The sequence below is a fragment of the Impatiens glandulifera genome, chromosome 2, assembly GCF_907164915.1.
Source record: "Impatiens glandulifera chromosome 2, dImpGla2.1, whole genome shotgun sequence".
In the NCBI taxonomy this organism is placed as follows: domain Eukaryota; kingdom Viridiplantae; phylum Streptophyta; class Magnoliopsida; order Ericales; family Balsaminaceae; genus Impatiens; species Impatiens glandulifera.
In genome coordinates this window covers 16,847,613-16,991,791 of record NC_061863.1, presented here as the reverse complement: position 1 = coordinate 16,991,791, position 144,179 = coordinate 16,847,613, and the positions used below count along the sequence as shown (strand labels likewise).

The window sequence follows — 144,179 nt, the reverse complement described above, 5'->3', positions numbered from 1 at the left end:
TTTGTAATTGAAAATTTTGAATTTCTTCAAAATTTCTTGTTTGATCACTTTGGTCGTGTTCTTATGCTTGATTGTGTGATTTATTTGTAGAGAATCATTATATATATCATGTGTAAGCTTTTTGTTGAAAGAAAACCGATCAAATCAACCTAGAACAGAATTTTGCAAAAGAATCAGCTTGAAAATTTGATTTTTTTTTAAATGTTGTGTTCTTGGTTTAAACCTGGATTTGTTGATCCAGATTGTTATTATATATGTTTATAAACATGTTTGAATCATTTCCAAACAACTGTAATCAAGTTTTGATCATGTTTGATCAAAATTGAAATTTGAGAAAAAAGCTTGAAAATTTGAATTTCAAAACATTGTCTTCTTGCTTTTAATCTGATTTTGTTGGTTCAATTAGTTGTATTACATGTTTGTATACATGAATAGATGATTTATAAGTAACTGTAATCATGTTTTGATCATGTTTGATCAAATTGAAATTTTGGAAAAAAAGGTTAAAAATCTTAATTTTTGAAATTTCATGTTCTTGCTCTAAGTTGGATTTGTTGATTCAATTAGTAGCTATACATGATTCTTAACATGTATGGATGAATTCCATATAACTGTTTCACCCTTTTTCTCATGTTTGATCAAATTTGGTTTTGAAAAAAGTTAGATTTTGATTCAATCTTCAAAAACCATTTTAATGATGTAATAATGTTCTTGTTTTGGTATGGATTAACTATATTCATCATTTTAAAGCTAATGGAACAAAAATCAGGCCTTGAAATGGCCTAATTTAAAAGATCCCAAAACTTGACCTAGAAATGGTGTTTTAAAATTGATTCTCTTATGATTTTCAAAATCGTGATTTATGTTAGGGCTTTTGTTTTTCATGATCATATGAACCTACTGCAACTTAAGGATTGTGATTTGGACATCCCAATCAAAAGTTATGGCTTTCTGAAGTTTCGGACCAAAACAAGAACACCAGGCCCTGAAATTTTTCCTTCGGACCGAGAAAAACAGGCTAGGACCGAGCCGCGCGATCGAGGAAACCGCCCACGACCGAGCCACCCGACCGAGAGAGTTAGCTTAGGCCAACAAAACTAACTTAAACCTAATTAACCTAGGACAAACCTTTCCACTTGACGTAGGATTGACCTTGACACCTAACCTAGGACTAACAACTAAACCTAGCGTCATCTTAGCCTAGGCCAAACCCTAACCCTAGCCTATTATCAAACCCCCACTTAACCTAAGACCGTTATATCCCTAGGCCTAAGTCCAAACCCTTACCCAAAATTGAACCCTAGCCCTAGCCTAGTATAAAACCCCCACTTAACAAGATCGGACTCGAACCTAGGGTTTAATCCTTAGGCCCGTTTGGTTCCAATTTTCAAAAATCCAAAACTATTTTAGAACCAAGCCCCCATTTTCTAAAAAATGGTATTTTCAAGGTCATAAAGTAACTCTCAAGATTCTCTGGGATGTTTCCAAATGCAATTTTCTTTTACTAGGTCTTGTTTGTTTATACTCTCTAACATCTTTTTCTGATATTTTCAGGTTTTTCTGATAACTTTGTCTATTTTAGAAGGATTTTGAAAACCGTCCTTAGGCGGGCGTAGAGGACATAGCGCGAAAGCCCTTTCCCGAGCGTAAACAGACAACGAACCATTTTGTTTAGAAACTCTGGTATAAATACGTTTGTACACGTATCATTTTATTGATTCTCATAAAATCTCTTGGCGACTCTGATTTTCAAATGAATAATCTTTAAATTGATTATGTTTAATTGATTTAAATCGGGCCAGGTTAAATTGTCATTCAGCCTCCTAGATTATTAATGTTTGAACAAAAGATTAATTATTTTACATAATTAGTTTATTACTGCTCCAGGTATTCTCAAAATCTTTTAAAAATTAAATGTTTCATTTTAAAAGATGCCTAGTACGCAAACCAAGGTTGAAATCATTGAACATCGAGCTGCCTCGCGGTGGTCCTTCCATATTTCCACGTGTCTCACAAACACGTGATAAGCTATGGAACGAGACATAGACCGGGGGGAATAAAACGGTGTTACAATGACCTTTAATACCACAGTTGAAACAAGTAACATTAGATTTAGATTTTTTATTGTCATTAAAATTTGAAGAGTTTGAGTTAGAGTTGCTCTTCTTCATGAAGTTGCCAAACTTCTTCACAAAGAGAGACATGGCATCGCTGCTCAGCTGCTGAGCTGCCATCTTCACGTCTGGAGCGGTCGGTGGCTCTTCAGCAGTCACCAGCGCTATGGCAATGATAACGGACGTGGGTTGATCTTCTTCCATCCTACAGTTCAGCTCGAACTCATAGGCCTTGAGGTCAGCAAAGAGATCAAAGAGAGAGATCTTGTTAAGATCTTTGGATTCTCTCATCGCCATAGTTTTTATGTCCCATTCCCTTGGAAGAGCACGCATGACCTTGATAGCAAGCTCCTGGTTGTTATAGGTCTTGCCTAGAATAGATAGAGAGGAGACGATCTTGCTGAATCTGGTGTCGAAATCGTTCATTGTTTCACCAGGACGCATCTTGAAGCTGTCAAACTGTTGAGTGGCAACCATGATCTTGTTTTCCTTGGTTTGCTCGTTGCCCTCACACAGTTGAGTGAGTCTATCCAAGACCTCTTTGGTAGTGTCGCATTTGATGATGTAGTTGAACATACTGTCATCGAGAGATCTGTACAGAACATCAAGAGCCATGTTGTTGAGGTTGTTCTCCTTATCAATCTTGATAGGACCTTCTGTGACAACGCTCCACATGTCATCATGAAGATAAGAAAGATGAGCACGAACTCTTTTCTTCCAAACAATGTAGTTTTCTCGAGAGAAAGTTGGAATGGCTGTAGCACTGGCATCTTTGGTTATGGTCGACATATTTCCGAAAGGCTTGAAAATAGAAACAGGGCTTTGAAACCAATTGATAGGATCGGCTTTATCGATAGAGACGGGGGTCTGGCTAAGGATGAAGGCTTATAAAAAACGGTTTGAAAGAAATCCTGTTAGAGATTTAATTCGCTTTCTAATCTACACAAACACTTGTAAACACTTGAAACCGATTCAAGGCGGAATTGTTACATGGGTTTGAAGCACAAGATGAAATATGAAAAGATGACAGAAATGAAGAACACAGCAGTTTGTTTATGGATGTTCGGAGAAACTCTCCTACGTCACCCCTTCTTCCAACCACCGGAAAGATTCACTATAATATGATTTGAATCAAATACAATTTACACACACTTAGCTCACTATTTAACAGAACACTTTCTATTCAATTACAAGATGAAGAATATCACTCAGCTAAAGGTGTTTTAATCCTAGCTCTCTCTTGATTCATACACAGTACAATCAGAAAGCAACTTCACAGTATGAATTCAGTAAGCAAGATGATTGAGTAGTTTCTCTCTCTACAAAATCAGATTGCTTGTTCGTTGTATTCGAAAAATTTGTAAAGTAGATTGTCCGTTGTCCTTGAGATTTGTTAAATACTGAGCTGGAGCTAACGGTCGAATCTTTTAGAATGATACGTGACACTCTTCCATTGGAAAGCCTCCATTGTACACGGCAGGTTCTGAACACAAGGATCCTGGCCATACACCACTGGTAGTGCGCCGAATATTCCATCAGGGATGTACCTGCAAAACAAGTAATGTGAGGAAAATTCTCTTACGTGTCATTCCTTGGTTGGTTACATATAGTTGTTGTACTGATCTTCACTAGAAAGTGGAGCAGGAGTAGGGTACAGCTATAGCACGTGGGTAGGTGAAATGCTAGCTTCAATCATACTGCTTAAACTAAGCATTAGACGTATTTCAGTTAGACGGATTGTGAAAATCAGTCTAATGAAGTTAAACATCTTCTTTTTGTAACCGAGTCTATTAGACCGTCTGGTCTAATAGAATTAGACTACACGTCTAATTTCAATAACCATTAGACTGGACGTCTAACTCCATTGAGTTAGACTGCACGTCTAATTCCGGTTCTACCTCAGACTTGTCTGAAAGAGTTAGACTCGCGTCTAACTTTCACTAATTAGACTACCCGTCTAATTATCTAATAACCATTAGACTGCACGTCTAACTCCACTAAGTTAGACTGCACGTCTAATTTCGGTTCTACCTCAAACTTGTCTGAAGGAGTTAGACTCACGTCTAACTTTCACTTTCTATTAGACTGCACGTCTAACTCCACTGAGTTAGACTGCATGTCTAATTCCACATATTTTAGAATATCCGTCTAATTGCAAATATATTAGACTACACGTCTAACTCCGATGAGTTAAACTGTACGTCTAATTCTGAATATCTATTAGACCATCCGTCTAATTACAAGTCTATTAGACTACACGTCTAACTCCGATAAGTTACACTGTACTTCTAATTTCGAATACATTAGACTTACGTCTAATTCCGTGTACATTAGACTACACGTCTCACTCCGATGAGTTAGACTGTACGTCTAATTCTATGCATTCATTAGACTACACGTCTAACTTAGATAAGTTAGACTGTACGTCTAATTCTATGCATTCATTAAACTACACGTCTAACTCCGATGAGTTAGACTGTACGTCTAATTCTATGCATGCATTAGACTATACGTCTAACTCCGATGAGTTAGACTGTATGTCTAATTCTATGCATATAATTGCCAAAATCGGTCTAATGATCCTCATTACAGCCAAGTCTCATGAAATATTGTTTTAATACACCTGCATCAAAACTCATAAGTCATTTCATCATCAAAATCTCAATGGTTAAATTATTTCAACGCTCAGTCAAAATAATTTGACCCAACAGATTGTAATTAGACCTGAAGTCTAATCCCATTAGACTAAGTGGTCTAATGGATCCTGTTATTAGACGGGGATGTCTGATTTCATTAGACGAGCTCGTCTAATTGAAATACGTCTAATGCCATGCTTAAACAGTTGCTTGAAGCTAGCACCCATTAGACCATGTGCTCTAGCTGTACGCTACTCCTACTCCACTTTCTAGTGAAGATCAGTACGACAGCCAGCTACAACCAATCAACCAATGCCACGTAAGCGTATATCCTTCACACCACTTATTTTATAGGTATATCTCTGAAGAATATTCAGCGCACTACCTGTTGTGTATGGCCATGATCCTTATATTCAGAGTCTATTGTGTACTATGAAGGTGTCCCAATGGAAACTCGCCACGTGTCATTATGAAGATTCGACCGTTAGTACCTGTTCCTTATTGAAAGAATCTCAAGGACAACGGACGAACTTCCAGAACTTTGAGTGAACAAGCCGAACAATCAATCCATCATTTTTTATACTCAGATTATTTAAACTGTTAGCTACTTTCTTGCTTTACTGTGTGTTAATCAAGAGAGAGTTAGAATCAAAGCATCATTTTAGCTGAGTGATATTCTTCATCATATTGTAAGTTGAACAGAGTTTGTTCTATTCAATAGTGAGATATTCGTGTAAACTGTATTTGATTCAAAGAATATTATAGTGAATCCTTCGGGGGTTGGAAGAAAGGGTGATATAGGAGAGTTTGCTCTGAACATCCATAAACAAATTGTTGTGTTGTTCATTTCTGTCATCTTCTCATTCTTGATCCTAAGCTTCAAACCTAAGTAAACATTTCCGCACTTGATTCTGTTTCAAGTGTTTATAAGGGTTTGCGTAGAATAGAAAGTGAATTAAATCCCTAACAAGATTTCTTTCAAACCGTTTTTCCTAAGCCTTCATCAATCGCCAGACCCCGTCTCTATTGATTAAGCCGATCCTTTCAAACCACATTTCATTTCTTTAGATTTGGATATGGCTTGGATTTGATCTTTAGTTTCCTATAATTTGGGAAAAGGGAAGGAATTCAAATGAATAGTGATGATTGATTTGGATTTTAAATGATAAATGAATTTGAACTTGAATATAAAATATGAAAGTTCTGTTGATTTGAGATGATTTTGGGATGCACCTAACTTGATAGTTTGCATTTAAGATGAATTTGATCAAATGAAGATGATATTAAATTTTAATGAAATGATCTTAGGGTGAATTCAAGAGAACTCACATGCTTAGTTGAGACTATGAAGGAATATTTGAGTTTAAAATGGTAATGTTAAAGCGTTTGTTTGGTAACTCTGGAATTAGAAGGTCTAATTTTAATTCTTAAGTTTTTCTAATGAAATTCAATCTAGTGTAATTTTGTAATTCTATATTCCAATCATTTAAGGTTAGAATTATAATTTATTTTTTTCAAACAAATTAACTTATTATTTTATCATTTAAAATACGATTAATATTTTTAATCGATAAATTATTTTTGGAATTTAGGATGCTAACATATCGAACCAATGTCTTTTTTTTTTCAATATAGTATGTTAACATTTTGAACTAATATATATATATTAATTTAAAGAGTTAACATATTAAACCGATATTTTGTTTTTTAATTTAGGAAGTTACAATGTTGAACCGATATTTTTTAATATTTAAAGGAAAATGTTGAACCGATATTATTTTAATGAAAATCAAAACTTAAAAACATTATTAACCCTTGAGCTATCCGAATTTGTAGTGTCAAACAAATATTTTAATAAAATAAATAATATATATTAAAGTAATTTTTATTATATTATTTTTACAAACATAAGTATTGAGATTAAATTATAATTCTATAGTTTTAAAATCATAGGAATCATTGACGGGTCTATGTAGGAACTCGGGTGGGCTGAAGTCACCCCGAAAAATAAATATATCACTAGTGAAAAATTGACCTTTACCGACAGATATTACCGAAGGTTATATAAAACTTTCGGAAATGATCCTGAGAGGAACAAATCTTTCGTTATTAAAAATAGATTTTGAGAGTCGTGTAAAACCTTCGGTTTTACAAGTTTTTACCGAAAGTTTTACAAAGAACTTTCGGTTTTGTCCTTTCCAAAAAAATCAAAATAATTCTAAGTGTTGGAAATGTTGTAATTGTGAAGGTTATTCAAAGAACTCTTGGATTTATCTTTCCTGTAATTTTTAATTGTGAAGGTTTTCCAATAAACCTTCGGTTTTGACTCATCCCCATAAAAATAAAAAATAATTCTTAATTTGAGAATGGTTAATTGCGAAAGTTTTCAAATAAACTTTCAGTTTTGACTCTTCATAATACTTTTAAAAATAATTCTATGTGTTGTGAAGGATTAATTCCGAAGGTTTTCTTATCAACCTTCGGTTTTGACTCAGGTTCAAAACCGAAAGTAATTGGAAAACTTTCGGTAATGACCTTTATAAATACGAAACCCTACTTCTTCTCTTCTTATTTTTGCCTTTTCCCCTCTCTCTTCCGCCCGCGCCGCCGCCGCCGCCTCCACTTCTTCTTCTTTTCTTCCTCTCTTCTTCTTCACGCCTTCGCCGCCATCTATTCAAGGTTAGATTTTATTTTATTTGGTTATGTTATATGGTTAGATTTAGATTTGTTATTGGTTAGTTTTAGGTTTGGTAGATTTAGGTTAGTTTAGATTATTTTTTGTTTGATATATGTTATATATTATGTTAGATTTTGTTAATTATATCTAATTTTGTTTGATATATATTAGGATTAGGTTATAATTTGGTTATGTTAGATTATTTTTTTGGTAATTATATGGTTAGATTTAGATTTATTATTGTTTAGTTTTAGGTTAGTTTAGATTAGATTTTGTTTGTAAATATATGTATGCTCGATTTGTTAGATTTTGTTAAGTATATATGTACGTATGATTTTGTTTAATATATATTTGGATTATGTTATAATTTGTTTGATATAATTTGAATTTAGGTTATTGTGTTTGATTTAAGTTATATTATATTTGGATTATGGTTATTTTGTTTGATTAGTAGATTTATAAATTTATTAATGGAAAGCATTCAGGATGAGTGAATGAAAGCGTATTCAGAAAACACCAGAGAAACTGTCCCTACCATTCCAGAACATGATAGTTGCAATAAGAGAAAATTCTGACTCAAGGTCGGTCGCGGTGGAAGAGGCGAGTCAAATAGCGTTGGAATTGGAGCAAATGCGATTGAGGAATACAGAAAAATCTCAATTGGTTACTGAACTGAAAGCGGAGAGGGTTCAAATAAAGCAAAAACTGGAGAATCTCGAACAACAAGTTGATTTCTTCATGAGGAATAATCAACCACCTCCTCCTCCCCCCATCTACTAAGTAGATTTAAGTGTTTGAATAATTATGTGTAATCGTTTTCATTCGACGGATAACATGTTTGGGATAATTGGTTACTATTTGACTTTTGTTTTAAGAATTATAATTATGTTTATGTTTATTAATGTTGTTTATGAATGTTTTTTCTATATGTATTTGTTTTCATTTATTTGAGAATTTCATTAAAAAATTTCGATTAGACCATAGTCCAAACTATGGGGAAAATATGGTAATTGCGAAGGTTATTTATAGTACCCTCGGTTTTAACTTCTCAGAATTCGTAATTGCGAAAGTTTATTTGAAAACTCTCTCATTTGACCCTTTCTTAAAAAAAATCTGAAAAGGGTATTTGCGAAAGTTTATTTGAAAACTCTCGCATTTGACCCTTCCTTAAAAAATCTAAAAAAGGTATTTGCGAAAGTTTTCCAATAAACTCTCGTATTTGACCCTTTTTCAAAAAAATCTGAAAAGGGTATTTGCGAAAGTTTTCCAATAAACTATCGCATTTGACCCTTTCTTAAAAAAAATCTAAAAAGAGTATTTGCAAAAGTTTTCCAATAAACTCTCGCATTTGACCCTTCTTCAAAAAAATCTGAAAAGGTTATTTGCGAAAGTTTTCCAATAAACTCTCGCATTTGACCATTCCTTAAAAAAATCTGAAAATTTATAAATGTTGGGAAAAGGTATTTCCGAAATATTTCCAATAAACTCTCGCATTTGACCATTCCTTAAAAAAATATGAAATTTTTCTAAGTGTTGGGAAGGGGTATTTGCGAAAGTTTATTAGAAAACTTTTGCTTTTGATCATTCCTTAAGAAAATCTGGGAGGGGTAATTGCGAAGATTATCCAATAAACTTTCGCTTTTGACCCTTCCTAAAACCTTACTATTTAAGGTCAGTATTGAAAGATATTTGATAATCTCTCGGTTTTGAATGTAGGTACCAAAGTTATATAATTAACTTTTGGTATGCATTCCCTATTTTATTTGATTTTGCAATTTTTTGGTCTAAACTTTTTAATCACATCAAGTGTGTTATTTTTTAAGAATGAATATTGTGTTTAATATTATAAATGTATATGATTGTGTTTTAAAATATAAAGAAGCATATATGTATGTTTGTATTAGATGATAATAAGGTTATGTGTAAAGTTTGATTGTAATGATGTATTGGGATTGTGTAAATGTTTTAAAAATATCAAATGTCTTAAAATAATGTTGTGTAAGATTATTATAAGGTGAAAAACCAATTAATTTAACAATATATGAAGTGGTAATACCGAAAGTTAATGATATAACTTTCGGAAATAACCATTAAAACCGCAAGGTGAACCATTAACTTTCGGTATTAACACTTCATAAATTGTTAAATTAATTGATTTTTTACTTTCTATTCTAGACTCCTAACTAATCTAATCAAGTGTGTGTTGTTTTTAAAAAATTAAGATTGTGTTTATTGTTAAAATGTTTATGATTGTGTTTGATTATATAGAGAAATGTATATATATGTTTGTGTTTGATGATCATATGAATATGTATAAAGTTTGATTATATGCATTGTGTAATGTTTTAAGAATATCAAATGTGTTAAAATAATGTTTTTCAAATTCATTAGAAGGTGGAAAACCAATTAATTTAACAATTTATCAAGTTATAATTCTAAAAGTTAATGGTGTTTTTCGAAATTAATTAATTGATCAAAACCGAAAGTTTCATATAACTTGTAATGATCTATTAAAATAAAAAAATCGCGTTCTTCTCTTCTTCTTTCCCCGATTTCTTTTCCCCTGCCTCTCTCCCCCGATTCCTCCTTCCACCGCCTCCCACTATCTGCCATCCGACGAATGTTCCGACCTGACGACGACGCCGCCCCACACCTCCGTCGATTAAAGACGACGCTGTCCACACCTCCGCCATTTAAAGACACATGATCGTCGCACCTCAGCCTCCTCCTGCTGCCTGAAGACGACGCTGATTGAAGATCCAGATCGCCGCGCCTCCAGCTGATTGAAGACTCCGTTAGCGCGCCTCACCCTTCGCCTGCAGCCGTCTCGCCGTCGCTCCTCCACCTACAGTCACCTCCAAGGTTAGTTTTTTAGGTTTAGGGTTTATGTTAGAATTATTAATTAATATATGTTTCATTTTTGTTAGATTAAGTATAATTTATTTTTAATTTAGGTTACATTAGGTTAGATTTATGTTTGATTTAGGTTTGATTTATGTTAGATTTGGTTTGATTGAGGGTTTTTGTTAGATTTAGGTTAGATTTGATTTTGAATATGTTAGAATTGTTGGTAAGATTTTATGAATATGTTTGAATTGTTGGTTATATTATGTTTGATTAGGTTTTATTTATGTTAGATTTGGTTTGATTTAGGTTAGATTTGATTTTGAATATGTTTGAATTGTTGGTTAGATTTGATGAATATGTTTGAATTTTGGTTAGATTAAGTTATATGTTATATATTAGGTTGATTTGGTTAGATTAATGAATATTTGGTTTTATTCATGTTAAAAATTGGTTTATATTGATTTTGATTTAGGTAAAATTTTGGTTATGTTAATGTATATTTTGGTTTGATAGATGTTGGATTAGGTTGGATATTCCATAAATGATTTGGTATATGTTTAGGTTGATTTTTGGTTGAATAATGTTAGATTAGGTTTATTATTGTTTTGATTAGGTATATGTTTAGGTTTATTTTTGGTGTGATTGATGTTTGATTATTGTTAAAAAGTGGTTTATATTGAGTTTGATTTAGGTTATATTTTGATTAGATTTATGGATATTAGGTTTTGAATAGGTTATATTTGGTAGAGATTATGTAAGATAAATGTAAGCCTAATTAATTTAGATAAAGTTAAATAAATAATAATGCGGGTTGTTTTTCATCTTATTAGAAAGAATGAAGTACCCGATAAAACTTGGATGTCCTAACGTCGAGATCATCCAGATTACGAGGCAGGTGTTGACAAATTCCTCGAGTTTGTAGTTAGTAGTACAAGACGAAAAACCGTGAAATGTCCTTACGTGAAATGCTTGAACACACCATTTATGGAAATAGAGGATGTGAAGACTCACCTCATCATTTATGGAATAAATGTTCATTATGAGTACTAGTATTGTCATGGAGAAAAGAGACTCACTACTAACATGGTTAATGATGATGATGATGCCGATGACTTGGATGATGATGATGATGGTCAATCGGAGGATGCTGTGCCGGAATTCAACGATCCAAGAACGAAGAGGAATAATACAGTCAATGAAGAGCTAAATGAAGAACGTTATATGCACGATTATATAAACAATATGTTCTCCAACGTTAATGATGGCCCGAACAACTAGGAACCAGGCGTGGATGCGCAAATTTTTTATAAATTGCTTGATGATTCTTAATGGCCATTGTATGAAGGTGCTCGAATACCGAAATCATCAGCACTACTGAAACTACTTCACATAAAGAATGTCAGTCAATGGACAAATTCTTCGTTCGATGTGTTGTTGTGTTTGCTTAAAGACGACATATTACCGATTGACGCTCAATTTCCAAACTCCTACTATAAAAGTAAAAAATTCATTACTGATATCGGGTTTTATTATGAAAAGATAGATGCATGTAAGAACAATTGTATGCTATTTTGGATGGACGACAAAAATGTAGAGTCTTGCAGAGTTTGCGGTCTTTCAAGATAGAAAGTCGACCAAACAAGTAGGACAGTTCGAAAGAAGAAAAATGGGAAATTCGTTCCAACTAATGTGTTAAGATATTTCCCTCTCATACCAAGACTACAAAGACTATATATGTCCTCAAAAACGGCTCCAATGATGAGATGTCATAAGGAAGGAAGAGTTGATAGTGATACGTTGAGACATCCTGCTGATTCCTTAACTTGGAAAACGTTTGATGAAAATTATAAAGATTTTGTGTCGGAATCTTGAAACGTAAGACTAGGTTTATCAAGCAATGGGTTTCAACCATTTGCAAATGGGAAAAAGTCATACAATGTTTGGTCGGTTATTCTCGTTCCTTATAATGTGTCACCCACTACTTGCATGGATTCTAGCAATTTCATTATATCTATGTTAATTCAAGGTCCAAAGAGTCCGGGAGATGCAATTGACATATTTCTTCAACCATTGATCGATGAGTTTACTGAACTGTGGTAAACTGGTGTGAAAACGTTTGATGCACACACCTCGCAATACTTTAACATGTAAGCGGCGTTAACCATTAACGATTTTCCCGCGTACGCGAATTGGTCAGGCTGGAGTACGAAAGAGAAATTCGCTTGTCCTTGTTGTAACAATGACACAGTATCTCTTCGATTGGTTAATGGTTCCAAACAATGTTACATGGGTCACAAACGCTTTCTACCACCAAAGCACAAATACAAAAGGGATAAAGAGTCGTTTGATGGTCGAACAGATTACAGAGAACCCTCTAAATTGTTAACGGGGAAAGAAAGTTACAAGAAAGCACGAGACCTAGAAAACACAATTCTTATTACGGATCTGAGCAAGAAACCAAGATATATCATGAAACGCGGGGAGACAATTGGAACAAACTTAGCATTTTCTTCCGTTTGCCTTATTGGAAATCACTATTATTGAGACATAATTTGGATGTGATGCATATTGAGAAAAATATTTGTGATAGCGTGTTGGAAACAATAATGAATGTGAAAGAGAAGACTAAGGATGGTCCTAAAATACGTAAAGACTTACAACTCTTAGGCATAAAACAATGGTTACATCCTATAAATGATGAATGGGTGGTTCATTAACCAGAAACGCCTTTCACTTTGACATCCGATCATAAAAAATGTCTTTGTAAATTTTGAAAGATCTCAAGTTACTTGATGGTTTTTGCTCAAATATCGGCGGTTGTGTAAATTTGGAAGATAAAAAGATTTCAGGATTAAAGAGTCATGATTGTCACATTTTATTGGAATATCTTATTCCTTTAGCAACCCGTGGATTACTTCAAGATAATGTGTATGATGCGTTAGTAAATTTGTCTCGGTGCTTTCAGTTGTTGGGCTTCAAAGAGTTGATTGAAACGAACCTCGAACAATTGTACATGGATATTATATTGACACTTTGCAAATTTGAAATGATTTTTCTAGAGTCAATCTTCGACATCATGATGCATCTCCCGGTTCACTTGTCATTTGAAGCTTTACTTGGGGTACCTGTCCAATATCGATCGATGTATCCATTTAAACATTACATGAGTACAATGAAAAGATTATTTCAGAATAAAACCACTCTGAAGCCTCAATAAGCGAGAGTTATCTTGTAAATGAGAGTATTAGTTTATGTGCTAGGTATATGGAGGAAGAAGACTAAGAAAATGCTCAAACTAAAATCTTGGGCATTTCAATATTTTTGTCATTGGAAGACCTATCCAACGGATAAATTTACAACTTGGATTATAGCGATCGAGTGACAGCTCATTCATATATTTTGAAAAATTTCCCTGAAGCAGAACTTTTTTACATGTAAGATTCAATATTTTGCTATTATGCTACGTCTTATTAATTAGCATTAAAGAGTATGCTATTTAATATTCAATCTATTTACAGTGATTATATGCAGTATTGCAATAACAATGAGTCCCGTGGAAAAACGTATGCCACTTATTTCAAGCATAGAGTGAGTAAATTCAAAACCATATTTAATAACTTTAAATTTATTTTAACGAATAAATTTTGAGAATGTATATATATAGGTCGCTCAATTAGCAGAAAATAACGAAATATCAAGAGACCTCAAGATCTTAGGCGAAGGTCCGAGTATGTACTCGTGTATGTATGTTTGGTGTAAAGTAAACAGATATAAATTCTGTACAGAAAAATACGACGAAGGTTTGACCACTCAAAATATTGGGGTGGTTATTTAAGGGTACAATGGGTCAAATACTATGTCCTACTACGAATTTTTAACGGATATAATAGAAGTATAATACTTTTCTGTCTTATTCATGTGTAAGTGGTTTGATACACACTCGGGGTAATTAGGAGTGAAAGTGGATAAATATGACTTCGTAAGTATAAATATAAACTGAATTTTAAAATCCCAAAGTCAGGACCCCGTATATATTGGCGAGTCAAGAAAAACAAGTATTTTACGCCCTAATATGTCATCCCAACCCGGTTGGTAGATTGTGAAAAAAATAAATCTATAGTTTACCAATATATAGTTCAGATTAATTAATTAGGTAGATTTATATTTTTTACTTTATATTCATTCTTATTACTACTTTATTTCAATTATTCGTCCATTTATTAATGGTATGCGTTAAGAATGTCTGAAGGTCCGAAAACTACTTGGAAGAAAATGAGGAAAACACCAAGCAAACTGTGTAAGCCATACCAAAACCTACTTGTACAGTTAGAAAACTTAAGGCTCCGAGAAGAGTCTTCTAGAGATTAACCACCATTATTTGTGGACCCGTTAGCTACTGCTCCCCCTACTGATACCCTTTATGAGGATGTTGATGCTGAGCTTGAAGAGTTTATTGAGTGTACGTCTGCTGAGATGGGGGGTGACGAGGAGGCTCACGAGGAGGCTCACGAGGAGGATGACGAGGAAGATCATTCCACTCCCAATCCATCATCGACAGGTAACATATTTACACTTAGTTATTGTTTGTATTGATTTATATCTAATTATGAATTTGATAATTTTGAGGAATCTTCCACCCGCAAGAGACGTGGGAAGAACAAGAATATCGCGCTATCTAAGAAGCCACCAGGGACAAAGATTGTTCCTACTTTTAGAGCAGTAGATGGGAGGCTCAGCGGTGTCGGCGACGGAAGAACAATGTGGTCTAGACATTTGGGGTTGGTTGTGCGGGACCCCTTAGCCGTCTCACACTGTCTCCTGAAGTGGAAGACATTAAGTGTTAACCAATTGGATTCACTTTTGATTGCTATGACGGTAATCATTACTTAATCATTGAATACTTTTTTATAAGATTTGAATGATTTATTTTTCAGGAAACGTTCGAGTCTACTTATGGTTTTATTGATCAATATCGAAGGTATGGATTGGCACACGCCAAACAGATATGCGATAGATGACGCTCGGATTTGAACAGGGATTATATCTACATTCATCAAGGAGACGAGGCGGCGGTACTGGCCAATCCTCCACGAGACTATGATCGAGATGGTTGAGAGTTTGTGTATCGCAATCATTACTTCAAGGAAAAATTTAAGGTACAATTTCATAATTCAAATAAAATCTGATATTAATTATTATAACTTCATTTTTTATTTCAAACACAGCACAACAGTCGTACTAATGTTGTTAACAGAAATAAGTTAAAATTCCTACATCATACTAAAAGTACACCGTTTTCTCAAGTGAAGGAAGAATTGGTATGTATTTATAATAACTTAATATAAATATTGTTATTAATTTTATAAATCATTTATTTCAACAGACGCTTGAAATGGGACGGACTCCCTCTATAGTATAAGTATTCAAGGGACCCATACCCTAAAACCTACGAAAGAAAATCCAACCCCCGTCTTGGACGAACAAGCGTAAGAGAAAATTGTAAGTTAATTGAATTTAAATAAATTACATATATCTACTTTATTTATTATATAAATGAAAATTTCTTTCAAATGTGCAAGTTGAGATGGAGGAAGTAAGAAGTAACAAACCGAAAATATCTGACTTTCAGTTGACGGAGAGGGTGTTCACACAACAAAAGTATGGGGGAGTGTTCGGTATGGGATCAGGCGTCCGACCCACACACTTTTGTGAGGATCGTCGAAGTGGCAACAATTCACAATGATCCAATGATCGATTTTTTGAAGAGAATCAAAGATTGACGATGAAACTGGAGGAATTGGAAAAGAGGGATGAAGAAAGAACTCAAACGCTTAATGAAATACAAGCGGAAAATCTAGAAATTGTGACAATAATGGAGAGGGAAAAAGTAGAAATGAATGCAAGAATGGAGAGGGAAAGGTTAGAAATGAATGCAAGATGGAGAGCTTTGAAATGTTTACGAGGCAACATCAACAACTACCCCGTCCTCCCCCACCAGCTAATTCTAGTACGTTTTGATTGGTTGTTTCGATTGAAAACAAGTTTATGAATTAGTGGAGTACGTTTTAATTTGAATTTTAAATAGGTTATTTGAATGATTGGTTTGGTTGAGAATTTTGGATTGATTGGTCATTTGCTTTATGATTGTCATTTGTTTTATGAATTGATATATTTGTTTGGCTGAACAGGTTTTGGTTGTGCAAAAAACAATCGGCATATTTTGTACATTTTGTAGAGAAAAACCGAGATTTAATGGATATCTTTCGGTTTTTCTTGAAAAGGAAAAACCGAGAGTTTTACAGATACCTCTCGGGTTTATTTGAAAATGAAAAACCGAGAGTTATATGGAAAGCTTTCGGTTTTTTTTAAAGGGGGAAAACCGAAGGTTCTTCATACACCTCTTGGGTTTATTTCAAAAGAACAAACCGAGAGTTGTATGGAAAGCTTTTAGTTTTTCTTGAAAGGGAAAAACCGAAAGTTTTTAATATAACTCTCAAGTTTATTAGAAAAGGAAAAATCGAGAGTTGTATGGAAAACTTTTGGTTTTCCTTGAAAGGAAAAAACCGAAAGTTTTCAATATAACTCTCAGGTTTTTTAAAAAGGGAAACTGAAAGTTAATTGAAAAACTTTCGGTTTTAATTCAGAGGGAAAAACCGAAAGTTAATTGGAAAACATTTGGTTTTTCCCTTTGAATTAAACCCAAAAGTTTTCCAATTAACTTTCAGTTTTTCTCTCGGATATCTAAATTGAAAACTCTACGATATCTCTTGGTAATGACAAATTATATTTACCGAAAGTGTCAATACCGAGGAATGGCAAGAGTAACCCAAAATTTCGATATTTGTTCTATACCAAAAGATATAAGGTTATATATATATATATATACTGTACAAATTTGATAATTCCCGCTAATTTCTTAAAATAATTTAATATAATTCATGGTTTGTTTATTACTTATTAAAAAAATGGTAAAACTTACCTTTATACATTCGTTTTATATAAAATTTTCTCGTTATTTTTTTAAAACCAACCTAATTTTTTTAAGCTCACCCCAACCCTAAATTATTGGTCCGTCTATAATTCAATATCAATTCTCATGGAATTGGAATTCCAATTTTAGTTTCACTCATCAAAGGTTATAGATCAAAAGTTAATATACCTAAGTATTAGGATGATTTGAAATGGAAAATCTATATATATCTAATGATGCTTAATAAATAAAATGTAGGGTGACATTCACACTCTCACCATAGCTCATATAGGCTTATTATGTTTTATAACAACTAGCATTTTTCCCGTGCATTTGCACGAGTATTAATATAAAAATCGTGAAAAAAAATTACGGATAACATTTTTTATTTTATTTTTAACCGTTTTAAGTTTATGGGTGGGTCAACCCACAATCCGACCCAAATATCCATTTACTCAACACCTATATAGATTAGTTAGATAAAAAGTTGAACTTATATTAATATTAAAATGTCCCGCATTTATCAAATTTGGTATTGAATTTAAAATATAAAGTCTTTGTAGCCTAGGTGGTTAAAGAGTTGTACTTGTTTTGTTAGGTTGTAATTTTATTTTTAACCGTTTTAAATTTAAAGACGGGTCAACCCACAATCCGACCCAAGTATCCAAATTAACCACAACTCTCGACCCGCCAATCCGGACACTTTAAAAATTAAGCATCATTATATATATAGAGATTAGTTAGTTAAAAAGTTGAACTTATATTAATATTAAAACTTCCCGCGTTTATCAAATTTGGTGTTGAATTTAAAATATAAAGTCTTTGTAGCCTAGTTGATTAAAGAGTTGTACTTGTTTTGTTAGGTTGCAAGTTCGAAACATACCTCTAGCATTTTTAATTATATTTTTAACCGTTTTAAATTTTAAAACGGGTCAACCCATAATCCGACCCAAGTATCCAAATTAACCACAGCTCTCGACCCGCCAATCCGGACACTTTAAAAATTAAGCATCATTATATATATATAGATTACTTAGTTAAAAAGTTGAACTTATATTAATATTAAAACGTCCCGCGTTTATCAAATTTGGTGTTGAATTTAAAATATAAAGTCTTTGTAGCCTAGTTGGTTAAAGAGTTGTACTTGTATTGTTAGGTTGCAAGTTCGAAACATACCTCTAACATTTTTAATTTTATTTTTGACCGTTTTAAATTTAAAAACGGGTCAACCCACAATCCGACCCAAGTATCCAAATTAACCACAGCTCTCGACCCGCCAATCCGGACACTTTAAAAATTAAGCATCATTATATATATATATATAGAATAGTTAGTTAAAAAGTTGAACTTATATTAATATTAAAACGTCCCGCGTTTATCAAATTTGGTGTTGAATTTAAAATATAAAGTCTTTGTAGCCTAGTGGGTTAAAGAGTTGTACTTATTTTGTTAGGTTGCAAGTTCGAAACATACTTCTAGCATTTTTAATTATATTTTTAACCGTTTTAAATTTTAAAACGGGTCAAACCATAATCCGACCCAAGTATCCAAATTAATCACAGCTCTCGACCCGCCAATCCGGACATTTTAAAAATTAAGCATCATTATATATGTATAGATTCCTCTCTTTTGTCATAAATATCTATTCATAATTACTAATTTATCTCTCATACCATAATTATTAATTTATCTTTTCTAATTAATTTTTATTTTATTTTACTAATTTTTCTTTCCTAATTATATATATTATTTTTTTCATTAATTTTATATAAACTTATATTTAATATTATATATATATATATATATTTACAATATACATAATAATACTATATATAATATATAATAACATTTAAATGATTTATTAAACTTAAAATAAAATTACAAATTTCTCTTTTATATTCATTTCTCTCTCATATTTATAATATATATTTCTTAATTAATTTCAGTTTTGTAACACTAATAATTAATTAATTTTTACTTTTCTTTTTCCTCATTTATATATATATATTTCATATTTTCATACTCATAATTTTATATATTTTTAATAAAATAAAATTTTTTAAAATTTTAATTTATTTAAAAATTAATATTAAGCGGTTCTCTCTCCTAAAATCTATATATAGTATATTTTATCATTAATTTTATATAAATACATTTTTCATATTATCCTTCTATGCATATTTATTATTTATATGATTAATTAATTAATTTTCTTTTATTAATTATATATTTTATCTATTATTAATTAACAATGAATAAATATTTATACATACATAAAATTTTAAATTAAATTCAAAAAACACAAGTGGTCTAATGGTTAAAGTGTTCACATTTCATACTGGAGACCAGAATTCGAGTCTCGATTGATGCGAATTAATAAATATGTGATTGTGCATGTGGGTGTGAGTGGGTGAATTTGTGGTCGATGTAGATGGTATATGTGAGTCTCTACATAAATGTTTTACAAATATGTGATTGTACATGTGGGTATGAGTGGGTAAATTTGTGGTCGATGTAGATGGCATGCCTATGTAAATGCGTTTGTGAATTTGTGATTGATGGTAAATGCTTTACGAATATGTGATTGTGCGTATGTAAATTTGTGATTGATGGGAAGGCCGAAAGTAAGGGTATGATGACATATGCGAGTGTGAATTTATAAATATGTGATTGTGCATGTGGGTATGAGTGGGTGAATTTGTGATCGATGTAGATGGCATGTGTGAGTCCCTACGTAAATGCTTTATAAAAATATGTGATTGTGCATGTGGGTATGAGTGGGTGAGTTTGTGGTCGATGTAGATGGCATGCCTACGTAAATGCGTATGTGAATTTGTGATTGATGGTAAATTCTTTATGAATATGTGATTGTATGTATGTAAATTTGTGATTGATGGGAAGGCCAAAAGTAAGGGTAAGATGACATATGCGAGTGTGAATTTGTGATTGATGGGAAGGCCAAAAGTAAGGGTAAGATGACATATGCGAGTCCTTACATTAATGCGTGTGTGAATTTGTGATTGATGTGGAAGGTCAAAAGTAATGTTAATATATGTACAAATTTCTTGAATAGAGATAATATATATAATGATGTTACATAAATTTACATAAATTTCTCATCAAATTCTTGCGGTACAATTGTCTCTCCCTTCTTCTTAGGTCTAGGTCTTTCTTAAATTGACTCTCATTTCTCCTTAGGTATAGGTAGTACAATAAGAGGATGTGGGAGACGACGACGCGACGAATGAGGGCGACGACGGCGTAAGAGAGACCTAGAGATAAAAATTCGATCTTGATTTAAAGAAAAATGGAAAACGAAACAAGACGAGAATTTGAAATTAAGAGAAATCCGATAATTCTTTGTCTCCAAAGATTAAAAAAAAAATTCTCTAACAAAACCTAATAAGATATTTTATAATAAAACTATAAATAAAATTGTATTTTATTGAATAATATTAATATTTTAATTATATATATATATATATAATAAAAAAATATAATAGATAGATTATATATATATATAATACAAAATATATTTAACTCTATATTTTTTTATATGTTTTAAATAATTAATAAATAATTATTATTTTAATTTATAATATTATTATAAATATATTTTTTTTATACAAAATATTATAAAATTGAATTATTATTTTTTTAATAAAATTAATAATTAATGTTATTGTTTAGTCAAAATAAAAGTATATATATAATAACACTTAAGTTTAATATATATATATATATATATATTGAAACAAGAGTTTTATGGTATTAACATAAAAAAGATGGTTCAACATTATTTTTTTAATGGTAATTTCATATATATTTTAATTAATATTTTGAGTTTTAATATATAATAAACTGTTTTCGAATCTTTGAGAGTATATAGTAGAAGCTGAAATAATTATGTATAGAGAAAAAAATACAAACATATTTTTTCAAATATTATTTTCGCCAATAATGTGATAATTCGCGTTAAAAAAAGAAAAAAATTAAATTAAATTAATAGAACGAAAAAATTAAAATTTTGAATAAATGACCATATTTGTATTATTTTATTTTAGTTGAATTAAAAAAAAACAATTCTATAAAGAAAATTATAATAAATTTGATACTAGATAAATTCACAAAATATTAATAAAAATAGAAATGTGAAAGAATATTTACATAATATTAAAATTTCTCAAACTTATATATTTAATATATGTAATGTCTAATAATTATGTTATTATAAAATTAATGTTAAATACAATATAATGGTAAAATTTATGTAATAAAATTTAAACGAATATTAATTTTTTATAATTCACGTGTAATAATATAAATTTAATGTGTCAATTTTTATATAACAAAATTTAATTAAAGTGAAATTTTTTGTTTATTGTATTTAATTAAATATTTTTAAACTACTGAATATAACCACCCTTAATATATTACATAATTTGATTCAATTTTTTTTATATAGAAATTTTGATTTTTTCTATATATTTTTCTGTTTAAATCACACGAAAATCATGCTAGTTGACATGATTCATGAATACGGTGTGAATACCGGTATTTATGGTTACTTAAGTTTTGATATTACTATTATATTAAATTTAAATTTTGTAATTATTTAAAAAAAATTATAAATAGAAAAATGTACGTATTTACATGTTTATATAATGGAAGCCTATATATATAGATACTGTAATATACCATCTTTGTCTAGATTTATTTTGAAATTGTTTTTACTATCAATCCCACCTTGACCGATTTCGAGGTACTCTTGCACCGGTCAACTATTTATAACTTATTCTTTAAATATAATTTTATGATAAACTTGTATATAATGACATTTTTATAGAATATATATTATAATATGTTGAAAATTAATATTATTATAAAAAAAATGAATTTAAATTTATTTTAAAATTTACAGAATAAATAAATAGTGTTAGTAGTGTTATGGTGGAATTATGGCGGATAACACAAATACCATCCCGATCAACTATCAGTCAAACTGAAAAAACGTCACAAACGAGACAATGTTAATAGAAAACTGGGTGAGTGGTTATAATTGTCATCCTTAATAATATTACAATTTTAAATTTTGTTTTTGAACAGATGAATAGATCAAAATATGAGTTTGAATTTTTACTCATTATTAAAATTAATTAACATAAAAGAAAATATATAACTTAAGAATTTTCTCTCTATACGGTGCTTTTCTAATTTACCACAATATCTTTTTTATGATATTTATTTTTCATATTAAATTATCATATAAAAACATTATTCAGATATTTATTAAATAATACTAAATTATAAATATGTGTTTATATACTAGAATTACATAATTAATAATATCAATTTTTTTGTCCATATATAAACATTATTTGACTTTATAATATGGCCCATTAATCAAACAAGTTGCCATTAGACTATGATTGAATGGAGGTAAGTTGAATTAAAATTTAATTTAATTTAATTTTAAATTTATAAGAAGTAAAATTAAAATCTTATCTTTGAAGAATTCTTACAAGTAAAATTAAATTAATATTTTATCATAATAATAAAATATACATTTTTTTGTATTGATAATCTTTTCTTTATAATTTTAGTTAATGAAATTTATTTATTTTGTTATAATAGTTATAATATTAATAATGTTCACTAAAAAAAATATAATTGCATCCATACATGCAATAGATTCATAATAATTTGAATCTCTTAGTGTTTTAACTTTCAAGCATCTACTTGCTAAATGAGTCAGCATTCATGATAGAAAATGATGATCTCATATTACACTAGTGTTTCTAATGTATAAACATGATATGTTAATGTTAAGAAAGGACGTTTTATATTCTAGATAGTGGTTGATAATTATTATGTCTCCTAAATTAATTGTTAAATTATTAATGATAAATAATCTTATAATTTGTACATTCCTTTTTTTTAATTGATTTCACAATTTATTTATGATTTTCGAATAATTTTGATCAATGAAAATAATTTTATTCTTTTAGGTAAATTTGTTTTAGAAAAAATATTTAATATACAGTACAAAGTTTTTATACAAGTTATTATAAATAAATTTTGTTTAAAAAAAAGTTAACATGCAAAATAAAATTAAAATGTTGAAACTAATAATTAAAATTCCCTACAAATTTTAACTAATTATTTAAGTATTCAAACCAACCATGTTTTAACTTTATAAGTTAATTTTATATAACTAAATTCATTACAACCCACGAAGTTAGTCTATTGATAAAAGTTGACTGAGAGACCAAAGGTTAATGATTCGATTCCATCTGAAAGCGTTTTAAATTTAAACATGGATCATGATTGTGGAGTGTAATGTTAGTTTTCTTTTAATTCAAAGAAAATAATTAAATTTATTATATTAATTATTTATGTACTATCATTAAGTTTTATAAAGCTCAAACTATACTACCACCTCCATAATCCATAAAGCAAAATTCGTTGCTGGTTATAAAATATAAGGGTACTAATTAAATATGTATAAAATTAAATTATTTATATTAAAAAAATTACTTAGAATTGTGTTAGAAAGTAAAATAGTTGAATGGATGAGTGAGATGTTATATATAATTTGAATTATTTTTTTAAGTATTTAAATAGATAACTCATACATAATAATATTATAATTATTTTTTTAAAATATAAAACTAGCAACAATCTTTATACTTATAAAATTACATCAAATTCTTAAATTTATACAAACTTCTTGACATTTAAATTATTCTGCTAAATCATTTTTACAATTTAAATAACTAAATACTAATTAAACTATAAAGATTTTCGTGCGATTCAAACGGAAAAAATATAAACAAAATAATTTTTTTTTTAAATTATAATAATTTTAAAATATGTATTAAGTGTTTAATTTTTTTAATAAATAATGAATAATATATTAAAATAAAAAATAAAACACTCTCATTCCACATTTTATCGTGTGGAATACTCATTTCGACTAACCAACCATCTCATTCCAAATTTTTATCCACCTCGACCTCTAATTTTGTGAATGTCATTACCCACCAATTTCATAGCAAATTTTAACCAAAATATCATTCACATACAACCATCTTTTCACTTCGATAAACCAATGTTTTTTATTTCACATATTAACCCTAACGAGATTTGAAACATGATCTCTATTATGTAGCATTAACCCTTTAACCACTATAACATTTAAGATTATTTATATCTATAATTTTGTGTATGCATATATAATTTATATGATTAATAATTAAAAAATACTTATATATAATATTTGTATTTTTTTAATATTTAATAAATAGTTATTATTTTAAGATTTATTATTATTATTATTATTATTATTATTATTATATATACATGTATGACTTTAATGTTGATTTATTATTATTATTTTAAATAAATTATTAATTATTAATTTTATTTAGATTTATAATTAAAAAAATTGGTGACAATATCTTTTATAATTAACTAAACTCTCTTAAATTGAATAATATATATACATATATATATATATATATATAACCATCAATTTTAATCATAATTTCATACACCTCTTATTCTTTAACAAACCAACCACCAATCTCAATCAACCTCTACTCTCATGACCTCACGATCCTTTGTTACCGACCACTTATCTTTCGATAAACCACATCGATGTATTATCTCTAAGAAAACAAGCCATCAATCTCAATTGACATTTAACCTCGTGACCTCACAGTTTAGTCAATTAAATATTTGATTCATATTTTTTAACAAATTTCAATTGTTACCGGACTATTTTCAAATGTCTGACTTGGTTAAAGGGTGTACTTGTTTTGATTTGCAAATTCGAAATATACATATAACATTTTTAAATTTATTTTAACCGTTTTAAATTTATGGGCGGGTCAACCCATAATTCGACCCAAGTATCCATTTATTTTTTTATATATATATAAATTAACCACCGCTCTCGACCTGACAATTCAGACATATTTAAATTAAGCATTATTATATAAATAGATTTTGTTTTAATAAAGATATAAAATTTATAGTAGTTGAAATTGTTAAAATATAACTAAACTCATTAAATGAGTTATTTCTATCCATTATTAATGTTATTATTATAAATGTTAGATTTTGTTTTTGGAAAGATGATGAATGGGGTCAAACCCACTTTATAACTCAAATATCCATATAGCTTTGCTTAATATATAAAAAGATTAGAGAATAAGTGTGTTTGTTTAAGAATTCATCTTAATGGCTAGTGGTGAATACGGGATCAGTTGATTTGGAATTGTGTTTCTATGTAAGAAGGTGCAATAGATTATTAAATAATTACATACAAACTTTACATTATTCTATTTAAGTATCTGAATAATATATGTTTAGTATCATAAAAATGATTAAACTTTTGTATTTAATCAGCCAACATGGTGATATATATTGAAAAACAAAATAACATTTAAAGGATAATTAGTATTTTTTTAATTTTGACTAGATTCACCTCATTGATCCTAAAAATTTATAGATAATGGGCTCAAATACTGCATAAGTCACTATTACCGCCCAAAATTCTTTTGGCGTCTTCTTATGTTTTATAATGCTATGAGCAATGTTGAGGATGTAACAGTTTTTCTTTTCAGCCACTCTATTTTCTGTGGAGATCTTAGAGCCGTGAAAAAATGCTAATGTCATTTTCTTCACAAAACTAGTTAAAGACATTAGAAGTAAATCTCCACATCTATCGGTTCTCAACGCCCGAATCATATAGTCAGACTCTTTCTCCACCAACGTTTTGAAATTCTTAAAAGTATCAAAACTTGTAGATTTTTCTTTCAAGAAATAAACCCAACTCTTTCAGCTAAAATCTTCGATGAAAAGTAAGAAATAATTACTTTTCCCGTAACACGATGATTTGATCAGTCCACATACATCGACATGAATTAATTCAAGTGACTTTGTTGCTCTTAATGTTGCTTCCTTCGGAAAGCTTTCTCTTGCATGTTTGCCTAGAAGACACACTTCACATTGATCTGAATGATTGATCTAAGGCATGCCCTTCACCATTTTCTTTTCAGCTATCATTTTTAGGCCATCAAAATTGAGATGTCCCATCATCATGTGTCAACACCACACTGGATCCGTCACAAACATCTGCAAGCAATAGGGAGCGAAAACATCTTATTCTTCGACATCGTCACCTTCTCAATTAGGTTAGCGCTTCTGTCTCGTAGCCAACGATTATGATCATTCAATAAAATATGGTAGCCTCTTTCTATGAGTTACCCCAAACTCAAAATATTACTTTTTAATTTAGGGACATAATACAAACTGGAAATAAATTTGTGTGTATCATCCTTCAACCGAATCTAAATTGTACATTTTCTTTCAATATGAATTTTCGAAGAATCTCCGAACGTGATATTTATGGTTGCCTTTTTCTCAATCTCGACGAATCTCGCACTGTTGTCAAGATACCAAACTTTCTCCTCCAATAACTTCTTGATTTAGCCCCAACAACAACGTGGACTCCTCCATTTCTTTTTCTTCCGTGAGATTGACTTCTACTTTTGCATCCTCGGCATACCAGCATTTACGAGCATAATGACCTAATTTGTGACAATTGTAGCACTCAAATGTATGACTTTTCGTATCCCTTCTCGTATACATCACTTCCTTGTCCTCGCCCGCGTCCTCTTTCTCTTCCTTCAACATAATTTACTAGAAGGGCTTCCTCCAAAGGCTTTTCATCATTTGCTCGAGAATTTTCATCATTTTCTCTCTCGACGTCTGGATTTCTTCCACGTCCTCGACGACTACCATGAGAATAACCTCGACCTCGAGCGCGGCCTCGATGAACTTCGCTCCCCTTTTTTCCAAACGAATGTTTGACTAGAAGGGCTTGCTCCAAAGGCTCCTTCTTGTGTTTGTTCTTCCGTTCCTCGTACACCCGTAACGATCTATTTAATTCTTTGATTGATTGTTTTTTAAATCTCTATTCTCTTCGATTGCACCACTACATGGTCAAATCTTTGATGTAGAGAACATAAAATTTTCTCGATTACTCAAACGTCTTCTATGATTTTTCCATTTCTCTTCATCTTGTTGATAATAGATAAGATCCGCGTGAAATAGTCTGAAATAGACTCTGATGCTTCCTAATGAAGAGCTTCAGACTCTCCCCGCAAAATTTGAAGTCGCACTCTTTTTAACTTTAGTAACTCCTTTGTGGGAATTTTCTAAAATTTCACATGCCTCATTCGTTGAGGCATTTTTTATTTTTTAAATCTCCTTAACTTATAAACGGTCAGAATTAGTGCTAATTAAGACACTTGTTAAACAAAAGATAATAACGTCTAATATTAACTAGACATTTAAATGGTTAGGTGACTTTTAATTTCTTAATTAATTTAATTTTAATAAGTCTTCTCTATTTATGTATAAGAAAACATTTAACTTTCATTGTACGTCCAACTAGTTCTTAAAGATATACTTGTTTTGTTCATGTCTTTTTGACTTTGTGGACTTGGATTATAACAAAAAAAAGAAGTTATACTACATGGTATGGATACATATCATCTCTTCTTTTGTCTTCTTTTATGATCTCTTTGAAAATGATAATTGATGATAATTTTATTAGTGTGATAAAAATTTGGTTATTAGTTTTTATCAGACAAAAGAAACAATGGAAAGGAAATTCAAAATGGCAAAGACAATTTGGACCAATCTAAGTCATTACTAGTCTACTTAATGACAATATGGACCGATCTAAGTCAAAAGTAAACTACTTAATCTTAGATAATTTTCTATAAATCCTTTTGATTTTAAGCCATGACTAGGATACCTAATTTAAGATTTTTGTTTTCATTGGCCATAAAGTTATATTTATATGGTGTGTACCTGGTTGAACTTTTACTTTTTTTTTCTTTTTTAAAAGTGAAGGACTCAAATTAAGGATTTGACTAAACATTTACAAAAAAAATCTTTATTCAACCAAATGACTAACAGTTGATCTAGAATTTCATTATATTTCTCTACAACATAAGTTATGCAGAATCCACAGTTCATGTCCATGGCAATGCAAAAATGCAGTTTCTTATTTTGCAATTTATTTTTTAATTATCAACTTGTTATTCATGTTGTATCAAAATATCTTTTTCTAATTTCATTCTATTTTAACTACTTATCTGTTTTTTCACGGTCATTTTATAACATTAGGTTAACATGGTTAAAAATGAGAGACTGTTTAATATTTTTTAAATGTTGCCGCATATAATTCTTATGAGATTAATTAATTGTTTCTTTAAACATAACAATAATTTTTGTTGAGACTTTTCCCTTAATAGAAAAAAAATTCAGTTCTGTTATTGTTTACACCACCTATATTGAAACTGTTCAACTTGTTGAAATCAATTATAATTTATGTTAGTTTAGAGATGTAAACATTGCGTAATATATGAATTGACTGCTATTCAACTTGCTGGAAATAATACAAAATTTAGAATTTAAGAATATTTTGTAGTCATTTCCTAGTTTAAAAAGTTCACAAATGCAATCTAAGTAAAACACATATATAACACCGATAACATTGCAAGAATCAGTAGATGGATGAATTTCTAACTAAAAGTAAATACCCAACTTTATTTTTACGTGTATACTTTATCATTGTGATTGAGAGATATGTTTGTTCTATTTATTATTTGGTCTTAGTGAGGTTTTCCAATTTAATCAAATTATATATAGAGATATATATATGCTTGTTCTAATTATTCCATTGAGTAGTGGACTTAAATGCACGCTTGAATACAATTAGATGTTTTTTTTAATTAAAATTTTTATCTCAAAATTTCAATTTTGTCATGTTAATTTCTTAAAAAAACAAGTTTGTCAACTTTTATATAATTTTTTTTTTAATTTAAACTATAATATTTTAATAAATTATAAAATATCATGTATTACAGGATTTATTTTTATTGTCAACTTTTGGTTAAGTCATTTTTTTAGTAACATTTTCTTTATTTGTTTTTTAATATTTTATTATATATTATTTAGAACGTTTTTAGTTTGGTGATAATTTTGATAAATAATGTTAAAATTTGTGTTAGTTTTATTTTTTCATGTACTAAAAAAAAACGTTTTTAAGGTGTTTTATATGAATTTGAAAAAAACACATCCTCTCTTTTAGTCTAGCGGCAATAACCGATGGATACTAACCCTAAGTTTTTGAGTTTGAGCCCCGTTAGGTGGCAAGTTCTGTTAAATATGTTTGTTTGCAGGCTACATGCTTAATCGTTGTTCCATTTATTTTATAAATTTGAAAACACTTTAATTTGATTGATAATGTAAATTTGAAAAAAATAAAATCTAAATTTTAATTAATTAAAATCTTGTTTAAAAAATAGTGTATTTAAATTAAATTAATAAATTAATTTATTTATTTAATATTTAATTATTATTTGTTTAAATAAAAATTATTTATTATTTTTATTAATAATTTAAATTCTAAAATTAGGAGTTGTGTAATACAATAATCAAAATAATTCCGCAATAATTTAAATAATAAGATTAATTAAGGTATTTAAATAATTTGTGTCATCTTTTGTTTCACTTAAGATTAATGTGTTATTTTTATTTTATAAATATATTCTTTGTACAATCGATCTTATAAATTTTTCTCATATTTACTACTAATAAACATAATATTAAACATAGTTAAATTTTATCTTTTTATCTTTTATTTATATTTATTTTATTTTTCTTAATTATTTTCATTTATTTAAAATAGTCCTTTAGTTTGACATTGAGTTAAATTCAGATAAAAAAAATTGCTCTAAAATTAAATTAACTTGAGAATATTGTGCTAAATTTATTTTGATTTTAAATTAATTTTCTTTTATATATGACCTAAAGTTTGATCTTAATTCTTTAAGTAAATATATAATTATTATTATTTGTTTTTAAAAATATATGTAATTGTTTTTGAAAAAGTGGAACTTTTCATTCAACATTTAGTCTTAAAAATCATGATCTTGTGAATATAATCAAAATAATTCAGTGTAACAAAACTTCCATGTTGTAAAATGATAAAATTCTGTTTATATATATTTATATTTAATGCAATACACTATTTTATTTTTTTTATAAAAGTCTGAAAAAGAAAAATTAAAAAAAATTTGTTTGGTAAGAGAACATTGTTAAGATGATATTAACATCGTTAACACTAGTGAAAAAATGTCATTACCGAGGGTATAATTTCTCGGTAATGGCCCTATATCTGTCGTTATAACACTAATATCGAAAGTTTAGGGAACTCTCGACACTCGTTGGTATAGTGACTTTTGGTAAATCGAATTGGGTGTTTATCGAGAGATTTTTTCTCGATTTAGAAACTACAGAGAAAAATTGAAAGTTATTTGAAAAACTTTGTGTATTGTCCCAAGAGAAAAACTTGAGAGATAATAGATCATCTCTCGTTTTTTCCCTCGTATGAAAAATTGAGAGATAATAGATCATCTTTCGGTTTTTTCCTCGTAAGAAAAACCGAGAGATAATAGATAATCTCTCAGAATTTTCTCTTGGGATAATACCGAAAGTTTTTCAAATAACTTTCGGTTTTTTTCCCTCGATGGAAAACCGAAAGTTATTTGAAAATCTTTTGGTATTGTCCAAGGAGAAAATTATGAGTGATTATCTATTAACTCTCGGTATTGTCCATGAAAATGGCTCAAATAGGCCTTCCATTATTTACGCAACCAAAATCTTTTCAGCCAAACCAAAACATATAAAATACCATTCATAAATAAAAAGATCATTATAATTCCAAAATCCTAGACCAAACCTTGTTATTAGACAAACCAAAATGTTTACAATTGTTCAAAAAACAACTACAATGCACTAACTATCTATAGGGTTGAAACTTCCTCATTAGGAATTTTATTTTTCGTTCATATTTCTCCATTCTTTGCGCCATTTCCGCCTCCCTTTGCGCCCTTTCCGCCTCCATTTCCACCTCCCTTTGTGCCTTTTCCGCCTTCCTTTGCGCCCATTCTTTCTTCCTTTGCACTCTTTCCATATCCCTCCTTTGAATTTCCTCCATTGTCAACGCCATTTGTCTCATTTATGCCTTAATCTTTTCATTCTCCTACAACAAAAATCAATTATTGGTTCGTTGAGAATTATTGTCACTCCAACGATCTTCTCGAAAGTATTTGGGTCGGACGCCGGATCCCATACCGATCACTATCCCATGCATTTGACGTCCGAACACTTTCTCCGTCAAGTCAAAGTCAAAGATATATGGTTCGTTGCTTCTTACCTCTTCCATCTTCGCCTGCACATAAGCTATATGAAAATTTCAATTAAAGTCATTTAACTTACAATTTTCATAATTTTTTTTTGTAGCTTTTGGGGTACAGTTCCTCTTCAAAACATTAACGACAGTGGGGCATGTCATAATTCATCCATGTGTTGAAATAAATGATTTATGAAATTAGTAACATTCTTTATATTAAGTTATTTGAAATAATGTACATACCAAATCTTCCTCAACTTGTGAAAACGGCTTACTTCCCGTATGATGCGGGAATTTCAATTTATTCTTGTTCTCAACATTGATACAATTGTTTCTCTACATTTGAAATAAAAATGAAGTTAGAACAAGTGTTATCAATTTTATTTCAATTATGAAACTGTATCTTAAATTTATCTGTAAAGTAATGGTGTCTACACACGAACTCCCAATCAGTTGTATCATATTCGCGTGGGGGATTGGAAAGTACCTCTACCTCGTCTCCGTGATGAATCATAATATAATACATGTTCAAATCAGAGCGCCACCTATCCCATATATATTTGGCGTATGCTAATCCGATCGCTCGATATTGATCAATATGACCATCTTTACTCTCGAACGGATCCTAAAAAATAAAACATTCAAATGTTATAAAAATAATTTTGAATTATAAATGTATAAGTAATTTATCACCGTCATAGAAAGCCAAATTGAATCCAATTGGTCAGCACTTAATGCCTTCCACTTCAGCAGACGGTGCGAGATGGCTGAGGGGGCTCGCACCACTGACCCCAAATGTCTAAACTACATGCGTCGACCATCACCGCTGGGCCTCCCATCTACCTCTCTAAAAGTCAAAACAATCTTCTTTGACCCTGGTGGCCTCCTCAATAGAGCTATATTCTTGTTCTTCCCCCCTCTCTTCCGGGCGGAAGATTATGTAAAAGTAGTAAATTCAATATTAGGTGTAAATAAATATAAGTAATAAATATTAGTATAAATTTTACCTGTTGATACGTCCTGATTGGACTGGTTCTCATGATCCTCATCCTCCTAATCCTATAGATCATCCGCCTAATCCTCCTCCCGACACTCATGATCAGAAAACATAATCTCAATAAACTCTTAAACCTCATCCTCATGTGTACCACTTATTGGGTCAGCAATAGCTAACGGGTCCACAACATACATTGTGTCTCTAGAAGAAGAAGACTTTACTCGAATCTTAAGGTGATTTGCTTGTGCATGCAAGTTCTACAATGACTTGTCTAGTTTCTTCATTGACTGCATTATTAAACTTCGTTCTAATATCGTTGAATTTTGGTACGCCATCATCCGATTGACCATCATCCAAGTCATTGGCATCATCATTAACCACGTTAGTAGTAAGTCTTTTTTCTCCATGAAAATACCCGAATTTATAATTAAAATTTATTTCATAAATGATGAGGTGAGTCTTCACATCGACTATTTCCATAAAATTTGTGTTCAAGCATTTCACGCAAGGACATTTTAATGTTTTTCTTCTTGTACTACTCACTGCAAACTCGAGAAATTTATCAACTCCTTCCTCATATTCTGAATAATCTTGACGTAAGTTCATCCAAGTTTTATCGGTACTTCCATATTTCTAATAAGATGGCAAACAACCTGCATTAATATTTACTTAGTATTATCTAAATATAAATTAGGCTTCCTTCCCTATTCTTCATATATATTTAGCCTAAAATGTGAGTCGGTTTCCATATATATACCCTAATCCATTATAATACCCTAATTAATTAATCTAAGTCAAACAATACCTAATTAGATTCAAAATCAAAATAAAATCCTAAATAATACAATGACCTAAGACAAGGTTAGCATATTTCACAAGCATGTATCATCAATTTTACCATATTAGCATATTTCAAGTTTGAAGTCTTTAGAATAGATAATTTCAACAATCTTGAGACTCAAAGTATAAATAAAACCTAAATCTAACATATATATAACTCTAACCTAAATATAACATATATGAATCTAACCAAAATTCTAACAAAATCAAACCTAAATCTAACATATCTATCTCAAAACTAAATATAACATATATGAATCTAACCAAAATTCTAACAAAATCAACCTAAATCTAACATATATAAATGTGACATATATGAATCTAACCAAAATTCTAACAAAATCAACCATAAATCTAACATATATATATATATATATATAATCATTTGACATAAATCTAACGTATATACATCTAAACTAAATATAATATATATATATATTTATAAATCTAACATTACCTTGAAGCAGTGAGAGGAATTCCAAATGCGACGACGAGAGGAGGGACGATCGAAGATTCGGTGCGACGTTGCTCGTGGGTGTCGTCGGTCCGTGGGCGTGGGTCAACGACATCGTCGCTCGTGGACGTCGTCGGTCCGTCTATAGAGGGTTCGATCAAGAGAAGAGAGGGATCAAGGCGGATGGAAGTAATCGGGAAAAGAAAAGGGTTTTGTTAATTAAAAAGGTTTTTATCGAGGGTTTTACACATATCTCTCGGTTTTCACCATTTCCTATTATCGAGAGATTTGGGTATATCTCTTAGTCTTGGTTATTACTATTACCGAGAGATATGTAGAAATCTCTCGGTTTTGACATATTACACAAAAATTATATAAAGGAAAAAATCGAGATAATTGTGTATATCTCTTAGTTTTTACCTCTTTTACCGAAAGATATACTTAAATCACTCGGTTTTAACCTTAGATTTTTTTTAACTTAAAACAACAATAAACATTCATCTATTTTTAATCATCCTAATTATCATAAAATACATCCTTAATATAATCAAACTCTACACACATTCTTATTATAATCAAACATAAACATATATATACACTTCTGTATACAATCAATTACACAATCATATACACTTGTAAATTAAACACAACTCTGATACTTAAAAATAATACACACTTGATTATCTTAATTAGGAGTTTAGAAAATCTAATCATAAAGTAAAATACCAATTAAATTAAAAATGAAAAAGTCAAATACCGAAATATTTCTAAATATCTTTCGATTTTGAATGGTGTTAGGATCGAAGACAACAGTAGAAAGGAGGGGTTGAATATTGTTGTTCTATTTTTCACTTAAATGTGATTTTAATCCTGTTAGGGCTTGGAAGTTAGTTTCTATTCTTGGACAAATCGTAGAAATCTCTTGATCCGTTTCAAGTGCGGAAAATGCTTGTAGGATTTGAAGCGACAAATATAAGAAAGAATGAAGCAAATAAAAACACAACACAAGACTTTATGGATGTCCAATGATAAAGACTCCTACGTCACCACTTCTTCTATTTCGAGAAGGATTCCACTAGAAGACTTTGATTTGTATAGACGCTATACAAACCGTCTTAGATCACAGTTCTTAACACTTTCCTGTCTGAACTTCTAGCTCTCACAGTATCTTGTTGAACAGACAACTATTTATTCAACTTACACAAGTAAGATGATTATTGAGTGATACTAAAGATTATCGAGTAAACTATCTTATGTGACTATCATGTATGTTAACGTCACTCAACATATATCATCTCGTGTATGCGTAACGTAGTGACTTTTCTTATTGAGTGACTCTGTTTAGAGCAAATCTACTGATAGAGAGTCTTTGATTTTATTTGTGCATTAACACATTATTGAACTTAGTTTTATTCATTCATCAAAACCATGTGTGTTCATTTTAATTATCCTAAGTTCATTTTAATCAATTAAGACGTTTTTCATAATTCAACTTAATTTAATGATTTCCCCCTTTAACTTATATTAATAAATTCCCTTTAACTTAATTTAACAATTTCCCCTTTTTTGATGATGTTAAAACTAATTGATGATGCGCAAGGAACTATAGATCAATATATAAATATAGAAAATGATAAATATAAATAAATAAAATATTCATTGTCTGTCTTTTCCCATTTTAGCTTGCTTGAGACTACTCCAATTGACTTATTTGCCTTGCTACCTTCCCCTTCCTGGTTTCCCCCTCACTACTTTCCCTTTACTACTTCCCCTTTTTAACATCAGCATTCCCTAATCGTTTAAGGAAGTTCGTGACTTCAATAATCTGCATTTCGAATCTTTGCGAAGAGCTCCTTGTTGTGAGTTCTGAGGGATTTTCTTAATACGCATTTGAGCCTACTCAATGATTCCTTGATTATTGCAATCTCCAGATTACCCTTCGCGACCTGGTCAAGAAGTTTGTCCTGGGCTGATGCTGTCGAGGCAACTGACACTCGCTCCTTGAAAGATTTCATTTCTCCAAAGAGAGTGACAATGCTCTGTTGCAGGGGAGCAAGAGAATCCTGGATAAGGCCGTGGAGATCCACTGTCCCTTGTGACGACTCCTTTACTGAATCAGGAGTCGATTGTTGATGTGTGGAGACGGTTGGTAAGATTTGTAGGGGAATAGACTATTCACTTTCCTGAATGGCTACTTCCTTGTCAGCGGCTATCACATGCTCTTTTGGAGATGGATATGATCGTGCAGGAGGCACATGTTTCAGCGTTGGAGGTGAGAAGTCGAACTGCTGAATCTCTGCACAGATGCCTGTGATTAGTTTAGTTTTTTATGTAGAGAGAATGGATGCAACCGGAGAGGTTTGCTGCTCGGTTGGGGAGAGTTGATGCTCGGTAGCTGGGCTGGTCGGCACTAAACTGACTGGATTTGACTCAGGTGGAGGGGTTAAGTTGGGCACTTCCGTAGAGTGGGAGATTAAAGGACTGGCGCTAGATGCATTGAGTGGTTCCCATGGTATCCTAGAAACCCCGGAAGACTTTATACCATGTTTGATTGTCATGGCTCTCGAACTGAGTGATTCTAGGATTTGTTACAGCTTCTCATTAACTGTGGTATCCAGCCATGCAGTTTTGTCCGTTGGCCTGTAATTAGCAATTCTCTGGATTGCAACTAACTCACTCCTTTTGATAGCCTCCTGAAATGTTGGTGGTGGAGGTCCACTTCAGGATTAAGTTCTCTTGATATATCAGACCTTCAATCTTCTTGACTGTTAGGAAATCAGAGAACCTATCGTGAAGCCTCATATCGCTCCAATTTTCGAAGAGTTCTAGCCTTTTCTTTGCTTTCCCCTCAATCTCCTCCATTATCAGATTTATGTTGATTTGTTTCGGGGAGGGAGCCTTGGGTTCAACGATCGCAATTTCTTTTCCTTTACCTAAAACTTTGGCAGGTCGTGCGGTAGCTGGGACTGGTTCACTTATATGGATACCTTTAGTAGCTGGAGCTACTGTTACGGTAGCTGCTAGTGAGACAATTGTTAATGAAACAGCTGCTGGTGAAGTTGTTGTTGTTGTTTGTGCTGCAATAGGGCCTTCATCTAACGTTACAGCTGGTCTTTCACCAGTTTGATCCTTAAATGCTAAAAATACTACCCAAGTAAACCTTGAGTAGTCATCAATTATGACCGGTGTATATCTCATCCCTCCCTAAACTAGTTACTGGAATTGGACCAAACAGGTCCATGTGTAGTAATTCCAGACATCAATCAGATTAGATATTCCCTTTGTTTTTAAATGTACATCTTATCTGTTTGCCCATTTGACAAGTTGGGCAGACCTTGTCTTTATTAAATTTCAGTTTAGTAACTCTAGTTACAAGATCTTTTGTACAAATATTATTAGTTGTTTTAAATTTTAGGTGATTAAGTCTTTTATGACATAACCAGTTTTGTTCATTTTTGGCAATCATACATACGGGGTCGGAAGATTTATTCTTCAACACCATTTTATAGGAGTTTCTTACTCTACTTCTTATCAACAGGGTGTTCCCCTACTAGTCTTTAACAAGACATGCATGCTTGTGAAATTCTATGTGCCCATTATCGCACATTTGACTTATGCTAATTAAATTATAACATAAATTTTCTACCAATAACACATTATTAACAACCAAATTACCATGTACAATATTACCCATACCCACAGTTTTACCTTTTGAGTTATCACCGAAAATGATTTTTGGTATAGTACATTTTGATATGTCAGTCAGCAGTCTGCTGCATGTCATATGCCTAGAGAAACCGCTGTCTAGATACCATATTGAATCTTCCATGATGCTGTCCTATTTTTCCTGCACATATAAACATTTACATCTTTGTTACCCATTTTATTTGGGTCCATGGTTAATTATTCTCTTGGGGATCCATACTTGAGTTATTTTTATGGATCTCCCATTTTGTGTTTTTAATAATATGTATGTTTTAGACTTGGCAGATTTCTTTCTGCCTGCTGATGATCCATTAATTTTAGAAAATGATTTTTGATAAAAAAACATTCATAGCTTTCTGCTAGGTTTGTGCTTACCAGACCAGTTGACTGCCTTGTTTTTGGGCTTAAGCCAGCTTGACTTTTGGTCAGTTGGATTAATATATTTAATTTCATCTTTAAGAGTCAAATTAATACAGTTTTGATTAGTTCGAATGTAAGTTGAATTTTCCTTGATGAAATTTATGAAATTAAGTTTGTCTTTTACCGGATTTAACTTGTTGCAGGACTCAATTGGATTTCCCAAACAAATCCCAGACCGAATTTACATCCGGAAGGCGTTTGCTGCTCATGCAATTGCTTAAGAGCATTTCAAGACTTAGTCCATTAACCAACCACATAGTTTAATCTTTGATTTTTAACAGACAAATTCTGAACTATTTCTTTGAGCTTCTCATTCTCAGTTGATAGCTCATTCATTTTGTTTTTCAAAGCTTCTGGTTCATTATTTTGAGTTGAGAAACTTGTATTGTTATATTTTTTTTCAAATATATTTCGTCAAAAATATCAGATAGTTTTTTGTACTCAATGACCATGTCATTGAGTGCAGTAATTAAATCATTTCTTGTGAATTCATTAAAGGTGAATCAAATACCTCGTTGTCATCTGCCATGATGCATTTGACAATTTCTTCCTCATATTCACTTGAGGAGCTCTCATCGGAATCACTTTCATCCATTTACTCTTACTTTTCTCAACAAGCAAAGACTTATGTTCCTTCTTGTTCCTGGAAAGTCTGCTATCCTCTTGTACTTCCTCTCGAATGACTTCTTATCATCCCTTTTGGGTTTCTTGTAGTCAATCATGAAGTGACCTGATCTGTCACAATTAAAACATTTTAAATTAGCATTACACTCGTTTTTATAATTTTTATGTTTAGATTAGAGTTAGAATGATTCTTCCTCATGAATTTGCAAAACTTTTTGACAAATAATGGCATCGCGTCGTTGCTGATCTGTTCAGAAAATTTGGCAGATGTCAAAGTAGGTGGTTCTTCAGCAGTCACCAATCCTTATGTTGTGATGGAGGTGGACGACTCCTCTTCATTCCTTGAGTTTATCTCAAACTCATAGGCCTTCAGATCGGCAAAGAGATCATACAACTCGATCTTGTTGAGGTCCTTTGATTCCCTCATTGCCATCGTTTTGATATCCCATTCTCTGGGAAAACCTCTCATATATTTGATAAAAAAAACATCCCTATTGCTATATATCTTTCCCAGGGTTGAGAGTTCGATGACTATGCTGCTGAATCTTTCGTCGAACTCAGTCATAGTCTCACCCGGACACATCCTGATGTTGTTGAACTTTTGTGTGGCAACCATCGGCTTGTTTTATTTTGTTTGGTTTTTGCCTTCACAAGGTTGAGTCAGCTTCTCCCAGATCTCATTGGAAGAGAAACATGATTTGATCTTGCTGAACATATTCTTGTCCAAAGTTTTGTAGAGGACCACGTTGTCAAAGTTGGCATTCCTCTTGTCTTCAGCAGTCCACTCATATCTGGGTTTCTCCGTCCTCTAAGGAACATCCTCTGTTATATTTATGGTTGTGTTGACCTTAAATATCTTCATGGGATCATCTGTGATGACATACCACATGTCATCATCTTTTGTCGCCATGCTTGCATTCGGATCTTCTAGTCATCATAGTCTTCCTTTGAGAACATTGGAATCTTGTTTAGGTAAGACATGATTCAGATATGTGTAAAAGCTTAAGAATAGAAAATCTGATCTGATACCACTTGTTAGGATTGAAGAAAATAGTAGAAGGAGGGTTGAATACTGTTGTTCTATTTTTCCCTTAAATGCGATTTTAATACTATTAGGGATTGAAAATCTATTTCTATTCTTGGACAAATCGTAGCAAGCTCTTGAACGGTTTCAAGTGTAGAACGATTTTAAGAGTGAATGAAGCAATGAAAAGACAATAAAAGATTTTATGGATGCTTAGAGATAAAGACTCATACGTCACCCCTTAATCTGTTTCCAAAAAGATTCTACTAGATGACTTTGATTTGTATAGACGCTACACAAACCTACTCAGATCACAGGTCTTAACACTTGCATGTCTGAACTTCTATCTCTCACACTATCTTGTTGAACAAACGACTATTTGTTCAACTTACACAAGTAAGATGATTATCGAGTGATACAAAAGATTATCGAGTAAACCATCTTGTGTGATCGTCGTGTATGTTAACGTCTCTCAACGTATATCGTCTCGAGTATGCGTAATATAGTGACTTGCAAAGAACGAGTCGAGCAAACTGAAAACTAAGAGTGCTTAACCGTTGTTCTCTGATACCTTTTTATATTTGTGGCATGGCAACAGTCGAATCCATTTTTTCAATACGTGGCAACGGTGCGTTTGTCGTATGCCTAGCGTACGGAGTTTTAGTGCGCATGGGAATGGAATATTCGTTTATTGTTTTGCATGTCAGAGTAGAGAGATGGTTGTATATTTTGTCGTATTGCAATTTATGAGTGCTCAAGTACTTGACATAGTTGATAAGCATTCAGCTGATGTGGAACTTAGCTGATAGCGAGCTCTCTTGATGAGTTACTCTATTGATAGCGAACTTAGTTGTTGATCAGCTCAGCTGCTAGCGAATTCTACTGATGGCGAGCTTTTCTGCTAGCAAATTGTGTTGTTTGAGCAACTCTACTGCCAACGAACTCCATTGTTTGAGCAACTATGATGCCAGCGAACTCTACTGTTTGAGCAACTATGAAGCCATCGAACTCTACTATTTGAGCAACTTTGATGTTTGAGCAACTCTGTTGTTTGAGCAACTCTACTGCCAGCGAACTCTACTATTTGAGCAACTCTGTTGCCAGCGAACTCTGTTGTTTCAGCAACTCTACAGCCAGCGAACTCTGTTGTTTGAGCAACTCTACTGTCAGTAAATCTTCAGTTGATGGCAACTTTGTTGTTAGCGAGTCTTCAGGTGATGGCAACTTTGCTATTAGCGAGTCTTCAGTTTATGGCAACTCTGATCTTAGTGAATTTTGTTGTTTGAGAAACTCTACTGTATGAGCAACTCTGTTGTATGAGCATTTCTGCTGCCAACGAATTTTGTTGTTTGAGTAACTCCGCTGCCAACGAACTCTACTATTTGAGGAACTCTACTGCCAACGAACTCTGATGTTTGAACAACTTTGCTGCCGACGAACTCTGTTGTTTGAGCAACTCTACTGCCATTGAATCTTCAGCTGATGACAACTCTGCTGTTAGCGAGTCTTTAACTGATGTCAACTATTTTGTTAGCGAGTCTTCAGCTTATGGTAACTCTCTTGTTTGAGCAACTCGGCTGTCAGCAAACTTTGCTTATTGAGTGACTCAGCTGATAACAAATCTGTTGATAGCGAGTCTTTGATTTTACCTACGCATTAACACATTTCTAAACGTAGTTTTATTCATTCATCAAACCTATGTGTGTTGATTTTAATTATCCAAAGTTCATTTTCATCAATTAAGACATTTTTCATAATTTAACTTAATTTAACGATTTCCCCCTTTAACTTAAATTAACAATTTCCCATTTAACTTAAATTAACAATTTCCCCCTTTAACTTAATTTATCAAATGGTAACACCGAAAGATATATCCATATCTCTCGATATTTGACCTCGGGCTAAACGGTCTGGAAGAGGTCAAATACCGAGAGATATGGGTATATCTTTTGGGATTACCATTTAAAATCGAAAGATATTTAGAAATCTTTCAGTATTTGACTTCTTCATTTTTTTAATTTATTAGGTGTTTCACTTTCTAATTAGCTTGAACAACATTAATTTAACACATTTCATATCCTTAAAACATTACACAATTCCAACACTTCCTTATAATCAAACACTACACACATCCTTATTATCATCAAAACACAAAATATACACTTCTTTATATAATCAAACACAATCATACACATTTATAAAATTAATCACAATCTTTATAATTCAAAAATAACACACTTGACTAGTTTAGGAGTTTAGACAACCTAAAATAGTGAAAAATACCAAATTAGTGAAAAACAAATACCGAAAGCTTTAGTAAATTTTTCGGTTTTAATATGAAATAGCGAGAGATTTATTAAATATCTTTCGGTATTGACTTTAACATAGGTTTTTTGGGAAAGAGTCAAAACCGAGAGATGTTTAAAAACTTTTGCTAATACCTCATCCCAACACTTTAAATTATTTTCTAATTTTTTGGGGAAAAGTCAAAACCGAGAGATGTTTGAAAAACTTTCGCTAATACGCCATCCCAACACTTGAATTATTTTTTATTTTTGGGGAAGAGCCAAAACCGTGAGATGTTTGAAAAACTTTTGGTAATACTCAATCCCAACACATAGAATTATTTTCTATTTTTTTGAGAAAGAGTAAAACCGAGAGATGTTTGAAAAAATTTCGCTAATACCTCATCTCAGCACTTAGAATTATTTTCTGTTTTTTTGGAGAAAAGTCAAAACCGAGAGATGTTTGAAAAACTTTCGCTAATCTCAATCCCAATACTTAGAATTATTTTTTGTTTTTTGGGGAAGAGTCAAAACCGAGAGATATTTGAAAAACATTCGTTAATACCCATCCCAACACTTAAAATTATTTTATGTTTTTTTGGGAAATAGTCAAAATCGAGATATGTTTGAAAAACTTCCGTTAATATGAATATTTATCGAAAGATGTATATACATCTTTTGGTACTTTCTCATTCCAACACTTAAAGTTTGGGGGTTTTGAGTATTTACGAGAGTTTTATATAAACTTTCGGTAAAAAAACCATATTATAGAAACTTTTATACCTCTCGGAAATATTTCTAATAATGAAATACTTTTTCCTATCAAGACTTTTACCTAAAGATTTATAAATCTCTTGATAAAGATTTTTTTCACTAGTATAAGTATAATTAATGTGATTTGGTGAATATATTTAATTTTTAGATTTCTTTTTAATTAAATTTATTTTTATTTGACTTAAATGATTATATATAATATAAATTTATTCTAACTTTGTTGTTATTTATTTATATATAATATTTTTTTAATAAAAAAAATCACGTGCTCCAATATTGCAGCTAAGTTCCTCTTTTTAATAACTTTGTTGTTATTTATTTATATATATATATATATATAACCTTTTTTTAATGTTTTTGAAAATAAAATAAAATATCACGTGCTCCTTTGGAGCTACTTCCTCTTTATAATCGAAATCGAAGGCGGACACTCCAGTTGTGCTCACATTATCTACGACATTGCACCGGTAGTTTCTTTCACATTCTCCAGTTGTGCTCCATTTTCATTCACATCTTTCTTATTCCAAACATGACAAACAACTCTACCACCCCATATGAATTTGACAATGGGTTACTGCCGTCGTTCCTCATTGGCGTAACTATCCTTTCATTTCTCGTGGTTTTGATGGCGATCGTCAGGTGTCTCGTTGTAAGGGTTCGGAATCATCTCCTGAATAGTGGTCGTGTTAGTTCTGAAGTGGTCGTTGAAGGCGAACAGGAACTTCCTCAGATGCCGGAGGAGATGGATGACTAAGGGCCGGAGAGTGAAGACGAAGACGACGGTAGGCCGGATCATTTAATATGAATTCCCTCTTCATAATGATTAATAAACTATGAACTTTCTACTTATTCTGCACTTTCGATTCCCCATATGTGTTTTATTTTGACAGCCAATTTCCGAACACATTATCTAAACGTTGTCATTTAACAACTCATCCTTCAAACCTGGGTATAGTTTTTGTTACTCTACAATAATGTTCTTGTTGCGAATAGTTGTGGACAATGATTAATCCGATAAAGAAATTGATCGAGTGAAACTGATGCTTTGAGTATAAAGAGTAGCCGTGCTAGTGATTAGTAAGTGTTATGGAAATTGAAAGACGCTATTGTTGAGGTTTCTATAACAGATATGGATTTGGATTCTAGAAATAAAAAGTTTTAATATAATTATATTGAAAAGAATATATTTTAATTAGTTCTTAATTTAATTAAAGTAGTTTGTGATGTGTGAGTAAGATATATTTAAATTGGAGTTGAGATTTTGAGTTCGAACTTTTTGATTAATACATATATTTAGAATTAATAGAGTATGGATGATAAATGCACAAATAAACTGGATTAAAAATAAAAAATAAAACAAATCTATGTGTACAACTTTTATTTATTTATATATATATATATATATATATATATATATATATATATATATATATATATATATATATATATATATATTAAATATAAGACAATTTACAAGATCATGTATACACACAACAAATTTGTAAGTGATGGATAAATTAAAAAAATTGTTACAACTTTATGGATAAATCTAGTATTCTTTCCATTTTCTAATATATTTTTCCAAACTTTTTTTTTGTAAAAATACGTATTGGTTGAAAATATTATTGTAAAATTTGCAATATTTTTTAATTAATTACAATGTGTATTGCAGTTATTAAAATTTTCATTAAAAAAATTTCGTTATACCCATATATTGCAATTCGATAAGTTTTATTAGTTAATGAAAGAAGAATCAGAGTGTTAAAATAGTGAATGAGAGGTAATGAACAAGATATATGTCAGATAAAATAAGTGAGTACCAGAACAAGAGTGAATAAAAGAACAAAATTAGGAGATCGCGTGAATCAATTTTTTTTTAACTCGTTTATTTATAATATCAATATAAACATCAAAATAAAAAACACTATTCAAGTTTTAAAGTGTTGTGACATTATTGATAGGGATGGATGTCTCATTTTAGTAAACTAATTTGTATTTTGAACTAAATATCATTTTGAATTAAAAAACTAATTATAGATGATTTTTTACATAGTTGATGAGAATGTCTTATGTAATTAGAGCATGTACTTTATTTTTGGTATGCACAACTTTTAGAGATGGTTATTAATTATATCTTTTTTTATTTATTAAGCTTACTAAACCGGGGCTTCTATTCCAACCATGCTAAACTTATGAGAAGCTTGACCCATCAATCATTATTGTATCGAGGACGGACCCAAAATTTAAGGTTTGGGGTGCTTAAAAAATTTGATGATAAATTTTAACGTTTTTTAATAATTAAATAAACAAACATATAATTATATTAAAATTCTTTAAAAATTAGCTGGTATTGTAAAATTTAAACCGTAAAAAAACATTATTTTTTACTAAATTTTAAAGTTCAAATTTGACAACACTTACAAATTTCTTAAAAAAATTCAATGAAGCCACCCATAGCCTTAAATGTTGTGCCACCTATTTCAGCATCATAATGTGCTAGAGCCTTTTTTAACATCTTGTTCTATTGGTCCGTTCATGTTGACATTTTCGAACTCAATGAAGCCATACATATATGAAAGAATTAAAGAAAGCCACCAACAAAAAGAGAAATATATAATTAAGGTCATATTTGGTGCAAACTTGACATGGATAAAAGTGATTATATACTATGGTTGATTTGGAGAAAATTAAACAAGTGGAATCAAATTGGTGGGGGTCTATTGAGTGAATTTGATCTTTTGTTTCTATTTTTTTTTTTCATTTGGATTTTCTATTTCTATTTATGTGTTTATTTTATTATTACTGGTATATTAATTAATATAAAATAGTCTTAGATGATCATATTCCTCTTTAACAAATATTTTTTTTCATAATAATTAAACTTAATATTTATATATTTTAATTACTAAGAAAGATAAAAAGAATAATTGAGATAAAGATAATAAATAATTATAAGGTAATTTTCCAAACTAATAACAAGAAAAGAAGACTAAACACGTGCACCACGTGCCATGGCTTATCCTTCAGTAGTCTAGAAAACTAATCTTCAATCTTGATCTAATTTTTGTTTTAAATAGAACTTCAAGTTTATAAGTACTAACATGTTAAAGAGGCTGGATTTCAATGAATTCAGGCTATAAGGATATAAATAAGAAAAGAATTATCCCTATAAATATACATCCAATTATTTATTCTTATTTTTATATTCTTGAACTTAAATTTTAAAATTTAGAATTTATTTAATATAGAAAATAGAGAATACATATATTTAATAAATAATTTTTTTCTTCAACCGTTTATTATAAAATATATATAATTTTACATTCATTGTCTTTTAATTATACACGTTTTTATTGACTAACGTGATAAATATAACTATTTTCAAAATGAATCAACATAATTTTGTTAATTTTATTATTTAATAGTTAACAAATAATAATAATAATAAATAAATATTTAAAATATAAGTATTTTAATTAAATAAATTAGCCATATTGTTAGAAAATAAGACAAATACAGATTTTCAATTGATAAAGGTAATTAATTAAAATATTGAATATATGTAATAAATGACCGACTAAACCTAAATTTTAATATTCACAAACATGTTTATTTGTCATATTTACAAATAAAGAAAATGTCAAGCTAGAAGTGGTTAAAAATTAAATTACTACCCATAAAATGAAAAATTCTAAATTGTTTTATTAGATTCTATTTTAATCTTAGGTAAATGCAGTCTAATGTCAAAATATCAAGTTTTTTTTATTTAATAAAGTTATTTTAGTCAAATAATGTTTATATATGGATTAAGTTTTGACATTGTTAATTATGTAAATCTAGTATATAAACACATAATTATTTGTATAAGATATCACTTAATTAAGTTTTAAAAAATATATATTATTAAATTAAAAAAAGTTTAATAAACGATAAATAAATAAAAAAACTGAAAACAAAATATTAAAATAATATATAAATTAAAAAATACATATCTAACTAACTTGTTAATTTTTAAAAGAGTCAATAAGATATTTGATAATATATTAAACAAGAAATAAGACAATATATACTTTTAAAAAATAATTTAAGAATCCAGTAAAATACACATTTTTTTTAAATAGAAAATATTGTTACTCTCAACATCATAACTTCCATTTTCAGTATCTCTTTAATCGTTGTTTGACCAAAAGCGTGAAAGACCTAACACCAATTGAAGTTTAGAGTAGAATGAATCCATCTGTATCTCACATAATTATTTTTGAAAGTATTGCTTACAAGCATGTGCCGGAACAAGAGAGAACCAAATTTGATGATATAAGCGAGAAGTTGGTGTTCATCGGCTATGACGAAAAATCAAAGGGGCACAAGCTCTAGAATCATGTTAACGGAAAGATAGTTGTAAGTCGTGATGTGAAGTTTGATGAAGATGCTTCTTGGAATTGAGAAGTTAATGAAGATTTCGTCAACAAATTATTCCCATTCTTCAATGAGAACAATCAAAGATAAGAAACATGGCAGCCCGTAATTTCTACGACGACAATGGACACATCTTCTAGTGTATCTTCATCCAGTAGAAGCCCTAATGAAGGATCACGAAAGATGACAAATTTCCAAGAACTTTACGAGAATCAGAGGTAATGAATGATGTCTCTATGTTGTATCTTTTAGCTGAACGCCTTTGAGTTTTGAAGAGGCTAGTAAAAAGAAGAAATGGAGACAAGCCATGGAAGAGGAGATGCAAGCCATTGAATGAAACGATACATGGGAACTCACTTCTTTTCCAGCGGGTCAAAGTCAATTGTTGTCAAGTGGATATTCAAAGAGAAAAAGAATGTCAAAGGTGTTGTAAAAAAATATATAGCGAGATTAATCGTCAAAGGGTATGCACAACGACACATAGTATATTATGATAAAGTATTTTCTCCAATTGCTCGTCTAGGAAAAATCAGTTTTTTTGTCTCACTAGCGGCACAAAGAAATTGAAAAATATTCCAATTGGAATTGAAGTTAGCATTTCTTAACGATTTCCTTGAGGAAGATTTTTTTGAAGAGCAACCAAGAGGCTATTTGATGAAATGACAAGAAAGAAATGTATTAAAGTTGAAAAGGGCTTTGTACAGTCTCAAACAAGCGCCTCAACATGGTACAGTGGAATTGAAGCTTATTTTAGAGAGAAAATATTTGAAAGATGTCCACATGAGTATGCACTTTATATGAAAATAGATAAAAATGAAGATTAATTGTTCGTTTGCCTCTACCTTGATGATCTTATTTTCACATGAAATAATCTAAGTCTCTTTGAATACTTTAAAAATGATATGGCCCGAGAATTTGAAATGACGAATATTGGCTTAATGTCATTTTGATAGGATCAGCTTTATCAATAGAGACGGGAGTCTGGCTATTGATTAGGCTTATGAAAAACGGTTTGAAAGAAATCATGTTAGGAATTTAATTTACTTTCTATTCTACGCAAACACTTGTAAACACTTGAAACAGATTCAAGGCGGAATTGTTTACTTGGGTTTGAAGCTCAAGATGAAGAATGAAACGATGACAGAAATGAAAGAACACAGTAGTTTGTTTATGGATGTTCGGAGAAACTCTCCTACGTCACCCCTTCTTCCAACCACCGGAAGGATTCAGTATAATATGATTCGAATCAAATACAGTTTACACACATTTAGCTCACTATTGAACAAAACACACTCTGTTCAATTTACAAGATGAATAATATCACTCAACTAATAGTGTTTTTGATTCTAGCTCTCTCTTGATTCACACACAGTACAATCAGAAAAGCAGCTTCACAGGATAAGTATTGAAAGGCTGGATTTCTCTCTCTGTAATATCAGCAGGCAAGATTGTTTGTTCGTTCAGTTAGGCAGATTGTGAAGAACCAGTTGTTCGTTCGTTGTCCTTAGGATCTGATAAATACTAGGCAAAGACTAACGGTCGAATATTTTAGAATGATACGTGGCACTCTTCCATTGGAAAGCCTCCATAGTACACAACAGGTTCTGAGCACAAGGATCGTGGCCGTACACCACTGGTAGTGCGCCAAATATTCCATCAGAGATGTACCTGCAAAACAATTAATATGAGGAAAATTCTCTGAAATGGCATTCGTTGGTTGGTTGCATATATCTTTTGTACTAGTCTTCACTAGAAAGTGGAGCAGGAGTAGGGTACATCTATAGCAAGTGGGTAGGCGGGTGCTAGCTTCAAGCATATTGCTTAAGCATATCATTAGACGTATTTCAGTTAGACGACCTCGTGTAATGAAACCAAACATCCCCGTCTAATAACAGAATCCATTAGACCGCCTAGTCTAATGGAATTAGACTTACCTCTAATTACAATCACTTCAGACTAATCTGAAGGAGTTAGACTTACGTCTAACTTTCACCAATTAGACTACACGTCTAATTGTTACAAACCATTAGACTACACGTCTAACTCCACTGAGTTAGACTGCACGTCTAATTCCGGTTCTACCTCAGACTTGTCTAAAGGAGTTAGACTTACGTCTAACTTTTACATTCTATTAGAATGCACATCTAACTCCATTGAGTTAGACTACACGTCTAATTCCGGTTCTACCTCAGACTTGTCTGAAGGAGTTAGACTCACGTCTAACTTTCACATTCCAATAGACTGCACGTCTAACTCCACTAGGTTAGACTGCACGTCTAATTCCAAATATATTAGACTGCACGTCTAACTCCAAATATATTAGACTACACGTCTAACTCCGCTGAATTAGAGTGTATGTCTAATTCCGATATCTATAAGACTGCACGTCTAACTCCACGAGTTAGACTACACATCTAATTCCGAGATCTATTAGACTACACGTCTAACTCCACGAGTTAGACTGCACGTCTAATTCTGAGATCTATTAGACTACACGTCTAACTCCACGAGTTAGACTGTACGTCTAATTCCGTGATCTATTAGACTGCACGTCTAACTCCACGAGTTAGACTGCACGTCTAATTCCGAGATCTATTAGACCACATGTCTAACTCCACGAGTTAGACTGCACGTCTAATTCCGAGATCTATTAGACTGCACGTCTAACTCCACGAGTTAGACTGCACGTCTAATTTTGTGCATTCATTAGACTGCACGTCTAACTCCGCTGAGTTAGACTGCACGCCTAATTTTGTGCATCTAATGCCAAAATCAGTCTAATGAGCCTCATTAGAGCCAAGTCTTATGAAATATGATTTCGATACACCTGCATCAAAACGCATAAGTCATTTCATCATCAAAATTCCAATGGTTAAATTATTTCAACACTCAGTCAAAATAATTTAACCCAACACATTTTATCTCGGATTAGAAGTTCATCTATCGGATGATAAAATTTTTGTTGGGCAACAAGCATATGTGAAAGAAGTTTGAGATATATTCAAATTGCCGAATAACAAATTAGTGGCTCCCCCTAGGGTGTAAACGAGTCGAGTCGAACCGAGTACCATACTAATCGAACTCGACTCGAATTACATTATAAATACTCAAACTCGATCTCGAACTCGATCGAGCACCAAATTTTATACTCGAACTCGACTCAATTACAATTCGAGCTACTCGAGCTTGAACCTAAAAACTCGAAAATTAAATTATATTAATTAAAATTACATTTTACTACCACTAAATAATATAATATATATTTGATAAACTACACATATATAATCAAAACATTATTTTAAAATAACAAATATAAATACCATCATATTATTTAAATATAACAAATGTTCATTCAATCACAAACATCATTTAAAAATTAAAAACGAAATTGAATATTTAGAAGATGTTCATCACAAAAATACTACATGTTACAAAATAAAAGTTGTTGAATATTGAAAGGCATCATCACAAATGTCATTAAGAAATTACAAAATGAAAAACGAGGATTCTTGTTGCTTCATCACTCAAGGAATTTGAAGCGCAATTTCTTTAATCTCAGACTCTTTCTGTACACAAAAAAATACATTTAAATTTAAAAATAAATTACTAATATTTAAAATTAAAAAACTTACCTTTGTCTTTTTTTTTACTCCATGAAGGCACCTACAACAATCTCCTGCACACATTAATACTTGTACTATTTCTAGAGCTAATGATGAATGATAAGAATCAATGACCCTTGTTCTAACACTAAATGTTGATTCAGAAGAAACCGTGGTTATTGGAATTTACAAAATACCTCGAGCCATCTTTGATAATATTTTATATGTTATCCTACTCACTTTCCACCATTCCAAGAAATAAAATTTCTTTCGATTAACCTTTGGCTCAACAGGTTTGGATAAATAATCATCCAACTCAGAATTTGTAGGGCATAAACCTTGATTTGTCCTTATATATTCATCCCAATCATCCCAATCTTCTTGTGGTTGACCATCACCTCCAACTTGATTGCCACTAGAAAGTTCCCTTTCTTCAATATTGTTTGCAGCCACATATTCATCGTAGAGATCATATATAGCTTTTCTAATCTCTCTAATTTTTTCTTGGGCATCAACATTTGAATATATTCTTGAGAAGCAAAATTCAACACTTAACATTTTCAACCCGGGATAAAAAATAGCTCCAATGACCATCAATAAATTGCTCTCTCCCCACTATTTGTCAAATTTAGCTTTCATTTATTGAATCATTGTTTGTACAAAACCATCCGCAATATTAGAATTCTATCTAGAATCATTTTAATCTTTTGCACTTCTTGAAGGAACAAATTTGATGTTGGACATTCACTTCCATAAATAATTTTTGTAGAAGTCCAAATATTTTGTAAAACTAAGCATATTTTCTTAACCTTTACCCAATCTTCTAAACTAGGACAACAATAGTAATGTGGATCTCGAACAGCAAATTGTGAAAACACTTCACAATATTTAAGTGCACAACTTAACATCTCATATGTCAAATTACACCTTGTTCGACAATCATGGATTAATATTTTCCCAACAATTGCAATTGGTGTACTATTTCTGAAAAAATAATGATTCTTCTATCTGATCGATTAATATAATCCACACTTTCTCTTATCTTTCCAGTGATGTCAACGATCTCACTCAATCCATCTTGAACCACAAGATTTAGAATGTGTGCACAACAGCTCACATGAAAAAGTTTTCCTTCGCATAACAACTTGTTGGCCCTTGAAAAATTGTGTTTCAATAAATGAATAACTGAATCATTGTTTGAAGCATTGTCAACTAAAATGGAATATATTTTATTTCGAATGCCCCAATCTTTCACACATTTAAAATGACCTCTAATATTTGGAGACCTCTACGAGGGGGAGGAATATGTATAAAGCTGAGTACTCTCTTTGGTAACTTCCATTCCGAATCGATCCAATGTCCAATCACCACCATATATTCAATCTTTTGATTTTTAGACTTCCACATATCTGTTGTTAAACTCACTTGTTCAACCTTGCTTAGTTGATTCTTCAGCTTCTTCTTTTTTTGTTCATACACAACCACACAATGAGATTTTCCAATGACACGTGATATTTTTTTCCATTCAGGCATACCCAACTTTAACATCATATTAAATCATTCTTCTTCTAAGATAGTGAAAGGATGTTCATGTATCAGAATCCAATGAGCAACTGCCTCTCTAATTCTTCCCATATCAAACTTTGTAGAAACAAAAGTAGGCTGAAATGATGCAAAAATGATTGAATTGTAACTAAATAATGTTTTCTATTGTGCATTCATTTGATTGTTCAATCTTACACTACACGTGTCTAAATATCGTCGAAAACTAGTAGTTTGATTGCCTTTAGAAATAGTCAAATGTGTTTTACAATGAATGCACTCAGCTTTTTTGATACCATTAAGTTCAACTTCTTTAAACTCTTCCCATACTAGATTTTTTAAGTTTATTTTTCGGTATAAATGAACTCGTATTAGCCTCTTGCACAAGATCTTCAGATGTTTTGTCCTTATTTAAGTTGTCTTCAATCTCTTGAATAACATCATTAGATATTGGAAGTATAGAATTAACTAGCGAGTTGGATTCTATCATATTTGAATTAGAAGAATTTGCTAATCCTAACAAATGAGTTGAACTAGAATCAATATGATTAGAATCACCTATAAATTAATTCAAATTAAACATATTTAGAAAATGTCATTCATAATGAAGAACATAAACAAAGTTGTTGAAGAAAATGCGCACATACCATTAACCTTATTTTTCTATTAATAAACATGCTATTTCAATTAGACATCTTCTAAAAACCTAATTGAGGGTCAGTATTATCACTATTAATGAATTTATGTTGGAATTTATTTCCAAGTTAGTGTCTAGATTAAAGAAGTTAGTGGGTAAATATTAAAGTTAAATTCCCCGAAACTGGATATATTTCCTTTATAGTTACTACTTACTAGCTAGATTATAATAGTTAGTGGTTTAAGATAATAGTCTTTAAAATGCTAATATCTTATTCAAGAGTGCTTCTGTTTTGATTTAGCCTATTCCATCATATCATAGAGAATCTAGATTTAAATAGTTTGTTGATAATGATTCTAAAAAATGTAGACTAAAATATACCTGAGTGATTTTGAGGAACAAAATTGTTCATTGAACTCAAAGAATCGAAGAGATCTTCGGATGATGGAGGAAGAATTTGTCTTCAGATGATGAAGGAAAAATCGGTCTTCCGATGATGGAGGAAGAATCGGTCTTCGGATGATGGTGAACAGTTGGGGATGAATGAGAATAGAATAGAGAGATAAAGAGATTGTGAATGTATATCGGGCGGCGACCGAGGCGCTTTTAGGGTTTTTTTAGTTTATATATATATACATATATATTATATTATATTATATAAATAAAAATAACGAGCTACTCACGAGCTACTCAAACAAGAAATATAAAGTTCGAACTCGAGCTTGATTTTATACTCGAGCAACTCGAACTCGACTCGAGATCGGTCAAACCGAGTTTGATCCGAGTTTTGACCAAGCTCCTAATGAGCAGCTTGACACGTTTACACCCCTATCTACCCCTATGGAGGTTGGAGATAAATTGAGCAATAACGAAAAGGGAGAAAATGTGGATCACATACAGTTCAAAAGTCTCGTTGAAGGTCTAAGGTATATGACATGTATTTGGCCGAATATTCTTTTTAGTGTGAGAATTATTAGTCGATTCATTGAGATGTTCACAAAGGAGCACATGAATGCGACAAAAAGAATTTTGAGATATTTGGAAGATACTAATGATTTTGGACTGCTTTATTCATTGTCTAAGGAATTTCAACTTATTGGATATTCTGATAGTGATTTTGATAAGGTCGGTGGTACCAATAGAGACAGGGGTATGGCTATTGATAACAACTAACGATTAACGATTCTATTTTAACTCTATTAAAAGTTAAAATCGGTTTATATTATTCACAAATCCTTCGAACTCTTGAAACGATTTCTAGGGTGGAAGTGTTCGTCGTATTTGATGCTTTGAACCAATGACAGATGAAAGACAGAAAGTAAAGAATATATAGAGAGTTGTTTATGGATGTTCAGAGCAAACCCTCCTATGCCACCCTTCTTCCACAACCGGAAGAATTCACTAAACTCTTTGAATCAAATACAGTTTACTGATCTAGCTAACCCTCTGTTGAACAGAACAACCTCTATTCAACTTACAATATTAAGAACAATATTCTCTCAGCTAGATAGTTTTTGATTCTTTCTCTCTTGAACTTGGAAGATGATAGATATCTGTAATTGCAAGAGTAATTCGGTAAGACAATAATCTGAACAAAGTAACCAGCAATTCAGTTGTTGTTCTTGAGCATCTATTTGTAGTAGAAGGACACAAACGGCCGAATCTTCCTCATGGACACGTGGAAAGCGTCCATTGGAAGACTTCCCAAAGGATATGAGTACAGCAGACTCTGAGTAAATGGATCATGGCCGTACCGAACTGGTAGTGCGCCGAATATCCTCTCTGATATTGTCTTCTACTGGACAAACCATTGGAAGGACATTTGTGTACGTGGCATTTGTTCATTGAATGCAATTAGCTGGCTTGTCAGACTACACAAGAGTGAGTGGAGTAGAGTAGCACACAACTAGTTGATCATGGGTAGACGTATGCTAACTTCAAACAGCTATTGAAGCGAGGCATTAGACGTGCTCCATTAGACTGCTTAGTCTAAGGGAGTTAGACGTCAATGTCTAATAGCGTGTTCCATTAGACCGATAAGTTTAATGGAGTTAGACTGCAACGTCTAACTACGCATCACTTCAAACTTGTTTGAAGGAGTTAGACTCCAACGTCTAATTATGTTACCCATTAGACTACCACGTCTAATGGAGTTAGACCTCAACGCCTAACTACGTATCTGTTAGACTTCAACGTCTAACTACGTATCTGTTAGACTGCAACGTCTAACTACGTATCTGTTAGACTACAACGTCTAACTACGTATCACTTCAGACTTGTTTGAAGGAGTTAGACGTCAACGTCTAACTACGTGTCTATTAGACTGCAATGTATAACTACGTATCTGTTAGACTACAATGTCTAACTACGTATATGTTAGACCTCAACGTCTAGCTACGTATCTATTAGACTACAACGTCTAACTACGCATCACTTCAGACTTGTCTGAAGAAGTTAGACGCCAACGTCTAACTACGTATCTATTAGACCTCAACATCTAACTACGTATCTGTTAGACTACAACGTCTAACTACGTATCACTTCAGACTTGTCTGAAAGTGTTAGACAGCAACGTCTAACTATATAACACGTCTAATTATCCTGCTTAGACCACGTCTAAGTTAGCAAAGTCGGATGTACCTGCACAGAAACAATTAGACAACTTAGCTTTATTCATATTTAAATATCATCAAAATTAAGTTGTTTAATATTTCTTATTTTCTGTTAATTAACTTTTTACTTAGTTTTTCCAAACAATTTCTTCTAAGTTAAATAACTCTTTACTTAATTTTTTCCAACAATTTCCCCCTTTTTGATTATTTAAGCTAAATTATCAAAATCAAATGAGTTCATTTAATCTAAAAAAATCATTTTAATGATGTTAAAACCATGAAATCTTAATAAAGAAATGTAAACATCCATCAAATACGAAAGAAATCAAAGTGATTCACAAATAATTCCAACATAAGTTTTAAAATATGAAAAGAAAAAAAAGAGATTTATGGGCCTTCCCTTTTCACGGTAGGATCAACTTCTTCTCCTAGTAGAGGGTTGCCCGTTAGGAGGTCGTGAAATCAAGTGATAGCGCTTCAGCCGCCTCCACTTCCACCACATATGTCGCCTCCACGACCTGAACCATTCTTTGGAGGTCTGCAACCTGCTTCGATCTCTTCAGAAGCTTTGCGTTTTGATTTCGATCGGGTTCCTCTAGCAGCTCCACCTCTTGAGATACCACCTTTAGAGCTACCTTCCCCTTTTTAACATTATCAGCTACAATAAGGGTTTACTCTTTAGTAGCCACAGCCTTGACTTCTTCCGCAACTTGAATAAATCTTACGTAAGAATTTGCCTGTTCCATTCGCTCGGCTTCAGCTCTATTCATTGAATTGGTCATCTCCATCATTTGGTCTCGCAAGAGATCCATTCCTGATATAACATTTTGATGAAGCTCAAAGGTGAGAGATTTGGATTCAGCAAACTGCTTCGACTGTCTATTAAAGAAATTCTTCTCAAACTTGGTGTATGAAGTGTTAACGATGTTGACTTCATAAGTGTTTCTCTTCATTGTCTTCTCCAATTCCTTTTGAGAGGCAAGAAAGGAAGACATCTCTTCCTTGCTTGAAATCGATCCCTTCTTAAGATTGGCCAGTCTGAACTATATGTCCAGCATATTCTGTTGTAGGCGATTCATGGAGTTATAATGTTTTGGCCCTCCAGGAGAAGCTTCTTCTGAGGAATGGGCAGCTGATGACACATTTTGAGAGAAGGCTGGAGCAGTTCGAATCGGGCTCACGTTTATATTAACTTGTAAACAACGCTCCAATTCTTTATCTTTGGAAAGAGAAGAAGGATCTTTGGACGCAACCTTGGACTGCTCTTTGTCATTGAGAATATTTGCACATACTTGATGAATCTGTTCTGAAATATCTTCAGAATGAATAGGTAATTCAACAACTTTATCAATGATGTCTTGTGGTGTTATGTTCGGGGTTGAAGGGGAAGATGGAATTTGACTTTCTTCCAAGGATGAGGATGAGGAAGACTCCTCCTTGTTAGCTTGTTCCCCCTCAGTAGAGGGAATCTTTTCGGAATCTGCCTCCTCTAAGGGTTCTTTCTTATCTTCTGGTTCTAGAGACTTATCAACAACCTTTACTGATTCTTCTTCAATCACTGGAAGATCTTCTTCGTTTCAAGAATAGGAGGATCCACCTCTGAAATCTCCTTTTGCCGAATGGGCGATTGAATTACTTCAGCAATAACCTCCTCTTCTTCCAGATTTTATTCAGGTTGACCCAAGACCGGGGTTTGTTCAACAATCTGCTACGCCAATAACCGTTTCTCTTCAAATGAAATGTTGACCAGCTCAATAAGATGGGCAGCAACTTGCTCATCTTCTTCTGAAACAGATCGATTAACATCAAATTCCTCCATTGGCTCATCTTCACTAGACAAGTCATAAAACAGACTTAACCCAGAAGAGTTTGCTCCGTGGACCTTTTGAAGGATTATTGAACAATAGCCATTCATGATTAGATCCAACCGTTTCAACCTGTTTTGCTCTGTAGGAGCATCCCTGTCGAGCGAATTGAATTTGACCTTCCTCTTCTCAATCATAGGAAACAAAAGACTTCCCATGATGTTAGCCACCACCATATCTTTTCTTTTGAGGGCTTAAGAGGCCTCATCAGTTTTATCCCATTTCAGGACTCTCTTTTCCGTCTTTATCAGATTCCTCCATTCTTTCACAATTTCTTTCTTCGAAATCATCTCTTCAAACTAAATGGATAATATGTAGTTCACCCAAGTATTGAAGATGTTAATCTTCTCATCAACCTTCATTTCCACTTCTTCCATCACAAGATTGACAATACAACTTGCTTCAAAAATCTTCTACGGAGATTCTATAGCAATCGCCTTGCCTTTTCCAGGAACCACGTCTAGTTTAGGTTTAGGATTTTGTAGGGGTTCGCAAATAGTAATTTCAGGAGCTCCCCTTCTTGATCTCATAATTTCGAAAGGGGACAATGGCTTTGGAAAGACTCCTTCAGGGAGTTCAGACACAACACCCTTTCTTCCTACATTGGGTTTAACAATAATTTGCTCAGAATTCGGAGGAGGAGGGGGAGCCTGTTTAGATGGAAAAACAACAACAAGAATTTGAACAACAATCTGCTATGTTTCAGGAGAAATCACAGCGTTACCAATAGCTTCAACCGCTACTGATTCTTTGGGGAGGGAAAACGACACAACCCTATCAATATTTTCAATATTCAGACTAACTAGCTCAACAGTTAGCCCTTCAGCTTATTTCATCACATGAACATCAATAATAATGGAGTTAGACCTCAACGTCTAACTACGTATTTGTTAGACCTCAACGTCTAACTTTGTATATGTTAGACTGCAACATCTAACTACGTATCACTTCAGATTTGTCAAAAGGAGTTAGACGCCAATGTCTAACAACATGTCTGTTAGACTGCAACGTCTAAGTACGTATCTATTAGACTGCAACGTCTAACTACATATCTATTAGACCGCAACGTTTAACTACGCATCTGTTAGACTGCAACGTCTAACTACGCATCACTTCAGACTTATCTAAAAGAGTTAGACGCCAACGTCTAACTACGTATCTGTTAGACCTTAATGTCTAACTACGTATCTGTTAGACGGCAACGTCTAACTATGTATCACTTCAGACTTGTCTGAAGGAGTTAGACGTCAATGTCTAATTATGTAACACATCTAATTAGCCTTCTTAGACCACGTCTATGTTAGCAAAGTCTAATGCACCTGTATAGAAATAATTAGACAGTTTATCTTCATTCATATTTAAACATCATCAAAATTCGGTTGTTTAATTTTTCGTATTTTCCGTTAATTAACTCTTTACTTAGTTTTTCCAAACAATTTCTACTAAGTTAATTAACCATTTACTTAATTTTTCACAACAAATTTTGACGGAGATATAGATGATCGGAAGAGCACAATGGATTTGTGTTTGTTATGGGGTCTAATGCAATTTCTTGTAGTTTGAAGAAACAAACGATAATCTTGTTATCATCTTGTGCAACTGAATATGTTGCGATATCAACATTCGTTTGTCACACAATATGGCTAAGAAGAATTTTGAAGGAGTTAGGTTTGTCACAAAATGAAGCGACCACAATTTTTGTCGACGACAAGTCTACTCAAGCTCTAGCAAGGAATCATATTTTTCATGATCGAAGTAAACACATCGATACGCGCTATCACTTTATCCTAGAGAGTATTACGAAAAAAGAGACCAGACTTGAATATGTGAAATTTGTTGATCAAGTTGCAGATATTTTTACGAAGCCTCTTGGAGTGGAGTTTTTCAGCAGAATGAGGAGTATGTTTGGAATCACGAAGAAGTATTAATTTTACGAGGTGTGTTAAACATAAAATTAATTAAGAAATTGAAAAGTCACCTGGCAGTTTAAATGTCTAGTTAATATTAGACGTTTTTATCTTTTGTTTAATATGTGTCTTAATTAACATTAATTATGATAGTTTAAGAGTTAGAGAGGTTTTAAAAGTTTAAGAGTTTTTTTTGTCCTAGTATAAATAGAATAGAAGAAAATGAACTAAACTCTTCCCCTTTCTTTTTACTCTTATCTTGAGTTTGTGGGTAAATACGTCGATTGACCCTGACGTTTTCAAAAAAGACATCCTCATTTGGCATTAACAAATAGTCTTGTCAACATGGCGGAGAGGGTCTAGAATATATTCAACAACTTTAGAATTGCTTTCCTCCTTATTTATTCATTTGTACCTTGTAGGGCTGACACACCTGAACCCAAATAATGCGGATTTCATCACTACAAAACTTTTAGAAATAAGAAACTGCATCAAATGAACCTTTGTATCAATTAAACATGCAACTAATATGAAGGTTATCATACCAGGGAGCTCCATTTTCACAAGTTCTAGTAACTCGGGATCATCAACCACATCAACTTTGTTCAGAAAACAATCCAATGAAGGCACATCGACCTGTATAATACAAGAGGAAGATATTGTTAGATATGATTATATCAATCCAGTCTGACATAAATGAATTTCTTGCTGCATTAATACACCATATGTAAATCCTAAAATAACTTATAATTCATATGAAAACAATCTGATGGGAAAATTGTTAGTCTCTCCTGAAGATTTTATTTGTTTCAATTTCTTAAAACTAAATAGATTTTATTTGAATACAGTCTACTAGTTTGCACACTACTAGTACATAACTCACACTAAGACACCTATATAAAAGTAGAAAAATTACCCTTGTTTAACTCAATTACATGATTCCGCAAGAAGGTGTCCATTTCATGTGTAAACGTTAGACATGACCCTTTTTAAGTTCAACTTTCAAAATCATTACAAACACAAATATTTGACTTTAAATTTTAGACACCAATTTAACCAAATGTGCTTACTTAACAGTTAGCGTACCTTCTTTGTAGAGATATTTACAGTTCTTGCAATTCCATTCTTCTTCATTTGAAATGGCTAAACTAGAAAATTTCAAAATTCTATAGGAAGTTTCGAAACTTGATTCTGATCGGATAGAAAGCTTGTTTAGAACTAGGAGAAATTTTTCAAAGCCTTTGTAATATGTCATTCATTTTATAACTCCATTTACAAACAAAATTAAAAACTCAAGAACTTGAGTTCGAGTTTACTTTTCTAGTTGCTCATTGTTTAGTTTGATTATCTATAATAGTTCTCTAGGTTAAATAGAAACTATTTACCGATCTAATTTGAATCATGATACCTTGGATAAGAAACGCCTAAAAAGAAATTCAAATTCTAAAAAGTGAAAGTTGATGTTCTTCGGTTTTTACTATTTAGCTTATTTTTGCATTGTAATGCCCTAAATCATTTTTAAAAAACCAAAAAATAAAACTGTTTAGAAAATTTGTATGATTGATGCAATTATGTAGAAGGTTATTTTCATATAAATTGTATCTGCTTTATGTTGTTTAATTCATGTATAATTTTAGGCTTCTTTCAGCATGGCCTCATCCTATTTCCAAAATAAAATACAAAAGAGTCACTCTTAGATCCAGCAAATGATGATTATTCTAAAATTTCAAACACAAAAAACAACTCAAAGCCTCTTCTTTCTGAAGTTCTTCACCCTTAATACACAATTACCCTAAACTTCCTTGACAAAAAGCAACCAAGAATTTCTTAATGGAAGTGAAATACAAAAGATACATCGATGCACATCATAGATCCTAATTACAATTGAATAATTCTGTTTTTAATATATACATAAGATCTCAAACCAAATTTTAGCTTGAAATAAATAATATAACTTATGCAACAATGTTATCTAGCTATGTCCTCCAAATAGCCCGACTGAGATACTGCATATTTTAAATAAGAGTATTTTAATTATTTAACGATGAATGGTTACTTATACTTTCAAATATAAGTATTAAAATCATTTCAAACATTTAAAAGCTAATAAAATATGGAACTACAAGTCAACAACGAAAGTGTAAAAAGTTTTTGTTGAAAATAAAATTAATTAATTAAAAATTAGACGTTATTATATTTTATGTATCTTAATTAGAATTAAAAGTCTAATTAATATTAAACGTTATTATTTTTTGTTTAATAGGGGTCTTAATTAGCATCAATTCTGACCATTTAAGAGTTTTTTTGTCCTAGTATAAATATAGTATCTGTATTTGCGAAAAGAAGATGAACTGAAATAAAATGTATTCCTTTTCTTTTTAATCCTATCTTGAGTTTGTGAGTGAATATATCGATTGTTCAGTAACGTTTTCAACAAAATGGTATCAGAGCAAGGATGTCTTTGATGTTTCAATATCTGCGTCTTACGAAAGACAACTATGATAGTTGGTCTATCCAAGTAAAGACGTTACTCGTTTTCCAAGAGAAAAATGTAACACCAATTGAAGCTGAAGCAGAAAGAAGCTAAATGTATCTTACCCAAGGATTTTTGGGAGTATTGCCTACAACATGGGCTAGAGCAAGAGAAAACCAAATATTATGATAGAAGCGAGAAGTTTGTCTTCATCAATTATGACAGAAAATCAAAAGGGTACAAGCTCTAAATTTCTGTCAAAGGAAAGATGATTGTGAGTCTTTATGTGAAGCTCTATGAACATGCTTCTTGGAATAGAGAAGTTAATGAAGATTTCTTCAACGAATTCTTCCCATTCTTCGATGAAGACAATCAAGGAGAATGGAAGCCCATAGTTCATACGATGACATCAAACACATCTTCTAGTGCATCTTCATCAAGTGTAATCCCTAATGAAGGATCACGATGGATGAGAATTATCCAAGAACTTATGAGAATATAGAGGTAATAAATGATGTCTCTATGTTTTGTCTTTTTGATGAAACAACGCCTTTGAGTTTGTAAAAAGCTAAGAAGTTGAAAAAATGGAGACAATCCATGGAAGAGGAAATTCAATCCATTGAAAGAAACAATACATGAGAACTCACTTCTCTTCCAGCGGGTCAGAAGTCCATTGGTGTCAAGTGGATATTAAAAGAAAAAAAGAATACCAAAGGTGTTGTCGAAAAATATAAAGCGATTAGTCGTCAAAGGGTATACACAACGACATAGAGTGAACTATGATAGAAGTATTTGTTCAGTCGCTTGTCTAGAAAAGTAATATTTTTTATTTCATTGGTGGCACTAAGAAATTGGAAAATATTCTAATTGGACGTGAAGTCAGTATTTCTTAACGGATTCCTTGAGGAGGATCTTTTTGTGGAGCAACCAGAAGACTATGTGATGAAAGGACAAGAAGAAAATACATTAAATTTGAAGAGGGCTTTGTACGGTCTCAAACAAGTCCCTTGAGCATGATATAGTCGGATTGATGCTTATTTTCGTGAGAAAATATTTAAAATATGTCCATATAAGTATGCACTTTATTTGAAAATGTATAAAAATGGAGATTTTTTATTTGTTTAAATCTACGTGGATGATCTTATTTTCACTGAAAAAAATTTGAGTCTCTTTGAAGATTTCAAAAACGATATGGCCCGAGAATTTGAGATGATAGATATTGGCTTAATATTATTTTATCTCAAATTAGAAGTGCGTCAATTGGATGATGAAATTTTTGTTTGGCAACAAACATATGTGAAGGAAGTTCTGGAGATATTAATTATGTTGAATAGAAAAACGGTGGCTACCCCTATGGAGATTGCATCAAAATTGAACAAGAACGAAAAGAGAGAAAATGTGGATCCAACACTATTCAAAAGTCTCGTTAGATATCTAAGGTATTTGACATGTACTCGGCCAAATATTCTTTTTTGTGTGAAAATTATTAATCGATTCATTGAGGTGCCCACGACGGAACACATGAAGGCAACAAAGGTGATATTGAGATATTTGAAAGGTATTGTTGATTTTGGATTGTTTTTTTCATCATCCAAGGAATTTCAACTTGTTGGATATTCCAATAATGAATTTTTTGGAGATATAAATGATCAGAAGAGAACAACTGGATTTATGTTTATTTATGGGGTCTAATGCAATCTCATGGAGCTGGAAGAAAAAGCGATAATATCGCTATCATCTTTTGAATCTGAATATGTCACGATGACAACATGCAGTTGTGTCACGCAATCTGGTTAAGAAAAATGTTTATTTAGATATGTTTGTTAGAGAATTAAGCGACCACAATTATTTTTGACAACAAGTTTGCTCAAGATCTAGCAGGGAATCTTGTTTTTCATGATCGAAGTAAACACATTGATAAGTGATATCAATTCATCCGAGATAGTATTACGAAAAAAGAGATCAGACATGATTAGGTGAATTATGTTGATCAAATTACAGATATTTTTATGAAGCCTCTTGGTTTTCAGCAAAATGAGGAGTATCTTTGGAATTACAAGAATAATTAATTTTACATGGGAATGTTGAAATAAATTTAATTAATTGAAACGTAGACGTTATTATATTTTGTTTAATAAAATGTTTTAATTAGAATTAAAGGTGTAGTTAATATTAGACGTTATTAACTTTTGTTTAATAGGGTCCTAATTAGCATTAATTCTGACTGTTTAATAGTTTTTTTTGTCCTATTATAATTAGAGTATATTTATTTGCAGAAAGAAGATGAACTTAAATAAAAAAAATTCCTTTCTTTTTAATCCTATCTCGAGTTTGTGAGTGAATACGTCGATTGCCCACTAACGTTTTCAACAGTTTTCGTTAGACAAACCTTATTCAGGCCAAGAAAAGAACAACGAGATTTCATCAATCATCTACACTACTTGAATATTATATATTTAAGTTTTGAAAAAAGTTACCTCAAATATTATGCCTATGTTCTACTAGTATCTTCCTGTTTATGACAGGCGGTATGGTTAATGCGGTAATGAAGTAGGGATTGGATAGTTGTTAGAGAAACTACTTGAAAATTACCCGAACAAGTTAAAGAATGAAGAAGTAAAACTTGTTTTTCATTTTTTGAAAATGATCCATGCAATTTTATTATGAAATGGATAGTTGTTTAAGCACAATGACAAAAGCATAACAAATGTGAAACAAAAATCACACAAGTAATACAAAATTAACGTGTGCGGAGATCTTCCAAAAGGGCAATGATCTCTCCGACTGAATTTTTCGGTTTCCCACTTCGGATATCATATAATGATAGGATGATAGCATTGTGAAGAATTCGCAATAGTCGTTTGATATTGCTGAAGATTCTACAATTTTCTCTAACCAAATTACCCACCAAAAAATAATGGGGATACAATTAGGCCCGCAAGTCTAGCTGCCTCAATCCACGTTCCCAACACGCACCAATAGTTTCTGACAAAACTTGATGAATACTAGTAATACTCCAAAGAAGATTTCAAGTTCTAGTTACACCCTTATAGTGTAAAAGTAGATGAGGACCGTCTCAACATCCTTAAGACACATACGACATCGACTAACTAAGATAAGACCCTTGCGCATATATCTATCTTAGTGAAAATATTAGACTCCTATAATTATTCCAGTACAACTCAATTCGAACGACTCTATTAAATAGATAATAAAAATGTCCCACATCAAAATTGTATAAATTTTGTTATGATTTGTATCTCCCAAATCTTGAAAACAATCTGTAAAAACACAAGAAAGAAGAACACAAGAACACACAGATTTATAGTGGTTCACTCAAATTGAGCTACATCCACTTCAACCACCACCAGATTTACTATGAAGAAGAAGAAGGAATACAGAGTTTTTGCCTCACACTTTATCTCTCTAGAATTCTGTCTCACCGTGTAAACCCTTAATAATCACATATTTATAGGGTAAACATTTAGGTAATAAACCTAAATAACTTTGGTCAGGCCTAAGCCCAAAACCAAAAAAAGAAAACCCAATAAACTCTAATTAACAATGTAGAATTTATTATAAGTGTAGCCTCCATAACTCAACAATCTCCCACTTGGAGACTAACTTCATCATCTCTCGATCAGTAGTGGCTTTCCATTCGGTGTCTTAACGCAGAAAACCAACTAAAGTTGCACACAACTTCAGTTTCTCATTTGTCAAAGTTTTCGTCAACATATCAGCTGGATTCTCACTCCCGGGAATCTTCTCAAGAGCTAATACTCCATCTTCTAAAGCTGACCGGATGAAATGATAACGAACCTGTATATGCTTCGTCCTGCCATGATAAACAGGATTCTTTGCCAAATGAATGGCACTCTGAATGTCGCATCGCAACACACTTCCCTCGTAGTCTTGACCTAATTCTCGCAAAAAGGGTTGTAATCACATCATCTCCTTAGCAGCTTCTGTTACAGTAACATACTCTGCCTCACAACTAGACAGAGCAACAATCTTCTGCAATTTTGATACCCAACTGATTGCAGTACCTCCCAGAGTATAAATGTACCCTGTTGTGCTCTTCCTACTATCAACATATCCTTCTAAACCCATATTAGACTTTTGAAAATACAAAGCGAGACCCGTACTTCCTCTTAAGTATCGTAGTATCCACTTTACTGCTTCCCAATGTTGTCTACCCGAGTTGCTCATGAATCTGCTATCAACTCCCACTGCATGTGATATGTCTGGTCTTGTGCAAACCATCGCATACATAATACAACCAATGACAGAGGCATACGGAACAGTGGCCATGTAATTTTTCTCCTTCTCTGTTGAAGGCGGTTGATCTTTAGATAGTCTGAAGTGACTAGCTAAGGGGGTAGTAACTGGTTTTGCATCATACAAGTTGAACCTGCTAAGAACTTTCTTCACATATTCTTCTTGTGAAAGCTTGAGAACTTCTTCATCCCTGAAAATTCTCATCCCAAGGATTTGTTTAGCAGCACCCAAATCCTTCATTGCAAACTTTTCAGACAACTCTTTCTTGAGCTTGTTAATCTCATACAAGCTTGCTCCAGCAATCAACATGTCATCAATGTAGAGAAGAAGAATAATGTACGATTTATCAAACCTCTTGATATAGCAGCAATGATCAGCTTCACACCTCAAAAAATTGTTACTTTTCATGAAGTTATCGAACTTCTTGTACCATTGCCTTGGAGCCTGTTTCAAACCATACAGACTCTTCTGAAGCTTACACACAAGCTCATCTTTTCCTTTGATTTCAAATCCTTCTTGTTGTCGCATATAAATCTCTTCATCTAAATCACCATGAAGAAAAGCAGTTTTGACATCCATTTGTTGAAGATGAAGGTCTTCTTTCACAACCAAACTCAAAATAATTTTGATTGTCATCAATTTAACTACTGGAGAGAAGATCTCATTGTAGTCAATACCTTCTTTCTGTTGAAATCTTTCACAACCAACCTTGCCTTGTACCTCATGGTTTTATCATGTTCTTCTTTAATCCTGAAGATCCATTTGTTGTGAAGTGCTTTCTTTCCCTTTGGTAGCTCAGTGAGCTCCCAAGTCTGATTCAACATCAAAGAATCCATCTCATCTTTCATAGCAGACTCCCACTTAATCGATTCATCAGATTGTATTGCTTCCTCATAACATTCAGGTTCACCTCTAACTGTCAATAAGATATGGTTCAGAGATGGAGACCACCTCTCAACTGGTTTTCGATTCCTTGATGATCTTCTCAACTGTATAACCTGTGTTTGCTGATTTACCTCTGGGGCCACGTTCTCAACGATTTCATCTTCAACAACACATTGTTCTTCTTCGACAACTGGTATATATTCAGCTGAAAATTGTCTCAAATCGACTGTACCAGTCTCTTCAAACTTGGAATCACCATCTGATGTCTTCCCAACACAATCTTTGTAGAGAACCTGTTCATTGAAGATAACATTTCTGCTATGAATGATCTTCCGATTTTGATTATCCCAGAAACGATAACCAAACTCGATATCACCATAACCAATGAAAAAACTTTTATTAGACTTTGGATCAAGCTTGCTCCTATCACATTCATTAATATGAACATATGATAAACAGCCAAACACTTTCAAATAAGAAAGATTTACCTTTTTATTGCTCCAAGCTTGTTCAGGAATTCTGAATTCAAGAGGAACAGAGGGTCTCCTGTTTATCAAATAGGCAGCAGTATTAATAGCTTCTGCCCAGAAGGTTTTAGGCAGCCCTGCATACAATCTCATGCTTCTAGCACGCTCGTTCAATGTTCGATTCATTCGTTCAGCTACTCCATTCTCTTGAGGCGTTCGGGGAACAGTCTTCACCATACTGATCCCATTCACAGAACAATATTCTTTGAAATCTAGATTGATATATTCACCTCCATTGTCGGATCTGAAGCACTTAACTTTCTGATTTGTTTCATTTTCAACCAAAACCTTCCACTTCTTGAAAATAGCAAATACTTCAGACTTGTGCTTCATAAAGTAAACCCATACTTTTCTTGTTGAATCATCTATAAAAGTCACATAGTAGTATGATCCGCCAATAGAAGAAACAGGTGCAGGTCCCCACACATCAGTGTGTACCAACTCTAGTCTTTCTTTCTTGAGCTCCTTCCCAATCTTTAAGAAACTCACCCGTTTCTGTTTTCCAAGAATGCAGTTTTCACATAACTGATGTTCAACAGACTTCAGTTCTGGAATCTGTCCATTCTTCAAAAGAATTTTCATCCCTTTTTCACTCATATGGCCCAACCTGCAATGCCACAACTCACTGTTCTTCGAGTCATCAACTACAGCAGCAACTGTTTCTCTGCAAGTTGAAGTCGTGTATAACGTTCCAGTTTTATAACCTCGAGCAACAACAATTGCTCCTTTAGTCACCTTCCACGCACCATTTCCACAACTGAAATTGTGACCTTCTTCATCAAGTTGTGTAACAGAAATCAGATTGCACATTAAACCTGAAATGTGTCTCACCTTATTAATCTTCCAAACAGAACTATTTGCCATCTTCAATTTGATGTCATCAATGCCAACAATATCCAGTGGCTAATCATCTGCGAGATAAATATTCCCACAGTTTCCAGCCACATAATTCTCCATTAATTCTTTGTGAGCAATGGTGTGGAAAGACGCTCCTAAGTCCAAAACCCATGAATCTATCGGGCTATCAACAGACAGAAGTAACACATCAATGACAGATTCTGTAACAACGTTGGCTGCATCATTTTTATCATCACCATTTTTCTTCGGTGCTTTGCAGTTCCTCTTCAGATGACCCTGTTTACCACAATTCCAGCACTCAAATGTCCTCCCAGACTTGGACTGACTCCTCCTGCTCCTTGACATAAATCTTCTCTTACCTCGGTTGAAATTTCTATCATTACCTCTTCCCCTATTTTCCACATTCAGAGCAGAACCTTTGAATGTTTCACCAGAATCAATTTTACGAACCTCTTCAGCAAGAATACGATCTCTAACTTCAACAAATTTCAGTTTAGCATTTCCAATTGAATTACTAATTGCTGCCCTCATAGGTTCCCAACTATTTGGTAGAGATGCTAACAAAATCAGGGCACTAACTTCATCCCCAAAATCAATCTCAACAGATAGCAATTGATTCACAATTGTATTGAATTCATTCAAATGAGTAGTGACAGAAGTACCATCAACCATTCTTAAGTAAAAGAGTCTTTTCATTAAGTGTACCTTGTTGTTAGCAGATGGTTTCTCATACATATCAGAAAGAGCTTTCATCAGACCCATGGTGGTCTTCTCCTTTGCTACATTGTGAGCAACCGTCTTGGCTAGCGCCAATCGGACAACTCCCAAAACATGTCTATCAAGGAGTTTCCATTCAGCTTCATCCATCTTCTCTGGTTTCTCACTCAAAGGAACATGAAGCTTCTTTCCATAGAGATAATCTTCAATCTGCATTCTCTAGAAGACATAATCTGTCCCATCAAATCTTCCAATCCCATGTCCTATACTGTTCTCACTTGCCATTGTTTCCAAATCTCAGATCTAGCCTAGCTGCTCTGATACCAGTTGTTAGGATTTGTATCTCCCAAATCCGACCTAATTGAAAACAATCTGTAAAAACACAAGAAAGAATAACACAAGAAAACACAGATTTATAGTGGTTCACTCAAATTGAGCTACATCCACTTCAGCCACCACCAGATTTACTATGAAGAAGAAGAAGGAATACAAAGTTTTTGCCTCACACTTTATCTCTCTAGAATTCTGTCTCACCATGTAAACCCTTAATAATCACATATTTATAGGGTAAACATTCATGTAATAAACCTAAATAACTTTGGTCAGGCCCAAGCCCAAAACCAAAAAAAGAAAACCCAATAAACTCTAATTAACAATGTAGAATTTATTATAAGTGTAGGCTCCATAACTCAACAAATTTCTCCATCGCATCGTATCCTGGTTCAACGAAGACACCCTTTGTTGGCTACAAATGATAACAATCTATCATGAGAAGAACTTTCCTCCAATGATAACCTCCTTCTATATCTGATACAATGCGAAAATCCTTTAAAGCGATGGTCGTACATATCATTGACTATGGCTTCTCTACAAATAATAATAGATGTCAGCACGGGGAAGAGAACAACAAAATTCTTCTCTTCAATTAAATCAGCAAAATCCTATAAGAATAATATCTTTTAAGTATGATCATTATTAAAACTTTACAATAACAAATTTGACAACAAATTTTTTAGATTCGAAAGATCTTATCTTTACGATTTATTTGTGGTCTTCCATTATGTGACTTATAGTAGAAGAAGATTACGATTGTTTTTGTGTTAATGAGAGTGGTCATTCTCAATTGTTCTGTAATTTTACAAGAAAAAACATAATTATATAAATGAACTATTGGATAAATGGATTTATATAACTAAGCCATCTAGCTCATAAAATGAAAACTAGGTTTCCATGTGATGAAATGAGATATAGCAATTCTTATTTAAATTTAATGAAGAATGACGTAAGAGAAATCTAAAGCAAGATCATCTCTAAGTAGAGATTTATACTTAGAAGGAAATGTATTCTTACATCCTCAAAATTGAATTATCTCCACAATATGCAATTTTGTCCTAATCATCTGTTAGAATCTAAACCACAATAAAAGAGAATAAAAGCGATAAAGAAGAACGAACACCAAGATTACGTGGAAAACCCTTTACGGGTGAAAAACCACGGGCAGAAGAGAAGATTTCACTATAATGAAGATTTTACAGGATTTTGGTGGACAACGTAAAACTGTTCGAAAGAGAAAAGACGGCCGCAATCTCTATATATTGTTTAACCCTAGAATATGATGTAAATTAAAAAGAAAGGGTCAAACCCATTAAGACTACAGGTCCATATAGTGCGGGCAAAGCCCGCTGACCCAACAAGAATTCGGGCCACAAACTCTATCAATCTCCACCTTGAAACGAATTCCAATCTTTGATAGCATAACCACAAAATCAAACCTCTTCCACCAAAGCCCTTAAGGGCATAACTCAGCAATGAAGACCAACCAGGTTCAAGCAATGCTCAAACATGGTAATAGGAAGTGACTTGGTCATCATATCTGCAGGATTATTGTGTGTACTCACCTTGCTCACAATAATATCACCACGAGCAATCACATCACGCACAAAATGATACCGTACATCAATGTGCTTAGTCCTCTCGTGAAACATCTGATCCTTTGTCAGAAAAATAGCACTCTGGCTATCACAAAATATTGTAGAAATCTGCAAATCATTACTAAGTTCGCCAAACAAGCCTTTCATCCAAATTGCTTCTTTGCAAGCTTCTGTTAAATGTATCCGTTAGACTACACGTCTAACTACATTTGTTAGACTGCACGTCTAACTACGTCTTTGTTAGACTGCACTGTCTAACTACGTATCTGTTAGACTGCACGTCTAACTCAAAGCATATAATGGTCAATCAGTCTAATAAACCTCATTAAGACTTAGTCTAATATAACCTATTTTCGATACACCTGCACCAAAAACGATTAGACGGCATAGATTTAGTTTTATACACACTTATCATCAAAATTCTAATAGTCAAAATACTTTGACACTTAGTCAAAATAATTTGACCCAACAGTCTAAGATTTTTTAAACTCGTCGATCTTAAAAAAGTTTTTATAAAAAATCGATAACCTAAGGCCCTTGAGGAAAACGATGACCAACATCATCGAACGCCTTTACAAAAATGACGCCCCATATTGTCTGTTAAATATAATGCATTTTTAACCACTTGTCTAACCACCCAATATTCTACCTTTTCTACCAATCCATGTGTTCTAACCTAATCCTGCAATTAATGATCACAAGGGAAATAGAGTAGGACTTGTTTGATTCTAATGTAGAAGCTTAGAACGAGGCATACAAGCAACTATATTGGATTAAGCATATTAATAAGGAAAAGAATGTCATAGAAGAATTTGAGAACTCGAACGCACGTGCAACAACCGGAGGGAAGAGGAGAAATATTTTAAGGCCATTATTTTAGGGTCCACTAAGGGGAAGTTACACATGAAACGTTTGAAATTTAAATGAACATATGGTAGACGAGTTGTCTAGTGAGCAAGCTTAGTTTGACATGATGTACGTCAACATGAATGTGCAATATACAAAGAAACTGTTTAGACCAAGTATCGTTATTTGGAAGATCTCATTAGAGAAAAATGGGCTATGATGACGCACTAAAAAGGATGTAGAGAAGGGAAGAAGAACAATTAGTCTAACCCAAAATACAACCAAAATAAGAAGAAGCCATAGGTTAACCATATTGATATTCTTTAGGAAGAAAAGAGTGTAGGGGCAGGACGACCACCAAAACAATTTGGCCCTCCTATACAAATTCTACCACCTCCATAACAGAAAACCACCATTATTTCCACTTACAGGCCTCCTAGAAGGTTCAACAAGCAAGGGATTTCATCATCGAAGGCTCTTGATGTATTATTAGAAAATAAGTTGATTAAGTTTTTTACGCCAAAACCAGGAAGAAAAGTAATTGGGAGGAATGCGAACAAATTGTGTCAATACTACCAAGTCAAATGACATTTAGTTAATTTTTCTTAACTCTCAAGCATAAAATCCAATCCAGGATCTTTTTGAAAAAAATATTGTTACTAGTACTAGAGGTAAAAACCAATATATTTCCACCCATACGGTCAACCTTATTGAGATAGATGACGAGATTACATCAAAGATAGATGTGTCTACTCTAATTGGGATGGAAGAATGGTTATTAAGAAGCAAAATATTTTTAGGTAGATGAAAACGAATAGCCCGGTCAGAATTTGATAACAATTGGTGGAATTAGGAAAGAAAATTTGTGTGGGTTACTTTAGATTCCTCCAACGATTAGTGGTTCCCAAACAAAGAAAGTTTGACTATGATTGATGCTAAGGACTAATACTTGAGCAAGAACAGTACAAAATCTGAACCCAGAGAAATGATATGTATTAACATAACAAGGAAAGGCACAGACTATCAGACTGAGTTCATGAAAACAACACCTTTCGCAAGGCAAACAGAAACATACATTGGAAAAGAGAAAGGAATTGAAGCACCTCGAGCATAAAACGTGAGGGATAGCCTGTTGGTAGATTAAAAAAGAAGACGAACGCAAATTTCTTCATCTGGGAGCTACTCATGTACTCTATTGAGCATTGTCAAGTTATGTTAAACGAGCTAACATAATCAAGTGCATCAGAGAACATACAGCTATAACAGTTGGCATGAATGATTTGTGGAATAGTAGCGGAACCAAAAGTATTATTTGTTGACTTAGAATTGCTTGTATGCAGAGCTAACCACGCTAAAACTCTATGCATCTCTTTGAACATGGTGGAAAAACCGTCCCAATGGTCTTAGTCAACAATGATTAAAATTTGAATATTTGTCCATGGAGAACATTATAGAAGATCATAGTATTAAGAGAAAGTGTTATCCCTTCTATTTTGTGTGTACGTGGCTTCAATAGAACGAGAAAATAAGTCATGGACAACTTCTAAACAAGAATAAAAGTGGTTAGTGTACCATCTGAAATTGAATTCGACGTGATTGATATACAACTAATTTACAATGCCATCTTATGGCATCCATGGTCGCATCGGGTAATCTTGGACAAACTTTTCAAAATTCTCCTACGGTTAATTTAAAAACTTCATAATAATATTGTCTGATTATTTGTATGAAATTTGGAGTTCCAATACATCGTTGAATGAAGATTATACATATATATAATTTTATGTGATTGGGGCAGTCAACGTGGATGACACCCTCAATCAAACTAAAAGGCTTATGGCTTTGTGTGTTCAGAAAAATCATAGAAAAAATCCCAGATAAACCTATTCTTTCATTCAAAGGCTCTATACTCTTGAAAGTGACGGGCTTTAAGATGAAGGTGGAAGGTATGGTCCAATATAGAACTCCTTTTGCATCAAAAATGTATTTCCCTTGTCGGGGGCATCCCTCTCTCTTAAGCTTACAATCCCTCTCCAAGTCAGAAGAAGAAGCTTACAATCCCTCTCCAAGTCGAAGGACGAGCAAGTTCGTGACCATTGAAACTGAGGCCATGGCTACCAAGGCCCATATAAAGGCCCTTGAGGAAAACGATGACCAACTTCATCGAACAATTCGCAACGATGGCGCCCCCGTATGGTCTGCTAACTATCATGCATGTTTAACCACTTGTCTAACCAACCAATATTGCTACCTTTTCTACCAGTCCATCGTTCTAACCTAATCTTGCAATTAATGATCACAAGGGAGTTAGAGTACAGGACTTGTTTGATTCTAATGCAACAATCAACTATCTTGGATTAAGCATATTAGTAAGGGAAAGAATGTCATACAAGAATTTGAGAAATTGAACGCACGTGCAACAATGGGAAGGAAGAGGAGAAAATTTTAAGCCATTATTTTTGGGTCCACTAAGGGGAAGTTGTAGAATTTATATACTTAATGATCTAACAACTCTTTTATTTAGATCTAATGCGGAAAAATAATTTAAACTTACCTCCAGCCATTCTTCTTGATACTTTAAAGTTTCGATCTTCTAAAACCGATTTATCTCTTATCGATGGTGTTTTTCTTAGATGAGATAATGGCCTTAAGGACCTTAACACTATATTTATAATCCCTCTCTTTCCATCAAAGAGACCTTAATGGGTAGTTATTAGTTAGTGGGTAGTTATTCCAAATGGGTAGTTATTACTAATTAGTGGGTAGTTATCCCAATTATTAAACTTTAATTTATTAATTAAACCATTTAATTCCAACATTCTCCCACTTGGTTTAATAAATAAAATCATATCACAATAAGAAATTTGATACATGAATCATAGCGATAAATCCTCTAAAATTGAGAATCATCTTCTATGTATCACAATGCATCACATTTCTCAATAACAACCCATAAAACTCAATGAATAAACCATATGTTTATTCTAGGTCCGAACTTTATTATTTCTCAAAAACGATCAATATGCGCATAACGTAAATCAAATATGAGAAATCATTACTTATTAGAGTTTCACTTAAAACATTGTTCTTACAATAAATAAAATCATAAAACAGAACTAAGTCCCATTCGTTCTACATGATCCTTGAAAATCTTTGGTGGCATGCCTTTAGTCAAAGGATCAGTAATCATCAACTTAGTGCTAATGTGTTCAATGACCACTTTCTTTTCCTTAACACGTTCTCTAATGGCTAAGTATTCAATGTCGATGTGTTTACTTCGACTACCACTCTTATTCTTAGCCATAAAGATTGCAGCTGAGTTGTCACAAAACAATTGCAATGGCCTAGAGATAGAATCCATAATTCTAAGCCCATCAATAAAACTCTTCATCCATACACCATGCGAAGTAGCCTCAAAACACGATACAAATTCGGCTTCCATAGTGGAGGTTGCAATCAATCTCTGCTTTGCACTCCTCCAAGATACAGCTCCACCAGCAAGCATAAAAACATAACCAGATGTTGATTTTCGTGAATCAATACATCCAGCAAAATCTGCATCGGAGTAGCCTACCACTTCTAGAGTATCAGTCCGTCTAAATGTAAGCATGTAATCCTTCGTTCCTTGAAGGTATCTCATCACTTTCTTTGCAGCTTTCCAGTGGTCTAAACCTGGATTACTTTGATATCTTCCCAATACCCCAACAATAAATGCAATGTCAGGTCTTGTACAAACTTGAGCATACATCAGGCTTCCAACAGCAGAAGCATATGGAATGTTTTTCATTTGTTCTCTTTCGAGAACATTCCTTGGGGATTGGTTCAAACAAAATTTATCACCCTTAACAACGGGAGCTATACTTGGTGAACAATCTTTCATCCGAAATCTTTCTAAAAGCTTATTGATATAGGTTTCCTGAGACAGACCCAAAACTCTTCTTTTTCTGTCTCTATGTATCTTAATGCCAATGACATAAGACGCATCACCCATATCCTTCATATCAAAGTTCTTAGAGAGAAATTGTTTCACCTCATATAACAAACCCTTGTCATTTGCAGCAAGTAGAATATCATCCACATATAGAACAAGGAAACAAAACTTACTCCCACTGACCTTTTGGTATATACAATGATCCATAACATTCTCTACAAAACCAAACGAAGAGACAACATCATGGAATTTCAAATACCATTGACGGGAAGCTTGTTTCAATCCGTATATGGATTTCTTAAGCTTGCATACTAAATGCTCACCATTACTAGAGGAAAATCCTTCAGGTTGTTTCATGTATACCTCTTCCTCTAGTTCTCCATTGAGAAAAGCCGTTTTAACATCCATTTGTTGCAATTCTAAATCAAAATATGCAACTAATGCCATGATTATGCGAAGTGAATCTTTCTTTGATACAGGAGAAAATGTATCCTTGTAGTCAATTCCTTCCCTTTGAGTGAATCCCTTAGCAACAAGTCTTGCTTTATATCTTTTAATGTTGCCCATTGAGTCTTTCTTTGTTTTGAAGACCCATCTACATCCAATGGCTTTTACACCATCAGGCAACGCGACAAGATCCCAGACTTCATTGACAGTCATAGAATCCATCTCATCCTTCATGGCGTCATGCCAGAATTTTGATTCTGCACAACTTATAGCTTGTGAAAATGTTTCAGGATCATTTTCGGCTCCGACATTAAAATCCGATTCTTGTAGATACACAATATAATCATCAGATATTGTTGATCTCTTTATTCTAGTAGATCTTCTTAATGTTGGATCAACATTATTTTGTAAAACTTGTTGATCAACTGGTTGCATAACTCTCTCAGGTAACTCTTGAGAAATTTGATCTACTGGTTCATTTTCAACAACTTGTGGATTTTCAGTAATTGTTCTTACAATAACCGATTGTACTGGAGGGTTATTGTTAACAACAATCAATCTATCACTTGGGCATGATGGTTGCACATCATAATGATCTTTATCTGGAACGGTGTTCCAGGATCAGTCGCTCCCACTAATCAAGTCATTCTCAAGAAATTTTGCATTTCTCGATTCCACAATTCTAGTGCTGTGAGTAGGACAATAGAATCTATAACCCTTAGATCTTTCGGCATATCCAATAAAATATCCACTAATAGTCCTTGGGTCTAGTTTCTTTTCTTTCGGATTATAAACTCTTACTTCACACGGACATCCCCAAACGCGTATATGTTGCAAACTCTGTTTCCAACCTTTCCATAATTCAAATGGTGTTTTGGGGACAGCTTTGGTTGGAACTCGGTTTAATATATACACAGCCGTTTTTAGAGCATCAATCCATAATGACTTTGGAAAATTGGAGTTACTCATCATACTCCGTACCATGTCTATCAAAGTCCGGTTTCTTCTTTCTGCAACCCCATTTTGGTCCGGAGAACCAGGCATAGTATATTGGGGCACAATACCATGTTCTTGAAGAAACTTAGCAAATGGACCAGCCACTTGTCCCTTCTCAGTGTATCTACCATAATATTCTCCACCCCTGTCTGTTCTCACAATCTTAATTTGCTTATCGCATTGTTTTTCTACTTCCGCCTTGAATACTTTAAAGGCGTCTAAAGCTTCATCTTTAGAATGAAGAAAGTAGATATACATATATCGTGAGTAATCATCAATGAAAGAGATGAAGTATTTCGGACTAACCATATCCATATCAGGACAACAAATATCTGAATGGATAATTTCTAAAATGGTTGTACTCCTTGTAGCACCTTTCTTGGATTTATTGGTATGCTTTCCCTTAATGCAGTCCACACATGTATTAAAATCAGTAAAATCTAAAGTACTAAGTACTCCATCTTTTACTAATCTTTTAATTCTATCAATAGAAATGTGTCCCAATCTACGGTGCCATAAAGTAGAGGAATCTTCATTTATAACACAACGTTTTACACCAGATTGATCATGTAAAGTATTATAAGCAGCGTCATTTTGTAAATTAATAGAAAAAAGACCATTCAACAGTGTACCATTTCCAACATTACTAGATTTATAGAATAAAGCAAACGACATTCCATAAAAGTTGAAAGAGTATCCCAAAGGTACAAGCTTTGAAATAGAAATTAAATTCCTAGTAAAGTTAGGAACATAAAAGGTCTTTTCTAAACACAAATTAAAACCACTACTTAAAATTAAATAACATGTCCCAACAGCCTCCACACGTGATTGCATCCCATTTCCGGAATAGATGCGTTTTTCATTTGGTGTTGGCTTCCTTAGGTTTCGCATACCTTGTAAGGTATTAGAAACATGGATTGTAGAACCAGAATCAATCCACCATGTGTTATAATTAATATCAACCATATTAGATTCATAACAGACAAAAGAGATTAAATTACCTTTCTTCTCAAGCCATATCGGATACTTTAGGCAATCCTTTTTAACGTGTCCTCTCTTATTACAAAAGAAACACCTTATATCCTTTGGGTCTTTCTTAATCCCTCCGGTTGCCGATAATTTTCCTTTCCCTTTTGGCTTATGAGATTTCTGGTCTTTTCCATGTGTAACTGTAAATGCACTCTCACCCAAATCCATTGACAACCTATTCTCTTCCTGAACACACATGGTCATAAGTTCATTAATTGACCATTTCTCCTTATGTGTGTTGTAGGAGACTTTAAAGGCTCCGTACGCAGATGGAAGGGTCGCTAGTATGTAGTGCACCAGGAAAGACTCTGACATATCAACCTCAAGTCTTTTTAGTTGAGCCGCAATGTCCCGTAGCTTCATGATATGCTCACGCACACCCCTCATAGTAGTGAGCCTCGTGGTTGTGAACTTGATTATAAGAGTACTGGCAAGAGCTTTATCAGAAGTTGCAAACTGTTCATCAACTCCTTTCAGTAATGCTTTGACATTTTTATGCTCTTCAATTGAGCCACGAATACTCTCAGATATTTTAGTCTTTATGAACATCATACTGAGACGATTAGATCGATCCCATCGTTCATGAAGAAGTAAATCATCCGTAGTACTCTCATCATCAATGATTGGCTCATCTTTCCTTATAGCATCATCAATGTCTAAACATCCCAAATGAAGCAAAATCCTTTCTTTCCAGATCTTATAATTATCACCCACAAGTTCGGGAATCTCACACTTGATATCAGTAACAGTACCAGGTATTATAACTGTAAAATTCAATTATACATGTTTAAAATAAGTTGAGGAAAATAAACAAAATCATGTTTACCAATGTAAATCATGCTTAAATTAAAATATATCTAATGACATAAAACTTGCCTGTGGGCTAAAGATTCAATTCAGTCAGATACATTCATAACCTTATGATAAAACTATCAAATCATTCATTTTCTTAACTCCTGTGGGTAATTAAAAAAATATATAACATGATATTTCATCCCAATTAATCACATACAAATAATAGAAATTCCTGTGGGATAAAATCTATTATATTAATGAAATTAATTACAATAATGTTAATATGATTCCAAACAATTATTTTTCAGCCTAACTAAAGATGCTGTGGCTATTCTTTAATTAGCTAAATCAATCGAATCATTTGACATTTTAATTCACAATAACATTTATAAAATATACTCAAATTATAAATAACGTGAATCAACCATAATAATTAAATGAACGAAACTTTCTTGAATTAGTGCAGAAATATTATAAATAAGTTTCATTAACAAAGAAGGCAGAAGTTTTTAATGCTCTAATACCAAATGTAGAATTTATATACTTAATGATCTAACAACTCTTTTATTTAGATCTAATGCGGAAAAATAATTTAAACTTACCTCCAGCCATTCTTCTTGATACTTTAAAGTTTCGATCTTCTAAAACCGATTTATCTCTTATCGATGGTGTTTTTCTTAGATGAGATAATGGCCTTAGGGACCTTAACACTATATTTATAATCCCTCTCTTTCCATCAAAGAGACCTTAATGGGTAGTTATTAGTTAGTGGGTAGTTATTCCAAATGGGTAGTTATTACTAATTAGTGGGTAGTTATCCCAATTATTAAACTTTAATTTATTAATTAAACCATTTAATTCCAACAGAAGTTACACACGATTCGATAGGTTCAGAATGAAACGTTTGAAATTTAAATTAACAGATGGTAGACGAGTTGTCTAGTGAGCAAGCTCAACATGACATGATGTACATCAATGTGCAATATATGAAGAAACCGTTTGGGACTAAGTATCGTTATTTTGAAGATCTCATTAGAGAAGGGATGGGCTATGATGACACCCTAAAAAGGAGGTGGAAAACGGCAAGAAGAATTATTAGTCTAACCCAAAGTACAACCAACATAAGAAGAAGACATATGTTAACCATATTGTTATTCTTTAGGAAGAAAAGAATGTAGGGCCAAGATGCCCAGGCCTCCTAGAAGGTTCAACAACCTAGGGATTTCATCATCGAAGGCTCTTGATGTACTACTAGAAAAGAAGTTGATTCAGTTTTTTACGCCAAAACTAGGAAGAGAAGTAATCAGGAGGAACGCGAATAAATTGTGTCAATACTACCAAGTCAAATGACATTCAATTGATTTTTTCTTAACTCTCAAGCATAAAATCCATTGAAAACAATATTGTTACTAGTAAAAGAGGTAAAATCCAATAAATTTTCACCCCATACGGTCAACCTTATTGAGATAGATGACAAGATTACATCGAAGATAAATGTATCTGGTCTGATTGGGATGGAAGAATGATTAATAGAAGCAACATATTTTTAGGCGGATGAAAACGAAGAGCTCGGAAAATTTTGATAACTGTTAGAATAAAGAAGAAAGATTATAATGAATGTTATATTTCGGTTACATAGGTTAAGTCTATTATATAGACATTATATTGAGCTTATAAGGAAACTAATAAAATATAATATAATAATGATATAATATAATTAACTAATGATATTATTACAATTTATAATATTGTGATAATATCTTACATATATATTATATTATATTCTAACATCCCTGCTTAAACTCAAGATGGAAAACATTTGAACAACTTGAGGTTGAAGACGAGATGATGAAATGTTGATGTTGTATTCTTCAAACTTCAGAAACTCGTGAGCTCCATCCAGTTACAGGATGGCAGTGTATTGACGGATAAACCAACGAAGAGGTAGAATCCCATGGGAATAGAATGCTGGGGTGAAACAATAACCGAATGAACTCTGAAGTTACTCGCGAGTCTCGAAATCCATCCAACGACGGATGGCAATGTTTTGTATTAAAGAAAACTAGCGAAAAAGGTAGAATACCATGGGAATAGAATGTTGGGGTGAAATAACCAGTAAAGGAGAACATATGATTGAATTAACACCAAAAAATATGACATTAACTACTGGAATAAAGCAACAACTGAAAACAAACTCATAGAATATGATTGTCAAAAAAAGTAAGAACATCAACATAATTATTTGAAAGAAGAAAATATTATTAAGAGATAGTAATAATAATTAATAAAGAATTATTAGATCCCTCCATCAATGGCTAAAGTAATCATTGATGGAGGCAGCGGAAGACTATCACTTGATTGACTCAAAAATGATACTAAGGCTCTGATACTATGTTAGAATAAAGAAGAAAGATTGTATTAAATGGTATATTTCGGTTATATAGGTTAAGTCTATTATATAGATATTATGTTGAGCTTATAAGTAACTGATATAAAATAATATAATTAACTAATGATATTATCACAATTTATAATATTGTGATAATATTTTACATATATATTATATTATATTCTAACAATAACAATTGGTGGAAATAAGAGAGTGACCTAGTCTGGGTTACTATATAGTCCTCCAACGAAAGGACTAATGGAACTTGAGCAAAAGTAGTACAATATCTGAACCTGAGGAAATGATATGTATATTAACATAACCAGGAAAGACAAAGACGGTCAACCTGAGTTCATGAAAACGACACCTCTCGCAAGGCTGACAGAAACATACCATAGAAAAGAGAAATAAATTGAAGCACCTCGAGCGTAAAATGTGGGGGACAGCCTATTGGTATATTAAAAAAGAAGACGAACGCAAATTTCTTCATCTAGGAGCTACTCATGTACTCTATTGAGCATCATCAAGCCATGTTAAACGAACTAACATAGTCAAGTGTACCAATGAACATACCGCTAGAATAGTTGGCATGAATGATTTGTGGAATAGTAGCGGAACCAAAATTATTATTTGCTGACTTAGAATTGCCCGCATACAGAGCTAACCACGCTAAAACTCTATACATCTCTTTGAACATGGAGAGAGACCGTCCCAATAGTCTTAGTCAAGAATGGTTAAAATTTGAATATTTGTCCATGAAGAATATTAGAGAAGATAATAGTATTAAGAGAAAGTTTTATTCCTTCTATTTTGTGTGTACGTGGTTTTGATAGTACAAGAATACAAGTCATGGACAACTTCTAAACAATAGTAAAAGTGGTTAGTGTACCATCTGAAATTGAGTTCGACGCGATCGATATACAAGTCATTTACAATGCATTCTTAGGGTATCCATGGTTGCAGCGGGTATCTTGGAAAAACATTTTTAAATCCTATTACGCTTTAATTAAAAACTTAAAAATAATATTATATGATTATTTGTTTGAGATTTGGAGCTCCAATGTGGAGGTGTATAAGTATACATCGTTAAAGGAAACTTATACATTTATAATTTTATGTGATTGGGGTAGTCACATAGTCACGGGTTATATACCCATTTGGTTTGGCAAGTATTAGGGTATAACCTAAGTGAGTTTAGTTTAGCCAGAGTTTAGTTTATAAATTTAAAATATTTCCCAGTAGAGTTACCATCAAGCTGTACGCGCCCAAAAAAATTTCCTCTCGTGGAGTTTTAAAAAATTTCACTCTCTATTCCTTGGTATGGGTGTGGATTCCTATGTACATTCCCTCCTCGGGATTGGAGTTCTGTTTTAAAAAGGTTGGTTTTGGGCTGATGCGAAAAAAAGTATATTTATAAAAAGTATTGCTTTTGTTCATAAACCAAAAATCACTTTTAAATCAAATATTATTTTAAAAAAGGATTTATACAAAAATGTAGTTTTGGTGCGGGGCTTTGTGATTTAAAAGTAAATCGGGGTGCATGTGTAAAAACGTGAAAATACCAAAGTTTATATAAGGGGGTTGGTTTTAGGTTACACTTGGCAAAGGACTTTCACGATATTTTCTTCGTGCCCGTTAAAGAACGGTTTTATTTTCCCAAAATCTGGATATTTTAAGGATTTATTTATGACATTTATTTAAATTTTATTAGTGGGGTCCTAAATGAGGGTAGGTACGGAAAGCGTAAATAATTCTAAAAAATCATTAAACTGGTGTACCTATGAGTGCAAAGAAGTATAGTGTTGTAGAGGATACCTAAGAAATATCAAATAATGATGTTAGGGTTTAAACATAAACGCCAAACGGGGCTTTATTTGAAATATTTATTTAGGAGACATCCCGGAAATATTTGAAAGTTATTTTCGTACCTCAGGATCATTTGAAAATGAGTAGAGGATCCTAAAATTATAAAACTAATTTTGGGTTTTTGAAAAGTGGAACCAAACAGGCCTTAGAACTAAAGTCCTAGGGTCTAGGTCCGGTTTAAACTAATCTAGGCTCGTGTGGATCGGTCTAGATCTAGGGTTGACTCGGTCAATAAACTAGTTGAATTGAGTTGACTTGGTCAAAGGACTGGTCGAACTCGGGTGAACTCGGTCAACGGACTAGTTGAGTTGGTTGAATTGACTCGGACGAGGGATCGGTTGAACTCATGCGGACTCGGTCAAAAGACCGGTCATAGGTGTTGAAAAGCACAATCCAAAGTCAAACATAGTCGGTCCTAGGTTTTCCAGAAATTTGGTCATAGGCTAAGTGGTGTTCGGTCCTAGGGTTAGGCTAGGCTCGGTCCTAGGTTTTGGGGAGATCGGTCCTAGGCTAAGTGTGGGACTCGATCCTAGGGTTATGTTTATCGGTCCTAGGCTAAGTGAGGGACACGGTCTTATGGTTAAAAAAAATTGGTCCTAGGTCAAAGAAGGTGCGGTGCGCCCACGGTCCTAACTGAAGAACACCGGTTCTAGGCAAGAAAATCCGGTCATGGGATACTCGATCCCAAGTTTGGTGATGTCGGTCCTTGACAATAGTCAGGACCGAGGGACGTTGTTCCTATCTCATGGTTCTGCTACAAGTCTAGGTCCTAGGATTCAAATGAAGAACACACATGTTCTACATTTGGTCAATTTTGTAAACCTTATAACTTTTTATTTAGATTTTGAAATCACAATCTGTAAGCTATAGTAGGTTCATATGATCATGAAGAACAATAGCCCTAATATAAATCACGTTTTTAAGATCTTTACAAAGATTAATTTCTTAAAAACTGTTTCTTGATCAAATTATAGGATCTTTCAAATTTGCAAATCAAGTTGATCAAAATATCCATATTTAAATCAAGAACACAAAATTTTAGAATATCAAGTTTACAAACTTTAAATTTCAAAATTCTTAATTCTGGTTGAAATGATTAGATCTTCTTCAACCAATAGTTCATATATGATCTAGGGAATGATTCTATACAAAGAAATCACATGAACACTAGAAAATATCAAACACAAACAAACTTTAAAATTATGAAAAATAAATAAATTTTCTATTACAAAAAGACAATCGATCTTGAAGCATACCAACACTTGGAGAACACTCCAATAAGATGTTGGAAGTTTTCCCGACACTTGGATTGAAGTTGTGATGGTCGGAGAAGGTTTCGACAAAAACCAGTTCTTGGTTGGATCTTTAATTTTCGATTCAGGGCTTTATAGGGTGTAATTGTTTGATATTTTTATGTGTATGTTGATTGATGTGCTTCACAAAACAGCAACAGTATTTATAGGGAATGAGGGCAGCGGTAGAAAGTCAATTCGACTTTTCTTTGAGTTTTCTGGCGAGTTTATCTTATGTCGTGGCAGCCTTATTCAGCGCGGGATACGGGATAAGGTTGGAGGATAAAGGTGGATCGTAGATGTAGATAAGAGGGCAGGTGGGAGAAATCTGAGTGGATAAGGATGTTCGTGGTGGCCGCTGGAGCTTTTGGAAGATCGCGGGCCGACGATGGTGAATTCGGCGTCCTGTAGACTAATCGGAGAAGACACGCCAAACGGCGTCGTATTGGGTAAGTTTTTTATTTTTTATTTAATTTTAAAAGGTTTATGAAAATTGATATTTAATCCCTTTTAAATTCATTTCTTCACCAAAAAATTCACAAAAAAATATTTTTATCAATATAAAAATAATTATGTTCATATTTTATTATTTAGGGATTTTGGGGGATTTAGGGATATTTTATTTAATTATTTTAAGTCATAAATTAAACATAATTCATGATTAAATCACAATTAAATATTTTTAACTTATTCTTGGCTAAATTTGTGTAGAATAAATACAATATTTTATTCTTAAATTAATTTTTAATTTTTAAATAATTTTCTTATTTAAAGTTTAATTATCAAAATAATTATCCTTTAAGTTTTAATTATTTTTTAATTTATTTTGAATGTAACAATTCAAAATATTATTATAAATTAGGGTATGTTAAAATTTCATGTCTATAGATGCATTTCCGGTGATCAGGCCGTTCCAACGAAGAAGGATAAAACGACGTCGTTTTGTTTAACCAAAACGCGTCGTTTTGGCATTATGACGCGTTTCGTCCACGTTTGGGCGTTTTTAGCTAACGGGGTTAGCCATCCCCTTAGTTGATTCGGTGGATCAGGTGCGCGCATGCTTGGCTACAACGACATGTGTGACTGATTCCTGGGCAGTTGATGAAAATTCAGTGTTGATCCGATGGACATGAATGCTGCTTCAACTAACTCCCTTGGTTTCAGCTACACCAGATCATCAGTATTTATTTTTATAAAAGGGTTATTTGAAATCGAATTTTTAATCTTTTTAAGTTTTTCTTCACCAAAAATTCCAAAAAAGAAAATATTTCTAGAAACATAATAAAAATTATGTTCATATTTCTATTTTTTATATTTTTTTGGGGAATTTTAGGATATTTATTTAATTGTTTTAAGCTATAAACTATACATAATTTATGTTTAAAATCATAATTTAATAATTTCAACCCCTTCTTGGTTTAATTTGGGTAAATAAATATAATATTTTAACCTCAAATTACTTTTTGGATTTTTAATAATTTTTCTAATTAGAGTTTAATTATCACAATAATTAACCTTTAATTTGATTTTAAATCTTTCTTTGGGTTATTTTGAATTAAAAATTCAAGATATAATTTTTAAATATTTATAAAATGGGGTATGTTAAATTTTCATATATATATATATATATATATATATATATATATATATATATATATATATATATATATATATATATATATTTATTATTATTTATTTGTTTTTATTATTATTTATTTATTTATTTATTTGTCGTTATAAGTGTTCTGGAGTCGGGGTGGATGACACAAATACCATCACTAGTCATCTATCGGTCAAACCGAAAAAATGTATTCTCATTTAGATAGAAAACTGTGTTACCAGTTATAATGGTCATCCTTAATAATGTATTCTCATTTAAAACTTTTGTTTTTTAACTCATAAATTGAGTTAAAATATAAAACTTTGTGCACCAAAAGAATATATGAATTCGAATTTCAACACTCATTATTAAAATAATTATCATAAAATAAATATATGATAAAGGGTAATGAGAGAGAAGAAAGATAAATTTTATTATTTTTTCATCGAATCAGATTGCGCCACGTCATTATATCTCAAATTCTTTTCCAATCATTTCTCATATATATTTAAAATTTAAATTATTTTTCAAATTACACATATTAACCATCATTCCAATATATTATTAGTATTTATTTTCTTTTTACCTAAAATCATAAATCACGCCAAGATCATTATAATAAATGTTTCTCTCTCATTAAGCATGACTCTTAATATTTATTCTTCATTTTTTATCTTCTTTCAACCTTACTTTAACTTTTATCTTTAACCTTCTCTTGTGTTTTCCTAACTCTAAATCTCCAATAATAAAAATATTGTTATGTTGTTCAACCTCTAAAACATAACTATGCAAATAAGTAATGTTTTTATTTGTGTTTTTTTAATTTTTATATTACTAGTTTTAATGTTATTTATTATTTTAAAGTTATGTTTGCTCTTTAATTTTTATAATCTTATATATATATATATTAACTTAATCTTCAATCTTTTTTTCGTAGTTTTTTTTCGTTTGAGTAGCAACAAAGTTGAAAAAAAAAAATTGTAACTTCTACAAGACTATTTAAGAAAGATGTGTTTTTTTTTTTTTTTTTTTTTTTAGAAAACTGTTTTGACAATGATTATTTTAAAGTTTATGTTTAATTAGGTATTATGTTATATTTGTTTTAAGTTTATTTATATTTTGTAGTATTGATTAATTTATATTATGTAGTATGAATGAATTGTATATTATGTATTATGAATGATTAATTGTTGTTTAAGGATAAAATATTTTTAAATATTTTTTGGCCAATTATATTTTGTAATAACATATTATTTAAGATATTATATTTAATTTATAATAATTTTAATTTTTTTTAGTTTAAATGTATTAATTAAAATATAATATTTAGTATATTTAGAAAATAATAAATATAATTTCACACTTTAATTGGGTAATAGGGTACCGTTGGGTATCGGGTACCCTACGAATCGGGAATGGTGATATATATAGAGATACTCGTTGGGTTTAGAGTCGCGGTCAGGTAGTAAATGAAAATCGGGTTCGGGGATTGATACTTCACTACCCGGCGGGTAGGATATCCATTGTCAGTCATCCCTAGATGAGATTGTCTTCTTAATGAGACAAAAAAGAGACATCCTCGAATATATAGGAAGGGAAAAAATCTGCGATCATCTACAAATATGGTTAAAATTAGGGGTGGCCAAATCTACGGATCGGATACGATCCGGTATTTCGGATCGGATATCCGCTTTTGTTTTTTTCAAAAACCGCGATCCGTATCCGATCCGGTATCCGACCACTATCCGATCCGAAAATACCGGATCGGATCGGTCAGCGGATACCCGCTGATCCGATTTTTTTTCATATTTTAATTTTTTTTCATATGCTAGAAAATTGAAATTGTTCTATTAAGGATTTCAATTATGAATAATGACGATTTGAGAACAGATCTAAAGGGAAATGGGAAGAAAACAAATGAAAGAGACATATTTTTGTTTGGGCTTGTAATGGAAAATGGGAGAAAACATAAGGAAGATGGAGATTTTGTATTTTTGTTTGGGTTTGTAAAGAAAAGAAAGGAAGAGATAGATTTTTGTTTAGTTTGTAATTGTTTAATAATATTTTTATTTGAGTTTGTAAAGAGAAACATGAAGGAAAAAATATAGGAAGAGAGAGATTTTTGGTTGGGTTTGTATTTATTTAATTATACTTTTGTTTGGGTTTGTTTATTTAATAAAATTTAAAAATAACCGGATTGGCTTCGGATATCCGAAATCTTTTTTGCCCGATCTGTATCCGATCTGGAAATCCAGTAAAAATATCGAAACGGATCAATATCAGAATCCGATCCATCGGATACGGATTTTTTCGGATCGGATCGGTCGGATCAATGAATCGGGTCTTTCGGATCGGATTTTTTGGCCACCCCTAGTTAAAATAGTGAGAAACCTATAAAAAAAATAGGTGTAAAATAGTTTCTAAATGAGAAATGAATTCCAAAAATTGTTAATCATAAAATAAAAAACAGCTTCAAGTCCGATAACATCATCTTCTTTGTTACAAATGAGGAGACAGACTCGAGAAATGATCAACAATACAATTGAAATGTATAATCAGCAGACGACCCACCAAAGATTGAGAGTTATTGGGATTACAAAAATTCGAGACGATAAATTTAATCCAATTAAATAGGATGTGTACCGAACTAAATACAACACCAACTCAAATTTGAGTAATGACAAGACGATACAATTCTTCGATGTTTGAAATAACATGAAAGAGCCGTTCTAATAATTTTTGAATGACATCTAAACTCAGTTTAACATTTTTATATCTGGAAAATTATTAATTCGATATATATATATATATAATTTTAAAAATAAATTTCAAACCATTCAAAAAAAAAGCATAAATATGTAACAACTAAAAATGGCATTGTATCTTATCTCACCCACAATCAATCTCAATATTCTTTCTCTCTCTTTCCCTTTCTCTTTATTAATTAATCCTAAGATAACCAACAAAGAAGAAGGAATAGGAATTAAGAGGAATAGGATAATCAATTAGAATTCAACGAAGGGATGAAACTTTACAATGTCCATGCTGCCGGAATCGAATCCTTATGTTTCTTCTTCCCCTGTTCCTCCATCTTCCATGAAAAGTAAGTATATTTGAATCAAATCCATTCATATTTATATACAATTTGGGATAATTAAAATGAAAAAATGATTGTTTTTCTGAAATTTAGATAAGAAGGAGACTGTGAAGGATGCCCTTTGGAAATGGAGAAAGAAAGCAGAAGAAACAACTAAAAAAGCAGAGGATCTTGCAGGAAATATGTGGCAACATTGTATGTTCTTTCATTTTCACCATTATTGAATCTTTTTCCATACCCAATGATAAATATGAAAACCCTTTTTTGCTAAGAATCCTCCTAATTAGTTACCCTATAAATGACAGAATAACAATTTCATTAGATATCATCCTTCCTCTCTAGAAATGATCTGTTTTTGATCAATATAAGACATTTGATTACTTGATTTTCAACAGTGAAAACAAGTCCCAGTATTACTGATGCTGCTGTAGGAAGGATTGCACAAGGAACAAAAGTTCTTGCTGAAGGCGGTTATGAAAAGATTTTTCGACAATCATTCGAAACAATTCCAGAAGAGAAATTTCTAAAATCATATGCTTGTTACCTATCAACATCTGTTGGTCCAGTCATGGGAACATTGTATTTGTCTTCTGTTAAACTCGCATTTTCTAGTGACAATCCTCTTTTATATCAAGTTGATGAAGAAACAACAAATTGGAGCTTTTATAAGGTAACTTATAAAAATAAAAAAAACATGTTATGTCCCAATTTAAGTTTGATTCTAACACATTGATTGAAGTGTTTCAAGTTAAAAAATAGTTAGTTATATGATTCAATCATTGTTTTCAAAACAGGTGGTTATGCCATTGCATCAGATGAAAACAGTTAATCCATCAATCAATAAAGAAAATCCAAATGAAAAGTTTATCCAAATTATATCCGTTGATAATCACGAGTTTTGGTTCATGGGCTTTGTACAGTACGATAAGGCTGTGGCGACTCTGAAAGGCGTAATGGAAGGGAGCGGTTAGGTTTCGTCGATATATAATAATTTGATTTTTAATATGCATATATTTTTATAGTTTCAGTTGCATTTGCAGTACATTCATATATGTTCAATTAAAAATTTATGTCTTAATTAGTAATTTGAGAGTTTTATCTTCTCTCAAACCACCATATTTCTTGTATTAATAATGAAAATGTGGATGTATATGAAATTGTCAATTGTCTCCCAGTGGTGAAATATAAAAACAAAACTATCCATATGGAGGTAATGATGATTTAGCCTTGTTAATTTTTAATGTGCTTATTTCAGAAATTGGTAGATCCAATTTAGATTTCATCAAAAAAAAAAATTCAGAAATAGATTTATTTTGTTTGGTTAAAGAAATGTGACTGGATCATGTAGCAAATAAACTTAATTGGTTGGACTTTGATTCACAAATTTCTATTATAAATTTTTCAATTTTTTTTTCGTTTGGTTCATAACTATATGTTAGATTTTAAGCTATATCCCAAACAAGTTGGATTTTTGGGATGGATTAAAAGTCTATATTTTCCAATATAGATTCTCCCTAGAAATTGACTATCATAGTACTAGTTGGTTAATCAAACATCCAAAGTTCCCAAACCTTTATTAGTTATAATAGAAGCTATCATTATATTATGAATTAGGGTTATGCTTATATGGTAGTCTTTGGATAAGAGAAGGTCTAGTTGAACATTAAGAGGTCTTAAGGTGTTGGGGTCAGCTCAAATGGTTTTGGACTTGGCCAAAAATAAATCCCATTAGGGAATTTCATTAATTAACAAAAAATAAACAACTTTCTCTCAATCTCTGCTCCCTCTTCCCTGTACACTAAGGGTGTAAGCGGTTCGGTTTGGTCGGTTTATTGACCAAAATGCACATCCAAACCGTTGAGGTTGGTTTGCTAAATTTGAAACCGTTAGTTTAGTCAGTTTGATCGGTTCGGTTTGAACGGTTTAAAATTTCATTTGGTCAGTTTAATCGGTTTATTCATTTTAAAAACACAATTATCAAATCTACATAAATAGTTATACAAAATTACTTAAAATACGTTACTAAACTATAAAATCTTCAAAATAATAACTTAAAGTCTCAAAATCTATTAAGAACTACATAAATATATGGAATTGAACAATTCAAAATCAAATCCACTCATCTACAATTTTCAAGCCATCATACTACAACAAATCAATTTTCAGCAATCCAAATTCACCTATCTGAAAGAAAAAAAAAACATCATTACAAGTGTCATGAATAATTGCAACAACCCCACCACCACTCTCACTTCCATTCCTCTTACACAACATGTTATCATACATTGCTATTTTTATAGAACTTATTAACAAATACCTGCTTGCCACACGTGACTATAGCACATACTCTTGCGCCAATAAAGAAGAACATTGAATCTAAAGCCAAGTGGAGAAGATTACCTGAATAATGGTCGAATTAAACTCTAAAGAGTTTTCTTCAATTTTTCTAAGCTTAGAGTTGACCTAATAATAAAAATCAAAATATACATCTTTTACTCAACTCCGAAGATGAATGATGAACTTAAAGTCTTAAAAACAATGAAAATGGATAATCGAAGTTTTTATTCTTACCTTTAGTCATTATTATTCTCGATTTCGTCTTTGATTCTTGAAAATTAGAAACTGGAGCTTTGAATATGAGGGATAAAAGCAGATTTAGAGAGTTATTCAATAGAAAAAATGTGTGAATAGAGATTAACATTATAATACTATAACGTTGAAGATGAATGATGAATTCAGCCATTTTTAGTATAAAGATTTTTTGAAACTAATGAGAGAAATAGTTAATTACTAAACTAATGAAAAAATGGTATAATTGTAAATAATAATAATAAAAAGAGGAAACTTGAGCAGTTGAGCTTGCAGGTTGCAGCGGTTAGCGGATAAGACTGGGCAGGCTGATATTAAAAAGTGAAGAGTTTGAAGCATCAATTACTTTATTATTATAATATATAATTATATATTAATATAATTAGGAAAAGGAATAACGTAATCGTATTATACAAAATCAGTATATTCGGTTCGGTCGATAAACTGATGGATTATGATACCGCAAACCGACCAACCAAACTGTATAGCTCGGTTTAGTCAAATCAGAACCGATTTGAACTCGGTTTAGGTGGTTTGGTTTGATATTCGGTTAAGTTTGAACGGTTTGGTAGGTTTTCTTACACCCTTACTGTACACTTTGTTCTCTTTAGAGAAGGATTCCGAATAGCCTCCGACCAGACAACCATGTGCTTTTATTCAGTTTCTCTAACAAGTGGTATAAGAGTTGAGTTCGTTTGGTGATGATTCTTGTATAATTCAAATGGAAGAATCATTGAGTAGTAATGGCACGATGATCAAACTCACAACTACCAACTACACAATCTGGAAGTCACAGATGGAAGACTTATTGTGTAATTATGATTATGAAGACACTATCTTAGGTGATAAAGGCAAACTAGAGGCTATGACAAATGCAGATTGGAAGAAGGTAAACAGAAAGGCAGTTGGTAAGATCAAGCAATGGGTTGATAACAGTGTGTATCAGTATGTGGCTACTAAGATAAATGATCATAAAGTGTGAACAATTTTGAGTGAGTTATATAAGAAGGACAACAATCAAAATAGAGCATTTCTATTTAGGAATCTTTGCTCGTTGAAATATCAAGATGGGTCTTCTATGTCCGAGAATTTAAATTCTTTTTAGGGTATTCTAAATGAGTTGGTTGCGATAGGAATGAAATTTGATGATGAGATTCATGTTATGTGTTTGATTAATTCCTTGCCTAATAGTTGGGAGACACTTGTGGTTTCAATTACCAATTATGTTCGACAAGGTAAGCTTACTTTGAAAATGATGAAAAAGAGCGTGTTGAATGAAGAAACTAGAAGAAAAGAACAAGGTTTCTCGACTTCGAGTCAGGTGTTCGTGATCGAGAGAAGGGGTAGAATTAAAAGTAAAACTCTAAAGAATCGCAGTGGCAGTTCAAACAGGTCACGGGGAACATTCAGCTCGAGAAAAGAGATTACGTGTTATCATTGTGGCAAGTCATGACACAAGAAGTATTAGTGCAGATCTTTCAAGCAGGAACAAAAGGAGAATAAGCAAGATGAAAGTAGTAAGGTTGCAGTTGTGGGTGGTAATGCCATCGATATTATTTACGACAATGATAGTATCAACATTGTTTCGTAAGATACACAATGGTGGTAGACTCGGGTGATTATTATCATATCACCAATCGTTATGATATATTTACTTCTTACACTAGTGGACAATTTGGTTTAGTGACGAACCTTATTAAGTGTAAGATTGTTGGAAAAGGAGATGTTTGTTTGGATACTAACACTTCATGCAAGCTACTTTTGAAGAATGTTCGATATGTTTCCAATATTCGGATGAATTTGATCTTCACTAACATTCTTAATTATGAGGGTTATCATAGTCACTATGGTGAAAGAAAATGGAAACTCACTAAGGGGTCTTTAGTGGTAGCTAAAGGAATGAAATTCAGTTCTCTTTATGTGACAAAGGCTAAGTCTTACGGGGGAGAAGAAAATGCAATTAATGATTGTTTAGTACAACTTTGGCATAAGTGACTTGGTCACTTAAGTCAGAATGACATGTGAGTTCTCTCCAAGACAATCGATCTTCGGGGCTTGGAGTCCACAGATTTGAGACATGCACGGATTGCTTAATTGGTAAGAAATATAGAGTTTTCCTTCAAGAGTCTCTTTCCATATAGGAATCCCAATATCCTAGATATGGTTCACACAGACATATGTTCTATGGATTCCTTGACTTTAAGTGGTGCTCATTATTACATCACTTTTATCGATAATTGCTCAAGGAAGGTGTGGGACTATTTCTTTAAGACTATGTATCAAGCATTGGATTACTTTAAGCTGTTTCACGTTGAAGTGGAGAGAGAAACTAGGAAGAAGTTGAAATGTGTTCGTTCGGACAATGGTGGCGAATACAGAGGGTCATTTGTGGAATATTGTAAAAGTCATGGGATCAAGCTTTTGAAGACTGTGTCAAAAAAATCTAAATAAAATGGAGTCGCAGAGAGGATGAACAGGTCTATCAATGAGAGAATCTTGTGTATGTTGTCTCATGCTAAGTTGCCTAAATCCTTTTGGGGAAAGGAAATGAAGACAACAGTTGATCTGATAAATCTTTTACCCTCAACTTCTGTAGATGCAACGTTCCAGAAAGAGTTTAGAGATGTAAAGACGTCTTTTATGATCACTTGAGTGTTTTTGGTTGTAAAGTATTTGTTCATGTTCCTTGAGATGAGAGCGTTAAGCTTGATAGCAAGACGAGACAATGTATCTTTATTGGGTATGACCATAGAGAATTTGAGCACCGATGTTGGGACCCACTTCACAAGAAACTCATTAGAAGTAGAGATGTGGTATTATTTGAAGATCAGACCATTGAAGACTTTGAGAAAAAATAAAAGCCAAAGTCTATGGAGAAGGAATTTCCCGATAATGGTAGGATTCGTACACCACAATCACAGCCAATGATGTGGAAAATTCCCAAGTTAAGGTTGATGAGACTCCTCTAGTTGATGATGAGCCAACAGAGGAAGCTGAACAAGATGGTAATAGTTCTCTAGAGCCACCCAATGATCAGCATATTAGAAGATCTAGTAGGCAACGACAACCTTTTAGTAGGTATCCTCCCAATAAGTATGTGATGTTGACTAACAGGAGAGAACCAAAAACCTATCAAGAGGTATTGTCTCATGAAAACAAGAACAAGTGGTTGGTGGCAATAAAAGAAGAGATAAATTCCTTGCAAGAGAACGAGACTTATGACTTGGTAAAACTTCCGAAAGGAAAGAATACTTTGAAGAAGAAGTGGGTATTCAAGTTGAAGCATCAAGAGAATAGATCACAACCTCGATACAAAGCAAGACTGGTTGTAAAGGGCTTTGGACAGAAAAAGGGATTGATTTTGAAAAGATCTTCTCACCGGTTGTGAAGAGGTCATCCATCAGAGTTGTGTTTGCATTGGCTGTTAATCAAGATTTAGAAATTGAACAACTTAATGAGAAGACTACATTTCTCCATGGTGACTTGGAGAAAGAGATCTAGATGGAACAACCCGAGGGTTTCAAAGTTAAAGGTAAAGAAGATATTGTCTACATGTTGAGGAAAAGCTTGTACGGGCTCAAGAAAATTCCTACACAATGGTATAGGAAATTTGACTCCTTCGTGGAAGCAAATGGGTACAGTAAGACTACTTCTGATCATTGTGTTTTCATAAAGAGATACGGTGTTGATGATTATGTTATTCTTCTACTCTATGTTGATGATATGATGATTGTTGGACAAGATATTATGAAAATTGAGAAGCTCAAAAGCGATTTCAACAAGTATTTTGTGATGAAGGATTTGGGTTCAGTGAAGCAGATCCTAAGTTTGGAAATCACAAGAGACAGAAAGAACGGAACATTTTGGCTATCACAGGAGAAGTACATTGAGAAGGTACTTGAGAGGATTGCAATGAAAAATGCAAAACTGATTTTAGTTCCACTTGTAGGTTATTAAAAGTTGAGTTCTAAACAATTTCCTACAAATGAGAAAGAGAAATATGAGATTAAGAATATACCTTATGCCTCCGTAGTTGGTAGTCTTATGTATGTCATGGTATGTACCAGACCGGACATAGCACACGCAGTTGGTGTTGTTAGTCGGTATCTCTCCAACCTGGGAGAAGAACATTGGTTGGTTGTTAACTGGATTCTCATATATCTTTGAGGCTCTTTGAAAGTATGTTTATGCTTCGGGAGAGATACTCCTATTTTGGAAGACTTTATAGATTTTGATATGACGGGTGATGTTGATTCAAGAAAATCTGTATCAGGTTTTTTTGTTACCTTTACAGGCGATGCTGTTTTGTGGCAATAAAAGTTACAAAAGTGTGTTTCTTTGTCTACTATAGAAGCTAAGTATATTGCAGCTACCGAGGCATGTAAATAGGTGTTGTAGATGAAGAAGTTCCTACAAGAGTTGGGATAAAAGCAATAGAAGTTCATTTTATTTTGCGATAGTCAAAGTGTCATTCATCTCCCGAAGAATTCAATTTTTCATTCGAGATCCAAGTACATCGACGTGAGATATCATTGGATACGTGATGTGCTTGAGGAAAAAGAGTTGAACTTGGAGAAGATTCATACAAGTGGGAATGGTGCAGATAGGTTTACAAAGTCCTTGCCTAAGGACAAGTTCGAAGATTGTCGGGAGAGAGCGGGTTTATTGGAGTCTGGAAAGTTGCGCTGACGGGGAGATTTGTTGGGGTCAGCTCAAACGGTTTTGAGCTTAACCAAAAATAAAGCCCATTAGGGCATTTCATTAATTAACACACAAAAAACAACTTTCTCTCAGATTTATGCTCCATCTTACCTGTACACTTTGTTCTCTCTATAGAAGGATTTCGATCAGCCTCCGACTAGTCTCAGGTGCTTTTATTCAGTTTTCTCTAACATAAGGCTCAATTAGGTTTTATGTTTTTTTGTCACAAATTTCAACCTTAGAAAGGAAAGTTGATAGAGGGTAAGACTAAATAGTCCCAAAACTTGTAGTCAAATAATCAAAAATTCAGTTAAGCCTAGCTCACAATTGTTTGTCAAAATTTTGCTAAATTTCAGGAAGTGTCATAAATCTTTTGAATTTCTTTAAAACTCAAAGAGTTTAGTTGTAAACATTTGAGTTTATCAAGGATTAAATTGTACTTTTAACATTAATACAAAAGGGTAGATGATACCTTGGGAGCCATTAAATTTTCCTACGTTCTCTTTTCCCTCTATCATTTATCAAGATGAACAATAAATCGATTTCTACATAAATATGATTACATATCTGAGAAAATTGATCGACCGATCTCAGAAAAAGATCTCGATAAAGAATAAATTCTATTGAACGAAGAAGAAGACAGTTTGGGAAACACCAAAAAAGAATCGATGAGTTAAGAAGAAGAATGAAAGATGACTCAACGAACCAATAAGATGGTCAAAATAATTGGATAACCATATTGGTTTAAAGGACAAATGGACTCAAAGTAAGTAAAGAATTCGGCTAAACTTGTTAATAAATACTTCTCCAATTATAAGAGCAACCAAAATCCTTAGTACATGATAATTTTAAATTTTTTGGTAAAACGGTGCCTCTCAAAAACAAAAGGGCATGTAAGTCTTCTCAATCCATATATGGTTTCTTTTTTACTTATTGATATAGTTTTAATGTCGAAAGAAAGAGAAATAAATTTGAATTATTGATAGGAGCTAGTTGCCATATATGTGGTTTGGTTTGTTATTATTGACCAACATTAGAAAAGTTGTTATCATTCCATTATTCATACATGCAGGGCTAGCCCTTGGTAAATACAGCATGTACATAGGTTAGGGTAGACCAATTTTTGGGGAAGTACATCCAAAAATATCAACTCAATAGGGAAAGACAATTTTTTTCTAATCTACTAAATAAAATAAATGTGTGATATTTGTTAAACTGTATAAAAAAAATTAATATGTTTAAGAGGAGTACAGGACCTCCACGGTATACATGGGACATCAAATCATGTTTAACATATTTTGGTAAAAATATATTTTCTGGTAAATTATATGTGTCTGATTTTTCATAAACTTAATTTTTTATATTGAAACTTGCAAAACATAATAATGTATAATGTGTCAATTTTCCGACCCTAAAAATTAATAGGCACAAGATTTCTGTATTTGTTGGAAAATCTAGATACTAAGTCTATTACTGGAAATAAAGTTGACGCGAGTTCTAATGGTTTTGCAATGAAAATCAGGTATAGGAGAAGAGACTAAATGTTGAAGAGTTAGGTTCACATGATAGAGTGTTGAACATGGTGGGGCGTAAAGAGGTGAATCCTTCTTTGTGTGATATTTTATGTTGGCAAGACACTGATAATTTAAAGATTAATCATTGTTACTCTTTAATTGCATAGAATGCTCATTACGATCTCATATGGGAGAAGTTGTGGGACTCTAAGTTCTCATCGAAGATCTTGTTCTTTGGATGAAGTGTCATGCATCGAGGGATTTTGACGGATGATAGATGAATGAAAAAGAGTGCATTATGGCAAGTCATTGTAAATGTGTCATAAAGAGGTGGAGTCGGCGCCTCACTTGCTATTACACTGTGATGGAGTGGTTGTGATTTAGAGCTTATTATGGAACATGGCTGATATTCAGTGGGTTATGTCAAAATCTATCATAGTTGTTGGGAAGTATGGATAGAGACGGTGAACTCCGTTGGTTTGAGTCGTTGGGCCCCTATCCCGCTTATCTTATGATGGATCATTTGTCTGGAAAGAAACCGTAAAACGTCCAATAATCATTATTGATTGATGCGTTTAATTCATAATTCTATTATTATAACAATCAGAGAAGTTTCATTGGATAAACCAGTTGAAACAGTTGGGGAACTCATTGATCTTCTTGAAGATCTACGTGTTCTTTAAGATTTATTATTTTTATTTAATCAATGGTGAACTATTTTGTGTTTTGTTTTTTTCTATATTTTTTTCTTTCAATATTTATAATATTTTTTTCGTTGAGCTTAAGCAACTCTCATTTATATCATTTTTCATTGACCATTTTCAAAAAATATTAAAATGTTTCTGTTAATTTCTAAATACCGGTTTAACTTTAATGTTTATGAAGGTAATATTACATTCAGAAACTACACAATGTTTTGCATTTATGTATACAAATATTTGAGATCATTATAAAGAAACTTTAATGATGGACTGTTGTAAGGCATGAAAAATGTTGAGACAAAATATTTTAAATACTTTTACGTGAAAGGGTGCTTAGATATTAATTAAATTAATTAAAAGTTTAATTAAGTTAAAAGAGAGTTTAATCAATATTTTGAAAAACTATTATTTTTAATTTTTAATTCATTAATCAAAATCTCGTAACTTATTTTTCTCTTGAATCTCATAAAAAAGATGAGAACTAAAATGATAAATTTGATTAATCCTTTTCATTTAAGACAGGTTACATTTTGATTTATAAGAGTCGGCACTTAATTTTTATAAATTAATAAAATATTTTACGTGTACAAACGTAATTTTAGAGATTCCTTTGAGTTCATTTTTTTGTGACACTCGGGAAAGGTTTTCGTGCTATTTAATTCGTGCCCATTAAAGAACGTCTTTACTTTATAAAATTTTGACTATTTAGAAAAGAAAATTAATAGGGGCAATGAAGGGACAACGAATGAAAGAACAAAATGTGACATGGCAAGCCACGTCACCCACCGTCACCCACCGTCACCCCCACGTCGACTATTTAAAAAAAAGATATTATATATTTTTAATATTATTTTCGTTTTCCCCCTTCTTTCACTCTCTTCTCTTCAGTTCATTCTTCGCTCTCTCAAAAGTTCCATTTCTGTCTTCGGCGATTGTTTTTTCCTTTCAGACTATTTATTCAGCGTATTCTTCAGTCAGCTTCCAACTATTTATTCGGCGACTTCTTCCTTCTTCTTTAGTCAGCGATTCCGACTATTTCTTCGACGTCTTCTTTATTTGGTGATTCCTTCTTCTTCAGCTTAAAAGTTCGAAATGGTAAGTCTTCAAGTCTCATTCGTCTGCTCTTTGTTTTCGTTTCTCTTTGTTTCTAAACATATATCTCTTCGTCTGTGAGAATCTTATTCATGCATCCACCAAGTCACCAAGGCAAAATCTCGAATCTATATTCATGAATTTTCGGGACGTTTTTATTTAGCGATTAGTGTTTCGATAAGAGTTTTGCGATTAATTTTTTATCAATATTTGGTTGGAGCTAGTGAAAATGTGCATTTTGGGGATTATGGTTTAGCGATTAGCATTTTTCGATTAAAGTTTTGTGATGCGATTAACTTTTTGATAGATTTTTAGTTGGAGCTGGTGAAAAAGTGCATTTTCGGGATTAAAATGTCACAAAAATGTTCATATTTCGAGATGTTTTTTTCCCGAAAGTTTCCAAAAGTTTCATTTTTGGAACATTTTCTCCCGAAAATAAAATCTTTTCGGGCTCGTTAATTAAATTTTTTCGGACCCGAAAGTTCCCTAAAGTTTTATTTTTCGGACGTTTTCTCCCGAATATGAAATCTTTCGAGATGTTTTTTCCCGAAAGTTCCCGAATGTTTTTATTTTCGTGACGTTTTCTCCAAAAAATTTCATTTTTTCTCGAATTTTATCAGTTGATAGTTTATCTGTATAACAATTTATTTGTTTAGCGAGCTTCGTGGTTCTTTTATTTGTTTTTTTAGAGTATATAATTAGAAGGCAACAAAGACTACAGGTAGAACTACAGCTGAATCATCCCAAAAATAAATAAAAGTTGCCCACAACATATATTTTACCACGACCTCGTCTTATGGCCTTTACCATCTTATTCAATGACTATCTGATCAACGACAAGAGGTGATGAAGACCATAGGCTTTAGAAGTCTCCAGTCACTATCCCTTTCTAAATGCTCCAGTGATCTCTCTCGATACCTCGTCAGGTCATTTAATTGTAGAAGGTGTGCGATCATCCTACAGAGTGGCAAGGAAGTAAAAATCGAAGAAGAGGATGTTCAATACGTATTGGGAATCCCTAAATAGGAGATAGAGATTGTAGAATACATCGAAAAGGAGATCAGGTGCCCCAACTACAAGTTGACGGAGTTTGGGAGTCGATGGTGAATTACACATACAAGTGGCGGTCTTAAAATGACCGAAACGCCAGACAAAATGTTGAAGAATACAATAGTTGACCATAATTTTATGATAGACTTTGTACATATATTGTCAGCAGCTTTCTCTAAACAACGCAGATGGGTCAACAATCAAGGTATAGAGTTATTCACAAAACTTATATTTCAAAGCGTCATTTATTTATATACACTTCTATGCATTATTAATACTCCTTAATTCTATTTTTGTACTTGCAGGATTACAATTCTGAAATCTATTTTAGATGTTCATAATATCCCAAATTTGAATTGGTGCAAATTCGTACTTAACGGATTAGTTGAATCATGCGTTGGGTTTTGGGCTCATATTTAATTAGAGTTTATATATTGTAATTGGGCTTTAAGCCTTTATTGGGCTTAGGAGTAGTAGTTTAGTGTTTTGGCTTTTGATGTACTCCTATAAATAGAGACATTGTAACCTAGGGTTACTTGGACCATTATTATTCCATGAAATATCAATAGAATGGACGACTCCCCGAGGATGTAGGCATTGTTGGCCGAACCTCGTTATATCTTGTGTTCTTTATTATTCTTTACCAATTTATCTCTATATCTTCTTTTATCGTGTGTTTAGATTAGATCGTTTCTCAACAAGTGGTATCAGAGCATGTTTTGAGAATGTTTAACCTAATCTATTTGTGAAGATATTACGGAAACCCTAACTACCATTGAAGAAGTTGTTGGATATTTGTGCTTTTGTTGAAGATTGCTATTGGAGAAACGACATTGGTTGCAAAAAAAAAATAGCCACTGTGAAGATTTGAGTCGGAATCTTCAATTGCTAAGAAGATGTCAACGGTCGTTAAAGTAATTCTTATTTTTAGGTGATGTTGTCTTGAGAAGAAGAGAGAAGAAGACAATGGTCTTTTGTTCATCTCGAAGGCGCCAATGGGTGCAGGTGACGAAAAGTCGTCGTGTAGACAGCGACACCAGAATGAAGAAGATGAGGTATATTCTTTTGACTTATTTTAATTTGGGACATATGCTCTATTAAAATATAAAAAAAAAAATATATATATATATATCTCAATATATATTCCATATATATTCCATATATATCTCCATATATATTCCATATATATCTCTATATATATTCCATATAAATAGATATTATATTATGATATAATATAATATATAGAGAGAAGCCAAGAATCTTTGAAGCGGTCAACAACTAAGACTTTTTCAAATAAGACTTTTTATTTAAGTCTCGTTTGATTTTATAAAATAGGTTTAAGACCTATTTGTTCCAATTTTCACAAGTAAAGCCTTGTTTGATTTTAATCAAGCTCTCAAAGCTTTGTGTGCTTTGATCTTGGATTTGTATTGAGGTTTGTTTGACTTGAATTTCTCAAATATGGAGATTTGTGTTTATCTTCTAAGAGATTTGAAAATTGGAGTTGAAAAAGAAGGTGGAGTGCTTATTCGATGTTGCAGATTGTGGAAGACAGTTGATGCAACATGTAAAGGGTTTTCTGATTAAAGCAAGTGGCTTTAATGTTTGTTTGCAAGAGTGTATTTTTGATATGTGTGTTTAAGGGCCGGATTTGGATTTGCATCAACCTTATGAGTAGGTTTTGATTGACAATCCCGATAAGTGTTGGTACGAAGTTGTCAAGTGAGTGTTGATGCCTCAAGGGTTCTACCAAGAATGATAATTTCTAAGGTATGAGTTGAGGGTGCACTAATCATATATATGGTTTGTTAGATTCTTTCTATGCAGTATTTTGCTAGAAGAATGTGGAGAACAAACGATACATCTTCATGCTTATTGAAAATTAGTTGGAGGTTTTATTATAACCGATTGTTGTCTTGGCATACATGGGTGACATTATTTCACTATGGCGAGGGCTTTGACTTGAAGAAATTCTCGGCTGAAATAAGTTTGGAGAGATTTTTCTTTGGTAACCGGTTATTGAAGAAGTCAAATTAAAAGAGGGGTAGAGAGAAAAACTAGTAGTAGATTTTCGCCTACAGCCGCACAGGGTTCATCAAACTGACAATGGGAGATTCAAACAGAGTCCGATTGCGCTGAGATTTTGTCAAGAGGGTTGGTAACTCATTCCTCTACATTTTCAACGGTCGGACCAAGGTTTGGACGTCTCGAAGTTTGTTTTTCTAGGGCTTAAAGTGTCTGCCTAATTTTAATTTTATTTGACTTATTTGGGACCAAAAAGTTTGTATCTTTTTGGTTATGACCTTATCTTATTGGAAGAGCTAATCAAGATGAAGACTGTGGTGAGATTATATGCTTTTACACTTGACAAAAACATGATCGAGTATGAAAAGTTGTTATTTATATGGTGTTTACCGATGATAACATTGTCGACATGTTAACAGGGCAATCCTTTAGGCCAAATTGCAAGATTACATTGAGTTGGCGGGTGATTAAGGATTGAAACAATTCCAGTTAACACATATTATCAATGAAAGACCAGGAAGAGGAAGACTAATGAAAGACACTTATAAGTTGAGGTGGAGACATCTTGAAATCAACTCTCAAACGACCGAGAAAAATCATCTCATTATCTTCTAATGAGAAGATAAATAAAACCTTGAGTGGGATTCCTAGTCATGAAAAAGGGGCTAGATGGGAGACTCGGTTAATTCGAAGATGATGATTTTGTTACTTCTTTTGTTCTATCTTAATTGTCTATACATTGTGGATAATATATTAGATGAATAGGATGATTGAGACTTTGAATAGGGATTCCTAGTCATGAAAAAGGGGCTAGATGAAAGGTTCGATCAATTCAAATGGAAGGATATTCGATTTCTTTCAGAGAAACTATAGATGATCATTTGAAGCATTGGTGAAGAAAATTGAAGAGAGATAGTGAATCTTGAAATAATATTCTTGGATTGCTAGGCATTTTTGGATTCAAAAACTAGCAGATTGCAAGCTAATTTGGTCAAGGAGAAGTATGAGGTTCAAGTTGATTGAGTATGCAACGTTTAAGGCAAGATGGGTGACAAATACTTTGTCAGATCTTGAGCTAAAGAAAAGAGATGTCGTGATAGCCTAATTTATTTGTTATGAAGTAGACGATAAATGTTTGTCTTGGGTCTTCTTGTTTTTTGATCGATATCTTATTTTGAGGAAGTAGACGATGGAAGTTCGTTTTGGGTGTCCTCAGTTTTCGATAGATATCTGATTTTGAAAAAGTAGACGATGAAAGTTCGTCTTGGGTCTATTCGGTATTTTGCTTTCAGTCGGTTGTTGGACTTGAAAAATAAGACACTCAGTTTGTTGCAAACAAAGGTAAAGATTATTTTGACATAATAAAGAATTGTTAATTCTAGTTTCCGCATATGTCAACGGGTATGAACAAAGATTGGGAAGAGTTGTTGAATGTCTCTAGTCGCTGAAGTAACGTAGTTGCCAAATTTACTAGGTGTTATAAACTCTATGATTTTATCTTCTAAGGGCTTTTGAACTGAAGTGGAGGTATAATGATTTATCTCATGAATGGCTCGAATAGTGAAGATTGATGTGTGGCTCATAACTTTTTGATGGCGCGATATACGTAATAGTGGAGATTGTTATTCTTCTAAGGGCTCTTGAGTGGAGTGGAGGTGAAGATTGATGGATACGGCTCGTGTATTTCCTAAGGGACGTGAAATTTGTCAAGGTGGAGATTTATAATTTATTCATCACATCTCAATAAGCGCGGTATTCGCCCAAGGTGGAGATTGTTGGGTTTTGGGCTCATATTTAATTAGAGTTTATATATTGTAATTGGTCTTTAAGCCTTTATTGGGCTTAGGAGTAGTAGTTTAGTGTTTTGGCTTTTGATGTACTCCTATAAATAGAGACATTGTAACCTAGGGTTACTTGAACCATTATTATTCCATGAAATATCAATAGAATGGACGACTCCCCGAGGATGTAGGCATTGTTGGCCGAACCTCGTTATATCTTGTGTTCTTTATTATTCTTTACCAATTTATCTCTATATCTTCTTTTATCGTGTGTTTAGATTAGATCGTTTCTCAACAAATTCGTACTTAACGGATTAGTTGAATCATGCGATAAATGGAAGCAGAACGAAATGCGTCATTCCCAAGGACTATACTCATTTCTCCCTGTAATTAATCCTTGTCATCAGCACTTTATTTTGGTAGTTTATTCAAATATAAATATTTTTAACATATTGAATATATATTTTTTCAGTTGAGCTACTTGTATAGGGTCAACCTTGAACGCCAAATACCTCAGGAACACCGATATCCGATATTGTCATGTTGGAATGACAGTAAGTTGAAGAATAGGTTGGACAAGGAGTTGGCAAAAGGAGGATTCGGATATGGAAGTGATGTTGGACGCCTTTCACTTCCACCTCCACTTCCAAACACCCAACAAATGACAAATGAGAAGATGTCTCAGCATGAAGAAGGGGAAAATGAGGGGGTGCCTCAACATGAGGAAGGGGTAGATGGGAGGTGCCTCAGCATGAGGAAAGGGCAGATGGTGGTGCCTGAGAAAGTAGCAGCGCCTTAGAAGACATCACATAATATTGTAGAGGATGAGAATGAGTTTGATCTAGGATAGGTTGTTAGTGATGCATTCATGCTCATTGCTACCTCTACATAGAATCTTTTCAAAAGCCACACAATTGTTGAAAGATGTAAGAGAGTCAGTCAAACAAAAAAATGAGACACATGGTCATTTTATGAGACCTTAATCCAAGTACTATACGATGTTATGCGCAAAGATGAAAAACTTAAGGTTGCCTTCCAAAAGTTCTTCACAGACACACCCTCTACAAAAGTCGAGAGACTCAAAGTAGTGGTATAAACACCCGAAGTGGTGGTACTAACACCCGCAGTAGAAGTTGGTGAAAAAACACTCAAAGTATTCTCTGCAAATGGTGATGTTTTTTGGTGAAGTAAAAGAAGAAAACCAAGCAAAAAAAGGGTCAGGGCTAAGGCCAAGTAAAAAAACTAAGAGGAAGATGAAATTTCCGGAGGCCCTTGAATCTCCCTATATGACAACTCGAACGAAAAAGTATTCAACTTACTTTGACAAATTCAACATAGAAGATGCAAATAGAATCATAGTGGAGTTCATTTTTTCAAATGAATCGAAATATTTCAGTAAAAGAAGGTTATTCAGGACCGAGCATACCTTCATTAGTAGATTTCATTTTCTTTCAATGAAAAGTCAATGCTATGTAAATTCTGGTATTGTCGATGCATGGGTACACCCTATCAATTTGTTGAATGTCCCAAAATCCATGAAGAGAATTTCCGTTTATACTGTCTATTATGTAAGCTGTTTTTTATATCTGATGTTCTTATTATGGTTGTTTATTATCTTTGTTTTTTAATGTGATGGTCTTATTGTGATGTTCATTTACAGCGTGCATATATGTGCCTAGATCTTTTTTTTGCTACACTGAAAGATGAAATGAGAATATTCGATATATCAACGAAAGACTTAAATAAGGTTAACCTTGTAAGTAACATGTCCAATATTTTAATATATCATTTGAATACTTAAAGACAACTCACATCTTCGAATGAGACTTTGCATATCTTCTTCCCAATTTTATGTAGTGAACACTTTTATTTGTTCTGCTTCAATATGGAAAAGAGAGAAATCCAAATAATTTACAACCTTCCATTGCCAAAAGATTTTGAATGGAAAGAAAAATATGTCACAGTTCAGCCATTGGTATTAAGCTGAACTTTCTCTAAAATTGTTTATATTTCACATGTATTTTTATAATTTTTTATTTCATTGGTAAAACAAAAAGTTGTGTTCGTGGAGTTCTTGAGAACTATTGACTAAGGATTCGCCACTTTAATAACACAATTCACGTTTAGAGTTTTGACATTCCCTTGGAAAAGACACCAAAAATATAGCCGATTACAGAATTTAATGTATGTGATATGTTCATACCTATAGAGAAAATGAAGCAAAATAGGATTCTAGTTTTAAAAAAAAATGTAAGTTATAGATTTAACATTTTAATTATTTTAGAATTCTATTTAATATTTGCTGATACTTTTTTTTAAGGCCAATGGAATGTTTGAGGCCTTAAGAATAAAATTCAGTGCAATGATCATGAGGTCACATACAAACACGGAGTTGCCGCAGCTTATGGAAAAATATCATCAAATTTTAAAAGAAGATGAAGAAAATGTGTAGATGACCATTATTATAAATAATTGTAACAATATAAATAATTTTATAAATGAGCATTTGATGAAATGTATACTGAAAAATAAGTGTTATTCTCCCAAAAATGTCCAAGTTCGGGACGTTTTCTCCCAAAAATGAAAACTTTCAGGACATAAGTTTCCGAAAGTTTACATTTTCGGGAGAAAATGTCCCAAAAATGTAAGCTTTCAAGACAATTTCTCTTGTAAGTTCCCAAAAGTTTTAATTTCGAGACGTTTTTTCAAAATTTTTAACTTTACATCTCTCTCACGCCATTGATCGCTTATAATCATTTTATTCATATTTCTTATCATAATTTCGGCCAATCACCTATGTAAATTTAGTCGCCTCGATTCCTTTTTCACCATAATTTCGACCAACCACCCACCTTTGTAACTTGTCATTCATATTTCTTATCAAATTACTCTCTACAAAAAAAAAATTCTTTAAGAATTTCAAACACTCTCTTAAAACCATTATTACTTATCAAATCTTCCTAATAGTTTCTATTCGTTCTACACTTAATTGTTTCCTCTCAATCACTCCTAGCATGTCCACTCATCCTCGCTTGATATTAACCGGCGAGGAATAGCTTCATAGATTATATGGCGGATTCCTTGGTTACGAAAACATTTGAAAGTAGCATGGATAAACTAGAAAGCTCATATGGAAGCAAGAAAAGGAAGAACAATGACTAAAATTTAATGTCTTTTGATTAATATTTTTGAAGTTTAATGTCTTGATTAATGTCTTTTGAACAATGACTAATTATTTATGTCTTGTTATTATGTTTGTTATTTTTGAACATTTTATGGTTATGTTATAATATATTGATGCCTTATATTTCGGGATATTTTTGGATGTTTTCTCCCAAATTTTCATATTTTTGGGATATTTATCCCAAACTTTCACATTTTGGAACGTTTATATCCCAAAAATTCATATTTTCGGGATAATTTTGTGCCGGATATACATATTTTCAGGACATTTCGGGAAGTTTATGTCCCAAACTTGCACATTTTTGGAACATTTATGTCCCGAACTTGCACATTTTTGGGATGTTTATGTCCTATACTATTGTTCAAATATGTTAATAATTTACCTATTTACACAAAATTAACATAATTGACATATTTACTCAATTACACAAAATTAACATAATTAACTATGTTAATAATCAAGTTACAATATGTTTACAAGTTACAAAATTTTACATAATTAACTATGTTAATAATCAAGTTACAACATATTTACAGGTTACAAAATTAACATAATTATTCTTTTGTTCCGTCAATGGTGGGATAGTAGGCATTCACGTCTATTGTCGACCCTACATGCGAAAGGTAGGATGACAAGAGAAACGTGAATGAAGTATCGGGCATACTCAAATTATGATGTTGTGGAGCTGATATTGGAGTTGGAATTGAAGTTGTAGTAGGATAAAATAAAAATAAAAAACAATTACAAAACTTTAACACCGTGGTAAATAATTAAGACAAAGAATAATACAATCAGTCAAACCTTCTTTGTGATCTCAAAGATGATTTTCTCGCAATTTTCTCAACAAAAGATTGTTTCGTTTTAGTAGGTGGTCGTCCTCGAGCTCTAAATTTGATTAGAAGAGTGCATCAAAGTTGATGGAGATACTTATGTGACTTTTTCAAAAGATACTTTAGTGCCTTTGTTCCCATGGTTATCATTCATAGACAAAAGATGTTCCTTAAAGGCTTTTATGTCGTTAAGAAAATAAGAAGATTTTTCTTTAGATTTTGTTCCAAGGTGTTGAAGATCTTGCATTGATAGGGTTAGACTGTTGTAAAGTTTTTTTTCTTCCCTAGACATATTTGAATCGTAAATGGTGGTGATAGTTTGATACCCACGATTTGTATCTTTACGCCACCGATTCTTGATATAACACATCGGTACCTCATTCAACCTCAATTATTTCAACACAATCATGATATGCCTACAAAAATGATCTTTTAACTCAAACATTCAACATTGAAATTTAATATTGCAGTCTAGTTCAATATAGTGCACTTTGTAAGAAATGTCTCTTAAATGTTCTCTATTAACCCCCAAAATGTGTTCTTCAACTTGAAATATAAAAGTTATCATTTCCTCTTCCAATACTAAGATGTCGTAGAACAACATCCCTCTAACTTGTTTTTGGACCAACGTAAATATCTATTGAGTGTAGAAGTTTTGGAATTGTCTTTCAAAGGAATAACTACTTACAATTGGTATGATAAAATTAATCGATTGAAAATTCAGTTTCTTTTCTTTCTCAATATTCCTCAACAGAGCCATATCATATTGCTCAACGAATTGTTTGAGGGATGTTTTGGACTGCACAATGTTTGAGTGAAGGGACTAGGAATAAAAAGTTGTGTTGAATGGAAAAAAAAAGCCCTCACCATCCGGAGCTTATGGAGTTGGAGTAGAAAAATGACTCCTTGTGGGTCAAATGGGTGCATACAAGATTTATAAAAAAAAGAGCAGAGTATCTGAACATGAAGCATCAATGAAAGAATGGCATGGTCATTGAAGAAGATCCTAAAAACAAGAAAAGATGAATTTCAAATGGTGCAAACCACAATTGAAAATGAAAGAGGGGTACTATTCTAGCATGATCCTTGGCTGGATAATATTCTCATTATATTCACAAAAGAAATGCAAGGAAGCAGAGTTAGAAGAGAATACATCAAGTACTTATTTTGAGACGTCTATGAAGGTAAATATGATTCACTTATGAGGCGTATTCTAGAAGGTGATAGAATCCTAAACCTAATGAGGCAGAAGAAACTCAATGAAATAAATTATTAAATATGCTAGAAAACAGAAAGCAATGAGAATTTTATTATAGGAAAGGCATGGGAAATGGTTAGAACAAGAGGACAAGAGGTAGATTGACATAATATGGTATGGTTTTTAAAGATTATTCCTCGTCAGCAATTTATTCTCTAGCTGGTATACAGGAAAAGGTTGACAACAAAAGACAGAATTCGAAAATACATAAACATTCCTAATATCAATTGTGTCCTATGTTCAGGAGTTGAAAGCATAAACCATTTATTTGGGGAATACTCTTTTGTAATACAAATCTGGAGGAGGTATGATGCAAACATGAACATCATCAACTTTCTAAGAACATGGGAAAAAATCCAAGAGTGGATGAAGAATAAACTAAAAGAAATATCATTCTATGTAAGTATGTTAAAATACTACTTTGGAGTAGTAATCTATAATATCTGGAAAGAAAGAAATTCAAGAACTCATAGTGGAAGAAGTAGAACTGCTGAAGATATTTAGGGAGATATAACTTCAGATGGAAATTCACTCATTCAATCCTGGAGAGGATCGAAAGAAATGAAGAGAATAGAAAGCTCTACCATATATGGGATATTTTGTTTGAGAAAGTCACAAGTGGAATCAAAGTAAAAATGTTATAGGCGATGATTGATTGTTATTGTTTTCTGTAATTCAATTATTGTTTCATTATCAAATCTAGAAATTATCTAGATTTGATCTTAAACTTTTGTATTTTTCCCTCTTTTGGGTTTTTTAATGAAATGAAACTAAGTTGTTTTCCAAAAAAAAAAAAAATTAATGAGTGGTTCAACATCCCCATTCCATAACCTCAACATTTAAACTTTTGTAATGTAATTTATGTATGTTCTCTCATCGAAATACATGTTATCATACCCTCCAGCTTCCAATACAAGGGATTGATATATTTTGGCCACAATTATTCCAACTTCATCATTTGTATCAAATCTTTTCATTGCATTTCCGTCTATTAATTTGTAGGATCTCATATGACGTATCTTTTCAGAGCTTAATGTATGATTGTGCTCAAGACATACACTTGTTATCACATATTCCCTTCATTCTGAATAACTACATTAATCATAGTTTTACAGTTTGTCTTAGTTGTAGGTCTATGTTAAACTTAGTTTTGGCCCTCGGTTCTTTCATACATCTCTTGGCACAACCAATGTTGAAGTATTTATGTTTACCGCTTATATTTTTAGTCCCTAACTTACTACACCGAATCTAGTTGAGTGGACATATGTTGTGTAAAAATCACGAATTTCTTCTTCGGAGGAAAATGTCATTCCAACATTGAGAATTTGACTACAAAAGGTCATTCCAAATTGGTCATTTTGAATTAAAAATAACTGTAACTAACAAATATGTCAATTTGAACAATTTACAAAATCTTCCCAAAAATTTATATTTTCAGGACGTTTTGTCCCAAATTTTCACATTTTCGGAAAGTTTTCTCCTGAATTTTCACATTTTTGGGACATTTTTTCCGAACTTTCACAACTCAAGACGTTTATATCCCAAAAATGAAAATTTTCGGGACGATTTTGTCCTGAATATGCATATTTTAGGGACATTTATATCCCAAACTTTCACATTTTTAGGACCATTTTGTCCTGAATATGCACATTTTGGGAGGTTTATGTCCCGAACTTACACATTTTCATAATGTTTATGTCCCAAACTTGAGCATTTTCGGGACATTTATGTCCCAAACTTGAGCATTTTCGGGACATTTATGTCCCGAACTTGCACATTTTCAGAATATTTTGTCCTGAATATGCACATGCTCACAAGCTCCAACCAAAATCTCCCCAAATATTTGCACCAAATCCCTACAAAAATCTCCTACATCATCAAGTTTTGTCTCGAGAAGCTAATAGAGTCCAGTTCACACAAGAGGGATTCCCACATCAAATTCTATTACATCGATACCAGACTTGCATCAACTTTTCAAAATGAAATCTTGAAAATAGGTTTCCGACAAAGAAATTGGTACCTTTCAGATTTAACGGGCGATTGGTTCAATGGTTCATATATTGCGATGTTGTCTTTGCTAGTTCAACGGGCAATTTGTTCAAATTTTAAACATTAAACATTAATAAGTTTGTTATCATACAAATAAAAGATAAAATAAAGGTTTTGTATAACTAGATCTGAAAAATATATCATGAGCTAGGGTTTTGGGTTGGGAAAAGATTTTCGCATGAGAGAGTTGAGAGAGATAAATAATTTGAAGATTATTATTTGGGATTAAATTATACCAAATAATATTTTTCTCTCTCATACTAATGTGGCAGATCACGTCAGATTTTCGTTGCCCCTATCATTCCTCTTTAGAAAATTGGATTTTATATTTTATTTATCCAATTATTTGTCTAAATTATTATAAACAATGTATTTAGGTTTTGACATTTTAATTAAATATTAAAATAAATGTTATACTCACATGATGTCAGAATTATAGAAAGGGTACATGAAAAATATCAATTAAATGAGTTAGATTTAAAAAATAAACAAGTATTTAATAAAATATTTCTTTCTTTTGTTATAAACATATTTTGATGGTTTTATATTTATTTTTTTTTAATTTTTAAAAAGTAGTTTGGGGCCTTTAAAATATTAAAACATTTGAAAAAAACAAAACAAACAGGCCTAAAGACCACTTGGACAAGACGCATAGTGGGCCGCCTATTCTTGGACATGGTTCGGAGCAGCTCGAAAACGATATGACGTGGTCTAGGATGAGGTCAACGCGGCATGTTTTGGTTTAGTTTTGAGTCTTAAACTCCAAACCAAACACATGGGAGGTTTGACACAACCATTTAGACCACATCTACAATGGTCTAGAGCCTTCATTCAACGTGTAGAAACATCATTGGAGCTTCGACGGAAAGTGAAAAAATCTAGAAAAATGAAAATTTGTGATTTAGGATTCCAATTCGAATTTCAAACTTGTAGAAAACTTCTTTAAGCTTGTTAGACCCGAAAACAACTAATTAATGTCAACTAACTCAAATCTTTCCCTAATTTTAAAACTGAAAAAGCTCGTGGAATCTTCATACGTGAGCTAGATCTCAAGAACAACAAATATTCAATGTTTTGAAATTTTGAAATCAAAATTGGATAATTTTTATTCAGGTTGATTGATGTAAATTCGGTTCGACAAAAAACTTGCAAATGATCTTAAAATTTAATTCTAACCAAGAATCCGAATAACCATGCCCTATTGAATAACACATTAACTCATATGAACTCAGATGTGTAAATTTAATTTGTGTTAATATAATGAATTACAACAAAAATGACAACTTACAGCGGGTTGAAAATCGGTCCTAGAAAGATGTCAAGGTTTTTTTTTTTTTTTGGAAAACAACTTAGTGTCATTTCATTAAGATGTCAAGGCTTTTGACTAGACTAGAATCAAGATTAGAAGTTGTATACGAAATTTTCTAAAACTAAAAAAGTTGAAGAAAATTTTTAATGGCAGATGTGTATAGAAGGTTCTTAAATGCTCTTAGTTGGGATCTTGTCTTTGTCTCTTCTCCGGAGGGTCCTATTTATAATCGGCCTAAGCCAAGCGGTTGTATATAGGAAAAAATCTATTAATGGCCTCAAGTTGCTCAGTCAAATTCTATCAACAAGACAATGAGATGAGTTAGGCTTGTAGGCGAAATGATCACACGGCTATTGTGATCATCTCAATTTTTGAACTTTCAGTCTTTGTCGAGAATTGGCGAATATAAGGATTGAATTTTTTTTCAAACAATTCAACCGTGATTATCCGTTGTCGCGAGAAAGAAGACGAAGTCAAGTCGCTCGGTTGCACCGTCCGCTTTTTGTCCGCGTTCCGTTTGGCATGGGAGATTTGTGCCTTGGGCGTTAGTCTTTCATTGGCCTTCCGTTTGGCCAGCTAGTTGGGCGCCTAGGCTTCGCGTAGCCTAGACCTTGATTGATTCGGGTCAAACGACTTTGACCATGTTTGACTTCCTCTTTTTTTCTTTTTTTATTAACTACAAAATACATAAATTAATTCATATATTCATTTTTGTCTATTTTATTTATTATTTTAGGATATTTTTCTAAAAATGAATATTTATTTTATTTTTGAACCTAACTTTAATTATTTTAAAATTATAAATATAATATTTTTTCTAATTATTTTATTTATGGTTCAAATTTTAATTTTGTTATTTTGTTTTTTTTTTTTGTATATAACAATTATCCAAAATATTTATTTTTTGTATTTATTTTAATTATTTTAAGATTATAACTATAATATTTTCTCTAAATAATTATTCAGTTTAGTTTGGAATATTGTATTTAATTATTTTGGAATTTAATGAATATAAAGGTATTGTGAAAAAAAAAATTATCCCTTATTAAGTTTATAATTTTAGAAAAATTATTTTAATAGTTCAAAATTTATTTAAAATTTTTATAAATGAGGAGAATCAATTTGTTTTAGTATGTACATCTATATTTTTATGTTGATACTTATAGATATGACTAGGGGTGTTCAATAATTGGTATGAACCGAATATCCGACCGAATTCGAATTCACCGAATTCAAATAAACTGAATTTGAATTTCATTCTCGGTTTTCGAATCGAATTTCAAACCAATTTGAATTCAAATACGGTTTTCGAATTGGTTTTCGAGTTTGGGTTTCAACTCGAAAACAAAACCGAAAACCGAATTCATTTTTTTATTATTTATTTTTCTAAACTTAGATTAAAAAAAGTTCAAAATAATCAAATTAAAATATTTTAAACTCAAGATTTAATAAAAAAAAATAAGCAACAAAAGTATCAGTGGTAGAATAGTACTCTGCCACGGTACAGATCCGGGTTCAATTCTCTGTTAGTGCAATTTATTTTGAGTTATGCTAGTTTCAAAAAATAAAAAATAAAAACGAATTCGGTTTATTCGAATTCAGTTCGGTTTAATTAAAATTTATTCGAATTCGGTTCGGTTTTCGAATTGGCTAAAAAAAATAAAAATTCAAATAAACTCGAAAATCGAACCAATAAACCCCCTAAATATGACTGACAAGAACAAATCATAATATTAAAATTAGATGAGCTTGAAAAAAATTAAAGAAAACAAATTGGGGTGTATTATAAAAATCTTGTCATATAACTAACATACAACTAAAATACTTATTATTTTCTTGAAATATTTTACAAGTTTCACGAAAAATAATGTTACAAACACATATAGTTCTTTTTTATTTTGGTGGCTACACATATTATAAGCAAAACTTCTTGACATGTTTTTAAATTGAGAAACCCATAATTTCTTCTACATAAACAAAAATCATATATATTATGCTAGTTTAAGAAGTGGTTGTTGTTTGTCAAAAATAAAAAAACAATCCAGTACCACAAACATAAATTTGAACCAAGAGGAAGATGTGTTTTTCTTGGTTTTAGGGTAAAAAAAAGTTTTTGATATTTTTCTTTAAAAACCCTATTTATAATTTTTAAAATTTTAAGTAAATAAATTCATTAAAAAATATTTCTTTTTATATCTACTCATTGCATGACATTGATACTTAAAAAACAATTTTATATTATGAAAGTGGTTGTAGTATGGACATTACTATCTTTTCAATAGATAAATATGACATATTTTGTCAAGTTCTTAAGTTAAATATAATATTTAGGTACATAAGTACCAAATTCAGAATTAAACATGATATATTCCCATAAATAAACAAACTCCATGTTATTAAATATATTTTAAAATTTTACAAGGATGGTAATTGGACAAAATTAAATAATTAACTTCCTTTTCTTTAAAGGATATTATGGTTTTTGAAAGAGAAGACCGGTACCAACTACACGTTGGCATCCACCAAACTCACTTACAGGAGACCAACTTTTTCCTCATCCCATCATTTAGTAATTTGATGTTTTAAACAATATTGTTTTTATTTAAGGTACTTTAATGGCTTGATAAATGAGAGAAATTAAATAATTAATGAAAACTGATGATCATTAATTATATTGATTACTACAAATTAACCAAACCAGTGAAAAAAACAACAATAACAATAACATGATCATGATCAATTAATAAAAACAACAAGAACAAGAAGAAGATGATCATGATCAATTAATAAACCATAATTAAGCACTGCCTCTATCCTGACACACATCTCAATTTGATTAACGGCTCAAAAGTTGAGTCCACCCAATCACCAAACCAACAACCGCACCAACAATGGGATTCGCCAACAAACTCCCTGATGAAGACGAATTAGGAACCTTAGTAGAGGGTGTGGGCGTTGTCGTCGTAGTTCCATCGTCGTCGGTTGGCGGAGCGGGGGAAGTGGTAGTTGAAGGAGGAGTTGTATTACCGGTGGATGAAGCATCATTCACGTCAACAGATAGTTTCATACCCCCACTGCAATGGCTAGAAACGCCGCAAATAAAGTAATGTGTTCCGGTCTTCTTCAGTTCGATTGTAGTGGATCCCGATCCATCGCTTGTAATTGCGTTTGCGGCCGAGCAACTACTATAATCGCTTTTCTTCACTTCATCTACCGAATGGCTACCTCCATATGTGAACACTATATATTGAGCCATGCATAAGAAAAAAATGTATATATTAATTGATTTTTATTAAGATTTGTTTGTTTTTTTCTGAAAGATAACGTACCGAGGCTGTCGCCGACATTGAAGGTTTTGTCACTAGTCCAAGTGGTGTAATCAACACCAAGACCCCATCCATTGGAGTCCCCAACAGTGTAGACTGTGGCCAAACAAGGGACAATAGAACACAAGACAAGGATCAAAATGCTTGCAAATCCACTCTTCTTACCCATGTTAATAATTTAGTTAACTTGTGGTATATGATGAATATATCTATTGGGAGAGGAGAGAAAGAAAGATGACACAAAATGAGGCTATGGGAATTGCTTATATATACTAAGGTTAGGAATTGGGATGAAGGGATCAATTATGAATTTTGGCTAGTGGGTTGCTTACCAAACCTTTCTAGAACTTTCCCTTTTTTATATTTATTCTTTATTATTTTATATTTATTTTTTTTTGTTGAACAAACAAATGCATCATGTCAAGGCCCTATCTAAGGTGGATGAATATTATTATATAGTTTTGTTTATATATTTTTTGTAATATAAGAAGTTATGCATTCATTATACTACCTTCATTACTTTCATTTTAATTTAAAACATTTTAAAGTGTGAATAATATGTATTATGAGAATAATTCAAAAGACATTATTATTAGTGAGTTGGTTTTTCACCATTAATATGTTGCATCCCATATAAAATACAAAATGTATTTTTCTGTTTATTTTTAAGTTTATCATGTGAGTCACTAAGGATGGCAATGGGTACTCTACCCGTCGGGATGTGAAGTACATATTTCCAAACTTGATTTTTATTTTATTATCTGATCTCGACCACGAACTCGGCGGTATCTCTATTTATATTCTCATCTTCGATTCGTCGGGTATCGAAAATATTAAAAACACAAATGGAAACATTAGTTATTTAGATAGTTATATTGTAGAAGTTTAATAAAAATAAATATAATAACTTTGTTATTATTACATACTTTTCAAATTCAACCAAACTAGAGAGAATGTTGAAGAAAGTTATTATTTAATTTAAAAATAAAAAATGAAAAATAAATAGAGATAAAATATTTAATTATTAAATAAATAAATATTAAAAGTTATAGGGAAGAAAAATTAAAAAGATAATGTGGTGTTCAGAGTTTTAGAAAGATTCTTCTCAGAAATGTGATAAAACAAATCCTAGAGTAGAGAAGTAAGCTATCAAAAGAAAATATATACAAGTCATATGGGGAATATAAATTGAAATGATGATGGCGTGCAAATATTATGGGGAATTTGAAAAGTTATTTGAAAAAGTTATTATGTGATATTTTGGATATCGGGTTTGGATTTCACACATTACTATTCATTCCCAAACCCGATTAGATAATCATTTTCACTCTTTATTCTTGACCACGATTTTAAATATCCGAACTCAAATGACTTTGATACTATTGTCATCCCAGAGTGACTAACATTACCTCATAATAATGACTCTTCAAATCAAGAGTGTTTTAAAAGGAAATCTAACCCATTTTTTTTTTATAATTTTTAAGTGAGATCTTTATTACTTAATATTCTAGTGAGTTCAACACATAGAACATATAAATAAAATTTATTAGATCGTTTTTATTGCTTTATTTGTATGTTGGTTCTAAAATGTCTCTTTTATTTGCTTGAAAAAATTCTTTTTAATGAGGTCATATGCAGTTTGTGGGAAAGTTTCATAAATGCTTAACTTTTTTTTTTATTAACATTTTATTTTTTATAACCATTATACATTTATACTTATATTTTCAATCTATGTAAATAAAAAGTTACACAAGATATAAGTAAAATGTAGACTAAAAATATCCATAGGAGTTGCATTGCCCATTTTAATCAAAATTCCAGTATTATTTGTTATTAATATTTGCTCCTTTAGCAGAGAAAATGTCAAATGATATTATGAGTTGTTTTGTAATGATAAGAGAGATAATGTTTCACATTTATGATAAATAAAATAAAAAAAGAAATCAAATATCTATAATCAATCAATATATATGATATACCTGTTCCATAAAGGGAGTGGATAACTTAGGTTAGACTTCATACCTAATTTATTCCTTTGATCCCCGTAAAAGTGGGTATCCCATTTTCAATTGGTCTTTTTTCTCGCTTAGACCTAGGGTTTGTTTGATTTTTTTTTGTTATTAAATTAAAACTAAATTTTTATCTCAAAACTTAACATATTACATATCTAATCAATCTATTTATCTATTAAAATTATTTTTACTTTTTTTAAATATAAACTAATTATTAAATACAAATGTAGAGAGATAAAAGATAATTTGATAAAAAAAATTAAAAACCAATTTTTTTATAATTTTATTCAAATAAGTTTTTTTTTTTTTTTAACAAAAACAAAAAAAAACACTTTCACAAACGAGCCGTTATAAAGGTTATTTGATGTGAGTTATGAACAAAAAAAACATTTTGTTAGTCTTGATTTAGATGAAAAAAATTAATATATTTATTAAAATATATCTAATTAATCAAATTATCTTTAAAAAACTGTCTCAAATATGACAAAATTTTAAAAATTTGATTCCCACTAAAAACGACATAAGTTGAAGCGAGGAATCGATGTTAAAAATAAAACCCGATAAAAAAAATAAATTCATATCTAAATACAAACCTAAAAAGTCTTTCTATTGAGAATTATTTTTAAGCAACTTATTATCCATCCAATCTAAATAACTCTAGTAATTAAGTCAAACAAGATGAATTAAAAAACAAGCAATTAATTATTCAAATAACCACCCTAGATCACAACAAGGCATTAGGAAGAAAGAGATGGCATATGGTTGTTGAAAACCTAGATCACAACAAGGCATTAGGAAGAAAGAGATGGCATATGGTTGTTGAAAAGTGATGTTTTATGGTAGATGTGAAAAGAAACAACCAACAAATATAGGTTTCAATCATTCATCAAATGAATGAAGCATGCTTGAACCAGCTCTAAAGCAATATCATATATATACTTTATCTTTCCTTTACATGATTCATTCTCTTTTCTTTTCTTTTCTTTTCTTTTCTTATATATATATATATATATATATATATATATATATATATATATATATATATATATATATATATATATATATATATTGTTTTTCTTTTTTGGTGTAAAAGCCAATCACTCCTCTATTTCCTCCATGTGTCACTTGACAAACCCAATTTAAGGGAGGTTCAACACCCAAATGTCTATCTGATTTGTCAATGAAGGTGACACTTTAACTAATTTTTATTGTGGTTTCTAATTAAACAGTCTAATTCAATTCAAGTATTTTCGAATTCAACCTAAAACCCTCTTAGTTATAAACCCTTTAATCCTAAACAAACTAACACCCCTCATTCATTACTCCAACTTCAATTCAGGTACCCTTAGTCCAAATTTTATCATCTGAGTTAATAAATAAGTTCAAAGATTAATAATATATATATGATATGGTAATCAATTAACTAAAATAAATATCAATAATTAAATATAATTTTCAACATTTCAGCAGTGAGAATCATACATAAGATTTGAATCTCTTAGTTTTGAATTAGAAGTCCCACATGAGAAAGAGGATACAACTACTACACCTTGTGGCTCTAATGACTTTTTGTCGAAATAACCTGACTTTTTGGAATCAATCCACCTTAGGTTTCAAGATCATAGAGTTTCTAGTGTCTAAAATGAGACAAGAACGATATATACATACAATTGGGAGAAGGAACAAATAAATAAAAGAGGAAACATGGAAAAGGAACATAAATTTCTCTAAACTCATTTGAGAACCCAGTTCTACAACAAGTCAGACAAATTGTAAAAAGAAAAGAGTTTGTAAGATTTATAAAATGTGAGTGATCAGTTACCTAAGGTTAGTAACTTCCTTTAATCCAAATGACTACTACAACACAGGATAGTAGTTACTTCTTGTATGATCGGAACTCAGGAGAGTCGTTCTTATACTGCAATGGTGAAAGAGTTTTCCTCGGTGAATCAACATCACAGAAATCAATCCTACCAATAGGGCTGTTAATCATCTGGGCAGTTGGGCTAGACTTCCGCTTACTTCCCTGCAACTGTTCAAAAAAAAATGCACCCTTGTTAGTCAACAACTTACATAGATATATCTCACAAGATACTACTACTACTTTCTTTTCCCTATTTACTTAATTAATTTCAAGTATGACTTTTCAATCCAAATCTTGACTGGGAAGTGGACAGAATGAGAGTAGAAACATTGATAACATTGGTAGTTCATAGAATGAGAGAATATATTGATAACATGTTTAGCATTTGAAATAATCAAATTTTCGATGTTATAATCCTGAACCTTATTTGTATGTTGTGTTTTATTGTACTTTTAGATGGATATTTGATTTTAATAAGAAAAATCAACATTTCAAAGAAAAAGTAAACAAAATCATACTATTCCTTATGCACCAATTTACATGACATCAAAGTGATCCTCATCAGTTATCCTATTGCATTCACATTATTTTATCATGCCTTAAACTCAGTTTTCCTACAAAAGAGACAAGGGCGCATCTAAACCATACAGTACTTCTGCAGCCAACAATTATGACTTGGGACATTAGGGAAATATTCAGTTTAGTAAGTTCCGAGAGCACTTCTACAGTTGACAGGAAGTTTGAGTAAACTAATAAATAGGACCTCAAGATTTATTTCTGTTCAAATTATCAGCCACTTATGACCAAATTTTGTATACAAAACATATTTTTGTTGGCTGGGAGTTTGAAAACTTTTGATAATTGAATGACTTAGGTCTTGTTTGATATGGGTTATTTCCTAATGACCCCATTTTGTTATCCTATCCAAACAAGCAGGTTTTTTTAAGGTATAATGACAAAAATGACTGTACTTTAATAATTAATAAAGTTAACAAAATGGAGGGTATTTTAGTATTTTGATTGATGTGATTGAAAAAATGATGGTCGATTGAAATAGTAGGCAAAACATATTAAAATTAACCCACATCTAACGAAGGCCTTATATAATTAAAATATAAAACTTTGAAAAAAATCGTAAACCAAATAACCTTGCCAGATGTACGTTTTTCATCAGAACCAGCTAGACTCCTTTCCTTACGAATCTGCTTCAACAACTTTTTATTTTCCTTATCCAAAACTGTGTTTTCTTCAATTATTGCATTCACCTGAACACAACATATAAAAGTAGATTGATAAATTTCAAACAGCGAAACAAACAAGAACTATGCATGAACAAGTAATTCTCTTTTAACCTCCTCTTCCGCTTTATTAAGATTGATCCTGAGGTGTTCCTTATCTTTCTCCAGAGCCTTTACTTGAGCTGCCAATGCCAGAACTTTCTGTGTTGAAGGACTCACACCAGAACTACAGAAGAATTTAATATTTTAGTGTTAATATTAGAAGAAAACACTTCCCCATTAGACTTTAGAAGACCTCACCTGTTCCACAGTTTTAATAACGTTTGGCATGCTTCTGATTCACTATTTGCTTCCAAAAACGCATGTGCAGTTGTTCCAGTTTCATCCTTGCCAACAATACTACTCATTATTGAATCCAGTGGAGATTCTTCCACTTCTGAACTATTTACATATGAGTCTACGATCTATTTAACAAAAACAGTAAAATCAATGTCAGCTTTCCATTAGACTGTTGAAGCCAAAATGTGATTTCAGTTAACAGGGTATATAACTAAATTATGCATATTTATTTGCTTCACGATTTCATCTTTAATCTACACTTTCTGTTTATCATTTCACAGTTCATTTGTATTCCTAGTTTTACTTTAAAGATGGATGAGACTCTGTTAATATATGTTAATAAATCGATATGCATTAAGATCTCAATTCATTGATCTCTCGATTCATGAACTAAAAATAAGATCGATTGATTGGGTATTTCATTATAGTTCTATTCAATAAAAATAATATGCTTAGCAACAAATGTATACATACTCCAATCAATTTAGTTCATTGTTTCTACCCATTTCATATCTAAAATCCCTTGATCAATATGCAATTTTTGTTCTAATCATCTTTCATTTCTATGTTTAGTTCATAACCTTATACTCTTAGTCCTAAACTATCCTTTAATGGGTGCAGTAACAGTTAAAATATTTGCAAATTTCAGTAATCAGTTTAATGAATAACTTACAGACTGCAAATCAGGTTGATGACGATTCTGCAACTCTTCTGATAATCTCGTTAATTGCTCCTCCAATTCATGAACACGGAGCTCAGCCTCCTTTGCCCGTTCATCGGCTTCATTTCCAAAATCCATTAGTGCTTCTCTATCGTGATCGTATAGAGAACATTCCCTCTCCAATTTCTTACATTGATTCAAAAGATTTGCACATTCCGTTGCTAGTTTATGATTTTCTCCAACAAATCTCTTCAATGCTAACGCATTCATACTTGACTCGGCCTGGTTTTTTTTATAACAAAAGTAGAAACCACCATAAACAAATACGAAAATTCGGAATCAAATAACTGGATAAAGATTGGGTATGGTTACAAACCCTAACACGCTCAACGGCTTCATCTTTCTCTTTCAATTTGAACTGCATATGCAAGTACTGACCCTGTAAGATTTTACGGGCTTCTTCGGATGATCTAAGCTTTGTCTCTAGAGTATCAGTAGAAACGGGAAGGCCAAGGACGTAATCAATTGACTCTTTAACGTAATTATCAACTTCTTGAGAAATATCCATCCTTTGATCTTCAAGACTTACAGTTCTTTACAACAATCGGATCAAAACCCAGAAACCGCCGTAAGAAAAACCCTAAAGATTTGAATCAAACTTGAAAATGATATCAAGTTCAAGCGGTCTGAGAATCAATCGAATTACGAAGAGAGAGAGAGATAGAGAGAGAAATCAGAATTGGGGAAAGCAGCTTAATGTCGGGCGGGGATTACGAAAACCCAAATTTAAAGTTTAAGCCACCCCCCATAAAATTAGTTTACATTGATTTTCTTCCTAAACTTTGGAATTTAAAGTTAATCCTGTCATCTCCAATGTTTGTTTAAAGCCTAAAATGTTTATTTAGTATTAAATTGTTATTAAAAATAAATAAATTAAATATTTTTGACAAGTAAAAGATTGATTGACGATGAAATATTAAATCTAGCTTGTTAAATTTTATAAAAAAAAAATTATCAGACATATGCCTAGGTTACTAAGTAGGTTCCGGGTCTTGTGGGCAAATAGAATAGTATAGTTATTTTTGTTTAGAAAAGTTAGGTTCGTTTTTGTAAGTGTGACTAATATTCGCGTGTTAAGTATATAGTCGGCAAATATATTTAATTATTTAACTAGACACAAAATTTATCGTCTAACGAATTCGAACCTAGACTTTGAAAAGTTGAGGATATCCACTTTTTGTTATCGTTAGGTTAAAAGAGGGATGAACATCATAGTTATTTACTCATACTCTTCAAATTATTTGAAAATACTTATTTTATTTATAATTTTGAGTCTAAATTATTTAGAATTTAATTATTTTGAGGGTGCATGATTTTTTTTAAGTAATTTTTTTAAAAAAAATATTAATATATAATAATAAAATTAAATTAATAATTTAAAATAAATAATATTGTAATATTTTGATTAATAAATTAAATAATAACTCGAATAAAATAAAATAAAATAATGTTTAATTAAGTAATTATTTAATCAAACAAACAAACCATAAATTATAGTTTTAAAAACAAATTGATAATATATTAATTTTAAGGAGTAATTTTAAATAATAAGTAAAATTAGAGATGCAAAATTAAAAAAAATTAATGTGGTTGAGATATTTCTAACTTAGTTAAATATTATATTTATTGTCTCTACAAATTGATTTGAAAATATTTATTTAATATATATATTTGATTTTAGGTCTAAGTTTTTATTGTTAAATATCAATAGAATATTTGATAATATATTACTTTTATAAAAAAAAAAATTATACAGTATTTAATCCAAATTTAGAACCAAATAACAACAATAAATTTGAATAAGAATGTATTAGCATATTCAAAATTTAATAATATATCTTAAATTAATCTTGCAGAAAATAAATTAAAATATTTTCTACTAATTCAAACTTAAAAGCATTAATTCTTTGTCACATCCAAGTTATATCATTTGAACTATGGTTAGGTTGTGTGAATGTTTATGAAAAATAATTATAAGGTGAAATCAAATATTTATAAATTTAAGGCGCCAAAATAATTAAGAGAATTAATTGTAATTTTTTTTATAAGCCTATTTCAAGATATCTAAAAATAAATAAAAACAACTAAAAGATAGTCAAATAGCTTAAATTAAATTGACTGTTGATAAATAAAACTGTTACTAGCCGTTTCACATATTGCATTAAATTTCCTGGTGACGATTCAAATTTTAAGTGAAAGTCTGAGGGGTGATTTATGGTTTCATGACGTTTCAAATTTTGTCAATTTGAAAATAGTAGCCGTTTCAAATGTGGTGGACCCACTTGAAAACCTACCTTTTGTGAAGTAATTACAAATATATTATTATTAAGGAATAAAGCAAATTCAGTGCTTTACTTTTGTTAAAATATTTTATCATTCAACTTAGAAAATAATTGATGATTATTTAAAAATAAAATTAAATATTAATTTAAAATTAATAATAACCTTTATACCAAATGAATAGTTACTATATTAAAAGAATTACTTTCAATTTAAAATTTTACAACAATATAGTATTAGATTGTAAAAGTATATTTCTAAAATATACTCAATCATAACATCATTCATTTTTTAAAATAAATGGTCTTAATAAATAAAACTAGATTGTAAATATGTTTTGAATATTGGTCTGAATGGACATAGTAAATCAACTTTTTAATCTATGTACCAATTACAATCAAATTCATGATAAGTCTAGGAGCGAAAATTTGAAAGTTACCCGGGCCAAATTGTTTTCAAAAATTCTATTCAGACTTTTGTCAAGCAAACAATCAAAATAAAACAAATTTACTGTAACTATTACACTTTAGTGACAGAAATTTATCAATAACGACAATATTTTACCGTCATTATTGTCAAATGCATTAAAAAAAAATTGGGCTACCCGGGCTATAGCCTAAGTAAGGTTGAACGTGACTCCGCCCCTGAGTCTAGATCAAATAGAAAATTGGATGAAATGACCCTAATAAAGCTCTTATTTGGGAATGAATCGACGCCCAATAAAACTTATGGAAATGACAAATTTCTCTGTGTTATGACAAAAATATTGTTAGGATCTAGGTCGCCGCTGGTGGACCGGGGGTTGGACCGGTTAGCGGTTCTCACTCGTAGGGTGGTGGTTAATCCGGTTAGAGATTAACACCGGGGTTTCAATACTACACAACCTGTCACAAACCCTTGAACCATGTTCAAGCGCGGAAGAGGTTTGCTTTCAAGTTGAAGCGGTACACTTGTATGATAGGCACGGAATCGGTTTCGGATGATGGAGATTTGAAGAATGGTGAGTCGGTTTCGGTAATCTGGAAATTCGGTATGGTTAGTATAAAGTCGGTTTGGAGCGGTATGGTTAAGTTAGTCGGTTATATAATGAAGCCGGCAGAAAGTAAATAACACAACAGATTTTATGGATGTTCGGAGATAAAACTCCTACGTCACCCTTCCTCTCGAAACCGCGAGAAGGATATTCACTAAGGAATACAAGTACAAGCCGATCGAGACTTATTTCCTGCTCGATAACACTCTTACAATTCACACCGAAATTGTAACACACACTTAGAATTTAGCACTTAGGCTTTCTTAGAATAACACAGTTTTATCACTTGTAGTAAATGCTCTCAACGCTTCACTTATCTAGTTTTATGTCGCTTAATGTCCCGCATTTACTCTTCTGCAACTGCCTCCTTTTATAGGTGAGATATGCCAACGGTCATATTTCAAAGCCTTGAATCTGATTGGCTGATCAGAGGTGCAGTGATTCAGTGTCTCAGACCTGCCGGTCGTCTCCTCAGACCTGACGGTCAATCTCAGACCTGGTATCCTGTTTCAGACCTGCCGGTCTGTAAGGCAAACCTGCTGGGTTTGTCTTTTACTCAATGTAGGCACTGTCTGTTTGGACAGTTGTCTGTACTTTGAAGATTTCCTTTCTGGCTTATCCCGAAGTAGAAGGATCCGGTAGTACTGTTTTCTGCAGCCTACAGTCTTTCCTCAGACTTGCATGGATATGGAAGTATTCAGTCTGTTCCTTTGGTATCATTCTCAACAGATACCCAAAGTGTCTTCTTGTACAGGTCGGTCACTTGACTTGGCCGAATGTCTTTTGATAGTGAAGTAAGTAACCGGACTTCTTCCGGTTATACTTGTCTTGTGGATTGATCGGCTGTTTGATGGTTCCGGTTTTGAGCTTTGGCCGATCCTTCCTTTGTTTGGTCATGCTCCGAATACTCTTGATCGGTATGGTAACTTGACCGGTTCGGTTTCTTCAGTTGGTTCTCTTATTCATCCGGTCTGGTTCCTTGTTCCTGCATGGGAAGTTTGTTTAAGTTAGGTTTATTTGAACCGGTATGAATTTATCTAACAATTTCTCCCTTTTTGATTATTTTATTTAAAATTATCAAAATCATGTAAGTTTGCAACCGTAGGCCGGTTGTTTTGTTTGGCCGGTTTTTTGAAAAAGACTTAGAGAATTTTTCGAAAAATTTTGAGGGAGGAGTTTTGGAAGAATCTCTATCTTTTATCTAACAATTTCTCCCTTTTTGATTATTTTATTTAAAATTATCAAAATCATGTAGAAATGCAAAATAAGGCCGGTATTCAAAAATAACTTTATATATTTATAGATAGCCGGAAAAGACAAAGTATAAATACTAAGACAAATAAGAAAAGGAAGGATAGTCCCTATTCCGAGTCCGTGAATTCGTAGGCGCTCTTCTTTTTCTTCGGTTGCGGTGGCGGTTGCGGTTGCCTGGTCTGTTGGGAGGGTCGTGGTCTTTTAGATCGGGACCGCAGCTGTTCTTCGACTTCGTCTTCGACTGGGTCGGTTTGCTGCGAAGTACCCGTAGCAACCGGGTCAGATATTTTATTGAGCATCTCGACTATCCGAACTTTCTTAGGAGCCGCCCTTTTTCTCTTCTTCGGTTCTGAATCAGAGGCGGCCGCCTTCTTCTTTTTCTCGTGTTCCTTTGCAAATCCCGCCAGCCTTCGTGCCTCCGTTTCTAACCGTTCGGCATCCGCTGCGGCCTGACTGGCCACTTTCTCAGCATACCCTGGATATAAGATCTCGGCCCTTCTTATTCTTTCGGCCTCTACTTCGGCTTCGGTCAGCTAAGACGATCGCGGCGCCTCTTTATCCTTGCTGGCTTCGGCGTTTAGTTCATCCTGGACCCTTTTAGCTATTAGGGCATCAGCCTCTAGAGCCGCGGCATCCGCGTTTTCCTTAGCTTTCAGAATTTCGGCCATCTGTTCGGTGAGTGCCTTTACCTCGGCCACGAGAGTCTCATTTGTCTTTTCCAGCACTGAGACCCGGTCAATTGTCGTGTCGACCCGGTCGAAATCCTTCTTTAAGTCCGAAGTTATACCCTCTAGAGCTGCGGTATGCTGAGCACATTTTTCGCGCTCACCGGCCTCTTCCCATAGCCCGGTGCTGAGATCTGCTAGGCGTGCTTGATGTTGATCCACAAGCTGTTTTGTCACACCGGCGAACTGCATGGCCGAATCAAATATTTTATTGCAGCATTCCTTGAACGGTTGAAGCTTGGACACTTCGTGTTCAAGTACACGGTCATCAATCTGCTCCGATATTGATGCCTTAAACTTTTGAAGCCGGTCTTCAAGCTGCCCTGATATGGACATTTCAAACTTCTTAAGTTGGTCAACAATCCGCCCCGAAACGGATGCTTCAAATTCTTGGAGCCGGTCATCAATCCATTCCTTAAGGGGAACTGAGACGGTGGCTTCCGGTGGTGGAGTAGGAGTTGACTGCTCGGTGGGATCTGGATCGCCTCTCTCACCGGAGTCTATCAGTGCAGCATTCTCATTAGGAGGTTCTAATGTTGCCGCATCCTCTAAGCTTGGCACCTCACTTTCCAGGTTTGGAACCGCATCTTCTAAGTTTGGAACCTCAACTCCCAAAGTCGGTATCGGTTCCTCATCTTCCAATATCGGTTCCTCAACTTCCCTTGGTGTCTCAACTTCCTCTCTTGAGGGTGTTGGGTATTCAACTGGAAATTCTTCGATTACCGGAGCAGTATAGACCGGTACTTGCTTTTGGTTGCATATTGCTTCCAGCCGCTCTATCTCCTGACGTATTTCCAGTTTGCCCTTTTCAAGCTTCTCCAATACTCGCGGTGCTACGGTAGACACCGATCCCCCTTCGGCATATTCTTCCTTAATCTTTCTGATGCGCCTTCTTAGTTTCCGAAGATGGCTTCTCGGTATCAGGAGGCAAGTTCGGCATTGTACCTCCTGAATTGTGTTGGATTTTGTGAGGCTGAAGATCATGTCCTCTACTTCCTCCAATCTTGCGATGCAACCATGTTGCGGGAGGTCCGGTAGGATATCTTTATACTTTGTATTGAACCGGTACTCATGCCACTCCAGATATAAGTCTATGACGTCCTCGTCTCGCTTGTTTATGCCCTGAAAGATATTCTGGGCAAGTCTTTCGGCCTCGGCCTCATCGGCCTCTTCCTCGTTGTGGCCTTCATCATTGTTTCCTTCATCATTGTCTCCTTCATCAACCCCGTCTTCACCCTCGGTGGTCTCAGGATTAGCGCTTCGTTCGGCATCGTTCGGACTCCGAGCCGAATTATCGTCTTCATGGACCGTTCTATCTTCGGTCCACTCCGTGTCGGTTTCCTCAGAGGCCCACTCCTCATCTTCCGCTTGTTGTGGTGGGTCTGCGAAAGTTATCTTTTCTTTCCTCTTTCCTCCGGTCTTAGCTTTTGCCGGGGCATCTTTCTGTGCGGCTTTCTTCTTTCGGCCACCTGTGGAACTGGAGGCCGACTGCGTTCTTGGAAGGATTTGCCTCGATCGAATGATGCAGCGTTTTATTAGCCCAACACCGGGACCGACGTTGACGTTCAAATGTAGGAAGATCTTACCGAGTTGCACGGCATACCCCCACGATCTGGCTGAATCCGGTCTTACCATGTCCATGAGGTTGCTGAATACAGATCTTGCCCAGTTGACCTCCCTTCCTTCCAACAGACGAAATATCATTTTGATTTTGTCTCTGGTGAGGTTGCTGAAGTTTCCTCCCCTTACCAGTATCGCCCTGGCGAAAACGTCACATGCCGGGATATATTCCGGCTTCAGCGTGTTCTTACTTTCGGATGTCGTGATTGGCTTATTGGTTGCCGATAAGAGGTGGCGAGCCGTCTCAAAAGTATCATCGTCTATTGGTGTCGTCGCGTCCTCGCCGGTAGTTGGGAGATGCAAACTTTCGGCCACCACTACTTCGGTAATCTCGATTTGGGAACCGCAAACCGTTGCGATGATCCTATCGTAGGAGATGGTTGCGGTTTTGAAGAACTCTTCGACCGCCTCTTTGTAAATTACGTGAGGACCATCTAGAAAGTATCCCAGACCGGTTTTAATCAGCCGGTCAATGACTTCCTTTGCCTCGGTCGTTCCATTCTGCCGAATCTCCTCGAAGTCCACTTGAGAGTAAAGTTTGAATAACGCCGAATCACGACCCATGTTGAAGAGTTTAAGAATGAGAGAAATCGGCTTCAGAGAGTTTAGAAGCTTAGAGAGAGAAAGTGAATTTTCGTGAGAATGAAAAATATGACGAAGGCTCCTTTTTATAGGCACGGTTTGGAAGCCAAACCGTCCCATCATGAATGGGCGGGAAATTTCCCTCCAAATCGAAACGACGCCAAACTGTTGGCGGTTACATATGAAACGGTGGGCGGCAGCTTTGAGGGGGAGATTTCCCTCCAAAATTTTGTCTATGTCATGGATGACATATTCTTATCTTTGAGGCCGAATGATTAACAGACATTTTGATTAACAGTTTTGATCAGGTTTTATGAAACCGGATAAGAACGAGTTAAGCCGGTTATTTAGATAGATGCAAATAATAAAGAGAAACGATCTTTAAAACTGAAACGATATTTTTATTAGAATGGAAACCGATAGGATGAAAGAAAGATATTTAAGCAAAGACATTTAAGCAGTAAGCACCATTCTGGAATACTTTTCCACCACCGCATCTTTATCAAGAATGTTTGAGGGGGATGCCGGTGTGCCCGGTCCAAAATCTCGCCGGTACTTGAGAATGAGCTTGCTGATGTGAGGTGCAAAGCCGAGACCCTTCTTTGTCCGCACCATTTTCCTCAAGATTTGAAAGAGGACCGCTGCCCAATTGATGGGCGTGTGGTTGTAGATGTGGGTCATGATGTTGTAGGTATTCTTTGAATACCGCTGATTTTGAGATTGGCACAGAATTGATCGAGTGACAATTTCAAGAAGTAACTGAGTACTACGACCGAGGCGGGTTTTTAACCCATGGGTTTCCGCCGGGTCAAAGGTTGCAGAACAGCGGAACCCATAGTAGTATTCATCAGTTCCCTCCATGGCCGGAAAATCAGAGAACCCTTCTTTGGGCAGATTGAAGAGGGTGGCAAATTCGGCTTCATCAAGCCGGAAGGTATGATTCCTTACAGTGGTGACAATGCGATCGCCCCAATTGCAGGCATTTCTGAAGAATTCCTTGACATCCTCAGTCAGTATGGGACCGGATTCGTAAAGGAAAGATTGAAGACCGGTAACAATAAGGCTTTCAAACATGTGTTTCTTTGGATGGTCATAATCCCATTCTGCCATACATGAGCTGAAGTCGACACTTAGAAAATTTCCCAGAGTTCGGCTTGGCATGATTATGGTATAGAGAGAGAGATTCAAGAGGAATACAAGTGATTTTGGATGTGATAAAATGAGAGGAAGATGGCTCCTTAAATAGGATCGGTTTTGGAGGGAAAATCTGTGCATTGATGGTCAGTTTTGTTTTATTAAGGAAAAGAATCTTTTCCTTTTCAAAGTGCATGGGGAAGTGGCGGTTTGCAAAGCTCGAGGTAAGTGTTAGTTGGGAAGTGACCAGATTAGTTGGAAATTAAATATGCGGGTGGTTGGGAGTTATCTCATTAAATGGGATTATCTCATTAAATGCATTTAACACATAACGATATGGATTAGATAGAGACCGAAAATGGTAGAGACAATACCGAAAATGACATACAGAAATGATGAAGTTAAGAAAAACACAAATAAAACCGAAGTGGACATGGATGAAGCCGATATGATCAAAGTTGAATTGGGTAATGATTCATCCGGTACATGCAGCAAAACGACCGGATGCAGGAAGGAGTGACTTAGCGAGCACGGGAATTAGCATCACGAGGGGGGTTGAAGTTTCTCCTCCTCCATTCTCTTTCAAACCGATCGTAGAATGAGTCGATGACTTCTCTGGTGAACACCTGACCGTGGTTCAAACCTTCGCCGGGACATGTTGGAACTCCAAGTTCCTCAAAAAGTCGGCTTATCTGGGGAACGAACGCCACTGACCGGGTGCCGATTATCCAAATAAGGACGTCAAACAGTACCCTAGACCAGTTGACTGGCGTTCTGGTGATGATGGCCGCCATAATGTTGAACGTTGCCGCGCAGTATGTGTTGGTGACATCTTTTCCAAAGATGCCTCTTCCTATTATGTCATTGAGGAGCTGAAACTCAGCCCTTAAAAGAGATTTAGACCCATGGTCATCAATAGGCTCATCTGACCGGGCAAGGGAGAGAGAGACCTCGGCCTTAATATCGGCCGGAGGGTTTAGGTCTGTTAGCCCTTGTTTGGGCAGATCGAAGCACCGACCGAAGTCCTGCTCGGTGAAGTCAAAGAGAATACCCCCAACCTTTGATTGGATGTGGGTATCGAAGTGGGGTGTCCCCCGGTATACCTTGGCGTTGTAGTAAAATTCCAACACTGATTCAGGGTAGATTGTTTGCCTGGCATCCAGAAAATGCTGGAGGCCGGTATCTTCCAGTTGTTTGATCATCCGATACACCTCATAATGATCGGTATCGGAGCAAGATTCAAAGTCAACTTGGAGAATGTTTGGGAAGAGAGACATTTTTGCCTTAGTGATAGAGATAGTGTTTTGTTTGTGAATGTTTTGGTGAGTGAGTGCTTCCTTTAAATACTGGTTTTGGGGCTAACCTATTGTCCGGACATTAAGTGAGATGATATGTATTAACCGCAGGATAAGAAACTTTGCATGAAATAGGCAGTTTTGCAGGTCTAGGTGTCGGTCATAGGCCTGGACTGTGAAAGATATCAAAAGATCTTCACGTCTTTTTAGGCGCGACCAGTTTTACTCTGAAAAGGCAATGATGCAGAACAGATACCGTTAACCTCTGATAACTATTCCTCTTCTGTTTGAAATTCAAATAATCTGGGGTAGCGTGCTTCCGAGCCGGTCAGACATCATTTGTTCATCCCGATGCGGTTATTTGGTGCATGTACCAAGTAGCCGGTCGGATTACTTTTTCTGATAGACTGGGCGGTTCTTCCGCAAACACCCCGAAGATTCAAAGTTCAACTTCTTAGGAAGAATTATCGGTTTGTCTGTCTGAACTGATTCCCTTTAATTATCCTTTGGAAGGATTTGGCTGATGTCGGTTAAGCCGAGAGTAAGTCTAAATTGAGAAAACTTAGCTTCCTGCAGCGGCTTCGTGAAGATATCGGCTACTTGTTGATCGGTTGGTACGTATTCCAGCCGGATATGCTTCAGCGTGACATGCTCTCTGATGAAGTGATGTCTGATGTCGATGTGCTTGGTTCTGGAGTGGAGAACCGGATTGTAGGTGATCGCAATAGCACTTGTGTTGTCACAGAAAATCGGGGACTCTTCGGCTGTAATACCGAAGTCCTTCAGCTGCTGTTGGATCCAGAGGAGTTGAGAGCAGCAACTTCCGGCCGCCAAGTATTCAGCCTCTGCGGTTGATGTCGCCACCGATGTCTGCTTCTTGCTGTGCCATGACACCAGTCGGTCACCTAGGAACTGACATGTTCCACTGGTGCTTTTTCTGTCGATCTTGCACCCTGCATAATCTGCGTCTGAATAGCTTGTCAGATTAAATGATGAGTCTTTTGGGTACCACAGACCGACATCAGGTGTGCCCTTTAGATACTTCAGTATCCTCTTTGCGGCTGTGTAATGGGATTGCTTTGGATTTGCTTGGAATCTCCCACACACACCAACTACAAACAGGATGTCCGGTCTACTTGCTGTCAGGTACAGCAGGGAACCGATCATGCCTCGGTATGCAATCTGATCTACCGATTGACCTTCATCATCTCTATCCAATTTAACGGATGAGCTCATTGGGGTGGCTGCCGAGGAGCATGTGTCCATACCGAATTTCTTCAGAAGCTCCTTGGTATATTTAGGTTGACTGATGAATGTTCCTTCCTTGAGTTGTTTAACCTGAAGACCTAGGAAGAAACTTAATTCTCCCATCATACTCATTTCAAATTTATCAGTCATCATTTTTGAAAACTTGTCACAAAGCTTTGGATCGGTGGAACCGAAAATAATATCATCTACATAAATTTGAACAAGTAGAATATGTTCCTTCTTTTCAAACTTAAACAGGGTTTTATCCACCGAACCGATGGTGAAATTATGCTCTAATAAAAATGCGGTTAGCGTATCATACCAGGCTCTAGGTGCTTGCTTTAGACCGTATAAAGCTTTGTTCAGCCGGTATACATGGTTTGGAAATGCAGCATTTTTGAAACCGGGTGGCTGTTCAACGTACACTTCTTCACGTATATCACCGTTCAGAAATGCACTTTTAACATCCATTTGAAAGACTTTGAAATTTTTGAAAGCAGCAAATGCAAGAAAAATCCTAATGGCTTCAATCCTGGCTACAGGAGCAAATGACTCTTCAAAATCAATGCCTTCTTCCTGTTTGTAGCCTTGAGCCACTAATCTGGCTTTGTTCCTCGTGACCAAATCGTCCTCATTGAGTTTGTTTCTAAATACCCATCTTGTTCCTATGACCGATTTATCTTTCGGTCTGGGAACTAAGTACCAGACTTTACTACTCTCGAACTGGTTTAGCTCTTCTTGCATTCCCAAGATCCAATCCGGATCTGACAATGCTTCATCTATTCTTTTCGGTTCAATCTGGGATATAAAAGCAGAGTTAAAATATCCTTCCAGAAGTTGACTCCTAGTTCGAACAGGTTCTGAAGGGTCACCTATAATTTGCTCAGGAGGATGTTTACTATTTTTTCTGAGATTCAGTTCAGGGGTGTCTACCAAATTACCGGTAACTTGATCAAGGCTAGACATGTCGGTAGGTTGACCGAGATTGTCAGACCGACCGACTCCCTCGGATTGGACCGAAGTGTCAGCTTCCTGTTGTGGAACAGCTTGATCCGGCTGGGTATCGATATTACCCATTAGGTCATGGACAAACCGCCTGAAGACCGGAGTCTCATCTTCGCTATCAGAATGAATATCATTATTTTCCAATCTGTTGTGTAGATCAAAGCATGAGGTAGTATTGCTTTCAACCGATTCATCGAAAACAACGTGAATTGTTTCCTCCATGGTTGCAGTTCTATTATTATATACTCTGTATGCTTTACTTACTGACGAGTATCCTAGCATAATGCCGGTATCGGTCTTTGCATCAAAAGCAGTGAGTTGGGTTTTACCATTTATATGAATATAACATTTACAACCGAAAATCCTGAGGTACTTGAGTTTAGGAACTCTGTTAAAATAAACCTCATACGGTGTTTTGTTGTGAAATCTGTTTATTAAAGACCGGTTTTGTGTATGGCATGCAGTGTTAATAGCCTCAGCCCAGAATTTCTGAGCAATGCCGGAGTCGGCTATCATAGACCGTGCGGCTTCCTTGAGAGTCCGGTTTCTTCTCTCGGCCAGGCCATTTTGTTGAGGAGTCCTAGCACTAGACAACTCGTGTCTAATGCCGGATTCATCAAGATATGCAGTTAATGTACTGTTAGTAAATTCGGTACCTCAATCACTTCGAATGTTGTTGATACGAGTTGATTTTTCATTTTGCAACCGCTTAAGAAGTATGATCAGGTTTGATACAGTTTCACGTTTAGATGGTAGAAATATCACCCATGTATATCTGGAGTAATCATCAATAACTACCATAGTGTAAAGCATACCGCCTAGACTAATGACCTGAATCGGTCCAAATAAATCCATGTGAAGAAGATCTAGGCATCGGCTTGATTGAATATTTCCATTACTCTTAAAAGATGACCTAGTTTGTTTACCCATCTGGCATGCTGAACAGACCTTATCATGGTTAAATACTATATCGGGAATACCTTCAACTAGCTTTTTGCCACGAATGTAGTTTAAGGTTTTCATGTTTAGATGATTTAGTCTCTTGTGCCATAGCCAGGTTTGATCAGTTTTAGCTATCATGCATATAGGATGTTCTACTCTTGTTTTCCAGTCTACCTTATAAATGTTACCTATCCTATTTCCGGTTAGTAATACAATACCTTGAGAATCCTTAACTAAGCATGCATGTTTAAGAAATTCTACCGTGTATCCGGCATCACACATTTGACTAATGCTAAGTAGATTAAAACGTAAGTTTTCAACTAAGAGTACATTATCAATAGTTAGATTACCATGGACAATCTTACCCTTGCCCACAGTTTTACCCTTTGAGTTGTCACCGAAGGTAATTAGAGCACCGGTTACTGATCTGATGTCGATTAGCAAATTGCTGTTTGCGGTCATGTGCCTGGAGCAACCGCTGTCCAAGAACCATTCGGAATTTCCTAGCCGTTTCTTTGGATCCTGCAAAATGTACATATTTACAACTGTTTGGTACCCACATTTACTTGGGTCCACATGCGATTAGTCCCTTAGGTATCCAAACCTTGATGAACCGAACAGTTTTCTTTGCTAGGGTTTTAACTGTCCTTTTGGCACTCGGTCTCGTGTATTTCGGTTTTCCTTCAGATAACCTAAATGGTGTTCGTCTTTGGTTCGGTGATCTGTAGTTTGACCTACGCGGCTCAGGAAAATCTTTCTTATATTTGAGGATTTCGGCTCTTCTTTTCTCAAGGTCAAGCCATGAATCGGTTGGGCCAACATAATCGTATTTTAGCTTTTCTTCCCTATAATATGCGGTTTCCTCTTCTTCAGCTGTCCAGGTACTCTTAAGGAATTTTATAAAGGGGAGGTTTCCTTTTGTAAGCCTTGCTTTTTCTATGGGTTTTCGGTCTTTGGAGCTATTCCCTGTGTATCCTAGACCACGCTTACAACGAGGATGCCTATAGTGTTTATTCATATCCTTTACTATATCGCTAGATCTTTTATAGGCGGCCATCGTATATTGAAATCGGGCATTTTCTTCCTCGGTTAGTTCTCTAGTCGGTTCACTAGGTTGTTCTATCTTAGGATCTAACTCGGTTTCTAGGGTGTGGGTATCATCAGGTTGTATGACTTCCGGTTCGGTGATGATAGGTACCTCTGGTTCTATTGGGATAGGTACTATGGGATCGGTCTTGATGTTAAGGTGTTTAGGTAACATGGTCAGTAAGTTCTTATATTCTTCTACCATGTCATTCAATGCTTCATATAACTCATCTTTAGTAAATTCATCATAAGGAGAATCGAATACCTGTTCCTCATTGGCCATGAGGCACGTGAGTTCATCGTCACTGTCACTGCGAGCCCACAAACTTCCTCCATCGTCGGCTATCAGTGCTTTCGGCACCTCACTTCCCTCACCGGCTTGTTGATAATTATTTCTGTCATTTTGATAGTCCGGTTTCTGGGTATCCCTTCTTGGTTTCCTGCATTCCCACTTAAAGTGTCCCATACAGTTACAGTTATAGCATCTTATATTGGATTTGTCACCATAGTAGTTGTTTGTCGGTTGGCTCCTTTTCATGAACCTCCCAAACTTCTGTGCGAGCATGGCCATGGCGTCCTCAGTAAACTGTTCGGCTGTTCTGATAGGTGCGGGTGCAGGAACCGGTATCGGTGCAGGTGTAGGTACAGGAACAAGTACAGTCGGTTCTGTAGATGTGATTAGTGCTTTGGTTGATGTTGAGGCCGAGACTTCCTCTTCGGTTCTAGATTTCATTTCGAACTCGTATGCCTTGAGATCTTCGAATACATCGTATAGTTTCATCTTACGTAGGCTCTTTGATTCCCTCATTACCATTGTCTTTATATCCCAGGCACTTGGAAGGGATCTCAAAGCCTTCATAACTACCTCTTTGTTCTCATACTTTTTGCCCAGAGTAGCTAGTTCATCTAACACACCAGTGAACCGGTCACTGTATTCCTTCATAGTTTCTCCTGGTTTCATTTTGATACTTTCGAACTTCTGTGTAGCCATCATTATTTTGTTCTCCCTTGTTCTTTCATTTCCTTCAAAGATCTGGATGACCGTGTTCCATGTCTCCTTCGCAGTTTTGCAGTCTCTGATCTTGCAGTATGTGTTTCTGTCTACGCTGTTGGAGATCCGGTTTCTTGCGTGGTTGTCCAGATTGTTTCTTCTCCTGTCTTCAGCTGTCCATTTTTTTCTGTCTTTATCAATGACTATCGGTCCTTCGGTTAGAACGGATTCCATTTCATCATCCAAGGTGACTAGATGCAGGTGCATGCGTGCCTTCCAGTTGGCAAAGTCATCACCTTCTAGCATTGGAGGCCTATCCTGATACATGTTTGCTTGAGTATTGAAACTAACTGCTCTGATACCAATTGTTAGGATCTAGGTCGCCGCTGGTGGACCGGGGGTTGGACCGGTTAGCGGTTCTCACTCGTAGGGTGGTGGTTAATCCGGTTAGAGATTAACACCGGGGTTTCAATACTACACAACCTGTCACAAACCCTTGAACCAGGTTCAAGCGCGGAAGAGGTTTGCTTTCAAGTTGAAGCGGTACACTTGTATGATAGGCACGGAATCGGTTTCGGATGATGGAGATTTGAAGAATGGTGAGTCGGTTTCGGTAATCTGGAAATTCGGTATGGTTAGTATAAAGTCGGTTTGGAGCGGTATGGTTAAGTTAGTCGGTTATATAATGAAGCCGGCAGAAAGTAAATAACACAACAGATTTTATGGATGTTCGGAGATAAAACTCCTACGTCACCCCTTCCTCTCGAAACCGCGAGAAGGATATTCACTAAGGAATACAAGTACAAGCCGATCGAGACTTATTTCCTGCTCGATAACACTCTTACAATTCACACCGAAATTGTAACACACACTTAGAATTTAGCACTTAGGCTTTCTTAGAATAACACAGTTTTATCACTTGTAGTAAATGCTCTCAACGCTTCACTTATCTAGTTTTATGTCGCTTAATGTCCCGCATTTACTCTTCTGCAACTGCCTCCTTTTATAGGTGAGATATGCCAACGGTCATATTTCAAAGCCTTGAATCTGATTGGCTGATCAGAGGTGCAGTGATTCAGTGTCTCAGACCTGCCGGTCGTCTCCTCAGACCTGACGGTCAATCTCAGACCTGGTATCCTGTTTCAGACCTGCCGGTCTGTAAGGCAAACCTGCTGGGTTTGTCTTTTACTCAATGTAGGCACTGTCTGTTTGGACAGTTGTCTGTACTTTGAAGATTTCCTTTCTGGCTTATCCCGAAGTAGAAGGATCCGGTAGTACTGTTTTCTGCAGCCTACAGTCTTTCCTCAGACTTGCATGGATATGGAAGTATTCAGTCTGTTCCTTTGGTATCATTCTCAACAGATACCCAAAGTGTCTTCTTGTACAGGTCGGTCACTTGACTTGGCCGAATGTCTTTTGATAGTGAAGTAAGTAACCGGACTTCTTCCGGTTATACTTGTCTTGTGGATTGATCGGCTGTTTGATGGTTCCGGTTTTGAGCTTTGGCCAATCCTTCCTTTGTTTGGTCATGCTCCGAATACTCTTGATCGGTATGGTAACTTGACCGGTTCAGTTTCTTCAGTTGGTTCTCTTATTCATCCGGTCCGGTTCCTTGTTCCTGCATGGGAAGTTTGTTTAAGTTAGGTTTATTTGAACCGGTATGAATTTATCTAACAAATATCCCGTCGCGTGACACGACGGCACACTCGACAAAGGTTCCGGCGTGTCACGCGATGGCACACTTGACGAATTAGAGTTCCGTCGCGTGACGTGACGGGAGTATATTCGTCTGAAAACTGGGAAGTGGTCATTTACGCAATTTTTATTAGATGCATGTCATTTCCCCAATTAAGGCCATTATTAGGATCATTTTATCAAATTTCCCGATCAAATTATGCCATGCTAAAATTTCAAGTATCGGTCGTGACTAGAATTGGAATTATCCAAAAAATCTATTAGAAATGTAAATAACCGACTTTAAAAAATGCAAAGAAACGACCTTTTAAGAATTGTTTTAGCTTTATAGTAAGTTATAATTATTGACCAAATAGATGTCACGTTTATATTATTGTCATTTCACTAATATATCCAATTTTGATTAAAATAAATATTTATTAAAAATAAATAAAAAGAATGTTTTTTAAACCACTTCTAAAAATAAAATATAAAATTTAATCTTTAATATCAAATCACACCAAAACAATTTTAACAGTCCATTCTTCTGAGTTATATTTGAGTCCAACCTGCATATAAATGTTTGATTTGTCTTTGTTCATACTTAAAATATACATTAAACCAAATATTCCTAAGCAACTTACAAAGTCAAAGTGAATTTTGTATGATTAGATTTTGAGTTAAAAAAGTACCCTATAAACCATCTAAAACTTACTAAAATATCTTAATAAGCTTTCCGAATATGTTTAAGCTTTGCCATCAGACTCAGGAACATTAGAGGGCAGCATAATCACTCACTCTAACGGCGTACCCTAGTTTCCGACTGTGATGGGAATCAATCCAATCGAGAAAGTTTAGGCAGTACCAAAGGTGAGTAAGCTAAGATATTTTGTAGGGCAAGATGTTGAGGTCTAAAATTCGAAGTGAAATTTGTTATGATATGATTGAATTATAAATTTTATTTTATAATAAATCAAATTTAAGATGAAATTATAAACATCATAGCCATTATTAAGGACAACAGAAAATGAGTAATTCAGAGACCATCAACAAATATCAAATACACACAAGACAAATGAATATGATAGCCTTCATATGCATAAGAGATAGTATTATAATACACATGAGCAAACACCTGCAATCGGATTCTTTACCTTCTTGAGATTTTCGCCAAGAAGTAAACAACTGTAAAACAAACGAGGGCGAAAAGAACCACATGTATAACATGGCTAGATCCTGACTGAACTATACTCTTGTTTAATCTTCTCATATTGTTCTTCACTCCTGCTTGGGCTTTGATCAATGTCATTTGCTGTGTTATCAACCAATAAATAATAATAATAATAATAGTCAATTCCAAGAGGGTTTTTAAGTTTATCACATACAAAAAATTTTTTTTAACACATACCTACTGATCGATAAAGTCATTCTGAGACTTGGCTTCTGATTCTATTTCTTGAGCTACCTGCTTAACCAGATACAACAATGAATGGATTATATATTAGCCTTGTTTAATGTGTTTTATTCTAAATAAACCAAAATATCCTCTATTATCTCATCCAATTCTAACTGTTACAGTATCAGAGCATTTTGGACCAAAAGAAAAGCAAAATATCATGAAATATGGAACAGATGGTACCAAGGGTGTGAAGAAAAAGGTGTTAAATGAATCTCTTGAAAATATCAAAGATCAGATTCTAATTATAAAACTTCTGCCTTCGGTCGTCATGATACAAGGTCAGTTAAAAGAAGAAGAAAAGAAAAGTGAACAACTCCCAACTGGAACATCAATCTGAGATGAATGTTCAAGAACAGTTAAAAAGGAAGCCCGAAATCCTTCCATGCCTCTGAAGTCAAACAGAATGTAATCTGTGAACATTGCGAGATACAAGGTCATTCAAATGAAGGGTGTTTTAACATCCCGGGTTATCCAGACTAGTTCAAACTTCAAACAGTATAAGGACCACAGGAAGAAGAATTGTGCCCATGTCGTGAGACACCACTTGATTTTGAAGCAACCCTAGATAGTACAAAATGTTTACAGAATTCATGACAAAGATGAAAGATACAAAGTGATTTGGAGATAATTCTGGATATAATGCAAGTATGCCTAGAAACTCCAACTTTGCCATAAACGTCTTCTTTTTTCAGCATGAGCTTAAATGATATTAGCTTGCTAAGTAGTGATTCTGTGTGGATTATTGGTTCTGGCACAAGCAACCATAGTTGAAAAAAATAATAGGAATAGCATGATAGAACTTAAGACAATCAAGCCTATTTGACCTAAAGGAACCAAAAAATAAATAACTGAGACATGGACAATCAAACTCTCATCTAAAATTGCATCTCAAAATTGTCTTAATTGTGCCAGGTTTTATGTATAATTAATGTCAATGGCAAGACTTATTCATGATGACAATATTATTGTACTTTTTCAAAGATCAAGAATGAGATAAAAAAAGCTCTTACGTTTCTCAATTGCTTAACGTGTTTGCGTAGGCCAGTAATCTTATCATCCAAGTCCCCGTGCATTGGATCAATCCGCAACTGAATTTCATCGGAACCAACAGCGGGTCTTGTACTAAGACCCTCCCCGCGCATCACAATTTTTACCCTCTAATAAGATCAACAAACAAACAGGCAGAGAAACGCAAGGTAGCAAATAGAATGATGAAAACGATGCAACAATCAAAATCCTCCTTAGCGGAATTGTCAAAACAAATAAGCAAACAATCTATCTTTCTTTCTCGGAGAATTATAAGCATACCTCGATCTGAACGGTGCGGATCCGTAATTCTCCACACCTCTATACGAACCGGACGCCATCAGCAAATAGATCAGATGCAGACGATTCCCTACGACGAGCGCAACCCTAAGGCACAAAATCGTGGGTAGAACCCAAAAATCAACATAATTCAATAGTATAGAATACCATTCATTATTTGAATACCAATAGTATAGAATAACTAGGAATTCTAAAACTTCTCCTCAAATCCTATACACCCGATTTCTAGGTTATCACTCTATAAGCATTTAAACCTATAATATAAGGATTCTGAAACAATAACTCTAGGAATACATCTTCTTTTGATTTAGATTACTTAATTTTCATATCTAATCACATGATTTACTACTACAAGAAGAGTCTAGAATCCAATGCTATATCTTCCATTCTTAACTTAAGAACATTTCCTTAATCCTCCTACTACAAACTGGATAAAACTAACCTTGAAGGAGAAGAAGAAATCAGTGATCAGTCGATTCAGAGCTTCTCCTTGAAAGAGATGAAAAATTTAAAGAAAATTGCATGAAATACAGACAGATAGAAGCATAATTTTAAAGATCAAGAGTGAGAGAAAAAAAGCTCTTACATTTCTATAAACTCGTAGAAAAAAACAAACAAAAGATCACATACTTGAGCGACATGTTAACACCAAGAATACACTCTACCTAATAACCAAGCATAAACAATATGAAACAAATCACAGGAAAGGAACTCAAATAAAGAAAAATCGTCAATATATACCTAATTCCAACCCCAATTCTGCCTCTAACGACATAAACCAACCGATCAACATAAAAAATTCTCATGCAACAATACCTAAATCGGATGATGCAACTTCAGAGCTTATCTCTCTAGAAGTTAAGCCCTTTCTCTATGGCTTCCAAATACGGTTCGTCTCGCGGGAGGGAGAAGAAAGCTTCTCTATAAATATGTTTGATTTTGCCCCTCCAACTTTTGACTTGTTGGAGTTTTCCCTTTAAACTTTTGAAATATTTGATTTCATCTCGTAATTAATGTAAAGAAACAAATGGTGTATTTAGGTTTCTAACTCTCATTTATATTATTATAAGATGATTAGCTCATTTTAGTTATATTAAATTTGTATGTGAAACATTTTGTGCCTTAATATTATGTTTATTATTAATTTTTTTTTCTTTTTAATGTGCTTATTTTGCTGATGAGTAGTTGCAACTTAAAACGTTTTTATCATCTAATTTTTTTATGCATTTATTTACTAATGCTGTCAATTTTTCTTATTATTTTTGGTGCATAAAATACAATGTTTACATATTTTCTTTCAATCTATATCTCATTTAGGGAAAGAATATTAGATTTGGAAATAATGTTAGTTAAGAATAACAAATTTTGGGATCTCAAAACATAAATGTTAAGTGGTCGATTTACTATAGGGTAGAGATGAGTCAGATGTAGGAGTGTTCAATATTTGGTTTAAACCGAATATCCGACCGAATTCGAATTCGAATTTCATTTTCGGTTTTCGAATCGAATTTCAAACCAATTCGAATTTAAATACGGTTTTAGAATTAGTTTTCGAGTTTGGGTTTCAACTCGAAAACTAAACCAAAAACCGAATTCATTTTATTATTATTTATACTTCCAAACTTAACTTAAGAAAAAGATCAAAATAATCAAATTAAAATATTTTGAATTCAAGAATTAATAATAAAAAAAAAGTAAACAAAAGCACCAGTGGTCTAGTGGTAGAATAGTACCCTGCCACAGTACAGACCTGGGTTCA

At 33.2% G+C, this 144,179-nt stretch overlaps 3 protein-coding genes and 1 pseudogene across 3 annotated transcripts; 1 reads left to right on the top strand and 3 right to left on the bottom strand.

The window, feature by feature from the left end:
* Positions 1-89,122: 89,122 nt before the first annotated feature.
* LOC124924421 (GEM-like protein 1) lies at positions 89,123-90,422 on the top strand. Its single transcript, XM_047464464.1, has 4 exons — positions 89,123-89,189; positions 89,277-89,378; positions 89,579-89,853; positions 89,978-90,422. Exons 1-4 carry the CDS (start codon positions 89,123-89,125, stop codon positions 90,152-90,154), a joined length of 621 nt encoding a protein of 206 aa, XP_047320420.1. The 3' UTR covers positions 90,155-90,422.
* Positions 90,423-115,903: 25,481 nt separating this feature from the next.
* Positions 115,904-116,831, bottom strand: LOC124927401 (blue copper protein-like). Its single transcript, XM_047467808.1, has 2 exons — positions 116,596-116,831; positions 115,904-116,506 (listed from the first exon to the last, which is right to left on the bottom strand). The coding sequence occupies exons 1-2, from the start codon at positions 116,759-116,761 to the stop codon at positions 116,103-116,105; spliced, it is 570 nt and encodes a 189-aa protein (XP_047323764.1). The 5' UTR covers positions 116,762-116,831; the 3' UTR covers positions 115,904-116,102.
* Positions 116,832-120,315: 3,484 nt separating this feature from the next.
* On the bottom strand, positions 120,316-123,408 carry LOC124927249. Its single transcript, XM_047467637.1, has 6 exons — positions 123,083-123,408; positions 122,719-122,988; positions 122,007-122,170; positions 121,821-121,932; positions 121,617-121,733; positions 120,316-120,636 (listed from the first exon to the last, which is right to left on the bottom strand). Exons 1-6 carry the CDS (start codon positions 123,272-123,274, stop codon positions 120,481-120,483), a joined length of 1,011 nt encoding a protein of 336 aa, XP_047323593.1. The 5' UTR covers positions 123,275-123,408; the 3' UTR covers positions 120,316-120,480.
* A 17,205-nt stretch (positions 123,409-140,613) lies between these two features.
* On the bottom strand, positions 140,614-142,535 carry LOC124927595 (annotated as a pseudogene).
* Positions 142,536-144,179: the final 1,644 nt, after the last annotated feature.

What these genes read in the sequence shown, in the direction of transcription:
- LOC124924421 (XM_047464464.1), top strand. Translation starts at nt 89,123, where the DNA reads ATGTCCATGCTGCCGGAATCGAATCCTTATGTTTCTTCTTCCCCTGTT. An exon ending in TCCTCCATCTTCCATGAAAA is followed by an intron (nt 89,190 to 89,276) that starts GTAAGTATATTT and finishes TCTGAAATTTAG; the next exon opens with ATAAGAAGGAGACTGTGAAG. An exon ending in AGGAAATATGTGGCAACATT is followed by an intron (nt 89,379 to 89,578) that starts GTATGTTCTTTC and finishes GATTTTCAACAG; the next exon opens with TGAAAACAAGTCCCAGTATT.
- LOC124927401 (XM_047467808.1), bottom strand. Translation starts at nt 116,761, where the DNA reads ATGGGTAAGAAGAGTGGATTTGCAAGCATTTTGATCCTTGTCTTGTGT. An exon ending in CAATGTCGGCGACAGCCTCG is followed by an intron (nt 116,507 to 116,595) that starts GTACGTTATCTT and finishes CTCAATATATAG; the next exon opens with TGTTCACATATGGAGGTAGC.
- LOC124927249 (XM_047467637.1), bottom strand. Translation starts at nt 123,274, where the DNA reads ATGGATATTTCTCAAGAAGTTGATAATTACGTTAAAGAGTCAATTGAT. An exon ending in AAGCCGTTGAGCGTGTTAGG is followed by an intron (nt 122,989 to 123,082) that starts GTTTGTAACCAT and finishes AAAAAAAACCAG; the next exon opens with GCCGAGTCAAGTATGAATGC. An exon ending in ATCAACCTGATTTGCAGTCT is followed by an intron (nt 122,171 to 122,718) that starts GTAAGTTATTCA and finishes TTTGTTAAATAG; the next exon opens with ATCGTAGACTCATATGTAAA.